This window comes from Hyalella azteca, unplaced genomic scaffold (assembly GCF_000764305.2).
Source record: "Hyalella azteca isolate HAZT.00-mixed unplaced genomic scaffold, Hazt_2.0.2 contig1289, whole genome shotgun sequence".
NCBI classification, from domain to species: Eukaryota; Metazoa; Arthropoda; class Malacostraca; order Amphipoda; family Hyalellidae; genus Hyalella; species Hyalella azteca.
The window spans coordinates 110,689-227,722 of NW_025931612.1; the positions used below are offsets into that span (position 1 = coordinate 110,689).

At 39.1% G+C, this 117,034-nt stretch overlaps 4 protein-coding genes across 10 annotated transcripts in view; 2 read left to right on the forward strand and 2 right to left on the reverse strand.

The window, feature by feature from the left end:
* Positions 1–2,224, reverse strand: part of LOC108674078 (akirin-2) — a 9,487-nt gene extending 7,263 nt beyond the window's left edge. The window contains exon 1 of one of the 2 annotated variants that reach the window (XM_018161979.2): positions 2,103–2,224. The gene's annotated coding sequence lies outside the window, so the exon portion shown is untranslated. Of the gene's footprint in view, positions 1–2,066 lie in introns of both variants that reach the window. The other variant, XM_018161978.2, reaches the window with a different exon arrangement.
* Positions 2,225–13,640: 11,416 nt separating this feature from the next.
* LOC108674077 lies at positions 13,641–17,710 on the forward strand. Its single transcript, XM_018161977.2, has 2 exons — positions 13,641–16,153; positions 16,184–17,710. The coding sequence occupies exons 1-2, from the start codon at positions 14,145–14,147 to the stop codon at positions 16,494–16,496; spliced, it is 2,322 nt and encodes a 773-aa protein (XP_018017466.1). The 5' UTR covers positions 13,641–14,144; the 3' UTR covers positions 16,497–17,710.
* Positions 17,711–17,763: 53 nt separating this feature from the next.
* On the reverse strand, positions 17,764–59,338 carry LOC108674076 (rho-associated protein kinase 2). 4 transcript variants are annotated; one of them, XM_047881991.1, is made up of 28 exons: positions 58,999–59,338; positions 44,181–44,301; positions 43,261–43,342; positions 42,304–42,428; positions 41,832–42,003; positions 41,190–41,307; positions 39,645–39,729; positions 38,334–38,617; positions 37,962–38,053; positions 36,962–37,121; positions 36,448–36,502; positions 34,160–34,441; positions 33,826–33,972; positions 32,918–33,058; positions 32,083–32,214; positions 30,529–30,820; positions 30,005–30,249; positions 29,329–29,601; positions 28,805–28,972; positions 28,492–28,585; positions 27,750–27,979; positions 27,217–27,433; positions 26,661–26,899; positions 26,102–26,327; positions 25,682–25,809; positions 25,119–25,210; positions 23,336–23,413; positions 21,768–21,827 (listed from the first exon to the last, which is right to left on the reverse strand). In XM_047881991.1, the coding sequence occupies exons 2-27, from the start codon at positions 44,292–44,294 to the stop codon at positions 23,365–23,367; spliced, it is 4,242 nt and encodes a 1,413-aa protein (XP_047737947.1). In that variant the 5' UTR covers positions 44,295–44,301; positions 58,999–59,338; the 3' UTR covers positions 21,768–21,827; positions 23,336–23,364. The 4 variants fall into 4 exon arrangements, with proteins under 4 accessions (XP_018017465.1, XP_047737943.1, XP_047737950.1 ...); XM_018161976.2 differs by lacking the exon at positions 23,336–23,413 and having other exon boundaries at positions 17,764–21,827; XM_047881987.1 differs by lacking the exons at positions 23,336–23,413; positions 58,999–59,338 and adding an exon at positions 44,638–44,670 and having other exon boundaries at positions 17,764–21,827.
* A 26,621-nt stretch (positions 59,339–85,959) lies between these two features.
* Positions 85,960–103,462, forward strand: LOC108674070. Of its 3 annotated transcripts, XM_018161969.2 has the most exons (15): positions 85,960–86,145; positions 86,749–86,864; positions 87,528–87,641; positions 87,998–88,204; positions 89,453–89,551; positions 89,975–90,107; positions 90,639–90,740; positions 91,690–91,739; positions 93,147–93,311; positions 94,948–95,028; positions 95,316–95,401; positions 95,763–95,833; positions 96,230–98,522; positions 98,981–99,846; positions 100,092–103,462. In XM_018161969.2, exons 1-15 carry the CDS (start codon positions 86,079–86,081, stop codon positions 100,529–100,531), a joined length of 4,890 nt encoding a protein of 1,629 aa, XP_018017458.1. In that variant the 5' UTR covers positions 85,960–86,078; the 3' UTR covers positions 100,532–103,462. The 3 variants fall into 3 exon arrangements, with proteins under 3 accessions (XP_018017458.1, XP_047737959.1, XP_047737963.1); XM_047882003.1 differs by lacking the exon at positions 94,948–95,028; XM_047882007.1 differs by lacking the exons at positions 93,147–93,311; positions 94,948–95,028.
* The last annotated feature ends 13,572 nt before the right edge of the window (positions 103,463–117,034 follow it).

Sequence of the window (117,034 nt, forward strand, 5' to 3'; positions counted from 1 at the left end):
GCCTTCAACTGGTCAAGATCGCTGCCATATCTACTGCTCACTTTTATCAAACTACATAATTTTCATTTCCTTTGCTATTTTTGAGGATTCATTATAATTATTCCCATATATTTTTAAGTTTGATTAGCGCGGTTTTGCTTAACACGGTAAAACTCGGGGATTTATTAACCGCGTTAATCAAGGGATTGCTGTAGTGATAAACTGTTTGTGTAGAAAGAATATTATGGTTTGAGACTTTTAAATACGTCTGTGAATATATTAGGAATCCTTTAAGTATACTTGTATTTGCTGATTTCAAGTGGTAAATAGATTAATAGATGATCAAGTTAAGAAACGGATTTGACACATAAAAACTAATTCCAACACAACTTGAATTGGACACACACAGCTTGTTCCAACTCCAAGCTGTGTGCAAAAATTAAAATTTCCTTAATTAAAAGCATAATAGCTGTTAATTAAAAGCCTAATTAAGTAGTGTTCAATATTCAATAGTGTTCTAATTCAAAGCCGTGTCATATCCCAATACAGCTCACACAGCGATCAGAATTCGAACACAAGGATGTCAAAATTACGTATTAGTAGAGTTTGAAGCGCTGCCGGAATTCGTCTCACAATGTGCCGAATTTAGTCACACACTGCGTCGGAATGTAGGGATTTGGTAGGTTTGCATTCTAAAGGCTTTTACATAAATATGGCAACAGTTTGTGACGTTTCATTGTTGCTGGCGCATAGTGCAGCGTTTTGAGAGGCACGTAAAGCAAACAGGAATCGAGTAACGCACGCAGTTATTTTTTATAGTTTTTCATTTCTCGATGCGTCCTTAATGTGTCTGAATATACTGCGTTCACCCTAGGTAGTCAAATAAGATAAGAACTTGTCTAAATTACTAACTTACAAAGGTACATACAATGGTACAATCGTACATCACGTTATATTGACAAACCAGAGATTTTTTAGACTCAATTCATTTTTAATTTCCTCATTTACTCAAGACTTAAACCAATTTCTTATGCAAGATAATGCTGGCATCCATTATACTTTACTGGTCTACTTACTTATAGGACTCAAAAATGAACTTGAGGGAGAGTCTAAAAAACTCTCTGCTTTGCCACTATGCATCACGTTACACCGTGTAACATACCACAAGTTGTGTTACAGCCTACAGGCTAGGTACATGACCTGATGACCCAAAGCAAGGTGGAAGTCTTGGAACAACACTAAATCATAAATGTACATAGGTACCACAAGTTGTCTCTTTAAATTAATTATTCTCCCCAAAATCACAATTAGAATAGAATAGAAGTGTTATGAATTATTCAATATTCTTTATTGGTAATTCATTGTGGGGACAGTGGCAAAGCAGTTTTTTTTTCTTTTTGTCTCTTCCTCCTGTTCAATTTTGAGTCCTGTCAGTAGATCAGCAGTGTCAATGTGTCATGCCTCATCATCATGATATCATCATCATCCCCCCTTGTTTGCTTCCATGCTTCTCCTTGTACTAGTCCTCTCTCCCTCGTTTCTAAGGCTCATGTCATGGTCATGGATAACAGCAATTTCCCTACACAAAATATTAGGTACTTTAAATCTTAAGTAAAGAAGAGAATCATAAAAGAATGAATTTTAAAAAAAATTTGGTTTGCCACTATGCTGGTATGGTCAGGTGCAGACCTTTAATAGAAAATATTTCAGTTTTGGTGATCAAAAATAGCCATTATAATATGATATAACTGCCTTTCCCTCTGATTTGCTCTCAGCCTCTCAAGTCATTTAGGTACGACAATAGTCACCATGACAGAAAATCAAATAGCTAAGTGACCTTCAAATTATAACCGATAATTCAGAGCTCACGTGCAACTAATATAAAGATGGTAATTGTAAAAGTAATTCTATATGATTGAATTTCTAGAAAATGTTATGTTAGCCAGAAAATTTGATTAAAAATAGGTTATAATTCATACGCTACGTTCGTGTCAGTGGACCGAGTGGAGTACATCACGGAACACTGTCACTGGAAAATATAATTTTCAGTAATCAACCGTACCGTATAATAAAAAGAATAATATTACCTCAAGCAAACCCAAATGGTTTATCTACACACATATAATTCGAATTCAGAACGTAGACGCCCGATTCAGCTGACGCCCGAAGGTCCTTCGTTAGTTAATACTTGATCTCAACGGTCATCGGTCCTACTCGTGTCTGCGAGACAGCGAATCTACTTCTTCAGAATAACTAAACATGGCAAGTCGCTCAGATTTTAATTGATGAACTCAAACATTTATAATCGAATATGTAACGATACTTAACCATTGCAATTAGAAATTTAGTATCTAAAACAATTCGATTGTATTTCAAAGCTTAGCAAGTAAATCATAAATATTCTTCGAGTTTCCATTATTTAGTTTATCCAAAAGTAACAGTTAGGTAACACTAATAACGCCGTTGAAAGTCATTTGTTACCAGTTATTACCTCCATGATTCCAAACACAAAATTGTTTTAAATTTAAAAATAAAGTTATAATGAAGCTTCAGAAGTTGATTGAAAGCTTAGAAGACAAATTTTTAGCGCTAAAAAGCGCCAATAACAACGACTATTTGGCGACCATGTAAATTATTTCTACTTGTGATTAGGAAGGTTGTGAAACGATCCAACGGTACATTATTATTATTATTACTATCGTCGGTAGACTCGATACGAGTGACTGAATCGACATTTTACATTGCAGTTAACATTTTTAATTTTTGCGACGATTACTAAACAATTACATGAAGTTATATCCTTTAATCTTTATGTTGTAATTGTTTTAATTAAGATTCGAATTATCTGCGTCCACAAATTCTATTTTCAATGAATCGCAGCACGTTTCAACAAATTCATTACCTTAACCTATTGCCTTAACCTTAACCTTAACCTATTATTGCCTTAACCTTAACCTATTAACCTAAAACAAATTGCTGAAATGGAGGAGAGGAACAAACGTAAAACTAACCTTTTGATTTTCAGTATCGAGGAGGTTTTGAAAGACACTGTCGAGGAACGGAAAGCAGAAGACAGGGAGCGAGTGAAGCAGATACTGGGCGGCATCAACGGCCCACATCAACCAAGGGAGGTGAGAAGGTTGGGAGCACCGCCGCGGAAGGAAGAGCAGAAGCAAGGCAATCTGAATAGACCAAGGCCAGTCAGGTTGTCCTTCGGCTCGGAAGCAGAGAGGGATGACACACTGAAGGCCTTCAGACTTGCTACCAAGGATGCAGACAATGCTCTAGCCAAGAGAGTTTCAATGCGGAGGGACATGACACCCCAAGAAAGGGAAGAGGACAAAATGCTTTTTTTAGAGCTGAAGCACAGGAGGGAGCGGGCGAGAGCGGACGGGGACGATCAAGCAGTCTGGATCAGACGGAGGGGCGCGGTAGTCAATGTGGGCAAGTACCCAACCCAATCGCCAAGCCGAAATCAGGGCAACTCCTAGCAAGGGATGATCCCAATGTACATAGCTTTAAAATCAAGACAGATCCATTGCAAGACAAGGCTGAACACAATAGGCAGTGCATATATTTATACAGTAATGTGGACTCGCTCAGTAATAAGAAGTCGGAGCTGGAAGCCATGGTCGATCTGTACAAGCCTACTTTCGTCGGCTTAACTGAAGTGAAGCCTAAAAACTCTAGATTCTCCATGCAGGAATGCGAGCTCAGCCTACCGGGATATGAACTATTCCATAACCTAGAAACTGGACCAAGAGGCATCTGTGTGTATATATCAAAGGATTTCAAGCCGGTGCTGTGTGAGGATATAAGCAGAAACGTTGAAGAGGTTATTCTTGTGGAATGTAAGAGAGCAAATGGCGAGCCCTTTATCCTGGGCTTTGTGTACAGAAGTCCCAACTCAACACCGGAAAACAACAAAGAACTGAACTCTACCCTTCGTGAGGTCAGTGTACAAAAGGATAGGGATCTTCTTATACCTGGTGATTTTAATTACCCGGATATTGACTGGAAAGTGGGCAGAGCTTGCACAGNAGACTCTATGTGCTGACATTGAAGACGTTCAGAGACGGGGCACCAAGCTCCTCTCTTCGATCAGAGATTTGCCATACTCCGCCAGGCTGGAAGCGTTGCGTCTCCCCTGTCTTGAGCATAGGCGCCTGCGGGGTGACCTTATCGATACGTACAAGTACGTACATGGACTGTACAGGGTGTTAAAGCCCAAGTTCCAGTTATCAAGCAACAGGGATACTAGAGGGCACTCTCTGAAGCTCGCAAAAGGCAGATGCCGACTCAGCGTAAGGAGCAACTTCTTTTCACAGCGAGTAATTAACTCATGGAATAGTCTGCCAGAGTCAGTCGTAACAGGCAACAGCACCATCTGTAAACAGCTTCAAGAGCAGGTTTGACAGTTTCTGGAGGGACAACCCGGCCCTGTACAGCCCTTCATGCTACGAGTGATGAGGCTTCGATCATCTTGGAACAGACACTGCGACGGGCGCGGTGCTGATAAAAATTTGTTGTCGACCAATGAACAGGACCGTCAGGGACCTTAAATTGTATTGTCAAAGTCAAAGTCAAAGTCAAACTTTCTTCCCTGGCGTACTGGTGGTGTGCATGGTAAACTTCCGGCGCCCACGCAAGTCGCAACACCTTCCAGACCATGGGCAATCAATTTTGGTGTCCTTGCCGTCCGTTTGCTGCAAACATCGGCGTCCACCGTCCGTTTAGATGGTGCCTTGGAGTCTTTTGGGCAGAAAAACGGCGTCCTCGACCTATGTTGTGCCATACTCTACAGACTGGACTCTAGTCACTAGTCAGTCTTTATTTCTTTACTTAACTGGTACCTGTTTTTTGTTTATATAGTTGTATTGAAGTTGTGGTGACAAATGCACCCACCGCCACCAGCCTGATACTTTGTCAAGGAGTCGGACTGCTGTCTGGCATCTGCTGACTGGTGGGCTCAGACTGGGCTGTAATGGCACTATGGCAGGGGGTCTATTACTCTATTTGAAAAAGAAAACAATTATTCTTCTCGTTACTTCATACTTCTTATAGGAGCACTGGAAACTGGTTCATTTAGTCCCTTGACAGTATATGACTTTTTATGCCCTGGGGTTGTTGCTGACAACCAGCAAGGCGTGGTAAAGGCCAAAAAGAACAGTAAAAATTCTATAGAAAACAATTATCCAATCACTTTTTGCTGGCGGACGGCAACGGTGAGAGCAATCCTTATCCGGAAATGCAGAAAATATATTGAAATTAAAATGAATATTGTCGTGATTATTTTTGTGAAAAGATTTTTTTTCATTTTTGTATGAAATTATACACCGTAAAGTCAAGTGCATCATTTTATGGAAGGAATTAAGCGCATCAAATCTTAATTGTATCCCAAATTTCAATTGAAAAAAAATTTCGAATTTTTTTCGAAATTTCAATTTCAATCGAAAAATCGCATGTTCGATCCCAGCTCTGTGCGCCAGTTTATAGTCAGAATCGGCAAGGAGGCCGGACGGTTAAGGGTTAAGCATAGCAGAATTTGAATCAGTGAGTTGTGAGTTCGAGACCGCAACAAGCTGTGGATGTTCTGCGATGTTAAGAATCGGCGACAGGCCTATGCCCTAATAAACACTGAAACCGCTATTATTTATTTATTATTATTAAAACTTCTCTGTCTTTACTCAAAGTGGGACTCTCTGTCTTTACTCAACTCAATATTGTCTATATATGTCATGTCTCAATTGTCATCATGAAACTCTTACTTACCGTAGTAGTAACTTTCGTTGAAAGAGTATTCATATATAAACGAACTTTATCCCCAGTCACGACAGTGTCATGTTCTCATGTAACATGTGTTATTAATGTGGTGTCGCCACTCGCCAGGACTTCAATGTCACTAACTTTGCCACAGCACTTCTATCGCCGGCCTTCAAAGGGAAACGATTCATTCAACTAAATTGAGCCATACGCTTCTAGCACGATCGAAAAAGCTACTAGTTATTAAGTGACAACCGAACCCTATTAATCGATCGTAATTTTCATTTTTACATTATTTTGGGCGACAAGCGGCAGGTCAGTGAAGTCACTAAGTGCATTGTGCAGTACGCGTAGGTAACGCCAGTACTACGTACCTGGGAGGCTGGGAGTGGGACTCAGGCTAGGCCATGGGGGTTAAGTGGCGTGGCGACCGCCAACCTTCACGCCTTTGTTTCATTGACGGTAGTAATTGCTCAATGCTCATTGATCATATTATTCAGCAGTGAAACACACATGAAACTTCTACATAGAAATGTAGAAGTGAAATAGGTATATCATTATATGTGATTTCTGATCTGTGACAACCTTTGAACTGTCATTTTATTCATTGCTCAGATATGAAACAATTTCTGAAGAATAAATCAATTATATGGGTTTTATTTAATGCACCACTAATGCCAAAATAGTTAATTTTTCAATTCTTAATAGAGAATTTACTTGGGTAGAAGATAGAGATACTGCACTCGATTTCCTGCTCCTGGAGACTGGAGTCCTGGTCCTCAGGTTCAGGAAAAACTATGCATACCTACCTATGATACTTGCTGCTAGTCTGCTACAGTGCTACCCAGTCTAGAATATTGGACTTTTTTATTGGTGATGGTGAGATATTCCAAAAATTGTAAGTAAAAACTATTGTTCTATAGAACAATTTAAAAAGAACAGGCAGCCACCACTCACGGCTCACCAGGTCCAGGAGGCAGGAATGCAGGATGTAGCCTAGCCTGTAGTATTAGGCAGCTAGGCTGTACTGCTGTAGAGGCTGTAGCTCACTCCGCATGGTGGTATTCTAAATGCTTGTGGATCTAAATGACCAACCAATTGCACAAAAATTATTCCTCTGATTTTAATGAAAAGTATACCGATAAAATTAAATTTTTTAGAAAAAACTATCATTTGTAGATAAGAGGAATACAAAATGAAAGTGAAAATGGTACTACAAATTTTTTCCTTTATTATATAAAATTGACCCATTGTTGGCACCTTTTTATTTAATTATCCTTTATAGATTTCCTACAATCCTATGAGCCAATTTTAAAGATTTTAGAACCATCAAACAGGATGATCAATAAGCCTAATAAGGGACAGTTTTGAGCATTTTTTGTTAATAACTTGTTACTATGAAACATTTATTAAACAAATTTGGGCTCATTTTAAAGATCTTTGCAAATTGCAAGTGCTATTGTATGGCATCTCTGAAGAAATTCCACTATTCCTAAGGTGCAAGACAAAAATTAAAAGCGTCCCAAATTACACCTGGAATGGGGTAATTTGACACTTGAAATAAAACTTAATTTGAAAACTTTTGAAGCATGCAGAGTCTGCTGAGTCTACTCATCCTGTCATCCATTACCTTGGGCATGGAATATATCTACTTGGCAAGTTGGCATTTGGCAAGCCACAACTGGATTTTTCAAGCAGTGGTTTTATGGGTTTGCCAGCCGTGATTCCATTTCTTTGAGCCATGATTCAATTTTTTTTGAGTCATGAATCCCACATGCAGGCCATGAAAAGCCATTTACAAGCCATGAACTTATTTATGAATATCCTGTGCACATATTACCCAAAGTCTGCACTCTGTAATTTTAACCTATAACAGTCAAACAGCAACACAACACTAACATTTGTCTTCACTTGAGTGGCAACTGAACACGTGATAATGCAGTCTGACTGCTCTGATGTGAGCATGTGACCACAACTACACGATCTTCAAGGAAGCATTTTGCGTTAACTTGTTGTGTTAATATGTTCTGCAGGATATTTTGGCAGGAGCGTTGAAGTACCACGGATTGTGGAAGTTGAAAATCCTCCTCCTTTTTTGTAGGTGTTGTAGATGTAGAATAAATGATATTCTCTATGATTTATACTTTTTTCTTTATTGATATGATATTACCACATCCATACAGGCATGGAAAAAATCTACTTGGTTGTGAGCCACGACTAATTTTTTGCCTTGGTTTTCTGGATTTGCCAGCCGTGATTCCATTTCTTCAAGCAATGAATTCCATATCTTGGCCATGAAGATCCATTTACTAGCCACAAACTTATTTCTAAAGTCCAGTGTATGTGATTTTACCCTAGAAACAGTCAAACTGCAACAAAAACATTTGTCTTAACTTTAGTGGCAACCGAACGCGTGAGAATGCTCTGACACGTGATAATCTCTGACCTCTCTGATGTGACCACAACTATGCAATCTTTAACAAAACGTTTTGGGTTGACTCATTAGCATTACATTCTGCAGGATATTTTGGTGGGAGTGTTTGAAGTACTGTGGATTGCGGAAGTTAAAAATTTTATGAAATGACATGTTTGCGAAGTGCAAACCGCAATTTTCTCAATCAAACAAAATTACATGACAATGATGACATTAGTTAATATATAAGTTAATAAACCAATAAACGACTTGGACTGATCAGACGCTCTTTCGAGTTCCTAGATGCAGGAACGATGAAGCAGTTGTTTGTTGCTGTCGTGCGCCCGAACCTAGAGTTTGGAAACGTCGTATGGTCAGCGAAATTTGAAAAGGACAGAAATTTAGTAGAGAGTGTTCAAAGATGCGCAACAAGAATAGTTCCGGGCTTGAAAGGCAAGTCCTATGAGGAAAGATTAAAGATTATGAAGCTTCCAAGCCTCAGTTATCGATGTCTGCGTGGGGACCTCATTGAAGTATACAAGTATACTCATGACTTATACAAGGTCCCAGAAGGATTACTAGAATTTGAAACAAGAACCAACACCAGGGGCCACAGCTATAAACTAAAAAAACAGCGTTGGAACACATCCCTGCGGCAACATTTCTTCTTGCTTTGAGTCACCGACATGTGGAACAGCCTACCTGATAGCATCGTTGACGCTCCGAGTATGAACATCTTCAAAAACAGACTAGACGAAGCTATGCAGGAGTATATGTTCAGTCTTAAAATGCCAAGCAAATTATGGACCAGGCAATAAGTCCAGCAGGTATCTCAATCAATCGTCAGCTATGGAAAGATTGGGTTCCGGCCAAAGGCCGGATCCCTTGTGAATCAAGTCACAAAAAGTTCAAGAATCAGCAACAGGCCATGGGCCTATTTCTTCTGTGCTGACACTTCTATTCTATTCTATTCTAGAGCATTAGAGGCTTAGAGGCACAATATTTCAGAAAAAGCATGAATTTTCCTAACTATTATCCTTACATTTCTGTAAATAGGGTAAATGCACCATATTCCAACACTGTGGGTAATTCCAACACCCCTAAACTTTTTCCTTTATATTAAGCTTGGTCTTAGTTCCACGCATGCGTAGATGGTTGAAATAGTGACGTCATACTATTGCACACCAGATTTCTGCAAAACACTAGGTCTAGCAGGAAAATGTTAAGATCCGCAGAGCAAATGTCCAAGTCAACTAGTGAGAACATCGAAACATGTATGAAAGTTGATAGTTTACCTTGCTTTACTAAATGTGTGGAAAGAATATTTTGGTTTGAGACTTTTAAATAAGTCTGTGAATTTATTAGGAATCCTTTAAGTATACTTGTATTTGCTGATTTTAAGTGGTAAATAAATTAATAGATGATTGATTTAAGAGACACTTTTAAACAATTAAAAACCAATTCCGACACATGGTGTCAAAAATACGACACATAGGGTGTTGCCGTGTCGGAAATATGACACAGGGTATCGTTTACTGTCATATTCCAACACAGCTCACACAGGGTGCCAGAATTCCAACACAAGGTGTCGGAATTATGAATTATGATTTTGAAGTGCTGTTGGAATTTGTCTCACAATATGCCGCATTTAGTCACACACACTGTTGGAATTGAGCAATTTTGTAGATTGGAATTCTAAAGGCTTTTAAATAAATATGGCAACAGTTTGTGATGTTTCATCATTACTGGCGCATAGTGTGGTGTTTTGAGAGTGACGTAAACGAATCAGAACTCGAGTTGCGCATATGGTGATCTATTTATAGCCATTTATTTCTTGCTACGTCCTTAAGGTGTCAGAACATGGTGTGTTTACCCTAACTGAATATGCCATTGAGTATTTACAATGACCTTGTCCACTGCAAGCTTCATATCAGCAGCCGTACAGCATTTCTTTTGTATCTGTAAGCTCACAGGATGGCTTGTAATTTCACACCATTATAATTGGGCCAAGTGAATTCACTATAACAAAAAAAAAAAAAAAGCTTGTAAAAACTTACCTGAAACAGAAAGGAATATTTTAGTGACAACCATCATATTGTTTGGAGAAATAAATCAAAGTTTAAGTTAATTACTTTTCATTCTATGTTGCACAGTGCACAATTCTATCTATCACATTCTATGCACAATTTTGTGATAACCAATGATGCATTGATTTTTTGTTGAGTTAAATTTTTTCGCTGAGAGATTTAAATGTAATCAAAATTTTTGTCATTAATTGCTTTTTCTGTTACTGGAGCCTTTTCTAATCAAGGTTCTACTGTAAATACATTTTCAGGGGTGTCCCTTATATCTTGTTGAAATGGCCTCTATTTTTTTGGAATGAGATACACAAATTCCGTCAATCACATTTTTAAACCAACTCCTGTGTGCAACTTTTATGCAAGTAAAATTTTTTAATACAGCAAATATTTTTATAGTATAGGCCTTAGCAGAGATACCATCAAACAGAGTAACAAGGGAATGTTTCGAGCATTTTTCCTTAATAGCTTCTTACCATGAAACATAGCATAAATGAGTTTGGGCTCATTTTAAAGGTATTTGTAAGGGCTATTGAATGGCATCACTGAAAAAATTCCATATGCTATTTGTAAGGTGAAAGACGCAAAATAAAAGCCTCCTGAACTAACCCTGGTATGGTAATGGGGTAATAAGGGATGCTTGAAATAAAACCCAATTTTAAAACATTTGAAGCGTGCAGAGTGTGCTCATCCATTACTAACAGCACTCTAAAGTCTTCCTCTTACTTTGTTGATGATGTAGATGTAGAATAAATGATATTTTCTGTGATTTTTACTTGTTTTTCCTTAATTGATATGATTTTAACTTATCCATACATTACCGTATTATTGATTTGATATTACCTAATCCATGGACATGCCATTGAGCATTGACAACAACCTTTTCCACTGCAAGCTTCATATCAGCAGCAAGGTAGCATTTCTTTTGTAGGTAAGCTTACAGGAAGGTTTATAATTTTGCACCATTTTAATTGAGTCAAGTGAATTCACCCTAACAAAAAAAAAAAAAAAGAAAGATTGTAAAAACCATACCTGAAACACAAAGGAATATTTTAGTGACAACCATCATATTTTTTAAGAAAAAAAATCATAGTTTAGGTTAATTACTTTTCATTCTATCTTTCCCAGTGAACAATTCTATCTATGACATTCTATGCAAAGTTTGGTGATGACCGATGATGCACTAGTTTTTTGTCAAGCAAAATTTTTTCGCTGAGCAAGGCAAATCTAAGCAAAGTTCTTTGTTGTTAATTGATTGGTTTTGTTAACTGGAGCCTGTGCTAACCAAGGCTCTATTGTAAATGGGTTTTAGGGTTGTCTCTTATTACATCGCAGCAGATGTCCCTTATTACCCCGTCATGCGGAAATGGCCACCATTTTTTTCTGGGATGAGATACTCTAATTCTATCAATCACATTGTTAAGCCAACACCTGTGTATAATTTTTATGTACATAAAAATTTTTAATACGGTGAATATTTTTTTTTGCTGCAGACCTTAGCAGAGATACTTTAAAATCTCGCCTTTCACACTTTTTTGTAAGGATTTTTTAGAGGTACTGTCAAACGGGGTAAAAAGGGATGTTTTTGAATGTTTTTTGTTAATAACTTCTTACAATGAAACATTTTAGAAACAAGTTTAGGCTCATTTTATAGCTCTTTGCAAGGGCTATCCAATGACATCTTCAAAAAAATTCCATATGCTATTTGTAAGGTGCCAGACGCAAAATAAAACTGTCCTGATTTACCCCTGGGAACGGGGTAATCCGGGACACTTGCAATAAAAGTTAATTTTAAAACATTTGAAGCATGCAGAGTGTAGGTACTCATCCAATACTAACAGTACTTTGAAGTCATCTTTCATTGTAGATGATGTAGAGGTAGAATAAATGACATTTTCTGTGATTTTTACTTGTTTTTCCTTTATCGACATTATATTACCATATTCATTAATTACCGTTTTATTAATGTGATATTACTGTATCCATGGACATGCCATTGAGCATTGACAACGACCTTGTCCACTGCAAGCTTCATATCAGCAGCCATGTAGTATTTCTTCTGTATCTGTAAGCTTACAGGATGGTTTGTGGTTCGCACAATTTTAATTGAGTCAAGTGATTTCACTATAACAAAAAAGATTGTGAAAAACATACCTGAAACAGAAAATAATGTTTTAGTGACCACAATCATATGTTTTGGAGAAATAAATCATAGTTTAGGTTAATTACTTTTCATTCTATGATGCCTGGTGCACAATTATATATATAGCATTCTATGTACGTACAATTTTGTGATGACCGATGATGCACCAATTGTTCGATAAGTGAAATTTTTTTCGCTGAGCGAGTGAATTTTTTTTCACTGAGCAAGGTAAATGTAATCAAAATTCTTTGTTGTTAATCAATTTTTTTTTAACTGGATCCTTTGCTAACTGAGGTTCTACTGTAAATGCATTTTTAAGGGTGTCCCTAATCACCCCGGTGGGTGTCCCTTTTTACCCCGTCACGCGGAAATGGCTGCCATTTTTTTTAATGAGATAGGCAAATTCCATCAATTACGTTTTCAAGCCGACACCTGGGTGCAACTTTTATGTAAGTAAAAATTTTTAATACGGTGAATATTTTTTTTGCTCCAGACCTTAGCAGAGGTACCTACTTTTCCAAAATTGCACTTTTCCAAAATCGCACTTTTCACATTTTTTTTCAGCGATTTTTTTTTTTTTTGAGATAGTAAATGTTTGATTTTTTGACTAGCTTTATACATAACAGATAGTAAAAATGTTGAAGTTTATGCCACTATTTTTAGTTTTGCAATATTTTGATTAGTTTAACTGCTACAACATTTCTACGAAATGTGGGACGCGCATCCCCCATTTACCCCGCCCGTCCCTTTTTACCACGTTTGACGGTAGTAAATGTATGATTTCTTAACTTGCTTTATGCTACATAGATAGGAAAAATGTTGGAACTTTATGCCAGTATTTTTTTGTTTTGCAATATTTTAATTAATTTAGCTGCTACAATTTTTCCACAAAATGTATGAGGACTGTCCCTTACTACCCTGTTTGATAGTACTTTTCTAAAATCTCACTTTTCACACTTTTTTCAGGGATTTTTTAGAGGTACCGGTATGACTTCTTAACTTGCTTTATGCTATATAGATAGTAAAATTGTTGAACTTTATGCTACTATTTTTAGTTTTGCAATATTTTGATTACGGTAGTTTAGTTATTTGCAGAGAGTCAATATTTATACATTGTGGGGGAAAATTGTGAGAATGAAATATGTAGGTTTGCTAGGTAATGATCAAAATATAATTTAATATTTGTTAACTTTTATTATTAATCTTGAAACTATTTAAGTGATCATAAAAAATTTTAGAGTAATCTTTAACTTTTCATAACTGAATTACCTTCAAATTATAAGCTTCCTTTGCAGCAAGTGTTAATTGTCTTCCTTTTTTCAGATGATGTTTGTGCACAATGAGTTTTTCTCAAAGCATAATCAGCTAATGGCTTTTAAAGGACAGCAGAATTTGAGTGTGTTTAATGACACATTTATTATGCATTTATATTTGAAATGCAGGCATTGAGTTATGGAGTATTTTAGAGGCCAATTACTGAAAAATGCTCTCAATAATTAATAGAGACATACAAACGTGTAATAATGAATGTAAAGATAGTTTGATGGCAGTCAAGTGCATGTGAATTTTTAACAACACTAATACATACTTCTAGTTTTTGGAAATTTACCTCTTCAGTCTTGAACTGTACATGAAAAAACATAAAAGTTAATTCATTACTGGATGCCCATTTTATGTTACTTGCATTGTTTTCTGTAGGAGAACTGAGTGATTCATTTTCACTTGTAAATGAAATTTTTGCTGAATTTTGAAGAAGGACTCCTCAAAAATGGAAGTTGATGAACATTCATCAAGCTCGTCAGGAGAAATATCTGACATTCAGGATGAATCAGAAGAAATTTCCAGCCCTCCCAGCATTGCTCCTTCATTCAAGGGAAGTAAGAAGAAGAACACCATTGAGATGAGCCGCACTAAGTCTCAACTAACTCCAAGGATGGCTTTGTATATTCCTCCACATCTGCAAAAACAGACACAGCCTTCATTGAACACTCCCAAGAAAGCGGTTGTCAAGTCTGCTACTGTGCAAACTCCACAGCAAATCAAACAACAACAAAAGCTTCGTGCAAAGCTTGAAGAATTTACCAAATCGTATGCCAGAAAACAGTTCCAGCAGCTCAGAAATAAAACGACTCGTCAAACAATACATAAAGCTTCAAGTAAAAAATGCAATAAAACTAACTTACCTGCTGAAGCTTGGACTAATGAAATGCAATCGCTTTTGGAAACTAAAACTAAATGTATTTTGAAGTTTCAAGAGACTGGCTGTACTTCTTCTCTGCGTGAGAGCAGGAAAGCTAAGAATAGTCTTCGTAAATTGCTCAGAAAATTAAGATCAAAAGCTGTGGTGTCCCAAAACATTTATCATAACTTGAATATTTTTCACTCCAAATTTAGTTCAAGCAAATCTCCTGATAGGATCCGTTGTGTGGACGATTATCCGTGTTTAGATGAAGACGTAGATATTGAACGGGACCGCTTCATACCTTCTAAAATACAACTAATTTATGCCCAAAATGAATGGGCAGAAGATATAATCAGTTATACAGCCAAAATAACTTCCAAGAAAACGTCTTTGACGGACGTAGTGAAAGTGGAAATTATTGATTCAGACGAGGAAGTGCAGAGTTCAGCAGCTGGCGAGCGTTCGGTCGGTGGCGGCGCGCGTCGAGCAGTGGGCAGCGCGCCAGACTCGAGCCCTATGGACTCCTCTAACAACGAGTATCTGAATCAACAGTTCCTGAGACGCCAGCACGATTATGAGCGCGAACAGAAGTATAAACAGATCAGCACGGAGGCGAGGACGAGACGGCCTTCCCGTGAAACTTTCGAAGATTCTCTTAGAGAATATTGTCAGTCTGGGAATTTAAAATTGAATCTTGACTCTTCAAGAAGATCAAGTTTGGTCCATGCTCGAAGTCCAGAGCCTCTACGCCCTCCTTTTTTCCCAATGAATCCAGCTTTCAGTAACCATGGTTTCCCTGGACCACCTGAAGACGTTCCTCGTGAACCATTCGTAAAGGAACGAAGATTAAAGATATACTCTCCTCCTAAGGAAATTTTCCCGTCATTAATCCATGATGATGCATTTATATCGAGGCGGCATTTCATTCATGAGACAGGAAATAATAAACTAAATGACGGCCGAGGAGTAAACTTTAATGAAAAATCAAGAAAAGATCTTGGAGATAGGGCCGTTTTTGCCAGAAATTATAGCCACAACGGCATTGAAGAGTATCCTGTCGTTGGACTCAACTCGCATGATTGTAGGAAAGAAGCTTCGCATGAAAGATCTAACAGTCATTCTTATCGATTGGAATCTCCAGAACGCAGAGAAGCATCCACTCGTGCAAATCACCTCAGCAGAGAAAAGGCCGTCCGAGAGGTTAGAAGGAAGGAAGCTCAACGAGAGAGGTCGTCCAGTTCTACTGCAGAGCGGGGCTACAGGTCGAATGGATTCCAACCGAATTATCGTGATTCTCGCGAATCTGATGCTGATGAACATTCCTTTAGAAATTATGTTAGTTATCCGCAGAGGAAAGATGACAGAGAGCACTCACGGCACTCGCACGACACAGAAGACTTGCATTTTTCTTCTTATCCCAATGGGCTCACTGATGGTCGAGGGAGCCTTCGCCACCTCAAACATGAGTCTGCGGGACACGGTAAACAAGATCGGCGTGAGAATTATTCGCCTTCAGTAATGCATTCGAGGAAGGCAGTGCAAGATGCCGATCGATCTGGTAAGAGAGAGTGGCACGACAACGATCGATCCGATAGGAGAGTGTGGCACAACGATCGATCCGATAGGAGAGAGTGGCACGACAACGATCGATCCGATAGGAGAGAGTGGCATGACAACGATCGGCGGTTCCAACGAGACTCGAGGATGGACTACCACATACATGCAGAGACTCAAGATCGTTTCTCCAATCGAAATCGTAGAACGAGTGCAGATCGAGAACATCCTTTCAATTTACTCAAGCACGACATCGATAGAGTAAAGAGTAGAAATTCAGAGTCTCCTGGAAGAGAAGCTTATGATAGATGTTTTAGCAAACGGAAGTGTAATGAAAGAGAAGATGCAATGAGATCAGCTAAAAGAAAAAAGCGCCAAGAGTAGAGGCATGTAGAGTAGAGTAGAACAAGAGGCATAATGTAATTTTAAATGAAAAATGTGCATAGTTAGTTATCAACAGCACTGGTTCAGTGTCGTCGAAAAAATCGAGGCAGAATGACATAGCAATTCTTTGCTTTTAAATTCTAGGAACATTTTTTTTCGATCATGAGTGTTAGGTATCCATGATCATGTAATTCATTTGAACAACGAAATCACAATCAATGCCAATCAAGGACAAATTCTCATTTCATTAAAAGTACCATTACATTAATTATTGCAACATCTTTAAGTTAAAATAACGACTGAAATTGCGATAACTGTAGTCGATCACTTGTTAATTTGTCTCCGATGTCTATATGGAACACAAAATTATTTTCACTTACTTGGAGCATGATTAATTCCCGTCCTTGCGAACTCCTCAACGACATATGAGCGATGTAACTCGCGGAATTCGATTTGACATTCGGGACACTCTAGGGCTTAAGATGATGGATCGGGCCAACTAACGTATTGTATTACCTCTAGCGTCGTTAATATTAAATTTGTTTAGCTTAGCCTCTTGTGCAAGTCAACTCTGTGCAATGTAATCCTGTTTTTATCGCGAGATACGAAGTCTCGTTTCTTCAACTCCTATAGTAAAAAAAATCTTTTATCACTATTTTTTGAGCTAAGGAAAAAAAACATGGAATGCTAGTTGGTAAACTTGATTTATGACGTGTCAATATTAACAATTTACGAAGCGTGAATTTGTAAAATCTTCAGTTTGGACATGCTGTTTATCGTCATTACTTTAAGATTATTAATGACGTATCCACTTGGCCAAGCAACATTAATTCACACTTCCTGTTAGAATAGTTTCTATTAAAAAAATTAATATAATTGAATATATTCGAACTACGCCTCTATTAAATCGATGAATGTCCTCTCGCTGAACGACATTGCATATGAACATAATATCATGTCTCGTCTGTTAATGAATTTTATTCAGATAATTCGTAAAACTTTACTGGTACATGTACAACATTAATATGTCTCCAGTCGCAAAAATATTATCATTTGTATAAATTCATGTTGTTTGATATTTCTGATAATCCATCAGACGCGAAGATATTTACAGCCCTAGTATGCTAGTACCCGGAGCGTAACTGGTGCTTCATAATGAAAAAATTATGTAAACTTATAACAATGTGTGCATGTTCAAGATAAATAGTGACGCAATTGGGTATTCAATTTCCTTTGTGGCGAAGATAATTTGTTAAATAAGACAACATTCACGTTCACATCGTTGATATTACAATGAATTAAAATGGAAATCGCTGTATATCCAATTTAAGGTTGCCAGCAAATCGTCGTACAATAGGACTTAATAATAGTTAATATTTGTCTAAAATAAACACTACTGGTACAATAGTAGAGGATCGGCTACCTCTAGAATGGCGTGGCACTTTATTTGAACCCATTTCTCGCATTTCAAGTGATCGCATCCATATGACCAGAGAGTATTGCGCTCGAGTCTTACATGTTGAAACTTAATGCGAAGAGCAGAGATCTTAACCTGTTTCCAAAGCAATAATTGGATTGACTTGGCACAGTGATGAGACAATGACCGTATTCGTGACTCCAGTCTTCTGTTCATAAGTGCAGCTCTGAGCGCGTGATCTATTAAGCATGCGAGTGTTTCTGGCCTTCAATGCTATGGTACCAGACACACGATTGTCGCCCAGGCGACTTGGGAATGGCACTTAAGTCTCACGACTGCGGGAAATGTGGAAAGTTGCTTTGCGGAAGTGTTGAACTCCCGCAATTTATAACTTTCATATTGGGAAATAATAATTCAATTACCTAAGCGAACAATACAAGTTGAAATATCGGATCATGAATCTATGAATTTTAGAACAAAAATTCAAACCTTGATTAAACTGTTTACAGTGCTGATATTTCATTCAGTTTGATGTAAAGAGTAGCTGTAAATCTATAAAAATAAATTCTTCTCAGCAAGGGGAGCGCTATGCTCCCTACATGTCTATTTAAATTTATTTCTATGGTATCAAGAGGTCGTCAGGTAAATCTTTTCACAATCAAGGTGGAGGTGTCTTGCTTAAACTTAGCCGAATTATGCTATAAAGGCTACTATTAAATTATCAATAGCATATTGTCTATAGGAGCATTTTGGAATCGGTAGACGGAATGGAGCGATCTAACTATACAAGGCCACAGAAAATTACCTTACAGCTAAGCATTATTAACAATCAGTTATAATAAATCTTAAAATTACGAGCATATAAATCAAGGGACATCAAAGTCCGTAGGCGCAGCAATAGTAAACAATTACAGCGAAGGAGCGAAATTCAACACTGAAGAGCAGCAACCAATTCCTGCACTCGTCGACTACGAGGCCATCGACATGGTCATGAGAAGCGTGCATTAGCATGAATATTTACAGTGCTGATATAAAACTTTAGGAATAAAGCGTCGAGGCGATGACGTTTAGTCCAGGAAAAGAACTGAAGATAATCCTTAAAAAATAATTTTTACATTCAATACCAGAGTAAGACTAGCGGAATATATGATATAAAATTATACATGAACAGGCTCCAACGCAATTAAAAATACCAAATATATAATAAAATATAAATTCGGTCGGTCCACAGCGTGCCAGGAACCGATATGGATAGGAAATCATTAAATGGTCAAAATTGAAGTAGAATTGACTTCGATAACCGGACGCAATAATCCTTACAGAGAAAATCGGCTGATATTTGGAATCGTATCTTATGAAATGGGAGCGTAATGCCACAGGAATGTTAGGTTCACTTTTAAATAACCATTAATTTATACACAAGTCATTATTGTTCTGAGTCCTTAATGTGTGGAGAGCGGCGGGCACGACAATTAAATAATTTTATGCAAATAATTTTCACATGACAAAAGGTAGAAAAATAATATGGTTAGCACGCGCGAATAGGCGCAGAAAAAATGATATATTTCACTACAGAGCACGCGGAAGAGTTAAGGTTAACAAGACGTAAAGAAACTCCCTATGTAACTCATGGTAACGATACAGTCGCTGTTGTCAATTGGTCAATACGCGACCCTGTTTCTTGGCTGTCCCATTGCTTGTCTAGCAAAGATTCCCGCTCATTTTTACCCGAGGATATTTTGAAGACTTTGAGTTTGATTTCTGAGAAATGCATTTCTATGTATTGCATAATAATGTACAAATAGTCCCAACTTCAACAAATACGATTACTCGGAGAAATAACATTTACATTAGTCAGATCCAAATTCTAATACTTTGAAAAATATCAATTCCATCGAGTTGCGAGTAATGAGAACAATCCAGATATTGGTAATGAGGCGAGAGAGAAGATAGCAAGCGTGCTTTACATTTGGAGATCGAGTGCCATCTAATTAAATGTAAAATTTTCTACCCAAAGAAAATTATTCCTAGAAGAACGGTACCAATGAAGCTATTTCGTAATAAATTTTGGAGAAGAATTTTATGACCTAGCCGCCAGATTTTTATTATTGCGTCAAATTGCATCAATGGACAACTTACATCAACGGAACGGAAACAACTAAGCCCTGGTCCCACACGAAATAATACGGCTAGATAGCTTTATTTCTGTTAGTATCATACTTTTTGCTAACTTAAATCAATGCATGCTAACTCAGGAAGACAAATTCAAAGTTATTGCAGGTCAAGTGCGTTTGAATCTCGTAAATTGCAAATAAAATCAATTATTTCGCCAGTGGGAAGATACAAGCTGCTAACTGTAAGAAAAAAAGCCAATGATTTACACGTAGAAAACAAACGCAAAGCGCGGGAAGCGAGATATTTGAAGTTTTATGTACTTGCGAAAATATTTTCTAATTTCAAACTTGTACAGACAAAGAGTCGTATTGTCGGTCACAATACTACAAGAGGTGATCAACTACATAGTCAATAATTTTGAAAGAAATCACCCTTTTCACCGAGTCGGAAACAAGGGTACGTTAATTTACACAACATTTAAATTATTAAAGGTCTTTTTAACGTGGCCTCAGTGGTAATGCAAACTGCCGTACTTCATGAGCATTTTCGTCAAATTTCACACAAAAAACGGCAATCAATATTTCCTAAAGACCTGAACAACAGCTTCAAATGAAATTATCAATTTCTCCAAACCTAACTATTCAATGGTATAAAGAAGCCCAACGATAATAATCTCGAGAACGCCTAAAGAAATTAACGTGCTCTTCAGTTTACAACCAAATACTTTTTAAATCATTTGTATCATTGGTGTCTGAAAAATGCGTTCTTATGGAAATTTGTTCCCAAATAAGCTCTCTTATATCCATGATCTCCTTCGTCAGAAATAGAAATTTCACAGAATCAGCATTGCATGTGTTTCAATTGTATGATTGGGCACATTCACAGGTGAGCCACAGATATTTTTCTTCTAATTATACCATAAGTAAGACATCAGGTTTATAAGAAACCCCCGAGTTGTAAAAAGAATCTATGATATTCTAAGTCAAAATTATATTGATTAATTTAGTCACAGAAGCACATAACCTACTGACACAACAAATTTCAATAAAGAATACAATTGAAGTTTGCATAGTAAACGATCACAGTATATCCTCCATATATTTCAAACACGAGTTGTTTGGAAGACGCTTTCTGAGGGACGTAACGAGGCCTTGCACAAGACAAGCTATAGACACTGGCGCAAACTTCAACAGCAAACATACCAGGGCTTCTTCCTTATCTTCTTCATGGAAGAATATTTCTCGGCGAGGCTGCTGATACTTGAACAGTAAAAGCAGTCAGGCCGTAACAATGAATTATTTACAGCAAAAACTGGAGGAGTGGGACAATTTCGTGTGAACGCCAAGTCTGAGCAGCTCAGTGCAAGACCACAGACTTGTTCACATATTTGGGATGAGTCAAGACACGAGTTTTTCTTTGTGTCCGAACCCTTACAGAATTTCGTGTAGAATGTTACTCCATTCATTATTGGTTCACTTAAAGAACCTGGAATGCCGTAGTTTTCATCGGCCAAAGAATGAAAATACATGCTACTCACAGTCGGTACGGTTGGATACAATACAATATTTTTCCTTAGAAGAATGTCTGATTTAAGACTTGGTAGATTAGATATAATGTTTGCTTTGAACAAGCGTTTGAATGATCCCAAAGGAATGCCTACAGACGAGGGTTTTTCATGCCGGCTGGCCCGAGGTCGTCAAGCGAGGTAGCGCGGTCATTTCTTCGGTAAATTAGAATTAGGAGGAAGCGTCGCAGCTTTCTGGGGCATGTACGGCTTGTAGTTCAGGCGAGTTGATTCTCTGAAAAAAAAACATGAATAAACGACTCGGAATTTATTCGCATCTGAAGAACAAAAAGTCGTTATGATAAGCCGAAAAATTCGTCAATATATTACGAGCTGGCTTGATTATTCACATAGATGACAAAATTATCGAGACAAAAATAAGGAATTTGTTACGGATAAACTCTATCCAGATTTACCAACGCGCATTAAGTACACAGAAGAAAATTATGATACGAGACAGTTCTACTGAAGGAAATTAGTCACTTTACTATTGGTTCAGAATCGAAGGAATAAGGAAAAATTTAATTGAGCATTTTAGCTAAGCAAGTATACTAATTATACTACAAGTCAAGATGGAAAAATCGACTATAAATACAACGATAAATACATTCAAGCGCATAGAAGTAACAAAAGTTTCAGACGAGGCTGACAGAAAATGAAAGGTTTTTAGTGCAAGTAATGACGTGCAGGATTAACTTAACTAATTTGTTAGTAGGCGTGTAGTTGAGTGGAAGCGAGCGGGATATAGAAGCATTAAATTTATAAGCATTTTCTTCAGCAGCAAATCCTGAGAAGCATAGCGGGGTCTCTGGAAGTTATGTTAAGCAAAATTCCAGATCCGTCCGCTACACTATTACAAAAACTAACGCAAATGAAGCATACATAAATTAAATTTTATATATATTTCCATCAAACAAGGCTAAAACGAGAAAAAAATTAAGCATTGAGAAAGAACCAGAAAGCGGCAGGACACAAGATAAGTTTAAAGTTTGTCCAATGTTAAAAAAGTCGAAAAACGTGTGAATTTATCATTTATGATGATAGAATTTAACGTGAAACAAAAAGGATATGTATTTCAAAACATAAAATATACTTTTTTGAAAGCTTTCCAGGGCGTACCCATGAATTCGTGAAGAAAATGAAGTATACCTCAGACTTGGAGAGTTATTGGAGACAACGAGTGATGCGGCAGAGTTGAAGAAGCGTTCCCAAGACTAAGCAGAGTTATAAACGATATTCAATGACTTGACAGAGTTAAGAAAAAGAGTTAATGGAAGATTTGGCAGAGTTAGAGATGAGTCCCCATACTTGGCAAAGTTAGAAAAGAGTCCCCAAACTTGGCAAAGTTAAAGAAGAGTCCCCAAACTTGGCAGAGTTAGAGAAGAGTCCCTAAACTTGGCAGAGTTAGAGAGGAGTCCCTAAACTTGGCAGAGTTAGAGAAAAGAGTCCCTAAACTTGGCAGAGTTAGAGAAGAGTCCCCATACTTGGCAGAGTTAGAGAAGAGTCCCCATACTTGGCAGAGTTAGAGAAGAGTCCCCATACTTGGCAGAGTTAGAGAAGAGTTCCCATACTTGGCAGAGTTAAAGAAGAGTCCCCATACTTGGCAGAGTTAGAGAAAAGTCCCCAAAATTAGGCCGAGTTAAAGAACGGACCCAAAAACTAGTAAAAGTTCATGAAGACTCTCGGTGAAGGCTAAGTTAAGTATCAAGGTGTGAGAGTAACCAGAAGCAAGGCCAATATTACCTTAGGTGGCCAGAAGCGTGGCGCCCACTTCAGTAGAGGGACTTTCTAGGGGCACCCGAGGCACCAACACCTGAGGTTCTGTGCGTTGCAGCACACAAACCCAACCATTAATGGGTCTTAATAAACTTACAAGGCATACACACCCAACCATTAATGTAGCAGGATACTTATACGGCACACACACAACCGTTAAAGTGGCACAAGCATGACACTTATAAAGTAGCGGCTACGTCAGAAAGAAAGGTGCGCCATATTTGCACACGATACCTCAACTATATAATCGTGTGCATCCTTTACCAACCAACTTCTCAAAATTAAGTCTTGTTTATTCACGTATATCTGGGTTTCAAGTTGTTACTGTAACTGACATGTTCAGATTGAATAATGAATTAAAATTGTAATTGATGGAGAATTTTCCATCAATGCTGAAGCATCGCGTTAGAATCTAAACTTTAATTAAAAAGTATCTAACAACTTCAAATTCTTTTGTTTGAGGTAAACCACCTCAAATGCACAAAAGCAATATAGGCAGCCTACTGACGCCTCATTCGGACGTTAAAGAAACGAATGCTCAATCATGAGAAATATTTCATTGACAATCTTTTCAATGGTGAATGGTCGTTCATATCAGTTTCAACTTTCTCAACAAAGCTAGTGAGTGGAAATTAGCTAATAATCTTAGTCTTGCAATTGAGGTTTCTTACGCGGACCAAAGCAAGAGTCTGACTCAAGTCAACATAATAAAAACGAGGGAGCAGAATTGCAAGTCAGAACAGGGAATAGGATTCGAAGAACCACTATACAAAAACCATTATAACGCACAGAGCTTGAGAACGGTAATTAATATGTAAAATATTAAATACAAGACAAGGGAATGTTATAAGACAACATACGGCACACAACAAAGGTATGGTTATCACGAGAGAAGGCTAGAAACATTCACATAAAAAGGAACCATGTACAAAGGGACATTAAAGCAAGGGTTTGAGGGTTTGTCACATCACAAAGAAATAAGCATGGCACCTACAAAGTCATGATTGTCCATTCACATAGAAATAAACGGAGGGGATCACACAAAGTTTCAAATCCTCATTTGGATAAACAAATGCACCCCGAAAACGATCTTCACATAGTAAAGTTTCTTGTGTTAACCAAGTTCGATTTTGCAGCAAACTGACATAATTTAGCAGACGCTTGATTCAGTGTGTAAATTGTACTCGTATAACAATCTAGATAATTGACTTCACATCACGGAACATTACAATTTCCGCTGTAGAAGAAACAGGTGGAGGAATCACACATTGACTTCAGGTACAGATGAGAGCACCTAACCTAAAATGTATTCTGAATTTTAGTAATTTTTTGGGCCTCCTACCACTGATTTAATTTAATTCAGGAACTTAGCGAGTTGCACTCAAACTCGAAATCAGCAAAGATAATTTAAGAGTTGGGAGTTTATTGACAAAGGATTTGAAGTAATTCGAAACACAACTCTACAAGAAACTCATACATGCAATAGGCATCAAGCATGTTAATGAATTCAGAATAATTGAGTAACAGTCAAATAACATTCTAAAGATTGGCGTAAGGAAACCATAATCAACCAAGACGGCCCGCCGATTACCGGAATATTGACTGCTCCTTTATTCCACTCATCTGTCGGACGTAAACTATAAAATAATACACATTTTTAAACTACATTTGAACCTGAATTTAGCATCAGTTGTTTTGTAAGGAATTGAATCCTAAAACTTATGAAGGAATCCGATATTGAACAATTTACCTGGGTGATATTCTAGCGCCATCTGGAGCTGCAGCGTTGTTGGCCTTATAGCCTGACTTGGCGATGGTCTTGGAGAGCCTCAGCACCCAGTCCTGGAAAAATATTTCATAAGTAAACATGTACCATCTTGCTGAACAATTTTACATTATCGTAAATGTAAATATCAAAAAGTGAAGCCATATTCAGCACAAAATTTAATGAGAGGCCTGAAGCCGACCGAAGGAGGTGAATGTGAGGCTTAGTGATTATTTTTGAAAATTTTTCAAACATATTTACAGAGTGACAGAAAAATCGCCACGGTTTATTTAATTGAATCCAAAAGAAAATGCCAGCGTTGGAGACTTGAAAGTCTGTAGTGTTTCATATACACATTGCATAGGCTTAACTGTAACAAAATACAAGTTTGTTTCCTTGATATTAGTTGCTTCACATAGGCATTTTGTTGATATAGATCGTCCTGTACGTAATCACAGTGTTAAAACGTGAATTCTGCAAATTTCTAAACTAATTTTCCGTCCAGATAAATGAACTTTAGTTGAGGATAGTAATTTTATCGCAGCCACCTTCTGCTGCTCGACGGTAGGTGCTAAGAGGAGCATTTCCTTGGCAGTGTGTGTGTCGTTAGTGACTTTACACCAGGCGATGTTCTCCCCCTTATCGAAGTGCTCTCGGTGGATTTTGGTACGGCATCCTGAGCAGAAATCAGTTACACATGGAAATGTTAGCCATTAATTATGAAACTACCGAGAGGAAAGTATCTCGTACTAATAACTAAAGCAAGAAAGAGCCTCATAATGACCGACATATCTGACAGCGGATTAATTTGGTTAGTTTTCGACCACGTGTGTTCAATTCATTACTTACCTATATAAATGCACAATAAAATAAGGGAAGGCGCAACGGATAATTGTACTCTGAATACAACGATAAAAAGTATTCAGAGATCTGCAGGTCTGTCAGATCAAGGTTCGTAGAGGCCTTACGTCGGCACTCGAGTGCTGGGGGCGGTTTAAAAACAGCCGACAGGTTCCTGGGGCACATCTCGCAGGTGGTGGGCATATGGTACGTGAGAGGGCAAAACTCGTGCCCTTTGTGAAGGATATTTCCGACAGCCGTGCTCGCAGCAGCAGCACCGACGGCCGACACGTCCAGAGGGTTGGTTCCATCAGCTCCAGGCTTGCGGCTCTCGCCTTCGCCAGCGTATAGAAGCTAGAGAATAGGAGTGGAAACAGACATAAGTGTTGAGAGAACTTAAGAGTTGTATCAAAATTAGTGGTCAGACGAAAGTATTAAAAGACTCTCTTGAGTGCGAGCCTGACACGTCTTAGTATGTAAACAGGTTTTCACACGTAACAATTCTGAGCTGGATAATCCAGAAATACAGAAAATACTTGCAGCGGGCAACAGATTCACAAGAATTTTACGAGTGCACAACACTAATATGATTTACAGGACCTGAAATTACGAGAATAGTTTGCTCTGCCTTTTCTTCAAAGCCAAAGAAGGTCATGAAATTCGTATCAATGATGAGGTTAAACAGACCTGGAATATTCTGGGGATATCCTTAGCATCAGCTCGGATGACGTCACCCTGGGTGACAGAGCGTACATGGAACAGCTTCGACAAGTCCAGTATGAGGACGGGGTCTGAGTTGAGTTTATCATTTTCAGAGTTGTAAAAAATTATCTTCCGTGAGGACACCACAACATATTGCTTCTTCCAGCCGTGCTTACGGATGTTCTGTTTGTTTGGCAACGACAACCAGCCTTCCAGTCGTCGGTCTACCAATTAAACGCAATTAGAATTAATCACTCAGAAAGGTCACTTAAGAGTGTAACTACCTATTAGAAAGAACTTTTCTGGAATTGCAGCTGAAAACGTAAACGTGCTTTCCTAAACCATGTAGAGAGCCTTGGAAAAAATATGGTAAAAGGTTCAAAAACAAATGAACAAATTTAAACACAACTTACTGCTGTCAACTAAAATCAGCATTCCATCATTCATTACAATTACTCTACAAAATTAATTTTTTTTCGCAAACTGTATGTAAATTTTGGATTTCTGTGCTTCGAAGGAAAGGATGTATGTTTCCACGTACCGTTGTCGTCGTGGTCGTTCTCGCCGACGCTGATGACGCTGACAGTATCAGCAGTAAGGGAGGCGAGACGCTTGTGCAGCATCTCGATCTCGCTGTCCTTAGCGTCCACTTCCATCTGTAGCCGCAGCCTCGCCGACGACTCTTCCGACAGCAGGCCTGCCTGCTCCTGCAGCTCCTTCTGGTGCTTCGACATCGCAGCGTTGAACTTCTCACGTTCCTGAACACAAATTCAAAGTAATGAGTTTATTTTAGACAGTAAAACACATACAGTGTACTGTGTTAATATTAGACAGTAATAGTAGGTTAATTGATACTCGCTCAACTTTCACTGTTTAAAATTTCACTGTCACTGGAAAATCCTGTGGTGACTAATACACAAAGTCACAAACAGATAAAATTAATTGCTCTTTAACAAATATTCAGGGTGAAACTTGTAAATAATACAATCTTGCAATTAACTGAAACTATACACAGATGAGTTTGACACATAACACACAAACACAACACTGTGCACTAATTCTCTAGCCACTGACTGTCTGCAGATCCATGTTGAGTTTTCTGTATTCCTTGTCGCGTTTTTTAAGATTTGTAGTCCAGGATTCTTTGTTGCCGCCACTCTTTTTGTTATTGAGCGCCGTGTCTTTCCTCGCCATGACCTCAGCAAGCTTGTTGACGGCCTGGAACTTCAGGAGCTTCTCTTGTTCCAGCTGCTTCTGTAGCTTCTCTGTGTCGCTGTTGAACTGCTCTTCTTTCGAGCTCAGCTCTACAAAATAAAGTGAATTGCAAGTGGTTTCTACAATCTAGAAAAATATTTAGATAAATAATGTAGTAGTTGCAGGATTAGCAAAATCACTTAAACAAAAAGATGCAACAGAAAAAATGACGACTATTTAGAAAAAGAAGTAAAGTATATCAAATAATTATAAACTGAAATTTACCATTATAATAACAATATTTATATTCAGTTTATCATTATAATCTAAAATAATATTCCAATGTGCACAAAGAAATGCAGTTAAAAAAAATAATACGCGGCATGCAGAATAAGGCCCTTTGTGGATCAACAAGCACGAGAGCAGGGAATGAACCAAGGAAAAATCATACAGAAAATTAACCATATCAAACATGATTAATAACTTTAATTATAAAGAAAACTTTTGTAAGTGAGTGCCCATGATAATGGTATCGAGAATTATAGAATAAGTCACTTATCAAGTTTTGAGAACATTCTGTTGTAAAGCCATTCATATTCATGATTTTAAATAGAGTTCTTACCGAGTATTTTGTTCTGTAGAGTTGAATTAGCTTCGTCGAGCTCGTGCTTGTGCAGTTCTAGGGACCTTTGCAGTTCGTTCTCGAGCTCTTGTGTCTGTACACAAGACGATACATAACCTTTGTTAATATCAACACAGGAAATGCCTTCTCATGATATATCTCCATAAAATAAATAATAAAAACTATTAAGTTGCATCAATAGAACAAAGCATCAATAGAATTTATTCATCAATAAATTTAAAAATTCATCATAAAACTTCATTTAAAAAAATTATTCAAAGCTAAGGAGACCAGGCCAGACATAGAAACTCACCGCGGCGAGTGATGCCTTCAACTTGGAGAGCTCAACAGAATGTTTACTCATGAGCTCCTGCACCTCGAGTTCCCTCATTGTTCTCTCCTTCTCAAGCTCAGCAATTCTTTCTTCAGCGTTCTGCCGCAAGTTCACTTCACTGTCCACTCTGCTGTTGCTGTTCGCCACCTGAACACAGTCGCAGAGATTTTATTTTGCTCTTGATGTGACCTAAGCAAGTTACGCCGCGAAATATGGATGATAAAATTCCATGGGTTCATATTAACTGCAATAAAATAATGACTATTCTTTTACAGAAGTGGCGCTAGCTTCCATTTCCAAACATAACGGTCTGAAAATATCACATGATACTGTGCAAAGAACAGTTGAAGAAGTAAAATTTTCTGCTAGGCAAATATTCTGCAACAACAGTTTCAGAATATTTTAAGAAAAAACATTAAACAGAGTTAGACGGATAGTTATGAGTGGCTGAGCTAAAAATTCAACCACTACTAAAATCTTAAGGTTGAATAACAAAGCCAGACCTCATCTTGATACTTGGCGATATCCTTCTCCAGATCAGCAATGACGCGGCTCTTGTCGTCGATCTCTTCCTTAAGTTCCTTAACTTGTGTTTTATAAAGAGAAGTGAACTGCGACTCGGTCTCGAGGGAGTCCTGCAGCTCCTTCATCTGCACGGCGTCGACGCTCATGCCCGTACGCAGCTTGTGAAGTTCCTCCTCGAGAGCGACGCGCGCCTTCTCTGCTGACACCACCTGACGCTGCACCAGCTCTTCTCGAGACCGCGACACCGATAGCTGCACAAAGATTTGATACAATAAACAACATCGGCCACCGCGCAAGAGTGGCTTTGACGTATGTAACTAGGAACTAGGCACAACAACATCATATTGCTATAGCAATACCATAATTGAAGATCTAGCTTCGTCCGTGGTCACAAAACCTGACTAACACCACAAAAATGTCATCATCATATGAAGTCCTAAGCAACGATCAGGTTTGAAAAGAGCGGCGCGATTCTCAAAAGTCATCATTAAGTACCAAAAGATAAGATTCAGTTAGGCATTCACAAGCTAGTAACATTAAGGTGTAGCTTAACTGTAGCAACAATAGTGCCAGAAGACAAAGTTCAGACGATAATTTACTAACAAGTAAGCTTAAGTTGAAGCAAATTAGTGGGGAAAGAAGCTGTAAACTGACCTCAGAATGGGCAGCTTGTAAATCCAGAAGCAGCTTGTTGCGTTTATCGTGCTCAAGTTCTATCTGTTTTTGGAGCCCTTTGACTTTCTCGATTTCCTGACGTTTGTCAGCTTCAACTTTAGCGAGTTGAGTCTGCAGCTGTCGGTAGTCAACGTTGAGCAGTGACATCTGGCGCTCTTTCTCTTGAGCTGAAGACTCTGCAGCCTTGCGCTTGGTCTTTTCAGAAGACAAGCGCTCCTGCAGAGCTGCACATACACAAAAACCATTCTTAAGATAAATATAATAGAATTAAAACTAATAACCTTACTTCAGAAACGCTACTTAGTAGCAGGAAATGTTCTATAATTGAGCAAAATTGGCGGCATGCATACGTTTTCTTCTTTCATGTTGAAATTGTGAACTCAAGTGTAATTCACAGCTTTCTAGCAACACACAATATTGTATCATAATAAAATCGCTCGCAGCGAATTTCTAGCATCACACTATAAACTTCTGATAAAATATAGCAGGTGACGTTCACTGACCCGCCAGAGCTTGGGAGCTGTGCTCAGTGTGCAGAGGGCTTACGCTACCCGCCCTGTTGTTGTTCACCAGGGGCGACTCAGTGCCCTCCGAGGACATGCGTGTCGCTGCTGCTGCAGCTTCCGCCGTGGCTGCAGACTCACGTAGGGCCTTCACTTCCTGGTCGTACTGATTGCTGGCAGCCTTGAGCTCTATTTCCAGGGAGGTTTTCTGTTTCTCGAGGTGGTTTAGGCGCTGGTTTAATCGGTCCGACTCTTGCTGTAGCAAGCTTTCTCGCGCCACGGATTCGTCCAGCTAAAATTAATTAAATTGTTAAATTAAAAATAGTTGTCATCAAATATTCGTATTAACAATTAGATTCGAACATTTGAAAGATTGGAGGCTAAAAAGCAAGCAAATGCAGTAACCTTTGTACAACTGTACCCGCTGAGTAATGTTACATGTAATAAAAACAAATGTCTGGAGGGCTCATTTGGAGTCTACAAAGATGGAAACTACTACTAACTAAAGGAGTTACATGTAATCTGGTGTGCACACCAGAGTACACGCAACACACCAGAGTACACACAACACACCTGAGTACACGCAACACACCAGAGTACACGCAACACACCAGAGTACACGCAACACACCAGAGTACACACAACACCCCTGAGTACACGCAACATCCCTGAGTACACACAACACACCAGAGTACATGCAACACACATGAGTACACACAACACACAAGAGTACACGCAACACACCTGAGTACACACAACACACACGAGTACACACAACACACAAGAGTACACGCAACACGCCAGAGTACACACAACACCCCTGAGTACACACAACACACCAGAGTACACGCAACACACATGAGTACCCACAACACACAAGAGTACACGCAACACACCAGAGTACACACAACACACCTGAGTACACANCAACAAATACACAAAGCTTTAAAATCATATTATGGCGCAATATAAAATTCTTATTCCAATCTAATACCATGACATACGTGGGAGCAATTTTTGGCTTCTCTGTTACTGAACATACTCGTACATCGCTTAGACTGTCATAACTTCTTGCCCCTCAAATGCCGGGGCAATTTAGCTAGCAATCCACAAAAAACTTACGAAACTATCGCTCACTCTCACCAGCCCAGCAGTTTATTAAAATGCTGAGTATATACACACCCACAAGATGTGTATAAGAGACTTCCTGAGCACAATCCCAGATCGACCTCCCATGCAACACTACCAGCGGCGAGAAGCAAGCAACAGCATCGTGCATCAGGTGGCCCAAATGAGGGCGGATGAACGATAATCAGAGGCGGCGATCCATCGTGGCCTGGGACTGCTATGTCCCAAACAAATACTAAGGATACTAAAGACACACCAGAGTACACACAACACACCAGAGTACACGCAACACACATGAGTACCCACAACACACAAGAGTACACGCAACACACCAGAGTACACACAACACACCTGAGTACACACAACACACCAGAGTAGTACATGTACACACAACACACCAGAGTAGTACATGTACACGCAACACACCTTGGCCTGCAGGACGCGGTTGCGTTTCTCCGTCTTCTCGAGGAGTTCGCTCTGCTGGCGCTGCCCCACACGCAGCTTCTCCAGCTCCCCTGTCAGCTTCAGCACGTCGCGCTCTAGGGCGTCACGAGCAGCCTGCACATATCACTCATGTACATTAGCATATCGCATTCATGTTCAGTACACACCTAATTCCATGTTCATTGTTCATCATCAGACAAATCAACGTATGCGGATAAGTAACTTGAAGCGCTTCAGTCCTACGTTTATATAATAGTCGTCAGTTTACCAAAATATTTCATGTATAAACAAAAGTTGCTACTTTTCAGTTATTTGCAAGGCTCTAGTTACTGTCATGTGAATATCAATTCAACAGCCTCATAGCGACTAAGCACTTTTCATGTTCATCAACTTCTACAAATGTCAACTTTCGTGTTGCACTTATAATATTCAGTTGCTATTTAAAATGTTAGTTATAATATTTGTAACATTAATTTCGATCTCCTAATGTGCGGTCAGAACCAAAGACAAAGTATTTACATATTGTCAGATATTCTGCACTGCTCTTTAACAAGCAGGCAGTACGCCAGTAATTTTGCAGTTTCCTTCAATATCATAAAATAATGTTATTTCTATCATCGCTTTCGCCATATAGAAAAAGAAAACATTCTTACGAAATTACTGACTGAATTCTGTGCTTAAACACACTGATATCTTAAAACACACGATTAAATTCTCAACTCTGACATTCCAAATATTTACAAGCAGATAATTAGAAATAATGCGATCAAATTCTTAATTGCACACACATCTAAATAAATAATGGTAAGGTTCTCACCGTAGCAGCTGCCAGTTTCTGCGCGTTCTCAGCAACAACAGCTTCTTGTCGCTTCACCGCGACGCTCAGCTCAGCGTTGCTCTTGCGCAGTTTGCCTGAGCTCTCGTTCTCCGCCTTCAGCTTGCACTGCACCTCTTTGAACTGCACGGTAATGTGAAGAGTTAGTGATGCTTTTGGTGGGCAGCTTGCACTGCACCTCTTTGAACTGCACGGTAATGTGAAGAGTTAGTGATGCTTGTGGTCGGCAGCTTGCACTGCACCTCTTTGAACTGCACGGTAATGTGAAGAGTTAGTGATGCTTGTGGTCGGCCGCTTGCACTGCACCTCTTTGAACTGCACGGTAATGTGAAGAGTTAGTGATGCTTGTGGTCGGCCGCTTGCACTGCACCTCTTGGAACTGCACGGTAATGTGAAGAGTTAGTGATGCTTGTGGTCGGCCGCTTGCACTGCACCTCTTGGAACTGCACGGTAATGTGGAGCGTTAGTGATGCTTTCGGTAGGTCAAAAAATAGGGTCAGTAAGCCTATAAGTATTGGTGATAAATCCTTCACTAAAATGTCTTTCATTAGCATGGCTTTTGACGCACAGCACCACAAAAACTGCAAGCATATTCAGCCGTGTTTACATAATCTAATCATTTATCTGCATTCTATTTCAACCTTAATCATAATACAGTAATATCAAATATTATTTATTCTAATAATTATTCTTTATGGCTCCGTGTCAAGTATTGAGCCAGACATTTGCATTTCGTGGTGAACATCACCTTCGTCTCGATGGTGAGGAAAAACCAGCCTCCGTGTTGAGAAATATCAGCAGCAGGCTCGTTCCTTGTGACCTGCACGGCCTACTGACCTGCTTCTCGAGCGCAGCAAGCTTGTCCCCCGTGGCGTGCACGGCCTACTGTCCTGCTTCTCGAGCGCAGCAAGCTTGTCCCCCGTGGCGTGCACCGCCTGTTGGTCGCGGCTTCGTCTGTTCTGCTCGTCCTCCAGCTTCCTGCGCACCACCTGGTACGTCTGCTCCAACTTCCGCTTCACGCTCGCTTCATTCTCAGCCTAAAGATACGGCGATGATCCATTTTTTAATGTCTATAACGAAAACATAGGTTATGGAGTTAGCTTCTAATGTCTTGACTGCCTTCTATTCATTTTGAATAATATTTCATTGTTAGCGGCAAGTAGTAATCAACATTATGCATGATCTTGTTATATATTGATAATCAAACACGATAAATAATATCACCTTTCGTGTTGCCTCTTTGAGCTCATGGTTGAGCAGCGCCAATTTTCTCTCCTGCTCCCTCTTCTCTGCGAGGACCGCCTGCTCTCTGCTCACGGCCGCCTCCAGCTGCTGCTCACTCGCTCTCCCCTTCTGCTCGAGGTCGGCGATGGCTGCAGTCTGCTTCGCCAGCTCCGCCTTCAGAGCATCGATCTCGTCCTGGTGCTTCTTCTGCAGCGCAGAGCTGCTCAGGCTGTGGTTGTTGTTGCTCAGAGAACCCGTCGACGACTCGTTCGCGTTCCGGTTCTGTAACAAGTTACCTAGTGAGATTGTTGGTTCTGCAACAAGTTACCTAGTAAGTTTGTTGGTTCTGCAACAAGTTACCTAGTAAGTTTGTTGGTTCTGCAACAAGTTACCTAGTAAGTTTGTTAGTTCTGCAACAAGTTACCTAGTAAGTTTGTTAGTTCTGAAAAAAGTTTACCAGTAAATTTGTTGGTTCCGAAACAAGTTACGCCATGCAGTTGGCATTAGACATGTTGTTGAAACCACTTCAATTACGACTTGATTTCTTTGAAGCGACGTTTAATCAGCATATTTTCACCATTAGATGCGTGATGAGAATAAAGTAATTGATTGATACTACATTGTACCAGATTGTTAGCAGAGTTTCAAATACGCCTCACGCCATTATTTCAGTATGGTCCAATTTAGGAACAAATTTTTCTTGAAATATGGGCTTCCACAGAGAGAATAATGGTGGAGTCAGTAAATTTCTCAAGCCCTTGGAAGGTTCGTAATCCCTTCACTTATTAACACTGAGTTCCACTTAGTGCCTTCAAATTCAATTACAGAGAAGTAAAAAAGTTAGTTATTATACTTCCTAGATGCTATATATTAATTCATAGGGTGCTTATGAATTATCGTCTCTACTACTCAGACTTTAGAGAACAAGCCTTTCTCATGTTCAATGCAACGGGCCAAAATTTTAAGAAAGTAAGCATGTAACTTAGATGACCGTAATACTAAATATATCTTAACTAAAATAGATCTCAAACTTAATGGCTATCTAAGCAAGAAAACTCATACAGGATAAAAGTGCTTCCCCACCTTATTCCAGTCCAATATGATGCAGTTCTAAGACAAGGAGAGGGAAGGGTTAGCTTCAGGGGAAACTATTGAAGCCATAAGAGCTAGAAATTTATTCAAATCTAACATACTCGAATGAAGAGCAGTTATCAAAAAATACCAAGAGTATTTAAACTCAAAATTCAACCGTAATAGTATGAACAATAAGCTTCCACAATTTACAAATGATAGTTATTACGTTACAATAATTAATCCATCTACAAAAAGCCAGCAGAAATTCAATTAAATTAAATTCTACGATTAAACACAAGCAACAACTTGCGCCAGATTTAGTGAAATAAATGCACTGTTTACATGTCCATATCCAGCAGATACACGAGATTTGCTACAAGTTTTGCCGCTTCGTTATCATAGTTCACGTCGTGGATGCAGTTTCAGAACTCATATCAAACGAAATTGGCCGTATCATTAATTTATATTTGTTAGAAATTCGTCTTAGTTGATTCAAGTAAACATTAAATTAACGAATAAAAAAAAATTTAACATGCTAAGTATGACCGTTACAAGTGGATGACAATTGTCCCTTGTAGTGAGTAAAGGTGCAAGACACACAAAATGGATAACATTTAACGCAGTTAGAAGTAATTTTATCCGTAGTGGAGCATTACTACTGAAATTCTAATATTTTTATTATTATATTTGCGTGGAATGTACTTACATTACAAACTAAAGGGTGTAAAAAATTCTCTCTTTTTGTAGGGGTAACACAATAGAAACTATAACCGATGTTAGTATGCATCCATTTTCCTTTAACAAATCACCCCATCAATTTCTTAATGAAGTTTACACAAGACTCACCATAAAGCAGGCCAATTGAGATAAATTAAAACAGCACCCAAACAGCTAATGTTTGGTGGTCATTATGGCCATAAACTAAAAGTAAGCCTCGACGGCGCACGCGCCATGCAGTCTCTTCCACTGCATGATTGCGACTGTCAGCAGCGGGAACAAAAATTGAAGACTTGCCCCCTATGCGTCCACTTCCAGCTCAATACCCACATCCTCATGCCATTGTGAGAATTTAAAGAAATAAAATTAGGTTTTCTGACGCACCAGATCCCTACCAGTTGTTCTAAGGCATTACAAACTTCGAACATCTGAACTAGTGACGCTTAGGTTTCATTCTATGGCAGATGGTGGATGAAAACTAACAATTAGAGACTCACCAAATTGTTTCGAGCGTCGCACGTGTCATCGTCTGGCAACGAACTTGTGAGCAATCTGAGGGGGTCGAACAGGAATGGGGTATTTTTTTACAATGCTCACAGCTATGAAATTATAAACTATAATAATTTACTAATTAAATTACTAGAAAAAATATTCTAGTCACATCGAAATTTCTCACAACATATTTTCAATCTCATTTTTTGAAGCTCTTCAGTTTTTCAATGAAGCTGTTCAATAATTTCAATGCCTATATAAGATCAACAGTCTAGGTAACATAACTTACTAACCTATCACTAACGAGCGAAAACATACATGATAATCATAATAATCATAATGAATAAACAAGATTCAAAATCCAAGAGCCTCAACATTAGCAACGAACCTAAAAACAAAAATGCAATAGCATGCAGCTCGTGTCGACAAAGCAAATAATACCAAATTTAAACCAAAGCCTATGACAAAAGATGCAAATTAGATAATTGCATATAATTATGCAGACCACAATAAACTCACTGGTAGTCCTTGCAGTACGTGAAGCCGACGAAGGGAAGGTGGTTGCCCACGAATGCCTTGACCGTGGGGAAGCTCTCCTCGGGGCTGTCGTCAGGCTCCACCTCCTCAAAGTTGCTCGTGTCGTCGTCTCCGTTGAGGTCAGGGATCACAGGCGGCACCGCTGCACACACAACATTAACTCAAGTTAATTAATTAATTATATATAGCCTCACTATCTCGGCCACGAGACATTAACTGAAGTGGTTTAAGACACATACATACAGACCCACATGTAGGAACTATAGAAGTGTTGGTTCACACATTCAAGATCAATCCAATTGTGTAATTTAATCAGTAATACTATATCATGTACCTATATGTGTATATTAATGGAAAATAGAGGTAAAGACTTTCAAATCCAATATGATAAGTTCACTTGTACATACATTATATTCCTACGTAATTCCACCTGCCCCGCTATCCCGGCCAACAAAACAAAAAAATGCCCTCTTTTTTTTTCTTTGAAAATCGTACAGCCCCACTATCTTGGATTTTTTATTTGAAAATCGACGAAAAAAAGAGGCATGTGTAAATTGGTAACAACTCATTAAGGACGAATTATAGTTGCATAACAATAATATAGACCCACTGAGTTGGTCAATAATTCATTAAACATCTAATTAAGAGCAACAATAAGTCTGGGTTGTCATATCCAAATGAGACTTGGAATAATGTTGACACTAATTCTCCAATACTGTGAACTCAGAAGCGGTTAATAAAGCTTATAAATAATCACTACACTGCAGGCATAAACCAAACTTGATTGTTACCTTAGACTCATCCCCTGCCATACTCTGTGAGCTGCGTAGTATAAAACTAACTTCTTTCAACTGCAACTCACCCTTATTGATAAAATACCTACATAATACTCGTATATATTATATACACGATACTCATACTATATAATATATACACAATACTTGTATATACCGGTAACTCACTTTGGAAAGCTGCAACTCACCTTGACGTATAGTATCGATCGTCCAGGCATCATTAATGAAGAAAGGATGTCGCTTGATTTCGTCTACACCATTCTTGCCCAGCCTCTTCGTTCTTCCAGAAAAATAGAAGTTAGAATCAATTTTCATGTTGAAAACGATCATTAATATCAGATAGAACTCGTGAATTGCGTCTTTAATCCAGCACAATAATAGCTTCGATCAATTACTATAGGTTGACGACCGCTTGCCGGCATTGATGCAGAAGTAAATTGTACTCTCATTTATATATCACAGGGATATTTTATTGTAATTACTAATAAATATTCAATAAAGACAGTATCGGGACTCATAATCGTCATTTACCAGTGACAAAATATATAAACTAAACAAACCTGTCAGTCAAGAAGCCACTAATGAGGCTCTTGGCTTCGTTGGAGATCTCGACATCCTCAGGGAAGCTGAGGGAGTTCTTGTGGTCCATGATCTTGCCGTAGGTGCCCACGAGAGAGTCAGCATAGAAGGGCGTGTCGCCGATGAGCATCTCGTAGAGGAACACACCTACGCTCCACCAGTCGCACTCGCAGCCATAGACGCCCTCGCCGCCCTGCGACTGCAGCACCTCGGGGGAGATGTAGTCCGGCGTGCCTACTGCTGTGTCTGAGCGCACCAAACCATCCTGCGAACACGGTCATTATTGCTTAGGTCTGTGAACACGGTGATTATTGCTTCAGTCTGCGAACACGGTGGTAATTGCTTCAGTCTGCAAACACGGTGATTATTGCTTCAGTCTGCGAACACGGTGGTAAATGCTTCAGTCTGCAAACACGGTGATTATTGCTTCAGTCTGCGAACACGGTGGTAAATGCTTCAGTCTGCAAACACGGTGATTATTGCTTCAGTCTGCGAACACGGTGGTAAATGCTTCAGTCTGCAAACACGGTGATTATTGCTTCAGTCTGCGAACACGGTGGTAAATGCTTCAGTCTGCAAACACGGTGATTATTGCTTCAGTCTGTAAACACGGTAATAATTGCTTCAGTCTGCAAAGACAAACGCAATATTGATAGGCAACACAATAATACTTGAATTAGTGCTGACGTCCACACTGCCGTGTTAGAACGCACCAACACGTCCTAAGAACACAATAATAATTGAATTTGTCAGTCAGCACAAACACAATTTTAATAGTTCAGCAACACAATAACAATTGTACATGTGCTAAATATAAACAGGGTTACTGCCCGCCGTGCCCGAGTGAGCCAGTCCGCCCTGGCAACACAAATTGTGTATTAGTGCCTAATTATTCTATGGACGTCGTGGCAACACAAATTATTTATTAGTGCTTAATTTTTCTATGTATGTTGTGGCAACGCAAATTGTTTATTAGTACTAAATATTTGAATGTAATAAATGGTAAATATACCGTGGAGTTATATTTAATGAGGTTTTCCCTGAGGCCCAATCAAAGGTCCAAACAACGTTTGAAGGATTTTAATCCTAAACGCCAATCAGTAAAGTAACTTGTTCGAAGCTCAGTAACGAAATCAGATGTTACACAACTAACACACGTGTTCAAATCGAATTACAATTACAATTTTGATGGCAGAGAAAATCAGTCAAGTCGAGTTTTAGAGTTAGCAAAGTCACAAGTAGCATACAACTTATCGTAGCCAATATTATTATTTTAACTATATTGTACGCACCTTGTCCATTTTCATACAGGTGCCGAAATCAGCAAGCTTCAGGTGCCCAGTGCTATCAAGAAGCATGTTGTCTGGCTTCACATCCCTGTAGAGAAGTCCTAACATTTAGTAAACTGAAAAGAAGCTTCTAACAAGCACGAGTATATGAGAAAATAGGTCAAATTAGTTTTAGTAGTAATGACTGTAGTCTAATACAGGGTGATTCACCGAAACTTCCTGTTTTAGATTTCGCGCAAAGCAGTCAGATCTTGTAGGAAAAGGGCGGGGGGTTTTTCATATGACGGGAAGTGTCATAAAGTTCTGTGTCTCGCCTAGTCAGTTGCCACTATGCATTGGACAAGTGAGCAGCGTACATTTGCTGTCAAGGCGTACTTGTATAATTACCGTTCCATTGTCGCTACTTAGCAGAGCATTCCGCACTTGGTTTTTTTAATGGTCCTTAAGGACAAGTTCCTGATAGGAAATCGATTGTTACGTGCGTGAACACATTTAGGGCAAGTGGAAGTGCGAAATGCGAATACAAGAGGGTCTGGAAGTTAGCGAACTGCACAACACCCAAAAACGTAAAGAGAGTTAGAGCAGCGTTTCTGCGTTCTCCACACCGTTCAGCACGTAAACACACTGCTATTCTGGGGATTTCCATTTCCAATAGCAATGTGGTACAAATTCACTACATAGAACTGCAATTTCATTCCTACAAATTGTCTGTGGCACAAGAACCCAGCCACGATTTTATTGCTTGCCGAAATGCATGTGAAGCTCCTCTTGAGAACTTGCCTCACGATGCAGTCCTTTTCTTTAGTGATGAGGCTCACTTCTACATTTCTGGCATGGTAAACAGCCAAAACATGAATTATTGGAGTGGGGTTATATATAAACGCAAAGCACGCGCTTATAGGGTAATCTGAATTAAATTTTTTACAATGACTGTCCATGGACCCTACCTCATTTGAAGAGCAACATACGTCAAGTCATTGCCAACAAACCCACCAATATGCTTCTGAGACGTGAACTTAATTTCAAAAATAGACTAACTGAATGCATTGACAACGGGCCGTCATTTATCAGATGTCATCTTTGAAACTAAGTGATAGAAAATTCCCGGTAATTTATTTTTTTCAATAAAATTCATATTGTAATGAATAATGATATCTTTACTAGTTTTTTTATCGAGCTTTCAAATCAGGAAGATTCCGTGAATCACCCCATACAACATGCTGAAGCTCGAGTAACAGATGCCTAGTATTGAGCAATAGCATTCAACCTTCAGAAAATGCTGTAAAAAAAGCATTTTACAAAAAAATCAATGAAAGAAACATTCAAGAAATAAGAACTCTTTCAACACATCATTCCTATTGGTAAACAGTAAAGCTGTTTGAAAATATCTTGCATCCCACCAGACAAAGTGCTGTAAAAATCATTTTCAAATGAAGAAAGAAGTTGACAAAAATTTGAGTTTATCTTCTGAAGGCGCTGTAAGAATCATTTTCAAATGAAAAAAGAAGTTGATGCAAATTTGAGTTTATCTTCTGAATGCACACGAACCTGTGAACAAATCCCAGGCTGTGGATAGCTTGCAGTGACAACACGACCTCCGCGCAGTAGAACTTCGCCCACTTCTCCGGCACCTCGTACGTTGATAATAGGTTTACTAAGTCACCACCTGATGAAAAATTAAATGTTTATATCAGGTTTACCAAATCTGATGAGAAAAAAATGATTTTTTTGCTACAGAAAATATTTTGAAATGAATACGTAAAAATGTAAAAAACAAATGAATAAAGATGGAATATGGTTACATTTTCAATTGAGTGATAATCAGAATTCTTCTAGAAACATTATTAAAACTATTGGTACATATATATCATACGAGTTCAACAACCCAATTGATTCCCAAAGTAAAACAAATATTCAAAACCCAACATAAAAGCGGCATTAAATATATTCTGTCATCTAATCACAACAATAGCAGAAAATCAGAAGTGAAACATTTTAGTGACGCAACTTTTCAGGACATAATTCGCAAGTTGTTCTAACCTGGCATGTAATCCATGACCATGTATAAGAACTTGACGTCCTGGAAGGCAAAGTGCAGCTGAATGATCCACTAACCTGGCATGTAATCCATGACCATGTATAAGAACTTGACGTCCTGGAAGGCAAAGTGCAGCTGAATGATCCACTAACCTGGCATGTAATCCATGACCATGTATAAGAACTTGACGTCCTGGAAGGCAAAGTGCAGCTGAATGATCCACTCAGAATTGGCGTGCGCCATGATGTCTCGCTCCTCCCAGTAGAACGCTGACTCTGACCTCTTTATCATCTCGTATTTGCTTAGCAGCTTCATTGCATAAACCTGACAAATTAAACTCGAGGTAATAACATATTGTAACCAGCCAACCAATTTACTGCGATTTTGTATACCAATTAAATAATTTATTGCATCTATACAAATGGAAATAAAAACACAGTGGATTTTTACCTTAAATACGGGGGTAGTTTTTTGTTCCAGTTACATCCTAAGCTAATAGGTGTTACGTACTATTTATAGTAAGAAAAAATAATATTTGTATAGCGCAATTGCCATATGTTACTGAAGCAATACAAATTCAAAAGGCTAAATTATTGATTGCCAGCTAAATGAAAGAAGTCATACCTTTTTTGTGTGTTTATGGCGAACAAGCTGCACTTCACCAAAAGCCCCTCTTCCTATGACCTTCACCATTGTAAAGTCGTCTGCCTGCATGCGCTGCTCAGCAGCCTTCTGGATAGGGTCGCGATCTGAAAAATCTCTAAAAGTTACACAAAGAACATACATAGATTTATCACGGACTGCCGTATTATATGGCGAGATTAGATCAGAAAATCAAGTGCCCATCTATAGCGAGATTAGATAAGAGAATCAAGTGCCCATCTATAGCGAGATTAGATCAGAGAATAAAGCGCCATCTATAGCGAGATTAGATCAGAGAATAAAGTGCCATCTATAGCGAGATTAGATAAGAGAATCGAGTGCCCATCTATAGCGAGATTAGATCAGAGAATAAAGTGCCATCTATAGCGAGATTAGATAAGAGAATCGAGTGCCCATCTATAGCAAGATTAGATAAGAGAATCAAGTGCCCATCTATAGCGAGATTAGATCAGAGAATAAAGTGCCCATATGTAGCGAGATTAGATCAGAAAATCAAGTGCCCATATATAGCAAGATTAGATCAGAGAATAAAGTGCCATCTATAGCGAGATTAGATCAGAAAACTGAATGCACATAAGATATGGCAAGATTAGATCATTGCAATAAAAAATCGCAGTAAAAAAAAATATCTCTTGCTTGTATTATTTTTATTTGTATGACGCATCAAAGCTGACAGCAGTAAATATGTTATGAGGGAAATTATTTGAACATTCAATCAGTATACCTATATATTTTTATTCTAAGTTTGATGCACACCTAAATAAGTATCATAAAAAGGAAACTAAAAGATAATTCATGATTTACCTAAAGTCAACAACCACAAATTATTAGACACATGGGCATTATCAATAAAACAATGGCATTTAACAAAACTTAAAACCAAGAGCAATAATGTAAATTTATGACGGCAATTCTCACATCTGTTGAGGAAGGCCTGGATATTCTTGTTTCTCCTGACTGCTTGGTGATCACAATCTAGCACCATCGACTGAACTGAGTCCTGCAAATAAAAAAAATCTTTTATGATATTTATAATAAATATTTCATGTATAAATTAATATTTTCTTATTGTTTACAAAAGATAGTACCGGTAAATAATATTTATTATCAGACCAAGAAAAAGCATACAGAGATCTTCTTATGAGACTTATACTGGATGATAAACATGGACAAGTTAACCTTTTAATTGCCAAATATCATTATATAACAAAAATTCATACATTGGAAGTAGATAATTGTAACTTGAAAATTTCAATTGATGAACTTACTACACCTGAGCACAACAGTCTTAATAATAATCACTTTTTACATTTCACACATAATATAAGAAAAAATTGTAAAATAATACATTGTAGAATAATCCAGAAATTATCTTCACTCTAATAATCTATGCAAAAAGAAATTGTAGAATAATCTAGCCTACAACTTATTTTCAAATACTCTATTTTAGTCAATAATTCCAGCCAAGGAGGGAAGATTAATGTTATGTATGGAGTTAAAATGACATCAAAACAATTTAATATGATAATATTGTATTACAGAATGAACATTATTTAAAACAGTCTCACAAATGATATAAAGTATGTGTTGGCAATAACAACAGAGATTTCTACTGACATATACAATTCCTTGCCTACAGAAAGGTTAGCCCATTGTCAATGAATACATTAACCTTCAACACTAGCATTCCTAATCCGAGACCTGGCAGAAATTTTTACCAATCACCCGCAATTCAAACTGTTTAACAAAAAGTTTCCACACAGAAAAACTGAAGCAAGAAGCTCAATATGGTTCTATACACAAAATGGATCTAAATAAAAGTTGTATAAGTAGCTTACCAACAAGCTGTCAACCCCAAGCACCCCATGTGGGTCCGTTATGAGACTCTCAAGCTCTCGAACTCGGCGCTCCCTGTCTTTGTCCATTGCTGCAGGTGAAGTCATCTCCACCATGTATCAACTGTAATAAAAAACATTACAATTATACAATTAGACTGCACATGCAAAAAGAAATTTGCCTGTAGAGATATACCATCAAATGGGGTAATAAGGGACAGTTTTGAGCATTTTTCGTTGATAACTTCTTACCATGAAACATTTCATACACTTTTGAGCTCATTTTACAGGGCTATTGTATGGCATCTTCAAAAAAATTCCACACGATATTCATGAGGTGCCATACACAAAATAAAAGCACCCTGAATTACCCCTGGGAATGGGGTAATCCGGGACACTTGAAATAAAACTTAATTTTAAAACGTTTGAAGCATGCAGAGTGTACTCATCTATTACTAACAGTAATCTGAAGTCCTCTTTTTCCATTGTAGATGATATAGATGAAGAATAATTGACATTTTCTGTAATTTTTATTAGATTTCCTTTATTGATATGTTATATTATATGTGATATTACTGTATCCATGAACATGCCATTGAGCATTTACAATGACCATGTCCACTGCAAGCTTCATATCAGCAGCAATATAATACTTTTCTGTATCTATAAGCTTACAGGACGGCTTGTAATTTCAAACCATTTTAATTGGGTCAAATGACACTATAATAGAAAAAAATCATAAAAACATAGGTGCCTGAAACAGAAACGTATATTATAGTGACAACCATCATATTTCCTGGAGAAATAAATCATAGTGTAGGTTAATTGGCGTTAAACGGGGTAAAAAGGGATGGGCGGGGTAAATCGGGACGCACATCCCACATTTCGTAGAAATGTTGTAGCAGCTAAACTAATCAAAATATTGCAAAACTAAAAATAGTGGCGTAAACTTCAACATTTTTACTACCGGTATCTATTATGTATAAAGCTAGTCAAGAAATCAAACATTTACTATCTCTAAAAAATTGCTGAAAAAAAGTGTGAAAAGTGCGATTTTGGAAAAGTATCTCTGCTAAGGTTTGGAGCAAAAAAAATATTCACCGTATTAAAAAATTTTACTTACATAAAAGTTGCACCCAGGTGTCGGCTTGAAAATGTAATTGAAGGAATTTGCCTATCTCATTCCGAAAAAAAAAATGGCAGCCATTTCCGCACGGCGGGGCTACTCGGGACACCCCCTCTCGGGTAATTAGGGACACCCTTAAAAATGCATTTACAGTAGAAGCTCAGTTAGCAAAGGTTCCAGTTAACAAAAAAATTGATTAACAACAAAGAATTTTGATTACATTTACCTCGCTCAGCAAAAAAATTTACTTATCAAAAAATTAGTGCATCATCGGTCATCACAAAATTGTACATAGAATGCTATATATAGAATTGTGCACCAGGCATCATAGAATGAAAAGTAATTGACCTAAACTATGATTTATTTCTCCAAAACATATGATGGTTGTCACTAAAACATTATTTTCTGTTTCAGGTATGTTTTTCACGATCTTTTTTGTTATAGTGAAATCACTTGACTTAATTAAAATTGTGCGAAATTACAAACCATCCTGTAAGCTTACAGATACAAAAGAAATGCTACATATCTGCTGATATGAAGCTTGCAGTGGACAAGGTCATTGTCAATGCTCAATGGCATGTCCATGGATACAGTAATATCACATTAATAATACAGTAATATAATATCAATAAAGGAAAAACAAGTAAAAATCACAGAAAATGTCATTTATTTTACATCTACATCATCTACAATGAAAGAGGAGGACTTCAAAGTACTGTTAGTAATGGATGAGTACACTCTGCATGCTTCAAACATTTTAAAATTAACTTTTATTGCAAGTGTCCCAGATTCCCCGTTCCCAGGGGTAAATCAGGACGGTTTTATTTTGCGTCTGGCACCTTACGAATAGCATATGGAATTTTTTTGAAGATGCCATTGGATAGCCCTCGCAAAGAGCTATAAAATGAGCCTAAACTTGTTTCTGAAATGTTTCATGGTAAGAAGTTATTAACAAAAAATGCTCAAAACCGTCCCTTTTTACCCTGTTTGACGGTACTTTTCATTTTATCTTGCCCAGTGCACAATTCTATCTATGACATTCTTTGCACAATTTTGTGATGACCGACGATGCATTAATTTTTTGTTAAGTGATGTTTTTTTGCTGAGCGAGGTAAATAATTAAATATAATAAAAAATTTTTGTTGTTAATTGATTTTTTAATTAACTGGAGCCTTTTATATTTGAGGGTCTAATGTAAATGCATTTTTAGGGGTGTCCCTTATTACTCCAAGGGGGTGTCCCCTTATTACTCTGTCCCAGTATGGAATTCTGCATAGGTAATATATTATCATGTTAACAAAAGAAAATGTATCGAAAAATTTACCACCTTACACTGAAGTGACAATTGATACTCAATTACTCATACTCTTACACTGAGCTCGTCAGAAACTGTGGACACCCGGACAGCTGCACTTCCTCTAACTCGCTTGCGTGTGGTTCGAAAACCGATAAAAAGTCGGCAACTCTTCCCTCCAATACATCACTAGTAGAGAAAAATGGGATAAAACGCGCATAAAAAAACTAAGGGGAAAATGAGAAAAGTGATCATCAATTTTTAGGCATGGTCCTTACGAACCGAATGATACGTGTCTCGATGTTGTAGGATGATATTTGTAGGAGATAGATTTTCTAAAGTACCCCTTTTTAGCCATTTTCTATGAATTTCACGTTTTCTATCAATTTTTTTGAAAAATTCATAGAAGCAAAATGTTCTTATTTTTACATTTTACGTATGTATGTGAAGTTTCATGATGATCGGGTAATAACTGTGGAAGTTTTTCCGGAGGGTAGTCGGTCCCCTTAATTGAACGCAGTGCAGAAATTCAAGATCACCTATGAGTATGAATTTAAGTCTCATGACTGGAGATCTCAAAATTTATTGTACTACCACGTATGTTTGATACATAAGCTTTTTGTCCTTTTGATGAACAGAGTTTATTTAGGTTCTATTGACTGTAATAGGTAGAACAATGCGACATATTTGTGGCCATCCAACGATCGGTTGACGGCTTTGACTCTTGATACCACTGTACAAATATTGCGGTGGACATATCTTCCAGAAGTTTCAATGCAAAGATTCTTATTTAAAGGATAATAAATCAATTCGTAGTTGTTTACTCGAATTACTCCCACCTATAGATATAAATGAACATTATTCAATTTATTCTAAACGTTTTTCATGAATTTGCATTAAAATATTTATTTTGAAAACAACCATGTCAAAGTAACGAAATAATTTGTTATAGTTTTAGGCTTCCGAAAATATTTCAAATCTTTATCAGAAATATCATAATTAATGATTCTCTTGCATTGACTATATTAACGTTATGATCCGTGCCGCCGCTGCCGCGATCGTCATTTGTTTTCGCAGTTGTATGCCTGGCGCCTGCTTTTGTTGTTCTATTTAGTCTCGCTCCCATGAATTGCGTGTTTAGTGTATGCATCATCGAAAAGTCTGCTTGACAGCGTAGTCACGGTAGCTGTAATTACTTTATTAAGTTTACTTCTTTGCAGTCATATCAAGATAAAAATCTTTAATGAACAAATACTTTGTATAATTTTAATTGTTGAGTGAAAGCTGCGCCTGCAGCCTTGCTGGCACACAACATTTCCAAGTGAATTACCTTATAGAAACTTAGCATACCCATTCGTGTTTTAAGCCTATAAGAAGTTCATTTTTTGCCTCAAATAATGTTGTACCAAAAAATTGGTGTAGGTGTATCGGGAATAATATATGAACCGTCAATATTAGAATTCCATCTTGCCCTGTCCTGTGGAAATGGATGCCATTTTTTTGGAAAGAGATGTGAGAATTTCATCAATCACGTTTCTAAGTCAACACCTGTGTCAAACTTTAATATAAGTTAAATTTTTTGATATGGCAATTTTTTTTTGCTACAGACCTTAGCAGAGTTAAGTTTCCAAAATGTCACTTTCCACATTTTTTTCAGGGATTTTTTAGAGGTAGTCAGGATGCATACTGGTAACTTTCATGACTTTTCAAAATGAATTTTAAAATTTCATTACTTTTCTATGACTCTCCATGACCATCGACATAATTTTACAAGATTCATACGTATACGACAGGTTTAGCATGACTGAAAGACTAACTGTGCATATTCTATCATCTAGTACAGTTGATAAATAGCAAATGTGTAAATGCATAGAGCAGGCAGACAAAGAGGAACAAAAATGACATGTATCTGCAAAATCAAGCCCACACTGGTATTATTATGAATTCAATAGTATGAATAGTTTGCCTCATGGAGTTGAACTTTGCAAAAATTTTCAACTCCCGCTTTCTCTCCATTGCTTCTGCATGTTCATCTGCTGCTTGCTCAAACGCCTTCCTCTTCTGGATTTTCTGGGCCTTTGCATTCTGCTCTTTCTCTTCTGCCAAATAATTATTGTAGGCTGTTTTGGCACTGCCAGCTGCAAGCAGCATCTTCTTGGTGATGGTCATCTTGCCCAGGCCACCATGTGAAACATGATGAACCACAGCATGCAGCAGGGTTGGCATTGATAAAATCAAACTGATTAAATCATACGATTTTTTTTATAAAAAATAACGATTTATTTAATTTTTTTATTTTTTCATACATTTAAAAATATTGAGCCATTTTGAGTGGCAGTCCTTAATTTATTTTGAGCTATTGTTATTCATGGTTTAGTATAAATGTACTACGGTATGACAAATTGGAATATAAACTTGTTGCCTTTTATGTGTATTAGGTTTCAATGAATTGTATGTTTTTGGTACAGAGGCATCAAGTGTTGAAATACATTGTACATAGCTAGCAGCTTAGCTACCTAATTCTTATAAGGCTATAAGTAGGTAGTCTTTAACTATTTGACTATTTGTTATATATTGATAGCAATACAGCAATCCCTTGATTAGCACGGTTTTGAATACCGCGGTTTTGATTACCGCGGAAAAAAAATTTGCGACCTACCCTTAATCTACGCGGTGCCAGTTTTGATTAGCGCGACTTTTTTTTCACAACACATCATTTTCCCGCTACTGCTCATTTTAATCAAACTATATAATTTTCCTTGATAAATTACCGTCATAATTATGGACAAAAAGGGAACGCTTAAACGTAAAAATATCACTTTGGAGACTAAGCTTGAAATAATTAAGCGTTTTGATAATGGTGAAACGAAAACGAAGATTGGTGAAGACCTAGGGTTTCCCGAGTCAACAATACGCACGGGAAACAGTACGTTAATTCATTCACATTTTTTTTATTTATTTCCCCTATTATTTAGAAAAAAAATATGATGAATTTTAGTGGAAAAAAAATTATTATGTAACTTTGCTATTTTTGAGGATTCATTATAATTATTCCCATATATTCTTAAGTTTGATTAGCGCGGTTTTGCTTAACACGGTAAAACTCGGGGATTTATTAACCGCGTTAATCAAGGGATTGCTGTATACAATTTAAATGTGTTAGCTAGCTTATACATGGTGAGGCTGAACCAATTGGGCAGTTTTGAGGCAAAATAAAAGAGTAATGGAGGTACATAAAGAAGAAAGTTCATTTTCCTTGAGGTTAGCATATCATACCATTTAAAATACTTATGTTATAAAAACAATATCAGGAAGATGGTGTCCATTAGCTGCATCACACTGTTGGAGTTGCTCTTGGAACTTGGAAGTTTCCTACAGCATGTTCACACATATGGCGAGGTATGGCCATAACCTCTGCTGCAATAATCCGTTCCCTCAGCTGTGGTAGAGTGTGAGGGCAACTTCTGAATACCCTCTCACCATCTTCCAGATATTTTTTTTGAAACATACGTATTCTAAATGGTATGTTATGCTAACCTTGAGGAAAATAAACATTCTTCTTTATGTACCTATATTACTCTTTTATTTTGCCTCAAAACTGCTCAATTGGTTCTGCCCCACCCTGTATATTGAGAGGTTGAGATTGTATTGACCTTTTAGGCAATTAGAAAGATTTTCCACCCTAATACGAGTATTCTAATTAAAATATTTAATTTTAATCTTTAAATATGTGAATTTAAATCTAGAAACAAAACAATTACAATTATAAGACTATATATAAAATAATTAAATGCAGTGAATGGATATAAAATATTTGAATTGTGCACATTTTCATTTCAAACGGTGTTAGATTTTCTCATAACTTACGTCTCGTTTCAAGTTGTATGAGGTTTGTTTGGTTATCGTTTAGTTTATGTTTAGTATTGCTTTATTGGTCTGAATTAAATGGGAACAGTGCAGTCAGTCAGTCACTCAGTCACTACTAGTCGGTGTGTATAGGGGGTATAGTCTGGTAGATTTATAAGACATAAAACTAGTAGATCTATTGATATTGCTGTGCACTGTGCCATCAGCTACCTTTCTGTTATGTGACTCTTCAATGTTTAGAAGATCCTCATTCCTGAAGTATTCTTGTATATTGAAGACAGTTAAATGGTCAATATTTAGCTCATTACCTTGCTCCATACAAACTTTGGTAATACTTTAGTAATAGTGCATCCAAAAAAAGGGGCATTTTTTTTAATTATATGTTTTTTGGGGTGTAGATTAAGAATCTGAAATCCGTTTTTGGCAGTTGGCATTGGAAATTTTTAATGGAACCTGTTCCTAAATCCTAACTGGATGGTTGGACCTAACCTGCAAGGTTTTGTTGATTGGCTAGGTTTTTCCGGCCGCCACACAGACTCCTAACAGAAAAAACCTATTGGCTAGGTTTTTCCAGCTGCCAGACGGACTCCAAACATAGAAAAAACCTAGCCAATCAACGAAAACCTTGCAGGTTAGGTCCAGGTTCCATTAAAAATTTCTGATGCCGACCGCCAAAAACGGATTTCACATTCTTAATCTACACCCCAAAAAACATAATTAAAATAAAACACCCTTTTTTTTGGATGAACTTAATCTAAAGTAATACCCAAACTTTATACTTAAAGGATTCCTAATATATTCACAGACTTATTTAAAAGTCTCAAACCATAATATTCTTTCTACACAAACAGTTTATCATTTGGTAGAGCAAGGCCAACTATCAACTTTGACATGTTTTTCAATGTTCTCACTGGGTGACGTCTGACGTGCACTGCCTCTCTTTGGATCTCAATATTTTCCCGCCAGTCGCCAGACGGCCCAGACCTAGTGTAATCGTGTTTTGGAAATAGTATGGCGTGCAATAGTATTACGTCACTATTTCAGTATTTCAGCCATCAACAAATGCGTGGAACTAAGACAAAGCTTAATATAAAAGAAAAAAGTTGAGAAGTGTCGGTATTACCCACGATATTGGAATATACCGCGTTTATTACCTAATCACCAGGTCTCATACAGTGGCAATAGTCGTTGGAATTTCAACGACTTTCGCTGAAGTTATCGACCAATTTTTTTACTTTACAACGACTTTCGAGCTAAAATAATAGGTCATTTATCTTTTTCAACAACTGCCAACTAATGGGACTCTTCCACAATAAACTTCTGACGACTGCCAACAAGCGACTTAGCGAGACCTGACAAGATACGACTGCGGTACTGACTAAAACCCGGACCCCAACAGCGCATTACGAGCGGCGGATGTAAAATGTTCAGCCCCGGGACAACGCAACCATCATATGTATTGAAGCTTGCAGAAATAATCGGACAGATTACGCCAGTGTTTTTTTCCACTTTGAAGCTAGAATCGAACTTTCTTGGGGAAATTTTCTGCATGTTATATTTTTATTTTAACCTTGACATGTAAGAGCTTGTAGATGTGCAATATATTGCGGTGTTTTTATGCATGATATTCATGCATTTTAACCGATTACGTACATCTGAAAATTTGTATGCAAAATATTACGATGTTTGTGTGCATGAAATTCACGCACTTCAACTTAATACGCACAACTGACAGTCTGTATATGATATATATGAATATATCATAAGGCCTGTATTCATGTTATGCGTGCGCTCCAACACTACTTATACATCTGAAAGCTTGCATGTAATATATTACAATGCCTGTATTCACGATACTCGTGCACTTTAACAATACGTACATCTGAAAGTTTGTAAGCAATGAAATCTGAGTTCGATGAAACTTCATAAGACCTAACAGTGATGTTCAGCTAGTAAAATTTTTTCCATTTCATCTTCATTCCTGAGTTATACAGAAATTTGAGCCAAAATTTGCAGTGACCAAGAAATTTCTTTCAAACTACTGAACAGATTCGAACAAAACTTTGAATATACATTCCTAACCTTCCAATGGTTATGTTTAGCTTGTGACAATTTTTGGGGTTTTAACTTCCTTTTCAAGTTTTTTCCATTTATCTTCATTCGTGAGGTACATCGCAATTCGGGCCGAAATTTGCAGTGAACAAGAAATTTCTTCTAAACTACTGAATAGATTTTAATGAGACTTTGAATACACAATCCTAACCTCTCAGTTAGTGAAAATAGTTTTCCGGATAGTGAGCGGAGAAGGTTCCAGTGTTTTGCCTGGTGAGTTCGCCTGTTGCACGAGGCGAGATGCGTCCGCCAGGTGTTCCTGGCATGGGCTTGTATGGAAGTGGAGATCATCAAACTCAGCCTTGAGACTAGCCACCGGCTGCCTCAAGATGGCCCCAATCGCCCATCTCCACTGTGAGACCGGCGTCCTCCCCCTGTCCGCCCACCTGGACCTGGCCTGTGCGCAATTTCTAGCCAGCGCCCTCCAGCCTACTCATGCTTCTTTTAGCATCGTCTCCGCTCCCCCCGGAGACCGCCCCATGAAGGCTTCAGTCAGGACAAGATTCGGCCACCTTGTGGCGCCTTTCCTGACTGACGACAGGATGCCCGGCGGTGCCTACGGAGAAGCAAAACACTCACTCTGAGGGGAGATAGCCGCCTGTGTATCCGCGACGGCCGGTAGCAACGCTATCCTTTCAACCCCACCACCACCGATTGCTGCAGAAGAGGCTTTGCTCCCTCGTCCTTACCGCTCAGCGCTATCCCAGCTACGCTCGGGATACTGCAGCTCCCTTGCGTCCTACACCCACAGGGTCGGACGCTCCCTTAGCGCCGCTTGCCCGGAGTGCGGGGATCCCCTCCAATCCGTCCAGCACCTCTTTGCCTGCCCCGCCTTCCCCACGTCCCTCAGCATCTCATCTTTGTGGGACAACCCTGTGGAGGCGGCAACGTTCCTGGTCACCCTCCCTGCTTTCGCCAATCTTCCCCCTCTTCCAGCGCCTCCCCTCCGACCACCACCAGAGCCTCCGCCCATGCGAGCGTGACGTTTTTTGGCGCAAGAGACAACAACAACAACAGGTTATGATGTGTTATGTTGTTATACTGCACAATGTTATAATGTGGTATGTTGTTAATTGTTATACTGTGCTATGTTATGATGTGTTATGTTGTTATAATGTGCCATGTTGTTAATAATATAATAAAGTTTGTAATAGAACGCACTAGATCGTAATAGAACGCACTAGATCGCATTAGAAGGCACTAGATCGTAATAGAACGCACTAGATCGTAATAGAACGCACTAGATTGCATTAGAAGGCACTAGATCATAATAGAACGAACTATATCGCAATAGAACGTACTGGATCGCATTAGAAGGCCCTAAATCGCCTTAAAATGCATTAGTATGCACTAAAATGCTCAAAACCAGATGAGGACGTACGTCGGGACAAACCAGATCACCCAGATGCGGACGTACGGTACGTCGGGACAAGCCAGATCACCCAGATGCCACACTCAGGATGATGTATGTTTTCGGTGAATTTTCCCGTTGCAGTTTACAATTACCGTACGTTCCGTTGTTGCCGGGAGGCTTTTGTGGCTTGTGTAGCACAGCCTATCTGTGCTTATTTATCCTTGTTATTTGCCTCCGGCCTTGCTTTTACCTCACCTCAATGTCTTTGTCCTCTTCTGTTTCAGTCTCTGTTACAGATATTCATTAACTATAAGCTGAGACCAATGAATGATACTCAGCTGTGTAACAGAGCGGTCTGACAGTCCTGATCACTCGTGCTTAGCCATGCTGGTTAGTGAATGTTCACCCTTGTATATATATATGTTTTGTCTGCATTTTAATTAACTTGTGTTTCTGTAAATAAGGCATTGGTTCTTGATTTATTATGATTCTTTGATTCATTATATTTAATACTGCATTTCCTCATGATTCCTATTTTAAACAAATAGTCAACTATACTTAATAGTCTGTCATTGCATTCTCAACCGTGTTCACCTTGCAAACCCTTTTGGTTCTTTGGTTTTACTTAACTTGTTTTGATCCCATTCAATTATGACTATATCCCTTGCTTGCTTTCTTAAGGTTAACTGATAAGTCCCTTGCCGTTACTTTACCTTGCAATGCTTGATTACTAATTAATCATTTCAATCACAGCTCCTTAAATTATACATCTTTTGCTATTTTATTAATTTCATTTATTTGTTACAGCTGGCATGGTAATGTCAAGTTCACATTAACCCGGCCTGTGCTCTTCCCTTATTAGTGTTTTTTTTAGATTTCATTTAGGCCTACCGCAAATCCTACTTTGTTTATTTGATATTGTTCCTAATAAAATTTAAAACCTTAAAGCTTTCAAACATTAAATTTAGACAAGAACTAGCGCTTCCACAAATACTTATTCATTCTCGTTGTCATGGCCCTTCCTGTTATAAGAGGGGATAAATTGCAACTCGTGGTGCGCTGAGACTCACACGATAACACCGTATCCAACAAGGCGGACAACCAAAAGAGTCAGAAGTAACCCAGACATGTCTTACATTTTATTATTGTCAGTTCGACTCGCGTAGTCAATATACTGGCGTATATTGTCGACTAAAATAGTAGAACTATTTTAGCTTTCTAAAGTACGGCGCACGGCGCATTTTTTTACCAACGTAGTATGGCACACCGCGCAGCCGGCGCAGGTCGTTAAAATGACAAAATAAATTCCCGCGCACCTGGCACATCTTCCTGACCATGGCCCAGATGCAGACATACGTTGAGACAAGCCAGATGCGGATGTACGACGGGCGTGTGCACCAATAACGTTATTTTAGTTCTTTGTACGCCAGTAGAAGGGCTTGGAGCCTCGTTTATGCCGGATTAATCCGCAGAAAACGGCACCATCCTGGGAATGCCGGCATAGTGGAAAACCAGAGCTTTTTTGGAATCAGTTCATTTTTAATTTCCTCATTTACTCAAGATTTAAACCAATTTTTAAACCAAGATAATGCTGGATTGCTGGTATCCATAATACTTTAAGTACTGGTCTACTTATAGGACTCAAAAATGAACTTGAGGGAGAGTCTAAAAAACTCTCTGCTTTGTCAGATTGTCACTATGTCAGAACATAATAAACATATGCTCCTGCGCTGCATAGCTTCGTCTAGTCTGTTCTTGAAGGCGTTCATACTTGGAGCATCAACTGATCAACAGTACTATCAGGGAGACTGTTCCACATGTCGGTGACTCAAAGCGAGAAGAAATGTTGTTGCATGGATCATGGATGTGTTACAATGCAGTTTTTTAGTTTATAGCTGTGGCCCCTCCCTGGTGTTGGTTCTTGTTTCAAATTCTAGTAATCCTTCTGGAGGAATCTGGACATAGTGACAAACCAGAGATTTTTCAGAATCAGTTCATTTTTAATTTCCTAATTTTCTCAAGATTTAATCAATTTCTTATGTATGATAATGCTGGTATCCATGATACTTTACTGGTCTACTTATAGGACTCAAAAATGAACTTGAGGGAGAGTCTAAAAAACTCTTGGCAAACCAGAGCTTTTTTAGAATCAGTTCATTTTTAATTTCCTTATTTACTCAAGATTTAAACCAATTTCTTATGTATGATAATGCTGGTATCCAGGATACTTTATAGGTCTACTTATAGGACTCAAAAATGAACTTGAGGTAGAGTCTAAAAAACTCTCTGCTTTGCCACTAGCACTATGCTTGTTACTGTTACTTGTATGCTTCAATCTCAATGAGTTCCCCCAAGGCCAAGGGCCCATGCAGACATCGATAACTGAGGCTTGGAAGCTTCATAATCTTTAATCTTTCCTCATAGGACTTGCTTTTCAAGCCCGGAATTATCCTTGTTGCACGTCTTTGAACACTCTATTAAATTTCTGTCTTTTTCAAGTTTTGGTGACCACACGACGTTTCCAGTAAACACTTTAACCACTAACTTTAATATGCAAGAGATAATAATAGAGAACTGAAATTATGGGATTTTAATTCAAATTTCAAACCTTGGCTGGCCCACAAACCAACTCCTACCTAGGACTAATTCTTCTCATGGAGAGAAGAGGAGGGGGGACTGGGGAGAGGAGCGAGGGGGCGAGAAAGCCAGCTGGGTTCTTGACTCTGGACGGGACCCTCGCTAAATATACTCGAGGTATATATACTAATATAGAAGTACAAGATAGAATAGGTATATATAATAGTCCAAGATCAAGTTAAACGTGATTTATCAATGATTATTTGCCGGTTAAATTTACGCAATCAAGGGTGATAGACACTAGAGATGTTCACTCGATGAACGCACGTCAACGCAGCTGACTCTCTCTCTTGTGAGTGTAACTTGTGTGTAAGTGCGACAACTTGTCAACACTCAACAATACCGCCCCCTCCGGAGAATAAAAATAATTCCCCGAATATTTTGGTAATTATTGAAATTGCAGCAAGGAAATCTTCCAATAAAAAAATTACACCCAAGAGTTCGAGCCCTTTAAGTCCATCCATCACCTAAATAACTTTCATTTTATACCCGGTGTGTGAGAGTTGGTTCATGCGATGTGACGAGGATTTTTTTTTTTACATTTTTACAGCCTGTTTTCAATCGAAACGGATGAGCGGGTAAATTACGTCTCGGACAAATACATCGTTGGGTATTCAGAAATTTATATTCAAAAATTTATTCTAATCTGTTCATTACTTTAGAAGAAATGTCATGCGCACTGCAAATTTCGGCACGTATTGTCATATAACTCGCGAATGAAGGCAAAATCAAAAAAAATTGTCACGAGCTAAACATCACCGTTACGTTAGCCTATAATGATTATGTGTACCAAGTTTCATCGAGCTACGTCCAGTAGTTTGGGAGATATTCCATGCTCACTGAATTTGGAGTCCGGCCTAAATTTGTCCGAGCCGATGGTTTAAAAGATATTTCAGGCTCACTGCAACTTTTTGTCCATTTAGCTATATAAGTTGCGAACTTAGTTATATAAGTTAGTTAGATAGCATATAGTATCTTTGGCGTTGAGGAATAGGCCTTTTGCACATTCTTGTACTTTTCTTGACATGTTCACAGATCAAAAACTTGTTATATAAATCTAAGCATCAATGTCAAGTCCTCTGTATACATTTCTAGAATCGGTGATACTAAGCTCATGTTATTGAGTGAGATTGGAGTTGTTATTGTGACATGGTTGACAATCATTGCGAGCTTGTCTGCGAGTTCAAAATCAAAACGCAACTAATGAGCAACCCAACCATTCATAAGTCCCTGAATTCTGAACAAATTTATGAACAAACGGAACTCGCAGCAAAAATAATTATTAGCAATATGCTGAAATTACAATTAAAAAAAGTTTACGCCACTTTGTTCTCAATTGACACAAAAAACGAAAGAACATAACTTCTGCGTAATCGAACCACGCTCAATTCTTTCAGAACAAAATTGCATGAAATCTGAGGGACGCAGTATAGGCCCCTACATAGCCCTTGCCCACAATTCAATATCTATTCCTTTCCGCTCGTAATCACGCTAGAGGGCATATTAGCCTGTGTGATTAAGTGCCTAAAGCCATAGGTGTCATTTCCTTTCCTGGATATGAATCAATCAGCCAGATAACATCAAGCCACCGAAGCAACAGTCGTGGGCAAATAGCTAAACTGTTGCGTGCTTGTATTAAACACAGCCTGGCGTATTCGCGGCTTTTGAAAATAAGCGCCCGACATAACAGCGCCGTTACGTCACAGCCACTGCTTCATGGCGCTCTACTCCACAGGCTAAAGCGCAAACCGCCGTCCCTATAACGCCATGCCCCGGCTCTCCCCCACTCAAATAACAATGTTGGATAGAAAAAGTGGTCTTGGTGGATCGAAATAATATATGAACCTTCAAAATTAGAATTCCATCCTGGGGTAGAGCCATGTCAACTGTCAAATTTGACACATTTTTCGATGATCTCACCACGTGGCATGCATTGTCTCTCTTTGGATCTCAATATTTTCCCGCTAGATGGCCAAGACCTAGTGTTTTTACAGTATTTCGACACGCAAATGTATGACGTGATTGACGTCACCATTTCAACCATCAATGAACGCATGGAACTAAAACAAAGCTTAATATAAAGGAAAAACTAGAGAAGTGACGGAATTACCTACGATGTCAGAATATACCGCGTTTACCCTATCTCATTATTAACAACTAGGCCTAGTCACTAGTGTTTTCATTGTTAAGTTATCAAACTACTGAAGAAACCTATCGACTGCTGCGGACTGCATAAATCCTATCGACTATCGACTGGCATGCGGTTGTTCAACGACCAGATGACCTTGAGATAAATTTTACAACGACTCTTGTGCCACCCTATGAGACCTGGCCTAATCATATTTCACTTTCAGGTCTTTGTAAATTGCAAGTGTAATTTGTAAATAATGCAATAAAATAATACAATTGAGCAAATTATGTGTACACTCACCTATTTTAAAAATTTATCATAGATTTGAGAGTAAATTTGTTTAACCTATAGGCTATGGCCCAAGCTGAGGTCTATCTACTCAGAACTATAACAACTTGCGTGATTATGATATATCTCTCCAAAAATTCATTTAAGATATTTGAACGGCATGAACCACGGAGATAGTTACATGAAAAGCAAACAGGCATGATATTGATATCAAGTTGTCGCTAATGCTTTTAAATTTCAAGCCCAGACTGTGCAAGACATCAAAAATCTATTATATAGTAGCGTTTTTACTTTTCATTTTCCAGTTCGTCACCATAGATGCACCACTACCACAACCTGCGGGAAACAAAACAATCTTCAAGAACTTATCTTTTTCTTCGTCGCATTTTGGAAGGTGTGCCATAACAGCACTTGGATCTCTTAACAAACAATCATAAAATATTTCTGATTAAGCTACAAGAACTATTACTAAGTAATAGTATCTCTAATGCACTAATAAAAAGATGAGTACAAAATCAACTGCTAATAATGCATCAGGTAAAATATTTTGCATGAATATAATTCACTGATATACAGCGTTCATGACAAAATTGAGGTTTGTCTGATCACTTTCAAAAATTGATTTAAGTTGTAAGTGAATTCAGATGTCATACGTTCCTCGATTACACAGTGGATCTGAGAATTTCGAACATCTTTCTAGTACAATGTTCTCTCGTCGTACTCAGGTCAATTTTGGTGATCACGTAACTGCAATAACCGCAAGAGGTAGGCGATAGATGGAGTGGATCTGGCGGACGTTCAAAACAAGAGAAGCGGAACCGATGTTCACACTCTTTAGAGCCCTTGTAATACCAATTCTCGAATACTGTTGCCAGCTCTGGACCCCGTTCACACTCGGCGCAGTGCGGCAACTGGAAGGTGTCCAGCGAACCTTCACTTCCAGGATCAGAGGGATGGAAGAGTTGAACTACTGGGAGAGGTTGAGACGCCTGGGTCTGTACTCACTGCATACGAGACGGGAGAGGTATGTCATTCTGTACACGTGGAAAATGATACCGGAATGGTGCCAAACTTTGAGAGCGAGACCTTCAGGATAGAGACATATCATAACGAGAGAAGGGGGAGACAGTGCAAGATCCTCCCATTACGTAACAGATCCGCAGTCAGATTTCAATCCCTGCGGGAAGGATCACTTTCCGTGGCAGGGCCAAGGCTGTTCAACGTCCTACCAACGGAGCTAAGAGAGGGGGAGTTCACCCTGGAGACCTTCAAGAGAGAACTGGACGTTTTCCTGGGCACAATCCCAGATCGACCTCCCCTGCAACACTACCAGCGGTGAGAAGCAAGTAACAGCATCGTGCATCAGATGGCCCAAATGAGGGCGGATGAACGATAAACAGAGGCAGCGATCCATCGTGGCCTGGGACTGCTATGTCCCAAACAAGTACCAAGATTACCAAGATTACACAATGGTCCCACTTTGCATTTGGTAACCAGAGGTTAATGTTAAAACCTATGTTACCTACAGCTTAACAGATTCAACGCTCGGGGATTCGTTCTTTTTTGGCTTTTGTGACGATAAGCGTGTGGCTTTCTGTTGTGCATTATCATCCAAAGCAATATCTTTCTTTTTGAGACGGATATGCACTGAATTTCAGGAGTCTATGTATAGCAAATAATGCCTTTGAAGAGTTGTCACATCGCAATAATGCTTGCGTCCAAGTGAGTTACAGTCATTATCGCCTGAGATTCGGCTGTTTGGTTTGCTGCCATTCACAGGGATTTGTGAACTTCAAAGAAGTTTGCCACTCGAGTTGTCAAATTACAAAATATTGAAGTATTGCACGGCGGATTCGAATCCCGTAGATAGCTATACAAATTTACGATGGATAAAATCGACGACAGGCCGGACATCGTCCGATATCAAACGCTAACATCACGTCACAAATATACATATTGACACATGAGTGAAGATAAAACCTAGCAAAAACAATAATACAGATCTCGAGATTTCGTTTAAGAAAAGTATATTTGTTATGGCTGATGGAATTGGTTGCTGGTCCATGGCCTTGACAGTTGTCGAACATCGATTGTGCTCCTTTGCGGGTAAGATGTAAGCTAACTTAGCCTCAACAGAGTTTTTTTTCTAAATTCGTAACCTCGCGCCTCAAGCTTATTATATCCGATGTTCAACAGATCAGTGAAATCTTGCCCATATTTGAAGGAGTTTTTTTGTGATTTTGCTGAGAGTATATTTCAAGTTTGTATCAAACCATCGCATTCAAAATTGTCCAGCCAAGAAAACGGATGCCGGTTTGGTCCATTTCTAAAGGATAAATTGATGGTCCATTTCTAAAGGATTAATTAATGATCCATTTTTAAAGGATTAATTAAAGGACCATTTCTAAAGGATTAATTAATGTTCAAATGGTCAATTTGTAAGGATCATTTTGTGGTACATTTATAAAGGGCCAGAACGTTGCAGGTACGGGGACCAGGTACGGTAAGAGCACCATGTACGGAGACCAGGTACGGGGACCAGGTACGGGGACCAGGTACGGGGACCAGGTACGGGGACCAGGTACAGGGACCAGGTACGGGGACCAGGTACGGGGACCAGGTACGGGGACCAGGTACGGGGACCAGGTACAGGGACCAGGTACGGGGACCTGGTATGGGGCCAGGTACGGGGACCAGGTACCAGGTACATAGACCACGTACGGGGACCAGGTACCGGGACCAGGTACATAGACCAGGTACGGGGACCAGGTACGGGGACCAGGTACATAGACCAGGTACGGGGACCAGGTACGGGGACCAGGTACATAGACCAGGTACGGGGACCAGGTACGGGGACCAGGTGCAAAGACCAGGTACGGGGACCAGGTACCGGGACCAGGTACATAGACCAGGTACGGGGACCAGGTATATGGACCAGGTACTGGGACCGGGTACCGGGACCAGGTACCGGGACCAGGTACGTGGGCAGGTATGAGGACCAGGTTCAGTTCTGTTCGACGTCGGTGCCGCAGAAAAAATATGTATAATGTCGCTAGTTCGAAGTGTAAGACAAACGACGGTATTTCTGATTTGAAAGTAGACCAACGAACGAAAGATATCCCCTGATAAGGGCAATGCTAACGTTCTTAATCAGTTCTTTGGCAGTGCGTTCACAGATGAAGACTTGAACAGTATTCCGGATATTGAGGAACGCCCAGTCGGCTCTAAGTTAACAGGCTTTGAAATACCCGAAGAAGAGGTTCTCGAGCGCCTGGTCGCTCTGAATCCCAACAAGTCATGTAGATCAGACGGCTCCCACCATACATAGATTAGCTCAAAGAATTAGCAACGGTTCTGGCAGGCCCTCTGACATTATTCTTTCAAAAGACCTTCGGAAAGAAGGTCTTTTGCCGACCGATTGGAAAGAAGTCCAAGTAACACCATTGTTTAAAAAATATAACTCAGTACTCACTGCAGTGAGTGACAGAGAGCGCGTTTTCTCGTCGACGAAAACGTGAAGTCACGGACGGACAGACAAACGGACGGACATGGCGAGCACAATAGCGGCGTATCTTTTCCATAAATGAGAAAATGCGCTAAAAAGGTGACAAAAGTAGTCCCGGTAACTATCGCCCTAAATTGACAAGTGTTGTTTGTAAAGTAATGGAATCTGTTGTGTGGGATCGATTGATTTCTCATTTGACTGTTAATAATCTCCTACCAGACTGTCAACATGGCTTTATTACCGGTTTATCCTGCACCAGTATTCTCTTGTCTCCTTTGAATGAATGGTCTCGCCTGCTGGACGAAAGGGAGTTAGGGAATCCAGTAATCGTCAGGGTTGCCAGAGATAGGACAGCATCTACAATTCCTTTGCAGAAGTAGGAACTACGCATTATAACTATACATATATTGTTTTCCACCGCTTTATTCCATTTATTTAAGAGATAAATTTTCGACAGATAAGCAATGTCATTCTGACAGTTTACTAGGGCTACAGAATAGCCAGCAGGCGCTCAGAGCTAGCTAACTCATATATTTTTGAGTTTCGCTGCTGTACCTGCACTATTGTTTCAGTCCTTCCTGCTATACGCATTGTTCCCATCAATAAGAAAAACACAAGAAATTTAATATAGCATTTGTCGTCCTCGGAACATATCAAATGTTCAGGCTATGCACTAAACATAGAATTTTGAGCTCTGCACCGCATGAGACATATTCGTTGTACTCGCATTCATTACATTTGATATTGATTACTCCGCAACTTAGAAATCCTAGGTTAATTTAATTAACTGTCATTACAATGTCAATGCTCATCTATAACAATTCCAATCATGAATTTCAGTTGAAGTAACTGAAATCAATGAACACAATGAAAATTTTAATCGAATAAATTTACAGTTGATTGTTTGGGTCGTCAGGGGGCTATATTTAGTAGGAATAAATAATTGTCAAGGAATTGTTCATTAATTTCTATTTCATTATTTTTCACTTTCATGACATTGCTTCTTTCTTGGGAAATGGAGATTGACCTCAAACGTATTGGTCGTGCAAGTTATTTAATTGAAAGTGAATATCACAAACTTGAATAGTTTGAGGCATGACAGCAGAAATCAAATTTGTTTTATAACTGCTAAAACAATACATAATAATGAATAGAAGCAGGCCAACAGGCCTGACCAAAGCTGTCACAAATTTAGGATATTGACGGTATTTTGTCGAACATGTTGTTTCTCATTATCCTGTAAAGACGAATCTGGGGAGAGAGAAGATAACAATGGCCGAGAACAGCGCTGCTCAGACATCTGGCGTTGAACTTAACGTTGTTTGGCCGAATCAACGTTAATTCAACGCTGTTAACACGTCATTGCTAGATTAGGAAGCTGCATGCCCGCCATCATCCGATATTATCGGTCGCGCAAACGATGCCATAACATGGCGCCACTCGATCGACAATTCTACGGACTCGCCAGCGGACTCGCCTGCGGACTCGCTCAACTGGGCCACTCATAATTCCTTAAATACTTAACGGATCTGTATGAATTTTGGAATATGAGTATTAATTATCGATACGCTGCCGCAGGAATTATTACAGATTTTTACATGGATTATTTTTTAATTAAAACCAATAAATTTATTTTTTAAGCAACTGGGCCACTCATAATTCCTTCAATATTTAAGGGATCTCTATGAATTTTGGAATATGAGTATTAATTATCGATACGCTGCCGCAGGAATTATTACAGATTTTTACATGAATTATTTTTTAATTAAAACCAATAAACGTATTTTTTAGGCAACTGGGCCACTCATAATTCCTTCAATATTTAAGGGATCTCTATGAATTTTGAAATGTGAGTATTAATTATCGATACGCTACCGCAGGAATTATTATAGATTTTTGCATGAATTATTTCCTAACCTAACCTAACTTAACCTAACCTAACCTAATAATAAGTCATGTAAAAATCTGTAATAATTCCAGCGGCAGCGTATCGATAATTAATGCTCACATTCCAAAATTCATGCAGATCCGTTAAGTACTGAAGGAATTATGAGTGGCCCAGTTGCTTAAAAAATACGTTTATTGGTTTTAATTAAAAAATAATTCATGTAAAAATCTGTAATAATTCCTTAATTTTTTTGCCTCAAATAATGTTGTATCGAAAAACTGGTCTAGGTGTAGCGAAAATAATATATGAACTGTAAATTTTAGAATTCCATCCTGAACCAGTTTCATATGTAGGATAATGCAGGTATCCAGGATACTTTACTGGTCTACCTATAGGACTCAAAAATGAACTTGAGGGAGAGTCTAAAAAACTCTCTGCTTTGCTACTATGGCGTAAAGGTTCCATGCAGTCTGGTGAGGAAATTATGGCAGATGGAAATGGTTTACGTAAGCTCCCAAACATGGTGCAATTACATATCAATTTTAAATTACCTTAGTAATTTGAGTTTTGTGAACGCCGACCTTAAATTAGAGGAGCGGCTCGCAGCCTCCTACATTTTTAAATAATCTCCTTAGATTTTTTATTTAATGATAGTAATTAATTAATGACTACTTCCCAATACTTATTTAGATGTCAATAAATAGCTTTGTTTTAATTGGCTTCTAATCTGTAAGGGAGCTGAAAATTAACTTTCAACAAGCTAAATGAAATCAAACGATGAAAAAATTGTGACAACGCAGGAAAAATGATAACATTAATCTATAATTTAGTTGTTAATTATCTCCTTGTTGTATTAATTTGGCAAACTCGTGCGTGCGCAGATGGTAAAAAGTAGCCATAATTTGCTAAATAATATCGAAGGGAACTACTTCGAAGTTTGAATAATATCGAAAAAAACTACCCTTCATTTTATTAGGTCAAGATTGGTTTCAATTAAAAAAAAGTATACGTGGAACATTTTCAGTGGAAATTCGTCTCAGAACTGACCGAATCGACACTTCAGCGAACTCGCCTGCGAGCTCGAATGCAAAACATAACTTCATTTTCAACTCTGGCACTCATAAATCCGTCAATTATGAACGGATTTCATTCAAATTTGAAATATAAGTCGATTCGGTCTTCTAAAATTTACCAGAATTTCCTCTACATCACCTTTCAAAGTTCTTCAAACAAACCTTAAGTCAAGGGTATAACTGTTGTGATAAAATTATTAAACGAGAGAATTATGAACAAATAAAAATTAGGAAGGAAAAAAAACTTGAATTGCTTAATGAGTTTTTAATTTAAATAGCAATGAGTTGTTGCCATGACTATTTAGATTGATTAACACATTATTTTGTTGCAGAATGGCAGCCGATAATCAATATACATAGGAGATAAAATGTATGTTTTGAAAGCGAAAATATTAATGTAAATTTAAGGCTTTCAACCCTTTTAACGCGTGCGAAATTCTTTTAAGTGTTTTCTACCTTATTGTCCTTTGTTTATAGTCCGTTACATCTATAGTCCACGACTGGCGCGTAATTAATTTGCGTAAATTGTAACAGTTTTGAAGTGCGTTGACTGCTAGGTGCTGTTCTTACTTAAAGTAATATTTATTCGTGAATCGTGATCATTCCTGAATAGGTAGTTGCATCCAGTAATCTACTTTCATATCTCCTGTAAATGGCTCCATCGCGTAAGTCTCGTAGCAGTTCTCCCTTTCTTGGCTATAACTGTTGACTGATTTCTGCTTTCAGTGCACCATTTTGAAAAAAATAAGATTAGGATCAGTTTGTTAATGAAAAACCTAGCAACCTAGTGGGAAGCCAAAAACCTAGATCTAGGTTTTTTCTGCTTCGGAGCGCCACAGTGCCTGCGGAGTGCCTGCTGGAGTGCTGGCTCTAAATGCCCAAGGATTTGCTGAAAAACCACCATGTGCCCAAATGTACAGTGCAGATTTGCAGAAGCTGTTGAAGGTTCTGAAAACCAGAGAACATGGTGCCAATCCATAGGTTATTCAAAAGAACCTGTTCTTATGTCATTTTGAACCGATCAACACTTCTTTATGGACCAATTGTAAAACACACCTTCACCGGCAAAAGCTTTCACTTCTGAAGAAGGTGAGCTGACAGCTACACTGGCCGTGGGGCGTGGGTGGACCTAATTTGAATTTGAATGCATGCATCGATTCAAAATCCTATAGACTGTAATAGACATAATATACAAGTCATAGAGCCTAAATTTTTAATATCTATAAAAAAATGTACGTTTCTGCATGTATTATAATGCTGTTAACATTAGCAAACTTTGAATTATCTCTGATGCAAGAAATACTTGCTTAAATCATTTTATTTTCAATATAAGCGACTGGATGCAACAATCGGTTTGCAAGAACCAACATAGCCCTGACAGCAGAAATTTCGAATTTTCGATTGACCTTAATTTCTAAATTAAAATGTATTTAGCCAGTATTTCTTGCATCAGAGATACTGTCAAGTATTTCAATGCTAACAGCATCAAAATCCACACAGAAACGTAAAATTTTAATAGGTTTTACACTGAAATTTATGCTCCTATTCCTTAGAACTGACACCAATTTCAAATTAAAAACGACTAAATTGAATCCATCGCGCTTTCTGGCATCTTCTCTCACAGCTGATTCCCGTTACAGTGCATTTTTTTAGCTTGAGTTGCCAATACGTATTTAATGTAGACATAGTCTTCTGTTGGTACAAAACTTACAAAATAACCTTGAATTATTGATTGCTAATTTCTTGTATTACGTAAATGTTTATGATTCAAATTAATCATAGAAGATTAGAAGTTGCATCTCCATAATTCCATGTTGAATTAAAATTATTCATAGAAGGTTCACTTACTGATGCCAGCGCTAGCAGTGGCAGGCAACTGAACTACTTTATTATTTAGTATCTTGACTTATTATATAATAATATCGTACCTATTCTGTTTAGGCACAGTCTCTTAAAGTGTTCCAGCAACATATTTTCCATTATTAATTATTTAAATATATTAACTTGTGGTGCAGTAAGATATCAAATTGTTTGAATTCTAAACAAACATGGCGCATACATATAGATCCTAGCGCCAGCAGTGGCCATTCAAGGAACTACTTTATTACTTAGTATATTTACTATGATAATAATAATATATTATTCTGCTTAGGCACAGTCTCTCAAAATGTTGCAGCAACACATTTTCCATTGCTAATTATTCACATTTATTTATTTGTGGTGCAGCGAAAATGCGAAATATTGCATTGTTTGATGTCTTGTTGTGTGACGTGTTCTTTTGTTGTTGTGTGACGTGTTCTTTTGTTGTTGTGTGACGTCACCGCAGTTATGGCAGTGATCCCAGTGAATATGAAAACAGTTTAGTATTGCGATCGATGTTATTTGTGAATAATATTTTCGATTGTGATATTATTACATATTTCTGATGGTGAAATAATTTTGATTGTGATATTGACACTTGCCAGTAGTATCAACATTTGAACATCGAAGTTCTAACATAATTAATTACGAGGTAAAAGGACTGAGCAGAGCTGAGATCATTCATGGCTGAAGCTTCTTAACCAATGTCATAATTGTCATTGTCATTTTTACGTCATTGATATCATTCTGGAACCAACGTAAGTAACTAAGGAATTTCCCAGTTCAAAAATTTATTGATATATTTATATCAATTTCAAAACTTTGTGTATTTCTAAAGGGAGTTGTGATGATACCATGGGAGTCGAACCGTTGAGTTTAGACCATTGCATCGATTACAACTTGCAACAGGGGCCCAAGGGCATGGCCCGGGGCCTTGCGAAGGGTTAAGACCGCGGACCGCCGCACGGCGGTGGACCGACATAAGTACCTCTCTTCATAGACTTCCACTATGCCAGAGAACACCTACTACATACATACAGGAAAGCAGAAATGCAGCAGATCATGATAATTCAAGAGTGGTATTGATTAGGCCTGCAAGTGAGGATGCCAAGAGGATGCTGATTTCACCAGAACAGCTATGCATAGCCTTGGAAGCACCACCATTCAATGCCATACACATTAAGGATGTACGTGTAAATCGACGCAAAGGATTAGTTGCAGTGGAACTTGCACCAGTCTAGTCAAGAAAAGTACAAGAATCGGCGACAGGCCTATCCAGGCCTATTTATTTAATGCCGAAGATACTATACTAAACTATACTATACTATACTATACTATGAGTGGTCCAGTTGCGCGAGTCCGCAGGCGAGTCCGCTGGCGAGTCCGTAGAATTGTCGATTGAGTCATGGCGCCTCCGGAACGCTCAGCGTCTAGTGGTCTTCTGCAAGTCCGCTGAAGAAAAACTTCTTGTGATTTGGTCGATCAGCTATTAGAAAAGAAACAAAATAATTTATTCGTCCATGAGGACGGCAGAGGCAGGGTCGGCATGAACAATGAACTTTGTTATTATAGTTTTCCCCATTAACGTTTTCTATACAAAGAAAGAAAATTGTATTTGATGGGGTTCTATGAAGTTTTGGCTTTCCTCTCTTCATTTTCCTTCTTTACAAATTTAGCATAGTGAGTCCTGAATATAGATGTTTTATGGACATTACCTGCATTATTTAAAAGAACCTAATGGCTTTAAGGATCACTTGTGTTGATTGCGGTAGAATTTCTATTAAAAAATGGGATGCGAGGGATGCTGCCTGCTGGCACACAAGTGCGCACGTGGCTTGATGTTTGAGAACGAACGAACATTGAATTATGTACTGCAGATTAAAATATACAAAGTAAATTGGGAAGAATTACACATCAAAAATCACAATGAAAGATCAGGCAAAATTTTTTAAGTTTATGATTAAATGTGTTTAGTTCAGAGTTGGACAATTCTAGAAGTCACATTGTTACAAAACTCCTTTTGTTACCCATCAAAATTTTCCACGTCATCAGTATTCATGAACAGTTGTCGAGGCGCACTAATATTCATAGCCAGCAGCAACCTATTTCGTTGACATATTTTTGAAGGCTGAGAAGCCACTATAAGTTGATAGTGTTGATGGCCTCTGCGTCAGAAAGAAGAGCTAGCTAACGAAATTGCTGTGATAATCAATAACCTTCCAACATATCAGCAGGTACGTCAGTGAAAATATGAACCATGAAAATATGAACCACATGCGAGAAAATAAGTATGAATTTTCACAGATTCTAGATTTCTGTTCCTAATTCAAAAATATCCATGGAAATGAGAGTACATCGACAGCAAGGGTATAAAGCAAGGTTTTTTTATAGCTCTGAATATAGTTTCAGCGCTAGCCCGGTCGAGGCAGGCTTCGCAAGTTCTTCCTGCAGGCAAGCAAACCAAAACTTGAGATGTTAAAACCCATTAAACAAACCAGCAAATAGCAATAACAAGTGCGGACAACATAATGGTGGACTAAAAAGTAGAAAATAAACTGTGGCTCGCCCCAAAAAAGGTGTGTCGGGCAGATTTATGATTAAAGCGAAAGCACACAACACACGAATTTTGGAAATTTGATGGTGAACGTACAGCCCGACCCACGTTTTTTGGGGCGAGCCACAGTTTATTTTCTACTTTTTAGTTCACAAGAAAAACGTGGTTTTTTAAAAAGTTTTTTTTAAGTATTTTATTTTAACACGTTTTTAACACGTTTTTCTTAGCTTAGCTTTGCGTTTGTTTGTTAACACGTTTTTCTTAGCTTAGCTTCGCGTTTGTTTGTTTGTTTGTTTGTTTATTTGTTTGTTTGTTTGTTTGTTGTTAACATTGACAACGAAAATTAGCCCACTTCTAATTGCTCTAGAGGCCTGAAATTCGGCATGTGGGCTATTTTCGCCTAACAATTTCAGATACAATCATAAAAACTAGCAATTAGAGACCTAAATTAGCTTAATTGAGTAAAGTATATATAAATAGTATATATATATAGTATGACGTGCGGGCGCTGACGTTATAGACGAGCAGGCGCTTACGCTGCGTATCATCGATACGTACGTCAAGGCAAGTAAATTGGCTCGCAACAACGTTTTTCATGTGTAGCAACGGACTAAAAAGGAGAAAATAAAATACTTAAAAAGACTTTTTAAAAAAACACGTTTTTCTTGTGGACTAAAAAGTAGAAAATAAATTATGGTTCGCCCCAAAAAAACGTGGGTCGGGCTGTACGTTCACCGTCAAATTTCCAAAATTTAAGTGTTGTGTGCTTTTCGCTTTAATCATAAATCTGTCCGACACACGTTTTTTTGGGGCGAACCATAATTTATTTCTACTTTTTAGTCCACAAGAAAAAAGTGTTTTTTTTAAGTTTTTTTTTAAGTATTTCATTTTCTCCTTTTTAGTCCGTTGCTACGCATGAAAAACGTTGTTGCGAGCCAATTTACTTGACTTGACGTACGTATCGATGATACGCAGCGTCAGCGCCTGCTCGTCTATAACGTCAGCGCCCGCACGTCATACTATATATATACTATATATATCAAACAAACAAACAAACAAACAAACAAACGCGAAGCTAAGCTAAGAAAAACGTGTTAAAAAAACGTGTTAAAAAGGTGACAAGAGTAGCCTTGTTAACTGTCGTCCTGTCTGCCTGACAAGTGTTGTTTGTAAAGTAATGGAATCTGTTGTGTGGGATCGATCATTTGACTGTTATTATTTTCTTATCAGACTGTCAACATTGCGTTACTACCGGTATATCCTGCAGCAACAACCTCTTATTTCCTTTGAATGAATGGAATTGCCTGCTGAACGAAAGATAGCTAATGGATGCAGCTAGTGGTCATTACGGTTGCCAAAGACAGGATGTATCTCCGAAGAAGTATGAGTAACGCATTTTAACAATGACATATCTTAGTGCCTCCGCCTTTACTAATTGATATTACAGATAAATTTATTAACCCCTTAGACATTTCATTCCTACAGTTTTCTAGGGCTACTGAATAGCCGGCAAGCTCTCAGCGCTAACTAGTATATTTTTATGCGTCGCTGATGTACCTACACTATTGTTTCAGTCCTTTCTGCTATACGCATTGTTCCCATCAATAAGAAAGAACACAAGAAATTTAATATAGCATTTGTCGTCCTCGGAACATATCAAATATTCAGGCTATGCACCAAACATAGAATTTTGAGCTTTGCACCGCTTGAAACACATTTGTTGTACTCGCATTCATAACATTTGTTATTGATTCCTCCGCATTTTAGATCTCTCCTAGGTTAGTTTGATTAACTGTCATTACAAAGCTAATCTATAACAATTTCAATCGTGCATAGTAGTTGAAGTGACTGAAATCGATCGACACAATGAATATTTTAATGGAATTAATTTACAGTTGATTGTTTGGGTCCGCAAGGGGCTGTATTTTGTTGGAATAAAAAATTGTTAAGGAATTTTTACCTAATTTCAATTTCAATATTTTCCACTTACATAACATTGCTTCTTTCTTGGGAAATGGAGATTGACCTCAAACGTATTGCTCCTGCAATTTATTTAATTGAAAGGGAATATTGCAAACTACAATAATTTGAGGTATGACTGCAGAAATAAAATTTATTTTATGACTGATAAAACATTACATAATAAAGAATAGAAGCAGGCCAACATGCCTGACCAAAGCTGTCACAAATATTTGATTTTGACGGTATTTTGTCGTCCATGTTGTTTTTCATTATTCTGCAAAGACGAATCTGGGCAGAGAGAAGATAACAATGGCTCTATGTAGCGAGATCCGCTACATGATCACGTGTTATTTTGATAATGTTCTTTTGTTAGATAAGTGACTCAATGTGATTGCATATATTTTTATGACTAGAATATGGAATCTCGTTACTGTGATATTATTTTGTATGACTAAGGAATATGTAAGCATATTTTTATTTCGTGACTGAAACAAGGAATCTCCTTTGTTGTGATATCATCTGTCTGTAGCGTTTCGTGCAATCGTCTGCTAGACGCCATATGCGTCGTCTGCTAGCCCTGACACGTTTAGACTTACGCTATGATATGTTAATCGTAAAATATTACTTGACCTAAGATTTATTCGCTTCAATGTGCCATTATTTTGTCAAAGGACTTTATCTTTTGCAATAATCGTAATGATTTACTGTTGTACCGTACGAGGATAAGTGTTGTTAAATAGACGATACAATCGTTAAGTAAATATTGGCTACGTCACCATCTTGCGTAAGGAAGCTAGACATCTTAGAGGTAGATGTTTTATAAGAAGTCGATTGAAGCTGTAGTCATGTTGTTGAAAGGATAAACTCTTTATTAATATGATTTTATTAGGTGATAATACTTCTCATGGTATTTGATAATGCTTAGTTAATGTTCATTTGTCTAGTCTATTGACGAACTGGTATCGACTCACGCGCTTGCGAGTTAATTATCCTCGAGATTTATTCTATCTTGTATCAACTTTCACTGTTCCTTATGTGACCAAAAGATTATATTATGATTCTATTTTATGGTAATATACTATATTATCTATATTTTTGCATATAGACGAATTTAGTAGCCCATTTCTTGTGCATTGTAAACGGGGTGTTGAGGTAAGCTCATTTTGGCTGAGTTACCCCCTCGTAGAGTGCGCTCAGAAGTTGTGTGTGCTCTGTGTTACTGGGTTGGGGTGACATGGTTTCGACTCTAAATAGGCAGAGGCAAATTTGGGCTTGCAAAAATAAACTCCACCATAGTTCTGGGCATAACTCTTGATGAGTTCCCGTAACGTACTATTAAGGGCATAGGTGGAGTTCTTGGATAGTTCCAGGTTTTAGCTGCGTTGGGCGGTTAACAGCCGTTCAATTCGCACCCTCGTAGTAGAGGCTAATAACCTCTGCGATCGAGTAAATTATCAGCGGCTTATTGGAGGCTCGTACCCTTCAATAGTTGTGTTTTTGAGGCGTAACTGCCGCCCCGGTTCTGTGTTCTTGGCAGCGTACATGGGGCTAGAACCCCTAGTCTCTGCGGCCGGTCGTTGGCATCCTGGTGCGGTTAGTTCCCGTTTCATTTGCTATCCGTTTGGTGATTTGGCAGTGTATTAGGGCTAGAACCCCAAGTCTCTGCGGCCGGTCGTTGGCATCTTGGTGCGTTAGTTCCCGTATAATTTGCTATCCGTTTGGTGATTTCGCTGTGTATAAGGGCTAGAACCCCTAGTCTCTGAGGCTGGTCGTTGGCATCTTGGTGCGGTTAGTTCCCGTATCATTTGCTATCCGTTTTGTTATTCGCAGCTGTATATTAGGGCTCATACTTTGTGGTTTCTCGGCTGTTTGTACCCCTGAAATGTCAAGCCTTTTCCCGTGAACTTTTGGATTAAGACGAATAATAAATTGTGCGCCTCGTATGAAGAAACTTGTATTTGCCTGAAGATTACCAGCATACTACGAAAAGTTCATCGTGTTCATTACTCCTTTCCACAACGCAAGGGAATTTAGAGCCGGACCAAAAAGCGACTCTTTAGCCCTTGTGTTTAGGATCAGAACCAAGTCTGCACGCTACCCGTAAATATTTCAACTTCGCGGCGGTGTTTCCGGTTACACACGGCTGTAGAAAACTGAAAGAATTATCCTACCTTTACCAAGTAATTGTTCTTAATTCGGTAGATTATTTGAGCATTTTTGGCGGGACTTCAAATTTGACAACTCTAACGAAATTTCATTATTTACTAAAGCCATAAAGTATAGTTGATCAATCGAGCACGCGCAGCAGTTGGGCCGCTGACCCATCCGTCTATCTTTTATAATGACTCGTGAAAACAATCCTCCCTACACTTGTTCCGTGTCCAAGCCACAGTCCCTTACTAATATATGGATGTAAGGGACTGTGGCTTACTAATATACGGATGTAATTACTAATATTCGGCGATGTGGACAAAGTGTGTCTATGGCCTGTGGCGTCACTGTGGCATTTGGCGTCTCTGTGGCATGTGGCGTTTCTGTGGCATGTGGCGTCTTTGTGACATGTGGCGTCTCGTGGCATGTGGCGTCTCTTTGGCATGGGGCGTCTCTGTGGCATGTGGCGTCTCTGTGGCATGTGGCGTCTTTGTGGCATGCGGCGTCTCTGTGGCATGTGGCGTCTCTGTGGCATGTGGCGTCTCTGTGGCATGGGGCGTCTCTGTGGCATGTGGCGTCTCTGTGGCGTGTGGCGTCTCTTTGGCATGGGGCGTCTCTGCGGCATGTGGCGTCTCTGTGGCATGTGGCGTCTCTGTGGCATGTGGCGTCTCTGTGGCATGTGGCGTCTCTGTGGCATGTGGCGTCTCTATGGCATGTGGCGTCTCTGTGGCATGTGGCGTCTCTGTGGCATATGGCGTTTCTGTGGCATGTGGCGTCTCTTTGGCATGGGGCGTCTCTGTGGCATGTGGCGTCTTTGTGACATGTGGCGTCTCTGTGGCATGTGGCGTCTCTGTGGCATGTGGCGTCTCGTGGCATGTGGCGTCTCTTTGACATAGGGCGTCTCTGTGGCATGTGGCGTCTGTGTGGCATGTGGCGTCTCTGTGGCATGTGGCGTCTCTTTGGCATGTGGCGTCTCTGTGGCATGTGGCGTCTCTGTGGCATGTGGCGTCTCTGTGGCATGTGGCGTCTCCGTGGCATTCGCGCTTACGACACATGCCGCGTCCGATTAACTCACTCAAAGTTTGAGTGGGGTGAATATTGCGAGGTGAATGTCGATAGTTTTGGATGGGAGGTCGAATTGCGTTTGCCGACTACGTGCTGCCATTTTTAACTAATTATGAGAATGTCTTTAGTGCATTATAGTGATAAACAGCTCATGATGGGGAAATGTGATGAATCAGGGTTATAGTCATATTTGAACTCTAAATAAACCCATAGGAAATTAATATAATCGATTTCTCAGTCTAGCACTTAATGTCGCCAGATAAGAATAGAGAGACTAATATTCGGTGTAGAGATTATAAGAGAAACGCATTTACGAAGTGGGAGTAATGCGAGCTACACGCCCGGTCACGAGGACCGAGGCTCCATATATATCTTTATTTTAGCATACATATTACCTTCTATCTGTCATATAATGCATGAGTAATGTATTAAGAATTACCGAATATATAACAATAATTGATGAGAACGCTAAAATGTTTTTGAGTACCATTCCCGATCAAGAAGTTACCCCGCATTGTGATAATTTTCTATTGATCAATTCTAGCGGAGACTATCCCAAACTAATCATCCGCTCCTTCCTGTCTAACCGTAAACCTATCAATTATGTGATACTAGCATATTGCCATATACTCGGTGAAGTTATTTGAAATTAATATATACATCTTTATAAAAATATATAATTAAAATCGTCAGGGCTACTAACGCCGGGATGGCATATGGGATTGCCAGGCAATTATAGCGTCGCATCCTGAATTCGCTATAGATTACCATTATCTCTCTCGTGTCTTAATTTTAGCGGAAAATTATTATTAACTGACTTCAAAGAAGACTTTTCATTCCGACAACAAGGTAGGGCTACTGAAAACCCGGCAGTTTCTGAGCGCAAACTAATATATTTTTGAGCCCGCAGCTGTCTGTGCACTAATGCATCATTTCGCTCGGTTGCATTGTTCCCACTGTCTTGTTCCCATTGTTCCCGCGCGGCATTGTTCCCAGCAATAAAATATTTAGGCTTTGCACGAAACAATGCATTTTGAGCTTTGCACCACATGAGACAAATTCTTTGCACTCACATTCATTACCTTTGGAATTGATAGCTTCGCAACTTGACCCGCTTCTAAGGAGAGAGAAGATGACAATTGTCCATAACAGCGCTGCTCAAACATCTGACATTGAATTAAATGAATCAACGGTTTTCAACGTTGTTCAACGTCATTACTAGATAAGGAAGCTACATGCCGCCATCATCCGATATTATCGGTCGGGCAAACGATGCCAAAACATGGCGTATCCGAAACGCTTAACGTCCAGTGGTCTTCTGCAAGTTCACTGGCGAAAAAATTCTTGTGATTCGGTCGATCAGCTGTTAGAAAATGAACAAAATAATCTATTCGTCCGTGAGAGCGGCGGAGTCCGGCCCTCTGGGCCAACCTAAACTATGAAGTTTGTTTATATAGTTCTACCCTTACCGTTTTTTATAAAACATGAAATATGAGTTTGAAGGGGGTCTATGATGTTTTAGAAACCATGGTTTAATCATGTCACTATAACTGCTGATTTGTTTGGACTGGAAATCGTTAATTATTATTTAAAATTCAAATATTTCACGTTTATCAATTTTATTATTCTGGTTCAGTTATGGCAACGTATATTGTGAGGATGATGGAGTACTTATGTTAAAAATTTATTTAACATCTTCAGCAAGATTAATGAACATACTTACATACATAATTACTCATACGTGTCTGAACATAAATATTGATGCTTATCATGTAAGATATTACGGCAAGGATTACCTCTTAATTTTAGGAATAATTGGTGGGTCCTGCGTTAATTGTCACAATTGTTTCCACTGTATTGGGATTCACTTCAAAAATAATTTAGTTATGGATTTATTTTGCATAATGTTCAGTAATTCTTTACTAATGTTTTGAATACCAACAGCTGATGCTTTAGAATAAAAAAATTAAATTTTCAGGCTACTCTGGTTAATGCTTACTGTAGATCTATTGTTATACCCAATGTGTCGTGACATGCAACGGATGGTCGGCCAGCGTAAACTCTTGCCGCGAAGAATTTGCTGCTCATGAAGTAATAAAAATCAGCGCCTCATAGCGTGTACGGTTTGAATTTAACCGTCGGCCAATTTAGCTGTTGGCAACAGTTGCACGCCAGAATATCTTGTGTTGTCAGGAAAACTTTTTTGTTTATAGGAAATATAGTAAGCCAACCACATGGAAGGCCTTGTTTGCACCTGTAGGCCTACGCCCGCTTGGGAACCGCTGGTCTGGCGAGATTAATGAGGGGGTGAAGTGGAGGCAAGATTTTCCAGCGTGATAGTAAGAAATATAACTTGTTATTCCTTCAATATATTGTTAGATTGCTTCTAAATTTTCAGAGCATTATCTTATGGTATTTATAATAATTGTTGAACTGTTTTGGGCACTTAAATTTAACCATTGAAATAGGAAGCCAAAGTTGTTTTGATAATAAACTGTTTTCTATCATAATCACCTCAATAAATGTGAGAAATAGAATCACTATTCGTTAATTCATGGAGAGTTCGGTGCGCGTTTTTTTGCTCGACGGTCCTTTTTTATGAAAAATTTCGACCAGACTTTACCAATGATCATGTCAAGTACAGGTACTGCTTATTAAATTATTTCAGTGGGAGAGTTTAATTTTGCCGCAGACAACGACACATTCAGACGCCGCAAATGGCACGTGAATCCATTGAGACAAAGTCCTTAGCTAGATGAAGAGTAGAAGAAAAACAAGCCCAAACAAGAGAATGCATCAAACTTATAATATTATCAATAAATTCATTGATAAAAATATATTGACGATTTTTCTCAGAATTATCTACGATGACAACAGCTTGATTTACTAACAAGAAGTTATTAAACGGAAATTTTTTTGAGACGCATACTCAAGTATTTGTAATTGGAGCGTAGTAACAGCACCGCTCCCTAAAAATTTTCTAGTAATTAATTCTGGGAGAGACTATAACAAATCAATCCTCCAATAGGATCGCTATCTATCTAGGTACTACGAAATTATTTGACGGCCAAATTATTAATTTTTTAATAATTCAGAAATAAAATTAATCTTTAATTGATGATGATTCAGAAATTTTATTTCTGAATCATCACTTTGAAGTTGGCTTGCTAGAGAATGTAATTATCGTAAAAATATTGACTGAGAATGAGAAGTTTTGCATCTGAAGATATTCAACTTTTAATATTCGCACAGTGAGTTTTAGTAGTTTAATAAAATTTCATTTGCAAATAGATATTTCCCAGTGGTTATAGTTCACAGTACCAAGAATGGAGCAGATCAGAGGTGCGGGTTCGATCCCAGATCTGTGCGCCAGTTTCTGGTCAGAATCGGCAAGGAGGCCGGGTGGTTAAGCACAGCAGAATTTGAATCAGAGAGTCGTGAGTTCGAGACCGCAACAAGCTGTGAATGTTCTGCGATGTAAAGAATCGGCGACAGGCCTACGGCCTAATAAATGCTGAAACAGCTATTATTATTTATTATTATTATTATCCGTTTATGCGTAGAACGTAATTAAAAACTTTCCCTTAGTCTTAGAAGTATTCCTCGTAACAAATGTTCTGAATTTTATGTACCACGACTGGTCCACGAGTGTGATATACCATTTTCTCATTTATGGAAAACTACACTATTATGCTCGCCATGTCCGTCTGTCTGTCCGTCCGTGACTTCATGTTTTCGTCGACGAGAAAATGCGCTCTATGTCACTCACTGCAGTGAGTACTGAGTTATATTTTTTATAATTATGCCACAACAACAAACAATTCATCATAGATTTCTATGTTGATACGTAAATAAGTACGCCAATTTGATGATTCGCATTATCATTCCCGTAAAGAATTCACATGCAAGATTTTTCTTCCCTTCATTGTAACCATCCGAGCGCGGCTGCATCTTGAACTGAACCGACGTTTGAGGCCCTCCTGGGCCATGTTCGTCGCTCGTTGTGCTGCTAGCTGCATGGTACTTGCATGTGCGCGTGGTAGCATGATGGAGTCATAGAAAGAGGGGCGGGACTTCTAGTGATTATCCAGCCGGTTTTTGAAGGCGTTGACTGATGGGGCGTCGACGACACTTTGGGGCAGACTATTCCAGGTTGTTGTTACCCTGTTGGTGAAGAAGTGGCCTCGGATGTTGAGTCTGAACCTGTTTTTCTGTAACTTCATGGTGGAGCCTCTCAGTTCGTAGTTGGCCGGGGGGTGTTCGAAGCGAGGTCGCTCGGTACAATATATGCCGTGAAGGTACTTATAGACCTCAATCATGTCACCTTGACATCGACGGTGCTCAAGGCTGGGTAATCCCAGGGTTCTCAGTCTCTCTTCATAAGACCTGCCCTTCAGTGAAGCCAGCAGTCTAGTGGCACGTCTCCGGACATCCTCCAGCTCACAGCAGAGTTGTTTTGTCTGGGGGTTATACACTGAATGCCCATACTCAAGGGTCGGTAGCACTAGGCTCTTATATATATTTATCTGTCCAATTTAACTTGTCTGCAGAAATTGTAATCATAACTGTGAGCACACTACTTCCTCCATTGTCGAGAGTGCTCAAAACCGAAGAAAAGTTTGAATCACGTGGACGCCTGTCAGTCTTGCGTTTTGCGTGTCAAAATTTGGCATGAAATGCATGACTGACGATAAATTTGAACGGGTTGACGGGGCATAAGCTCAGTTGCGGCAAATTTGATGTCATTGAAGGGCAATTTCGCTCAATGCCTCTGTGGTGGTTCGAATGTCATTAATATAAAGATTATTATTATCCACCAGGGTTTTAGCTCGCTGAAAGAATTCGATGAGTTAAAAATGATAAAAAAAAGCATACTACAATACCCTCGTATAAGTTCCTGTGCCCATTCTTTCGCACACAAGCGAGTGAGTTGTGACCGCAGCAATAAGTTGTTGTCTGAAGCAGCGGTACGCTGGCTGGGTCGCTGGCCCGCTGGGCGCAGCTCAGCAGCTGGTTCAGACTTCAGTGAAGTTTTGAACGTTGAAGGGTGAAGGTTGTGTGTCGTAGAGAATGCAAGTCCAAATTTGAAAATTCCCGTTTGAGTGTTAGTGTTGACAAAATATTTCAGCCATTTCCCTAACGTGAATGTATAAGTTAATTAATGTGTGCTTCAATATTAGCTTTATTTTTGTTCTGTTGAATTGTGTAGGACTGTAGGTTGTGTCTTGTTCAATCGCATCAACAGGTGTGCCCTTTTCAAGTGTTTTTTTCTTCTTGCTGTAACTGATGCGTGGGATAAGAGTACTTTCTAATGTTTTTAACTCTGATACCTCGAATGCCTATTAAAAATGTATTACGAGTTGATTTTTTACGTTGGCGGTACTTGTTGATTGTATCTTCCGTCCTTTGCAAATGAATGAGGCAGGCCGTCGTTAAAATCACTTTTTTTCTAGAGAAGTCGAACTAAACTTCCAGTGAGTGAGACTGAGAGAGCTGTCAACCTGTCATGCCAAGCAGTTCCATCATTTAACCAAGAATAACTTGAATTTACGAATTTTATTATGTATTAATAGGCAACTAGTAACATTGTTTCAAGTATTGTTGCCTGTTGGTAAGGTTATACAATTTCTGACGACTGACATACATTACAGATATTTCTTAATTTTCTACATAGATTCCTACTGCATTTACTCCTTACGTGACAATCATAAACCATTTAATTCAGGTTCCAGACATTGCCATTTCCTTTGCAATGCTTAAGAAGTAACTGAATAATGTCTGCATTAATAAGTGATACCGGTATTTAAAATAGATTTATACTAGTGCAGGCACCAAAATTTAGATTTTTTGTACCCTACCCTATAGGCTATATTAATAACAAATAGAGCAATACTCAATAACAAATGAGCAAGACTCAAATGATGCAAACAATTTTATCATGATGATATATTACATAATGTTATAAAATAGTTTTCCCCATGTTATACTATTTAAAAATAATATTCATTTAAAAATTACTTTTTAAAGACAACACTTTTAAAGAATGCAGTGTCTCTGATGTTAGGTTACATAGGTACGCTTGTACAAAGAATTTCTAATTTTATTATCATATATTAAAATAATGAATTTTAAATTTTATTTTTAAAATTAAAAAATGAATATTAAATTTTTTCAATTATTTATTCTGTCAATTGATACATGCATTGTCTCCAAATTTACCCAAGTGTGCAAAATTTCAGAGTGATTGGACAAGTAGAAGTGTGTTAAATATTGATTATAAGATACCGTATGTATAGCAGATAAAATTATTTTTTCCCTCTTTTTAATATAAAAATTTTTTAAATTTTTAAATTATTGATTCTGTCAATTGATTCATGCAATGTCTCCAACTTTACGCAAGTGTGCAAAATTTCAGACCGAAGGGAGAGGTAGAAGTGTGTTAAATATTGATTATGAGATTTGTAGCAGACAAACAAACAAACAACAAGAAGTGAAGTTAAAGAGAAGTGTTGTAATTAAATTTTATTGTGATTGTATATTATGTATATTCAAACAATTCTTGGCAAGCTATTTCAGTCTGCAAATTTCTTTCATATTGTTGAAAATCTTGATGAAGTCTCTATGTTAGCATATATATTATTTAAAATACTACTAGTATAAGCATAAAAATTCCAATTTATTTCCATGTCTGTCATAAAGTATCAATATCTTCCTAAGGATAGTTATAATTGATTAAAATGCTGAGTCAGTCTAGACTTGTTTTCCAAAACCACTGATTAATGTACATTGAATCTGGCTGATTATACTTAAACTGTTCTTGAACTAATTTATTCATCAATTATGATTGTTTTATTTGATTCACCCTCAGATTTGCTTCCATTAATTAATCTGTTCAATCCCTCCTCATTCATTCATTATAATCCATCTAACTTAAGGGTTCATTGAGGCTAAAACATCCATATTAATGACATGAAAATTCCAGTTTCATATGCTATTGATTTTGCCTTGGATTTTGATCATTGATTAGAAATCCTACATGGTGGCAGGTTCATATGTTATTTGCTAAATATATACCTACCTATGACAAGAATAACAATTCTAAGCTGAAAAAATAATGAGCATGACATGCAATTGTTGACATGAAATGGTATGCAAAAATCAGTTTCTTGTTTGTGCATTGTAATATTTTGGAATGAAAAGTAAATTGTCTTGAGAAATTAATCATTAAGAGTTAAACAATTTTGTTGGATGTAGAGTTGCACATTTTGTTGAATGTAGAGCTGTACATTTTGTTAACTGTAGAGTTATACATTTTGTAACTGTAGGGTTGTACATTTTGTTAACTGTAGCATTATACGTACATTTTGTTAACTGTAGAGTTGTACATTTTGTTAACTGCAGAGTTGTACATTTTGTTGCCTGTAGACTTGTACATTTTGTTGACTGCAGAGTTGCACATTTTGTTGATATTATCCAACACAAAATTAGTGTAATCCAATCCAATTAACACCTCAAAGCAGTTATTAGTGAAGAGTTATTTGCATTATATTGTGAATAACTTGTTTATATGCCTTGAAGTTATCTGAGCTTATGTGTGTTTTGTTTGCTAAATAGCAAATGTTATGGTTATTGAAAGTTGTACGGATTGCTTCTAATCAATAACTCTAAAGTGCACTGTTGTTGTATATACCTACATACATTTATGTCATGATTGGGCTTCTAAATCTAAATACAATATTTTTCTTTGTTCTCCTGGATTGATATGTCAATAGAAAATAAATTGGAACCCTATTGGCATTCTCAGAAATCACTGGCTTGGTATCATAGATACATAAAGCTGGATAAATGAGATGTTTTCTAAGCTGTACTATATACCGGTATTTCCTGCAGCAACCAACCTAATTCATCTGTGCAGTTTTAGTGAAAAAATCCAGATCTAAAAAATGTACATCCAGGAAAATTAGTGGGTTATATTTTCTGAATTGTGACTCTTGCTCACTGCACAATGTTGCCCTGATGGCTAATAGGTATACTTTTTGCGAGGTTAAACTGCATCAGGATGACCCTGTTAAGAAAAATGCATAGTTATTAGGACAAAGTCTCGTTCATTTCTGTACACTACAGTACAGTACTACCCTCAGAGTGTACTGTACAGGTATCATAGAAAACGCCTTAATGAAAAAGGTAGAATGTTCATGCATTGTAAATGCTTTTTAATAACATGGATATAATCCCCTCTTCATTTAATAACAGAGCAATCAGTTAACACAGGTATCAGAGCAAGGAGTTAGGTAACAGAGCAATGAGTTATATAAATATCATGATTCATGTATCTAAGATGATGGCTGATAAGGCATTTACAAACTTCACTTTGACCTCTCTCTGAAATAGCACTTGTATATAACCCAGTCCAGGGAGTCCATCATGGTTTTTATTGCTGTTTCCTGTGGCTGACCAGCGGAGAACATCCTGCATGGGCGTGATATTATTTTTCTTCACACATCACACCAATATTTTCATTATCATTATACGAATTAAAAAATTTGCGCGACCACGCACATATCGATGATCAAAGTTTGATGCAATTGCACGTGAAGTTGTTCATTATTAGTCTTCCAGTTAATGTCATTGTTTTTCCTATCTCATGCAGCTGTAGGCAATATTTCACTATAATTAAAGTTGATACAAAAAATACTGTTTGGTTTGAAGGAAGTTTTCTTACTTGGTTGCAACATTTCACTGTCGGAGGTTTTCGTTGTTGATGTAGAAAGTCCATGAGGCGCACGTCTGACGTGAGCATCTGTGTTAATAACTTCCGTGTGGAGGCGCCGGCTGGTGCTAATGCTCTCATTATTTCAGCCTTTATAAATCTCTCGTCTTTTCATGTCTTTAATAAAGTCACTAAAGTGCCAATGTTACGTATTTTTTAGATCAGCACGTGTACATAAGGTTTATCTAGGAACTATTTTTATTATAATAATGTTTATCGTTAAAAATGATATAAAGTTGCAAGTTGTGTCTGCGAATACGGTTTAAAAATTGTAAACATGAGTAGATTATTATGAATGAATAATAAATTGTGACTATATACGTATATCCTATAGCGACGATTGCTTGTAACTTACGAAGAAGGCCGGCATAATGTACTATGTCAACACTCCGTTGAATAACTGACGATGAAGGTTGCTATACACGATGTCAACACTCCGTTGAATAACTGACGATGAAGGTTGCTATACACGATGTCAACATTCCGTTGAATTACTGACGATGAAGGTCGCTATACACGATGTCAACATTCCGTTGAATAACTGACGATGAAGGTTGCTATACTTCTCAATCAATCGTCAGCTATGGAAAGATCGGGTTCCAAAGGCCGGATCCCTTGTGAATCAAGTCACGAAAAGTTCAAGAATCGGCAACAGGCCACGGGCCTATTTCTTCAGCGCCGACACTTCTATTCTAACTGACGATGCGGCTCGCCGACTCGCCGTACACGATGTCAACATTCTATTAAATGACTGACGATGTTGACCGCTAATTATAAATGATGTCTCTCCTAAGCTTTTATATAACCGATATTTATGTCTCAGAAATGCAACGTTTAATTGATCGTTAAAATGAATTTGCGAAAGCATGACCCAGATTAAGGGCTTAGTTGCGACGACTGTGCAGTGCTCACGTGGGGTGTCGTCCCCTGCCAAAGGGAGAACCGGTTCAGGGGATGCCGGCTGGGCTGTGGGTAGGCAGGAGTGTAGGACCCTACTAGTGTCCTACACTCCTACACTTCTGTGTAGGAGTGCCGCTTGGTTCTCTCTCGCCTCATCTCGCTTCTGCGCAGGCGTGTACGTCTGCCAACTCAACGCTGCTGGCTGTGCCAACGTTAAGCGCTTTTCCAGAGCATTGACGTGGCCTGAACTATGTAATGGTCGGTATAAATAATTCATTTATAGTCGGACATTAAGTCTAACTACATGCATGGCCACACCTATTTAAATGTTTTGTGCATCGGCAATATGCGAATTTCTCTGCTAGTTATGTGTAAGATTACGGCGATTTTTATTAATCATTAATCGCCTATTCACGTGAGTTGTAGCACAATAACTGAAAGTTCTAGTATTGATATGTAGAATTGAATTTCCACTGTTCGACTGCTAAAATCATGGTTTTGATCTCGAATTCCTTGAAATTTCTTCCCCGTAACTTGCGCCGTTCTAGCGATCTCAACTTTTAGATCTCGCACATTCTGAGCAGCCTGGGCCACGCGGCCTTGAGAGTAGGCTATTGTATTGGGTTCCTACTCATCGTCTGCGCGCAGTCATGCTTCGTTCATACGGAATATATTCTCATTTAATATTCACGTCACGTGCGAGTGACTACACCAAGACTTAGACACTCGCCAATTGCTTACTCTTAATTGAGGCTTGTCTTGAAGTACCTATTATATGTGTATATATATATCCTTGAACTTAGAAACTTTGATGTATAATTTCAGCATTTTGATTTAGAGCGGATTTATTTGAATGTAATAATAACGAGAATTTTCAAGTGAAGTGCTGATAAATTTAAATCTTTTTGATTATATTTTCCGTTTAAATTTTATTTTTTTTATACATGTATGCGGGCAGTTGTAGAAAGTGTGACCATGCTGTTCGCTCGTGATAATAATGTTTAGTATTTCGTTTGAGCTCACCGAAGCGCGTATGCGGCTCGTTGCCTGGCGTGGTTATCGCCGTTGTATGGACTTGCAACGGAACACGACATCGATAAGGCGATAAGACATCTTGAACTATGGAAAGTGAAGTGTGTGCAACAATCCTTGCAGTGATGTATGTGTTCAAATCAATATAATGGACCCGAATTTAGTCTTAAATTGAAAAAGAATTATGTCTAATCATGTTTTCTAAAATTTATTGTTTGCATCTCTGTTTTGTTGTGATTTGAAGGTAAAATGGCAGTGTTCCGCAATGCTGTGGAGATATTTATTTAGGAACTTGCTGGCGATGTGCGTGTTAGACATCTAAGGCATGAACCATGTCCGCTGCCATGACCATGAAGACCTCGGCAGCTGAATATTTTGCTTCCCTCTCGCCTGTCAAATGTGAGTAAACTCTCTACTTGATCCCCACTTCTGAGTATGATTTATAAGCAAAGTTTTTGTAATGAGCGAGCATTGCTATTCGCATTTTTCCAAGCTGCATATGATTACGGTATACTTTGCAGTGAGATTTGATTTATGGTCTCGTTTATGGTCTCGTCAAATGTGAGTTTCGTACCCAAATGATTGGGTTGACGTACATACGATCTTGTTATTAGGGCTGTTATTTATTCCATTACTATACTAAAGGTGATGCTAGCGATCAGATTGTCGATGTGTAGATAATATCTAAATAAAATCATTTAAATTTCCTGTATAGATTCCTAGTTTAACTCAAGGAGGTGGAACCTGCATTCAGAATAAGTAACTGGTCAAATTGTCCTATTAGTGAACTTTTTTTGCACGTATCATTAATACGCTATAGTACTGGGCGCTGGATAATACGCTATTGTATTGTTATACGCTGGGTGCTGAACTGAGTCCTGCCCAAGGACTAAACAAATGATCTATACGAGAGCAAAAAGTTGGTCGGTATTCTGACCAAGTCTTACACTCGTTGCAATAAGTGTGTTGTAGAGCGCAGTCCTGAGTTACTCTCGTGTACAGGTGACAGCCGAGCAGGGGGCGTAGGTGCTGGCAGTCGCGGGGGGCGCTGCCACTGCTGCCCCTATGGCTACCACATCGACCTGGACTTTGTCCGCTTCTGCCACAGCCTTGCCAAGGTATGTTCATGCACATACGCTGTTTTAGTTGTATTTGAGCACTGAGAATGCTATTTATCAATAATTTATTGAATTTTCTAAACTTTGTTGTACATGAATGCTTTGCGATTTCTCAGCTAATTGAATCATTGCTGAAGTCAAACTTTACCTACCTGTTTTTTTTATATACCAGTTACGTACTAGGCATCTGATGTTGAAATAACGTTGATTAAAGTGTAGACAAGGTATCGTGTATAAGCACCCTATCGTACGCGTATCATTCTGTGCCATATGACCGCTTCTTCTCCGTTCTTCATCACTGAGATGTTAGCGCTTCCTCTTCCTAGCCAACTTCGGCTCGTTGGCCGCTTGAAGCCTGCCACCAAATGTTAGTGATAGATAATTTTACATACCTCGCGGTCTACTCGTTTGAGTAAAATTTCGATGGAATATTTAGAGTTGTCTTTTTTGTTATTTGTCTACACACTTGATCTATAGCACAAGTTTTTTCATCGACTTTGATTAATTAACATGTTAAATATAGTGGACTAAGATATCATGTCGCAATCGTTTCACTAGCCGCTGTTCCAACACGGCTGTTTTCAAACACTCAATCAACTTGAGTACAAAGTGAGGTACGGATTGCAATTTACTCGTGAGTAACTAAACTTGTGATGACAACAGGACAACAAGCAGGAGTCTGCCACGCTCAGGAAGCTGAAGCTGTCCAAGAAGCAGCGGCGCCGGGAGACCCACAGCATGGAGATGATGCTGGGACTCGCTTCTCACCAACAACAGGTCACTTTATTCTACATTTGTACTTATAACATTTTTATCTTTAGCACTACAACAATTACATTTCAGCTGAAAATTTTTAATTTAAGATTCAGCCTTAAGTCTGACATTCATTCATGTTACACGTCATGTACAAATAAAAGATGTTTATTTTCATGCCATGATTTTTATATGTAACTACCCAAATTTCCCCATTTCCATCGTAAAATAAGACAAACTTGCTGACGTTGCCTCATGATGTGAATAATTTTTTACAATAATAATTTATTCACATTAACTTGTTAAGGTTAACGAACTCTAAGACAACGTTCATTTTAATTTCTGGGTTAATGTTTTCTCACCTCTCTTTTGTGTGGCAGGACGTGGGTGACGTGGCGGGTGTGACTGGTGTGACAGGTGTAACGGGTGTGACGAGTGGAGGCAGGGACCCCCCACCACCACCCCCAGTTCGCGGCAACTCCCTGCAGCACCCGTCGCTGGTGTCCAGGCGCATCACAAACATCGTCAGTGCCACACCCAGCGTCCCCCACGGCCGCGGCCACACACCCGCTGCTCCCCACCTTCAGGTATGGGGGGCAATACCTCCCTTCTGACACCCTCATACTCCCCTGATGACAAATGCGGTGCTGCTTGAGAGGAATAGACTGCTGGTTGAACGGTGATACTTCGATTACCGTAATTCTGCTTCTGGGGCCATACTTTAAAAATTCGCTAAGTGAACGTAAGTACTTACGCTCTATTTTCTTGTCTATGATTGGTGGATTTTGCTTGAAAGGCCGTCAATGATTGGCTGATGAACTTACGATCTCTTAACTTTTTTTGAAAGTATGGCCCCTGAAGTCTAATATTATGGAAATACCGCACGTCATCATCCCGTCCCCGATACAATAATGATGCTTTTAAGTTGTGGGACTGGATAGTATAAAAGCCGAATTCGGTATGGATGATGAAACAAATATTCCCTCTTAAAAGATTGTAATACTTTCATGGTGATAGAAACGTGATAGAAGTGATACTCAGGTTTATACAATTGGAATGTTTTTTAGCATAAACAATGAATGGTTTTTATCGATGGTACTTGTGTAAAGATAATAATACTGGGTAATACTAATAAATTTAAGGCTTGGTGAACACGGCACATGAGGCTCCATTGTGTCCAATGTTTGATTGGTGTTGGTGGTAATTTTGTCAAGAATGGTTGGTAGGTATATAGGTAGGTAATACAGTTGTGAAAATGTATAAATATTTTATCTAATAATCTATAAATTTATTTAAGGCTTGCGTCACATAGTTGTGGTCACACCAACTCAGTCACACACCAACTCAGTCTACATGATCGAATAGGGTTGTTTGGTCACTGATAGTCTTCAATTAGAATTACTTTATTACACACATCCATCCACCAGCTACAGTATATCCACATGCTGGCCAAACTGATATTTCATCGGTGAAGAAGACTTCGTCTCGAACGTCAAGTCTTAGGAAACAAAAGCAATAAATATAGAAATCAATAAGGCAAAACTAATAACTTGCATACCTATACCGGTATCGATTTACATCAATTCACGTATCTTAATTTAAAATACACGTCAGGACCTCACACATGACATATCTCTGCTTGTGCTTCACACCGCATAATTATATATATAATCGTCCACCTTCCGAATTCCGACCTCCGCAAATTCTAAATTAAAATGTCAATATACAAATTCAAAATGACAAATGAATTTCAAGTAAAATTATACGCAAGATGATAAAATATAGACAAGTTGTCCCTTACAACATTCGTGTCATTAATGTTGCACTGGACGCAGGCGCTGAACGGTGACGCGCGCCGCAGCCTCGCCGACCGTCGGCCGAGCGACGCCCTGGGCGACCTCAGCGCCACCGAGGCGGCGGCCAGCGCCCTGCAGGTGGGTTGCCGCCCCCCATCTCGCGCCCTTAGTGTGTGACGTGAGGCTGGTGCGCTTAGATCTACACTGAGTCGGTCCCTAAGTGACAACCAAAACCTTACTCCTTATAGAAGAGTACCGGTAGTTAGGTACTTATTCCAAGTGCGAGATCTCTTCTTCTCAAACGCCTGTGAGCATAATCGATTTGATTACCCATCCAAACGCCTGTAAATATACTCTACTTTACTGCCTCAGTTGACACAGCTCTTTCTACTAGTGCCTTTCTTACCACCTTTATCTACCTACCGCCTCTGTTTATCTCTACTTATGCTACCATTCCTACCGCCTGTTTTTCTTTACTTATGCTACTTTTCTGTCTACCTCCACCATAACTCCTACTTCTGTCCACCTCTACCATTGCTACTTTTGTCTACTTTACTGCAGGAAGCGATGCAGGACTTCGAGGATACGCTGGAGAGCTCCCACGACAACAGCTCCCGCAGCCGCCCCACGGCCGCCCCCAGCGACACCCACGCCGCGTGGGGAGCCCTCGCCCCGCACCGCAAGCAAGCTATCGGTGACTAACTTGTGTGCACGCCATGCACAACTGTGTGTACTTGTATAGTTCATCTGTGTGTATAGTTCGGTGTGGTTTGTTCTTACGCGAGTGTGTGTATAGTTCTGTGTGGTTCTACTTGTATACAGGGCCGTTAAAACTTTACAATCGGTGTATATGTTGGTATGTCATGGCAGACGTTCTTTTTAAATTAAAGTTTGATTGATATGTGCGTATATATATTTGACGACTCATAATATATGGAGATTCATATCAATGGCCGACTCTTCACCCATGTTTTTTGATTTGTATTCCTGTAGCTGCATTTCTAAGACCGCTGTTCCGCTCACTCTACTCAAATTGTGTTGCGTATTTCCTCGCACTATGTGTCTTGTTCTCTTATTCTTAACGCTTTTGTCGTTCTTGCTTTCTTGGAGCTTTGTGTGGCTGTGTATGTGTTATGGCTGCTGTTACAGGTTATTATTGTTACATGTTACAGCTTATTATTGTTACATGTTACAGCTTATTGTTACGTGTGTCATGCCGATGCAGGAGGCGTAAACAAAGCCATGGTGGCATCAATGTTGGCTCAGGCTGCGGTGAGCGGCGTGCGTAGCGCCAGCGTCACGCGCTCCAACAGCCTCCCTCGATACTGTGAGTCTGTAGTTTCAGCTCACTTATTTCATACGTCACCATCCATGCTGTCAGTAGTATCCCTCACGTCACCTTCCGTAACGTCATTCTAGTAAGTCTGTAAGACTGTATAAGCTCTTCAAGTTACCACCAGCCAGTCATAGACCAACACCTCTTAGCTGCAGTCCATCGCAGTCTAACCTTAGACACATCCACCACGTCTGTCGGCTCCGGTACTCGCTTGTCTTACTCGCGGTCGTGTCGTCAACTATACCTTCTTAACTACCGGTACTGTAATAATAACTCATAGTGCCTCAACCTGTAATTTTATACTTAATAATCACTTTTAGTGTTGCCTATATCTCATTCTCCTGCTATAGCATGGACAATAATAAGAACCTATTGAAACTCAGATAATCTTATAGTTCATCTAATGAAAATTAATCAACGAATGTCATAGGAAAGACTTCGTTGACAATAGTGCTGCTGTTGCTTCTGTTAATGCTGTTGCTGCTGTTGTTGCTACTGTTAATGCTGTTGCTGCTGTTGTTGTTGCTACTGTTAATGCTGCTGCTGCTGCTGCTGTTGCTACTGTTAATGCTGCTGCGTCCTTATATGTTTAATCTAGATGGACAAATGCGACTGGTGGTCTAAGCCAGTGACTAGTTTTATTGAAGTTCAACATTTAATTATGATCGTGACAAATACGTATACAATTATCAAACTGAAAGTTGACGTGCATCACGTTAGTATCAATGCTATACTACAGTGCCACGCTCTCATCATGTTAACCTGCATCGCTGATGATGCATCCTAATCCTTCATCACGACAGAATATGTCGGTTGTGCCCTCATATACATCACATGTTCTTGGTGTCTATTATATTACTTGTATTAATTATTTATTATATTATTATTTACTAATTATAAATTTGCGTGTGTTACTCGATTTTCTCTTCATTTCGAGCAGTTCCCGACGAGTCCACATGGTTCTCCCGGGGACGGCCGTCACCACATCAGGTAAGAAGACTTGAATTTTTTTTTCTTTTGGCAATAGGTTCTGCATTGCCAAGAGAGTTTTTCTAGCCTCGGACTTTTATTCATTGTAATGTTCTTGCGTTCATACTGAGGAATCTCCATTTCCTTTGTTTCGCTCATTAGTTATTCCTGTAGTTTAGAATTTAATTTTAAATTCCAAGATGATTTTTGGGTCAGTTTGGCCATTCGAGTCTAATTTAGGTCGCTAGACTCGTTTCCTATATAAGAGTCCTACTCAGAAAAGTGACGTCCAAATATTGTCCAAATAGTGATGTACTTTCTGCTCGCAGCCCCAGTTTGCTGGACCAAACTGGTTCAGGATGACACACACAAGGGCAAAAACTAAAAAGTGCATCACTATTTGGACAAAGTATCGCTCATTTCTCTGAGTGACTCGATGTTTGTCCCCGTGAATGCTGTACGTGTATGATTTGGCTTGCTCTCCATTTTCAATTTGATTGCCTTTTTTCAACATTAAGGGATTCTCGTGTTGTAATAATAATTTCTTGAAATGTTTTCCTTTGCTTCTCATGCTGGCAGTACTGAAACAAGTAAGTGTGCTATAGCTCGTGCTAAATATTTATTTCTAGTATAGAGATTGCACCGCGAAGTACAGAAATTGATTTGAAAGAAACACTGACTAGACATAGATAATTTCTGTCGACTATGACCCGACGAAACTTGTGTGATTATATTCATCACAGTGACTCACTTAAATTAACCTGATGAATGTGTTGTTCGTGCTTCGCATTTGTTTGTTAATTTATGAAATGATTTTTTTACGTTAAGCCTGAGCCTGTACAGCGCACGTGCCAGGTTGAGTGACGATAATGGATTCATTAATAAAATAAAATGCCTTTTAAATGCTAATTCTTTTGTTAGGCTTCTTAATTATATTTGTTAACTATCTTGGCTTTTTTTACTTGTGACCCAATGATTTAACGTTGTGTGTTCATAATACTTATTTTTTTACGTTAACTTTGCGTGTTTTTTATACTGTTTCATGTGAATATGGTTTTCTCTAATCCAACGTTACAATTAATTCCTTATAATTTTTAATTTATTCACAGCACTAAAGCTTGTCACCGCGCCACCAACTTACCATTAATTGCGTGACACTCACACGCGTCCGTACCACGGCTTAGCTACATAAACGTTTCGTTCAACTCTGAATTTGTATCATTTTTTTTTTCTTGGAAGCGTAAAGTCAAGTCTATTATACAAATTCTATTTATTTAATTGGTTCATCATTTTCTTGTGGATAATTGTCAAAATTAAAAAAAATTCGATGCAGTTTAACTTAGTTTTGATTAAAATCTCGTTTAACTTGACGTGTGGTACGGCGCGAGTGCATCGTGCGCACTAACCGCCTTGCTTGCCGCCCCGCAGCCCGGCAGCGGTGGCGGCGGTGGCGGGGGCCACATGACGCTCAGGGAAGCTTTAGCCTCGCTTGAAGCTACTAAAGGTGGCGGCAGATACTCGCCCCCGCCCCCTCCTGACGACCTCATGAGCGTTACTTCCACAGCGTCGCAGCTCTCCACCAGCACCTTGCAGGTGCTCCTCGCACTGCTTCATAGACATTTTGCATACAAAATATAAGAAATTTTGTATAAGAAAAATAACTATCATTTGCGCCCGGAATGTCCCCCAGAAATACGCGCTGAAGTATCGTCTGGAGCCGAAAAAGAGTATATTGCCGCTTAGTCCCAGAATATTGCAAAACAAGTCTTATATAAATCTATATAAATATATAAAAAAATCATATAAATCAGATAAAATTTGATATTCTCATGGCATAGATTTCGTTTTGATTGAATCGATAATAAAGTCTCTATTGTCATATCTAATGAACCTCTTGCAACTTAAATTTTGCTATCCAATCTTATTTTCTCCCTTCGTTTCCCTCTCTGAAAAAAGGGTAAACTAAATTTTGAGTCGATATTCACACTTATCTGATATATCAGTTATTTTGCGAGCGTTATTTCGCTATCGTCATGTTCTATAATATTTATCTAGAGCTCAGTCACTAAAATATCTTGCGCTTCTTACACGCTTGCAAGCCAAGTATCCAGCAATGTTACCTTCACCGGGCCTGCTTTATCCGCGATGTGCGTTTGTCTGCTTCTGTTGCAAGTACAGAATACCTACCTGCGCTTGCATTTTTTCAGAATGTGCGGTATTTTTTTGTTTGTCTGTAAGATTTGCTATAAGATGTGCGGTGAAATAAAATATATACGGTACTGAAAAAGTCACCGCTTAATTACATCTATTTCGGCTTCCACTTTCATTTAATGTTTGTTTACGCGTGTTTCTACGAGTTCTGCTCTTCAAATTGTCTTTTATACAGTTTTGATTTTGCTTTACTTGCTTCTGAAAGAAAAACAGTTTGCGATATGAATCTGGCTCCAAACGAGATCAAGACCGGAATTTACAGATCTGAATTGCTGTCAACGTGTTTGCTTGCTTTAATTTCAACTAATTTTATAAAAAGTTGATCGCCTTTCATTCTTTGCTTTGTGGCGCTATGCTTGCAAGCATACCTCACTAATTTATGCTTCTGATTTACTCTCTGCCTCGTCGCCATCGCCTGAACATGGGAGCCTCAACCAAACTGCTGGGTTGCTTCGTCAACAACACACCCTCGTTTATTGATATTGCCGAGCACAACTGACTGACTCAAAATTTGACTAGTTCCTTCAACATAACGCAACTTGGCCATAAAACTCGAGTACATTTCGCCTAATAATGGCTGTTGGTAAGATTTTTTGGTGGAACTTATCTGCTCAAAACAATGGCCGTATTAACAAAAAACGTATTAACACTACTTGCAACACTTGGTTACCTACCGACATAAACTTCACTGTTAACATGGCGGGGTGAATTGACGAATACATCTGGCTCCTTGCTGATGTTGACGACGTACAAATCCGACCGCTCTTTGCCACATTTCTATGTCGCGACTTGACTCGATCTCGCGGCTTGACGCGATCTTGTGACTTGGCTCGATCTCGCAATTTGAATCTAACTTGCAACTTGACTCGATTTCGCGACATGACTCGATATTGCGAATTGACTCGATCTCGCGACTTGACTGGATATCGTGACTTGACTCGATCTGGCGACTTAAATCGATCTTGTGACATGCCTCGATCTCATGCGAGACGCGTGTTCACCGACGTCCTGACCGCAGTCCATCCGAGACCAAATGGCGGCCGGTCTCAGCCGCTTACGAGAACTCGAGGCTGAGGTAGCCAACATCCCTCACTTGAAGGTAACGATATGTGTGCTGCGAACCTGGCACCTTTGGTCCTTTTTATGCTCGTTTGTTCAGCTTTTATGTTGTTCTCTCTGTCTTATCTGTGCCGTCTCGTGTTGCTAACCGAAAAGCTTTGTTTTATTCATCCACCGTAAGTCTATATTTTTTGCTTTATAGTTCAAAATATACCATTTTGTTCTGTGGTAAAGGGAAAATTATCATAGAATTTTCATATTTTTAACGATTTTATTTCTATTTAAACAAGTTCATGTTCTGAAAGTCTGTTGTTTTCTTATCATCAGAAGGAGCTGGATAGACTGCGGTGCGAGCGAGAGCAGCTTCAGGAGGCGGTTTCACAGTCACGCAAGTTTACTAATGTAGAGATGAGGTGAGGTTCAATGCTGGGAAACTGTCACATATATGCATTTCATGTGTGTTATTGACGAAGATAAATTCCTGTTAGCCATTGTAGCCCAATCTTGGGTTACTGTGGAGTACATATGCCTTTCATGTGTGTTATTGATTGACATAAATATCTTTCTCGTCTAAATTAAATAACTGTGTCGACTAATCGTGTGTTACGTCACTTGAGTGAAATCTCATACAATACGTTCAATTTTTAACACTTGTACGTTTTCTTGTTCATCACCGCTTACACCGAATTTCACGACTGGAATTTTTACACCTCACGTTCATTATAGTCATTTAATATAAATAACTATATTTATTATATATTTAAATTATATCAGGCGAGAGGTCGTCTCGCAGGACCTCAGGGAAGACGCTGGCCTCCCCGGCAGGCGACGTCGCAGCCCCTCACGTGAGTCTCTTCGAGGAGTTTTTATTTCATATTTATTAGACTGTTATGGTATTCTTATTTCGCTCAACCCACAGCTTATGATTCATGAGACTTATTTTGACAATTAGTTAGCAGGTTATTTGGGAATATTTGTCTGCTCTGTCTGTACATGTACCTAGTTTCCTAGGACATAACAGTGGCTGCTGCGTGCAATAGTGATGATAAAACTTGACATAAAATTACTGGATATTATTCGCTTGATGTATTACTAAATCCAAGTAAGCTTTTTGTAATACTAAATCAGGAGAAATACCTGGTTCAAAAGTCCCGCATTAATAGAGGGACACAGCTTCATTATCTTCTTGCTTTAATCGTATAGAGCCGTACTAGAGCCGTATTTGGAATGATTTGTTTCAGCGGTGCGTGTCAACTTGGAAGAATTCTGCTCCTATCGCCGAGCTCGAGCGAGTTCAGTGTCTGACTGCTCAGATTCTGAATCCGTTGCGTCTGAACGCCCCTATAGAGCAGCCAGATCCATGACCACCGCCAGCGCAAGCCGAAACAATAAAAATTCTTTCAGTGATAACAATGAACGCTCAAATCTTTCCAACGGCCAGGCCAAGTCTCCGGTAAAGAATGAGACGTTCCGCCATAACGGAACGCACAGTCTTTTCATCAGTGAAGTAGGAGACCGGCCGTCGCAGCAGCAAGGCGAGAGGGAAGGGGTCAATGCCTGGTGGGGCACACGAGGGAAGGAGAAGAGGGACGCCTCGACGTCGTGTCGGGTGCTCACACGGGACGTGGGCATCGTTCATGCCGTGCGGGTTCGTTCCGTGGGACTCACGGCGGACATGACGTCGAAGGTCGTGGACCGCGCGGTGTCTCCCATGAAGGAGACTTCATCGCTCAGGGACCTCAAGCGACCGTCGGTGGCGAATCTTCTCACCGTGGACCGCTCCACCCAAACCATCGAGGAAAAGAAAGATGCGCGCACGAAGCTACTCAGTGAGTTGGGTCGCCAAAATTCCTCAATAATAAGCAGAATGTCTGAGGTCCAAAAGGACCCTCCAGCACTTTTGTTTGATAATTCAACGAATACAGAGAAATTGGTCACTAGGACACAAGCGAATAATACTGACCAACTCCGCGTTAGGAACCAAAACACGAACACCATTCTACTGGCTGAGCAAATAATTACCAAAGACCTCGTGGACGCTGAGGTTAATGAACGCGTTCATTTGAGGGTACAAGAGTTCATGCAGCAAGCGCGGGAGGATTGGGAGGCAGAATTGGAATCGCTTGTAAACGAGAGGGTAGAAGATCAAGTTGGAACAATAAAAAGGAAGTATAGTCTGGAAGTCGATAAAGAAGTGAATGAGAGATTAACTTATAACTTGGAAACTGAAAAGCTGAAACTCGAACGTGAAATGACGAGAGAAATTGAGTCTAGAGTCGCCATGGAAGTGAGCAAGGCAAGGGAAGCTTGGAGTCTTTCGGAACAGCGCAAATTGCCTACTAAACCTCTTACTAGAGACAGATCCACTCAATCTGTCCCTGTGCTTGAGCCTAAAATCGACGACGAGAAAAAGACGAGCGTGCGTACCGTGGCCGTAGGTGAAGGCAGCGTCAGCGACCTGCTGTGTGACCGTTGTTGTGTTGCGAAACGTAGTATCGGCTGCAGTTGGGACAAAGTAACTGACGTAGTTTGCGACTCGTGCCAAGACCGCAAGAATGCTATCACGCTCAAGCCTCTATCAAAATCTTCCTATGCCCAAACTGTGCCTCCCATCCCTAAGATGTTGTCTTCTGCTTCGTGTCAAACGTCGGTTGCGAGCTCCAAAACTGTGGGCACAAATACCGTGTTTCTGCCTCTCAAGAAAGAAGAAAGACCTGCCACCAGTCCTGTTGTCACTCCTGAGGTTGAGAGACGACCTTTTGGTAGTTCCAGCATCAACATCTGTGATAAGTGTCACGACACGATTACTTCTGTTGCGAAGGATATTGTTGGCACTTCTGGGTCCACTACATCTCTTGGTTCCGGCCTTCCAGTTATCATTCCGCTTCCACCGTCAGGAAATTCATCTAAAATCCCTCGTTTGGTGGATCCATTCAAATTGGAACCGACCCTTGGAGAAGTAGGAGCTGGTTTTGAAATCGACTCAAATCTAAGAAGATCTGATAGTCGTTTAGACCGACTTAATCTGAGTAAGGAGCAAGAGTCTGCTCACGTCCAGCTTAGGAAGAGGTCGTCTAGCACTGCTGACGATCCCAGACGAAATTCTTTGCCTCCTCCAACTGAAACTACATCTGAAAAGGCGAAGGTTCCGTTTAACAGACAACAAACTTACACAAAGCTGGCCGATGAAGACTACAAAACAGGTGTTGGTGAGGCATCTACTACTGAAGTTCAGTCCAGAAAGATGTCGGCGCTTGAAGAGCAGGAAGAGGAAGAAGGGAAACCTGGTGCCGCAGCCACACGGAGAAATGTTAACGTTTATCGCCGCGAACGGAGCTCCCCTGAAATCTCTGTAAAGGAAAACTGGCCTCGACGTGTCCCTACTTCTGCAGCTAGAGACGTTGCCGGTAAAAATGTTGCTCAGCCGTCAACAACCGGAGTGGACAGCTGGCAGCGAGAGATGACATCTTACGAGAGCAAGCGAGAAGCGTCGAGAGGGTCTGCCGAACGCGAGACTGAGAAGCCTGACGCGAGGTGAGTCGAGGGCTTTTTCTCTCCGTTGTTTGCTTTAGCGGCATGTGACTGATTGCTTGGAGATGGAAAAAGATACAAAATGCATTATTATTACATGTATTGTATTTCACATTTATTTGATGACGAAAAAGCCAAATGTTCCTTTTATTCACTATGGTGAAGAAAAGAGATAGCAAACGAGTGACATTAATACCGTACTTGTATTCAAGTAAACGAGTGACATTAATGATTGAAATTTGAGGTTATTGTTCACATTTGTTTCCCCAATTCAGTATTATTATAAAACGTTCGTGAGCTGTGTGTACAGAACTTTTTTCATCTGCATATATATTTGCTATTAAAACCATCTCAAGTTTCATTCATAAGTTTGGTTTTTGGCTCAACTGTATCGTTACATACTTGTTCAACTAAGTGTGTATGTTAATACACACATGCATAATCTATAACTTCTCTTGCAGCGCACCGAGCCAACAATGCCAGGAGCTGTCACCCTCCACTCCGAGGAAGGCCACCCCGTTCCCCCAGCCACCTGCGCCTACTGTCAATTTGTCAGCAGCTTCTCCTTCATCTTCTTCTTTCCAAAAGTCATCCTCGTCTCCTCCTCCTGCAAGTAGGGCTGTAGCGGGACAAATTTCAGCCCCTGCACCCCCTGCTTCAGATGGCGCTGAAGCAGCTCGCCTGCATCGCGGAGCTTCAGTCGACGAGAGCGAGATGCTTGACTCTGGGGACGAGAGCATCGTGGGCAGCAGTGTTGCTGACTCGTACAGCGTTACATTGGACGGCCGAGCTCCTCGACAGAAGCTGAAGCTCAGCCGTGGCTTACGAGCAGCTCTTAAAGTCCTCAACGACAGCATCGGCAAACCCGTACGCTCGGGTCAGCAATTGACCAACGCTCTGAATATCATACAAAGAGACTGGTTCAAAGTGTCCAGCCAAAACGACTCTGATCCTCACCTCGTTGAGGAGTATCTGGATGTGTTCGAGATGCAGTATTCCAAAGGCCTCTTGCACCGCGTCGTCAACCTGGCTGATGTGAACGGCAACACGGCAATGCACTACGCCGTGTCGCATGGAAACTTCGATGTGGTTTCCCTTCTGCTAGACTCGAAAGTGTGTAGCGTAAATCAACAGAATAAAGCTGGCTACACGGCCACGATGCTGGTATCTCTTGCGCCCATCAAGTGCACGGCTCACGCGGCCGTCGTGGAACGGCTCTTCTCGATGAGCGACGTGAACGTCAAGGCAGACCAGCACGGCCAGACGGCCCTCATGCTCGCCGTCAGCCACGGCCGTCTCGACACCGTGCGCCTGCTGCTCGCCGCTGGTGGGTGTCTCCTCATTTTGATTCACATCTTCACCTTTGTTTGTTAACCTTTTAAAAATAGTTACAGGATTGTATAGAATTTCTTAATTTCTGTCTAGTGTGACTACCTTTTATGATAAATGTCAATTGGACTTCCATGCAACTGCCATTCCGGAAAATAAAATTATCCGGTTTTGCATCATTGGTTTATGATGGTGCGTAGCATTATTCCTGTCAGATTTATGAACTGAACTATTATATTACAGGAGCGGACGTGAACATCCAGGATGACGATGGCTCGACAGCGCTTATGTGTGCGGCGGAGCACGGGCATCTAGCGATCGTGCGCTTCCTGCTGCAGTCTCCCGACACGGACGCGCACCTCGTCGACAACGACGGCAGCTCCGCCCTGGCCATCGCAGTGGAGGCGGGTCACAAGGACGTGGGTGTGCTGCTCTATAAACACATGAACCTTGCCAGAGGCTCGTCGCCTTACTCCTCCCTGCGGGGCCACCGACGTAGCCGAACTCCCACCCTACCGCGGTCGACGACCCACACGCCCCCTGCCAGGTTCTCAGCGCCACCCTCGCCGGGGCGGTCCAGACGAGGGTCTGGCCCGCCTTCACCCCCTGGGTCACATCACAACTCCCCTCACACCGTCAGACATAAGCCATCGTCTGCGTCCCTTTCTAACCTCAACTTCTAATGTTTCGTTCAATTATGAATCTTATGAACACGTTCATGGTGATATCGATCCGCTGTTTAAGGTATTTTTTAAGCTTATGTTGTTCAGAATCTAACACACATGAAAATCTTTGCATGTTGCATGCGTAATACCGTGTCATAGTTACATTAATTGCCTTACTAGCCGCATCCTCACTCGGATGTCAACTTTATTTATGCTATTTCCATTGCTGGCCTATTATTGCATCATTGCTTGAGGGAACTCTTCCTGTATGTTCATCGGTCGACGATCGTTGAAACCTGGTGCCAACCCATGTCGGTTATTTCGTGTTGTCAACTTGTGTAGATAAGATATGATGGCGCATGAAGATACGATGAGCCAGGATCATGAATTTTGTGGCTACTTGGTTGCGTTCGGTAGCGTTCTTCCCATTCTTTATGATTTATTTAAAGAATCGCGGAATGATTTTAAACATTTATTTGTTTATCTTGCATCTGATTTGCGTTTTGTCAACATTCCGTGCCTCACGGACCACTAAATTTTAATGTATTGCGAGGTAATCAGGCTTTTGGAATTTTTCCAATGACCTCTCATGGAAAACTTAGGACTAAACTTCCTTTTTATCTATTTAATAATTATTAACTGAATACCGGGTAAGTGAAGTTATTCCTTGACGTTTACTGAATAAAAAATGTTATTTATCTCGAAGTAATTTAATATGATATTGTTCCCTTCTCACTTGTAATGGTTTTACTGAATCTTTGTTACTTTGGTTTCGTTGGAGAAGCAAATGTATTCCTTCCCGCTAATGTTGTTTGCAGTGTAATCTAACCGTTCATGCTTTGTATTTGTTCACTGAATAATGCGTTTTCTTTGTCTATTTAATGTTCAAATTGGGTCTCGATAAGTCGAACTCTAATTTAAACAATAAGGCACTCGCCTGTTGCAAAGCAAAAGCTTTGATGTTTTTAGTTGTTTAAAATTTGTAATATCTATATTTAACTTTGACTGCAAATGTGTTTGACTGTGTTTATATTGTTCCGCCTCGGATGTTCTTACCGTGCATAATAAGGAACGCTGCAGCTTCTCAGTAATTGCAGATGTTGGTATACTATCTCACGCTGTTGTTGGTCACCCCCGAAATACGTATGAGGGCGTTTTCTAGAGCAATCTCATTGTTACGTCTAACCGTTTTTAAATTGCTTTTCTTCTTATTTGCTACTTAATTTAGCCACTATCAAGTCCCACTTGGACCAGCCTGCCGACAACAACCCTAACAAAATTCGGATGTGTACCTGGCACAGCAACAGGTCCCTCTTAGGATTCGGGGAGCGCTTTATAGAAGTCGCATATTCCCTCTTTGGTCGGACCTGAAGTGCAGCCTCGGGGCAGCACTCAAGCTCTGTATGACTTGGCTTCGGTCAACACATGTTATACTCTCGGGCGACTATAAAGTGTGAAAGTAAATGATCTTTAGGATCTGATTACGATCGGGTGCCCAAGCAGATCCAGACTAACTTTCGGCGAGAATAAACAGGAGTGTAGTGATTCCAGGGCAGAAGCTTTGGTGTTGCCCGAGTTTTTATTAAATAATAGTCTTATGAGGATAACAGTCTTATGAGGTTACAGATGATAACAGTCTTGTGAGGTTACAAGCTTGTGCAATTTGCTCGTTGTGGTGGTCGTTGATTTTTTAAACGTCGCTGGAACGTTTAGATAAAGGGGGTAAAATTATGTCAGTTCTTAATTTGTTTCTGAGCTTTATCAATATTTATCGTTAGAAGTTTCCAATATATCCTGATAATTTCCTCGGTCTCTGTTGCATGTATCATTTCACGTCGCTTCCACTGATTCTAGAATGTTTTTAAAGCCAAGTTGCTTAGCGTGCTATTGCAAAGGTCGCCAGATCGTCCAGAGCTCATTGTTGCCTTATTACCAATGTTACTTTTGTATGTTATACTCTAGCAACATTTCTGAGTAATGTTTGCTGCAGTTTGATCAGAAGATCAGATGAGAATTGGGTAAATAAGAGTTTTCGCCCTGCAAATATTGCACGACAACGTTCAACTTGTCAGCCTCTTTACCACTAATGTCTATGATGTCAACATAATTAAGCCAAAAATGTACAAATTGGGAAGGAAGGAAGATCTAATGCAAGTTAAAAACAAGCTCTCTTAGCTGTTAATCGAAACTGGCGTTTGCAGGCCATATAGGCACTTCACACAAATCTTTCCGTTCATCCTCTCCTACGTGTAAGGCGAATTCACGGTTCCATCAGTAAGGCAAATTTTGCATTCGATCGTAACGTTTGCATTCCATTTCATTCCTCGTAACTTGATTGATTAAAAATGTATCTGATGTGTGCATTTCAGTTTCTAAGACACGTGTTAGGCTTGAAGCAAGTGTTGTGCTACCAACAAGCAATTTTTTCGTGCTGCCAAAGCATTTTTATGAAGTTCCATATTTTTTGCAATTCTTAATTCTAGCAGCTTGATTTTTTTTCATGATAAGCTTTAAAACTTCGTTGCTTGCGTGACTTGTACCGGTATCTCTCGATATGTTTTAATAGTTCTTTACTTTCGCAATAAAGCTTTATAGATGAATAGTGCACTTTAAAAACGAGTTAACCTATTCATCATGGACAAACCATGGCGATCATGCTTTAATCAATGGCGACTTCTGCGCACGAGGTGATTGTCATTAATAAAAGAAATAATTGTTTTTCCCTAATTGTGTGTTGTATTGTTGTGGGTTCAATACGAGCATTATTGTAATGGTTAATAATAAGTTGCGAGTTGCAGCTGTCAGTGCCAAATATCGGGGGTTTAATACCTGTTGGCAGCTCATATGAATCTGCTTTTAAAAATTGTTACAAACTATACAGTTTAACTTCTGTGTTTAATTTTTACTTATATCGGGATGCTTCCTTGCAAGTATATTGTATCAGTTTTTATTGTTGTATCAGTTTTATTCTTTATTTTTATTATTGTATTTATTTATTGTATCAGTTTTATTCTTTATTTTTTTAATGCAGCTTTTATTACGCATCCCCGGAAACAGGGATGCTCCATTGCAAAAATTTTTCCATCAATTTCGATTTTATTAATCGTGAAAAATTGTCTTCTAGTGCCAAAAAATAATAGTTTCATTAATAGTTAATGAGTTCAGAGTGATCAGCTGGCGGGAAGTGAGTCTGTGGTTGAAACTGGTTGACTTTCTTATTGAAGCTGCGGGCATAACCTCGTGCCTGAGATGGTTGCGTTTGTCTCTTGTTATTATTTTATGACGTTCCTAAATTGGGACGTTATTTAATGACGTGCTTAAGTTGGGACGTTATTTAATGACGTGCTAAGTTGGGACGTTATTTATTGACGTGCTTAATTTGGGACGTTATTTAATGACGTGCTGAAGTTGGGACGTTATTTAATGACGTGGTTAATTTGGGACGTTATTTAATGACGTGCTGAAGTTGGGACGTTATTTAATGACGTGGTTAATTTGGGACGTTGTTTAATGACGTTTTTAAGATGAGACGTTATTTAATAACGTCCTAAAGTTGACACGTTATTTAATGACGTGCTTAAGTTGGGACGTTGAGTCGATCCAGATACGTCTGCATGAAGTCTTCTTACGAGATTGTTTTTATCCTGCAGCTATACTGTAGAATGCAGCGTCCACATTATCAGGCAGTTCTAATGGAACGCATGCAGCTAATCTTGATGCTAAGCCATTTTGATATATCATAAGTTTCAACGTAGAAAATATACACTGGCTTGGAGATCTAAGCATGATGACTAACAAGTGATATCTATAGAACAAGACAAGTTAATATTTATTAACAGCTTGATTGATGCGACTTTATTTACTCTCAGGTCTTCCACATTTAGCTATAATCATTGTCTTCTCTCTGTACATCATCAAATCTACTTAACTTAATTAGCATTCACGAACCAATCAGAAAATAAATAAAAACTAATTGATTCGAATCGGAAATTAATGAAACGTTCGCTAATGTCGTTGACTTGTCACAAAAATATAACATTTTTCCGATAACGAAGGTTGGTATGAGTTTGTACTCTTATTTATATTCTAATTTATCTTGAAAGAAGACGTTTTCAACAGTGTAAGTGGCTGCGTTGCTAACTGTTCTGCGAGTGCCTTCTAAGCTATGTTTCTTGCAACTAGCGTGCGTGTAGCCGCTAGTGCTTAAATGCGCGAACTAAACGTTGCTGAGTCCTGAATGAATTGCAGTTGTAACCTTAGTTGTTAGCATGAAAATCTCACTAATAAACAAAAATATTACCAACGTTGTGCTCATTCTCGTACAGAGTTAATTCCTTATGAATATTTAACATCCGTGAATACGTGAACATAGTATGGGGATGTTGTTAAGATTTACGATACCTAGCCTTGTGAAGAATTCGGGAGAATTTTTATTGGCTTGGAACTCCTTGAAGAAATTTCAGTGAAGTGTGATGGAGATAAAACTCCAGTCAAGCGTTCACAATGGGCGTATTCGTCATGGTGGAAAAAATTGAAGCCTTTCCTCCAGAAACAAATTCAGAAAATAACGCTGTTTTGGCTATCGATTAACGTTAATGTGGTCATTTACTTTAAAAATTCGTCGCATCGAGCGCAAGTTTTGGTCACTTGAGCTGCTGTCTGAATGCGGGACCACCGCGATGGCTGTGAACCAAAATTCTATAAGACTTACGATTGTTACGTTTGGCGTGATGATATGAGTGATAACATCGCGGTAGTAAAAGGCTCAGATACGCTCATCAGTTTGGCATGATGATATGAGTGATAACATCGCGGTAGTAAAAGGCTCAGATACGCTCATCAGTTTGGCATGATGATATGAGTGATAACATCGAGGCAGTAAAAGGCTCAGATACGCTCATCAGTTATTTTCGAAGAAACGTTACCGTTTTTTCGCCACGGAAAAAAATTATTTATTGAGAGACCTGGTAATGAAGGACCGTAGCATGATTGATTAAGACAAGATGGTCATTAAGAATAAAATACTATAACCGCGTAAGTAATTAGTGAGTAAAGGAGTAATAATTATGAAATTAAGTTTGGCCAGAGTTGAGAAGCCGGTATGATAAAATAGCGGATGAACTACAAGGATTGACGAGGCGAGACTCTAGCCTGGAACCCGTCCGGCCAGCCACCTTTTGGCTGCCGGTGAGGCCTGGTGGTGCTGGGAAGCTTGGTGGTGCTGGGAGGCTTGGTGGTGCTGGGAGGCTTGGTGGTGCTGGGAGGCTTGGTGGTGCTGGGAGGCTTGGTGGAGCTGGGAGGCTGGGAGGCTTGGTATTGCTGGGAGGCTTGGTGGAGCTGGGAGGCTTGGTGGAGCTGGGAGGCTGGGAGGCTTGGTAGAGCTGGGAGGCTAGGAGGCTTGGTATTGCTGGGAGGCTTGGTGGAGCTGGGAGGCTAGGAAGCTTGGTATTGCTGGGAGGCTTGGTGGAGCTGGGAGGCTTGGAGGTGCTGGGAGGCAGGGAGGCCTGGTGGTGCTGAGAGGCCGGGAGGCTTGGTGGTGCCGAGAGGCCCAAAATGCAGTTCTCTCTGCTACGTTTCTAAAGTAAGCCAATTAATGACGCGCCATCGAATTTTTTTCCCTTTTATTTTTGAATCAATGGCTTGCGGATTTAGTACATAGAAGTCCGTACTAAAGAGTTGAGATCTGCAGTCAGACGGTGACTATATAGAATTGCTACCTGTAGCCTCACGGTGTCTGCCGCAGCTGACTGTACACAAGCCTCACATTAAGCAGACTATACACAAGCCTCACATTAAGCTTACTGTACACAAGCCTCACATTAAGCAGACTATACACAAGCATCACATTAAGCAGACTGTACAATAAGCCAAACATTAAGCAGACTGTACAATAAGCCAAACATTAAGCAGACTGTACACAAGCCTCACATTAAGCAGACTATACACAAGCATCACATTAAGCAGGCTGTACAACAAGCCAAACATTAAGCAGACTATACACAAGCCTCACATTAAGCAGACTATACAAAAGCATCACATTAAGCAGACTATACACAAGCATCACATTAAGCAGACTGTACAACAAGCCTCACATTAAGCAGACTATACACAAGCCTCACATTAAGTAGACTATACACAAGCCTCACATTAATCAGACTATACACAAGCATCAAATTAAGCAGACTGTACACAAGCCTCACATTAAGCAGACTATACACAAGCCTCACATTAAGCAGACTATACACAAGCATCACATTAAGCAGACACTTCACAAGCCTCACATTAAGCAGACTGTAAACTAGCCTCACATTAAGCACACTGTACACAAGCCTCACATTAAGCAGACACTACACAAGCCTCACATTAAGCAGACTGTACACTAGCCTCACATTAAGCAGACTGTACACAAGCCTCACATTAAGCAGACTGTACACAAGCCTCACATTAAGCAGACTGTACACAAGCCTCCTATTAAGCTGACTGTACACAAGCCTCACATTAAGTAGACTGTACACAAGCCTCACATTAAGCTTACTGCACACAAGTCTCACATTAAGCAGACACTACACAAGCCTCACATTAAGCAGACTGTACACAAGCCTCACATTATGCAGACTGTACACAAGCCTCACATTAAGCTGACTGTACACAAGCCTCACATTAAGCCGACTGTACACAAGCCTCACATTAAGCTTACTGCACACAAGTCTCACATTAAGCAGACACTACACAAGCCTCACATTAAGCAGACACTACACAAGCCTCACATTAAGCCGACTGTACACAAGCCTCACATTAAGCTTACTGCACACAAGTCTCACATTAAGCTGACTGTACACTAGTCTCACATTAAGCAGACTGCACACAAGCCTCACATTAAGCTGACTGTACACAAGCCTCACATTAAGCTTACTGTACACAAGCCTCACATTAAGCTGACTGTACACAAGCCTCACACCTAATTTCGCTGCTCGTAGATGCGGTCTCAAGGTCGAACAATTTTTATTTTTATTTTATTTATATCATTATATGAGGCCCCTCGGTTGCCCACACATATGCCGTTGATTGGACCGGTCTTGCTGAACGTGTTTATTTACAGCGCCTCAAATACCCGACGGCATTCATGCCGCTGCGACAATTTTTTGTTGGCGTATATATAAAATAGAGAAATGGTTGCAGGATTATTAACTGAAGGCATCGTGTAGAGGCATTCTACAATTGGGGATTGATATTTTTGAGTTAAAACCTGTTTGTTGATGGGGTAGAAAAAATCAGTGAAACCTCGAAACCGCAAGGGATAAAATCCAAGGTCATATGGTCGTCCAAGGTCGTATCATTCGTATGGTCGTCTAAGAATTTAACTATGGGACTGTAGATTTGGGTGCTCTTGATGGAGATATGTTCTGATTAAACTTTATTTGCAGCCTTATTAACTTTATTATTTATGTAAATTGTGCCAACATCGCATAACTTACAGTTCCTCAGCTGTATCATGTTTTACGGCAAATTAGCATAAAAATTTATTTATTAATACTTTTTCATTAATTTCGTTTTGTATGAAGTCGCATTTAAAATCATGCAAAAAATTCTGTTTTAATTTTCTGTCTTTTAATTTTACGATGATATTTGTAAGAACAAACAGTTAATAGCCAAGCAAGATTATATTTACTTCATGACTGCCATGCTGGGACTGCCATGCTGGGACTGCCATGCTGGAACTGTCATGCTGGGACTGCCATGCTGGGACTACCATGCTGGTACTGCCATGCTGGGACTGCCATGCTGGGACTGCCATGCTGGTACTGCCATGCTGGGACTGCCATGCTGGTACTGTCATGCTGGGACTGCCATGCTGAGACTACCATGCTGGTACTGCCATGCTGGGACTGCCATGCTGGGACTGCCATGTTGGGACTGTCATGCTGGGACTGTCATGCTGGGACTGTCATGCTGGGACTGCCATGCTGGGACTGTCATGCTGGGACTGTCATGCTGGGACTGCCATGCTGGGACTGTCATGCTGGGACTGCCATGCTGGGACTGCCATGCTGGGACTGATATTCAGACTAAAATGTTCACGTTCTATAAATGATCAATGGGCTTAGTTTCTTTGCATCTTGAACAATTTGGCATCACAACACGTTACATTACCAAGAATTTTTACTATTTTTTACGTGTTACCGTGGCAAGGATCGCGAGACTCTCGCTCTCGTTCGCAGCTCCCGGCGGCTGATGGCTATCGCGACCATGGCTGCCGACGGGTGTGGCTATAAAAAACTTATTTAGCGATTAGTTTCCATCTGTGTTGCGGGGACTTTGCCCGAACCTCCATCGTAACGTGAGTCCTTGTAAAATATCTTAAACCTAAAAAGTATATTTACAAAACAAGTTCACGGAATATGTTGACTTTATGCAGGAGGTTCCGGATTTATAGCTGGATTTATAGCTTATGTTTTTGTAGAGTAACTATAAAATTTTTGGGTGCAGGTGCTATGTAATTTACCTGAGGTTTACTCTGCACAGATATCCTGTCGCTGCCAGTGGCCGTATGAGAGTAGGACAGCGCCGTGCACTGAACAAAATGATTGGGTCTTGTTGTCCAAATGATGACGCACTTTCTGCACGTAGCAGTATCAGGATGGCCCATATAAGGGCAAGAAGTGCATTGATATTTGGACAAAGACTCTTTATTTTTCTGAGTGTGGGAGCGTTTGTGGTGAATTTTTTGGCCTTTGATTGTAAGGAGCGCGGCGTGTGAGGGTACATTTGAGTCACGTTCTCCTTGACCTCATAAAGTTTGTGAGATCATTTGAGATGAGAGCTCAACTTGAGGTCAGCTCCCATGTCAACTCACCTTTATTTATCAGTAGGAATAGCTAGATCAGTAGGAAAGATCAGTACGTTAGATCAGTAGGATAGATCAGTAGGTTAGATCAGTAGGATAGATCACTAGGAATAGATCAGTAGGATAGATCAGTAGGATAGATCACTAGGAATAGATCAGTAGGAAAGATCAGTAGGAACGATCAGTAGTAATGGCGGGCGAAGTGAAACAAGCAGCAAATTATAAATTTTCCTTTCCAAAATTGATCCTTCGTTTGAAATTTGTTAATAAATATTGTAATTTAGCAACGAATTTCACCGGTTCCATACCACCCCTCATGAGTTCCACACCACCCCTCACGGGTTCCATACCACCCCTCACGGGCTCCATACCACCTTTCATGAGTTCCATGAGTTCCCAATGACCAATGATGTAAAATTAAGTTAAAGTGAATTAGTGATATGTTTCAATCAAGTTAAATATGTCAAGGCGATTATATGAAACGATACTTCATGCACGCCACTGTTATTAAAGGCTCCAAGGTTAATCATACGCGTGGAAGTTACGTATTTCATGAAAAAGTTGATCAATTGTAAAGGCTTCCTGGTGCACACGCATGCTCCGCGATCCTCGGCACAATTTTGAATCTATGCCGGAAATGAGACAGGAAAAGATATTATGGGTCAGTGCCACCCTTGAATAACGTGATCCACGACACCTTATGAAAACCTTTCATAAACCTTACACGGAATACAGTTATGTCTTTTTATGGGCACATTTTTTTCAATCTCAGGAGGAGACCGGTCCACCAAAAATTACCACAAAAGTTGATCTTTTGTGGTAATAGCAGTTCTAGTGCCAATAACTTTGGGTCCGAGCGGCCACTCTCTTCTTGTAGCTTTGTATTTGAGCATTAATATTTTTTCTACGTCCATCTAAAATCTAAATGGATTGAAGAAAAATTACTCTCAAACGCAAATAAATAGTTGAACAATATTTGAAAACGAATTTACTAGCAATACGTCTGTTATTATTTTCTAGCCCGGAAACAAACTAGAAAAATTGCCGAAAGGCTCCATAGTCGAATTAAAGATAACTGCAGAGCCCATGTACCAGCCACATTGAAAAGTGCGGCTCAACCTCTTAATAACATAACATAACATAGTGATGTCGGCTCTGAAGTGTAGGCCTGATGTGGCCTGTCGCCGATTCTTTTCCATTTCGTGCCTTGTTCATAGATCTTCTTGCAATTGCGCTTTATTTGACGCATTCTTCACTGTATTATAAACTTTTGTGTCGTCGGCATACATGGAGCACACGCTGGATACTACTTCTGGCAGATCATTTATAAAAGCAACGAACAAAATAGGCCCCAGGACGCTTCCTTGTGGCACGCCACTTCGCACTGATGCCCAGTCTGATACATACATAATTATGTATGTATCATAAATACATAATTTTATTATAGAATTTGCTACCAGTATGGAATATTATGGTGTCATACCTGTAAAAATACATACAGGTATGAACTATTTACAAAATGATAAAACATGTATGAAATCATTAGAAAAAATTCCTCATTATTAAGCTGGTAGTCCGAAATGATTGACGCAACTCTCCCAATAAGCAAAGCTTCGCCATCATGCTTATTGTGCGGTAAAAAATACGCTTCTTTTTTATAAGATTGCAAGTTCTCATCTGAGTGATATAGTTAAAATGTAGTTTAGAATACGAACCATAAATATAGTAAAATATTATAAATCTTCTGAATAAAAATGCTATTTTCAGACTGTTCTATATTGAGGTCCTTTATTACACCCATATTCGGGAACCATCAATTCTTTGCTTAAACACTTTAATATTTATAAATTTGAAAGATATTTACAAAGTTCAGTCGACCTTAGATCCATGACATCAATCCTACTCGCAAAGCAGCCATAAAGTTCACGGTAAAAGGGTCCAGACAGACGAGTAGTACCATTGTAAATAATTGACCAATTTACGGACTCAATTGCCACTGATTAGCGCACCCACAACTTCGGTGCGGCAAAGCACGTGTAGTCTCACAGCTACAGTTGTCAGGGTTCACCTGCATAAGTTGATGAGTAAATGAATGAACAAATCGCCAGAAATAATGTTATTAATTGTAGAAATCTAGAATTTACTGATGACTCTACAGTCTGCAATTAGTCAGCGCGTCAACCTTAGCTGAATTTTAGAGCAACGTGTGTAAAGTGTTGCGGATATGGCCACGCACAAATATCGGGTTCAGTGCCAGTTTTCATAAACATAACACATTCTCTATTTCTGTGAGTCACCGCAGAAAAATATTATGGAACAGCCTGGAAGGCATTAATAATTTCCTGTTTAGTGAGAGTTTCCATGCACACACGCATTAGTGAAGCTATATTCCAGCGGCTGGGAAGGAAGCTGGCGAAAAAAAGTCTAGTCGAGACTAATGATTCATGTCCACAGGGTGTGACCTCGCGCTTGCGAGTACGTGCAATCTTGCCTTTGATTTCCTGCCCTGGTGGTCACACAAGCAGGCGTCTGAGAGGATTTAGGCTAGTTCTAGTCCTGAAATAATGTTGCATGAGAGCGCTCGCTGGTACCTATGTATGTCAGGATGCATGTTCTAATGCACTTCGATTATTGTTCAGAAAAGACAAAACATGTGCTCATCATTTAAAGCTCAAATTTCTAATTATGTCAGGCGATCATTTTTTTGTTATTTTGTACAAATTAACACGTGGACAGAAAAGTTTGCATGCTTATCGAACTTTTGGTGATAAACTGCGGATGTCAAGTCAGCATGTGCCCTTCGCTAAAAAAAACCTCAAGAACTTCACTATTGCATCCTCACAATTAAATAACATCATGCATCGCTATCTCACACAATTCCAAACAGATTAAAAACAAGTAAACTGCTTGCCGTTCTGTTGCGGATGCCTGTCTCTGTATCCTTATATATTCAAACATTTCCTTATCTTGTCCTGTATTCGTTAATAAAACTAAGAATTAAGTTCTTAAGCGTTCCTTGAAAAGTACTTACGGCACTTAACCTTTCTCTAATAATTTTACTTGTGATGCATTAGCCAATAAGCCTGTAATTGGTCTCAGAAGAAAGCCATATTTCAATCAGATTTTCCACGTTGAGAAACAAATTTTTTAGTTCTACACCTCCGGTCCTCAAAAGCAAGGAATTTAAGTCATTCTTCGCATACTTCGCCATAGAAATCATAGAAGATAGTGTGCCTGTAATGGTGCGATGTGTTCCAAGTATAAATTATATTTCATGGCCATTCTCGCGCACTAGAGAAACTAGACTACAAGCGTGTCAGAAAAGCAGTAAAAATGTCAATGAAATCCTTGTCGTCGCGACTGTGAAAAAGTTGAGTTACGTCAAGGACAATCAGAGATTTCAGTCACTTTGTATGAGCACAACGCATATAACGCGTGCTGCTTGGCGCTGATTCTTTTTCGTTTTTCATGGGTTCTGGCCAGAAAAACCAGAGTAAAATCAAACCTTGAACCTTAAATTATTTTTTACAAAATCAGGAATGAGTTGAAAATTATCAACATATAAAGCTTTTATTATCGAAAAAAATCAATATTATTATGCAGTTCTACTTTTTCACTGGAAAATCTTTACTTATTAATAATGGAACCCAAATTTAATGTTAGGCATGAGAACGTTTTAAAACGAAATAATGACGATTGCATTGAAATACAACAAACTGCTGGGATTTTTATACATAAGTAATTTGAAATTGATTAATGATCTTTAATGAGAAAAGACAGCGAAAACACAATTTAACCAATTACATGGTCTTAAATACTAATATATATTACATGTATTTCAGTGAAGGGTTGCCGTAACACGACATTCGTATTATTCATTTTTTCAAACTAGTCTAGTTCTTCGGTCCAGTTAACAATTTCGCTTCATAATCAATGCACAAGACAAATGGCAATCTTCGCTGATGCTCGCCATTATAGCAACACCGCGAGGGCGTTGGGCGCAACCTCCCGACGCCCGATGCCCTTAGAGGCATCGCTGTCCCGTGTGAGGAATGCAACTTTTTTAAGGCATTTTTTTATTCGAAAAAACTACCATTTCAATTTCTGAAAAATAACGAAAAATAAAAAAAGAACGCATTTCCTCTTCATATATTGTACCAGAAGATTTTCACTATCGACATTTAAGTAATAAAAACGAGTTGCCACTCCTCAATAACAGGATAAATTATTTATTATTCAAAGATCAGTCTCTTTAATCAATCGAACCAATGCTGAGGCGAGGCGGTCTAACGCAGGAAAGTGTCTCCTTCCGCAACATTTTAACGCCCTCGGAACTTGGCAGAATGAATGACGGTATTTCAAGGTCCATTTTAAGTTGCTTTCATTCGTGCATTAAATAATAGCAATAGAAGTTATCTCAAAGGCAGTTTTTCTTTCCTTTTATGAATGGGAATAAGACGCAAGCATAATACCTTAATTTTGTACGGATATCTCGAGAAGAAGGAGTGGCTTTTTGTCTTTTATCGGTGGTTTATCTAGGTTTATCGTTTAACGGAGTGTTCTGATGGAGCAAGGGAGGAAGGGCACAATGCTTCATGGGTTTGATTAAGCCTTGGGGTGCCACCCGAGGGGGTGTGAGCACGCATGAGGGGTTAAGGGTCGCTGAGCACATAGGAGGTTCATGGAGGTCACGGTGAGTGAGCGCAGCGCCGCTACGGGAGAATGTTGCATGTGGAGTGTATGCTCCCACGTGGGCGTCGTGTGAACAACTTGATATCGCGCGATAATAAATTATAATTTCAGTCACTTGATTGATAATAAATGTCAGTTCCTAAAATGATTGTATTAGGTACTGACATTTATTGCGTAATTGTACGTGATTCCATGGAAATGCAGACGTTCGATTTGTTGCTGGTTCTTAATGAAAAAGACACTTACTGGGAAGTCATAGAAAAATGTATCGTAAAAATCAAAAGTGAGCTAAAATTCTACAAATTTTTAAAAAGTGAGCAAAGTAAAACAACGAAATCTAACATGAATAAAATGTTTCTTTATGGTTGCATTTTATACAATTTTCAACAACTTTCCACAATATTCGGACTTATTATAATGTATATACGACTAGAATTAGAAGATAACTATGTATGTAAAATCATTTAAATTAATATTTTTCATGATGGCTATAGGCTAAAGTGCGGGTTGTAATTGGCAATCATGTGAATGATTGCGTTTATAATGTGGATTTATCTGTGATACATAATAGTAAATGTAATTATAAGTTATTGTAATTTATCCATACAAATTTTTTTAAACAATTTAACTAACAAGTTAGCTCTCCGTATATTGATATTTAATTCAAGTGGTGTAAATTATACAAGATAACGAAATAAACATGTTAAGGACGACCACTGAAAATGTCACATTATTAAAGTTTTTTCTCTTGCTTTGAAGCAACTGAACTATAAAACAAATGTAGACTGCGTCATTCTTCATCGAATTACCCCCATACAAGGGGATATTGTATCGTTTGAATACGATGAGATATGAGCCCATGGAGATCAGACTAGATCTCACCGTTGATGGCGGCTTCTTGCGCCAATGAACCTGAATGCTGTTTTTTTTCGTAAAAATTACCGACCCAAGAAGATTTCACAAACTTTTTGCGAACTATTCACTGAATTTAGTTTTTTCTATACTACTCGTATGTCAGACTTATAGAAGAGGGCGGCGAGACAGCAAATGATCAGTTATCACTAAATTAATTTCAAAATTTCATGTCGGAAGAAAGTAAAAACTCGTAAATTTTCAAGGCTTTCGCCAGAGGGTTCAAAAACTCGCTGCGACCTTAGTCAATAACTGCTGACATTTTATGAAGATTGTATCGTAAAATGAATGAAACTTAAGAGGCACATCAAGTTATAATATTTGATTTCGCTATTTTTCTCACCTCTACTTTGCCAACAGCGTTCTTTACAGCTTTGCCTTTTTTTAAATTTGAAACATTCGTACAGAATTTAAAGACAACAAGAACGCCTGGGATATTTAGTATTCATCAATTCATCTTCTACTTGACGTTTTAATTCTTTAATATAGGTTCTTTAATTAAGGTTTACTTAAAATAAATTTAAGTAAAATAATGATATAAATATTTGATTCGTTTAGTCTCTGGTGTTTTCAGGACTGAGCTCCGAGGTCAGTGTCGAAGCCGACAATTGAGAGATAACGGGTCGCGGAAACATAAAATTAATTATTTCATACCAAAAACATATTCCTTCACACTTTCGTTTACCTCTGACGTACGGAACTAAAATACGCTGATGAAATCCTTTAACGTTTATTTTGCTCCATTGTATAGTGAATAGAATTTTTTCAATCAATTTGCTCGAGCATTTCAATCCACTACAAACTTTTAGACTGCATTTTGTGAGAAAAAATAGGAGTGGCAGATTTTTTGGACGAAAGGGCACACAAAAATTTGAATTTTTTCACTAAAGTAGACCATGGAACTTGATTTTCAAAAATGAAGAACAAACTTCATCTCCTATTATTTTTAATTTGTCAGAGAAGAGATAAGGTCGCATGGCCTATTTCGAGAGAATGCCTCTGAATAACTTCTTTCATCTCATTATATTAACTGTTGGTGAAATTCCCATTTGATAAAACAGAGACAAAAAAGTTCCGTTGGGAAATTTGCAGTTTGTTTACGCGCAGGATTGTGACAATGCGACCAGAGTGGCATGAGATAAAAATTTTAGCTAAAACAATCATAGAAGGTTGTGCAATTTATTCAACAGGAAAGTGCAATATTATTAGCGCATTTTCTCATTTATGGAAAAAAGGCGCTATTGTGCTCGTCAGGTCCATCTGTCTGTCCGTCTGTCCGTGACTTCACGTTTTCGTCGACGAGAAAATGCGCTCTCTGTCACTCACTGCAGTGAGTACTTAGTTATATTTTCTGTGTATTGTGTATTCTCAGCACTGGAAATAAGTGATCACAGGAACCACCTGAACTGAGGAAGTAAGAGTGCGGCTCATCTTAAAAATTTCACAAACCATTATCAGGACAGCCAAGGTGTCTAATCGTATGGACCTTAGTGCTAACAGACAAATTATGAACTCTAACATACCAGCAATGGATTCTATCTTAACCTAACTTAACCTTATGGCTGATACTTGATTGCGCCAAAATACGAATTATGGACTCTACCTTAAATGGACTGACACTTGAGCTAACTGACATCATACAAATTATGGACTCTAACATACAAGCAATGGATTCTAACTAAAGTTGGCTGATACTTGATTGTGCCAACACACAAGTTATGGGCTCTATCTTAAATTGACTGATATATGAGCTAACTGACATCATATAAATTATGGACTCTAATTTAGTTAACTGACACTTGATCGTTGTGTGTTGAGTGCCAGCTGAGCTGGGCTCTTCCGGTGCCAGCTGAGCTGTGGCCCAGATCAGAACAGGGCCCCGAGGGCCCAGTGTTACCCTTGGACGAAGCCCTGCCAGTCGAGGACAGACAAGGAGAGAAGTGGTCCGGGTTAACGGAGGCAGGCAGCGAGTAGAACAAAGGCGTGTCGCTACGGGCGATCGAGATACACGATCAGGTCTTGAGCAACACTCTGTCTGATCAGCCATCACGTACGTCATTCCATGATGATGG

What these genes read in the sequence shown, in the direction of transcription:
- LOC108674077 (XM_018161977.2), top strand. Translation starts at nt 14,145, where the DNA reads ATGGAAGTTGATGAACATTCATCAAGCTCGTCAGGAGAAATATCTGAC. An exon ending in GACAACGATCGATCCGATAG is followed by an intron (nt 16,154 to 16,183) that starts GAGAGTGTGGCA and finishes TCGATCCGATAG; the next exon opens with GAGAGAGTGGCACGACAACG.
- LOC108674076 (XM_018161976.2), bottom strand. Translation starts at nt 44,294, where the DNA reads ATGGTGGAGATGACTTCACCTGCAGCAATGGACAAAGACAGGGAGCGC. An exon ending in TCAAAGAGGCAACACGAAAG is followed by an intron (nt 33,973 to 34,159) that starts GTGATATTATTT and finishes CCGTATCTTTAG; the next exon opens with GCTGAGAATGAAGCGAGCGT. An exon ending in CAGCTCCCAAGCTCTGGCGG is followed by an intron (nt 30,250 to 30,528) that starts GTCAGTGAACGT and finishes GTGTATGTGCAG; the next exon opens with CTCTGCAGGAGCGCTTGTCT.
- LOC108674070 (XM_018161969.2), top strand. Translation starts at nt 86,079, where the DNA reads ATGTCCGCTGCCATGACCATGAAGACCTCGGCAGCTGAATATTTTGCT. An exon ending in TCGCTTCTCACCAACAACAG is followed by an intron (nt 87,642 to 87,997) that starts GTCACTTTATTC and finishes TTTGTGTGGCAG; the next exon opens with GACGTGGGTGACGTGGCGGG. An exon ending in CCGCTGCTCCCCACCTTCAG is followed by an intron (nt 88,205 to 89,452) that starts GTATGGGGGGCA and finishes CACTGGACGCAG; the next exon opens with GCGCTGAACGGTGACGCGCG.